The sequence below is a fragment of the Rhinoderma darwinii genome, chromosome 10 (genome assembly GCF_050947455.1).
Source record: "Rhinoderma darwinii isolate aRhiDar2 chromosome 10, aRhiDar2.hap1, whole genome shotgun sequence".
Lineage (NCBI taxonomy): Eukaryota > Metazoa > Chordata > Amphibia > Anura > Rhinodermatidae > Rhinoderma > Rhinoderma darwinii.
In genome coordinates this window covers 79,649,436-79,793,614 of record NC_134696.1, presented here as the reverse complement: position 1 = coordinate 79,793,614, position 144,179 = coordinate 79,649,436, and positions in this window count along the sequence as shown.

Genomic DNA, 144,179 nt, shown 5'->3' with positions numbered 1-144,179 from the left:
TTCTTCTCTGTCAGCTACTGCTGCTCAGGAAATCGTGGCGTGCGTACGGCCACTCCACTAGGTTTAGACATACGGTTGTTCTGCCAATCATAAAGTTTGGCCATCAGCCTGATCAGGGAGCTGACCGCTAGACCAATAAGAACATTGGGCGCTATATTTGAAAATGATAGCTTCTGCATTTGTGCCAGTTATCACTTATTAAGAAACTAGCAGGGGAGCTAATCATAACAATATACAACCATATGTGCTGCCAAATGGGAAAAGATATGCTGCCAGTAATTGTGAGATGGGCTACCTGAGAAGGTAAAACTGTGTGGTTTTTTTCTAGAATGGAGAGATGCACTTTCAGAACAGTTTCTAAATGTTAAAACATTTCTAAAAAGCAGCAGAAAATGCAAAATAAAACTGCCCCAAGCTGTGCTGTGTGAACCTGGTCTCAGGTGAGTATTATGAAGTCTCAGGTTATATTGCTTCTTTTTATTTTTTTTTAACTTTGACTTAATTTATGTTGTTCTTGTTTCTTCAGTCCTACAGGTAATTCCAGACAGCAGCATAACAAACGCATGCCTAATATGGTTAGTATGAGCTTTTTCAATTCTCATATAGTAATATCTTGTAAATAATATATGAGCAATCCATTTATCTGCTCAGATCTAGCCAAGCTGGTGCTGTATTGGATATTTGATTATTGTATTAGTGCTCCAAAGATGAGAATTATACTGTTATGCAAATTTTCCAGATATTAGTTTTTAAGATTTCTAAACTTAATCTTGCCATTGCTTTTCTGAATATGTACTTTGCAGAGATACAACATGGATCTGTTTATTGTAATAGGCAACCAATAAAACTTTACTTATGCTTCCTACTAGGCATGGAAACCTTGTACACTTAGTTGTAAATAACCCATCTATGGAATTAGCAGAAGGCATATTTTGCTGCAGTTTACTTGATACCAGACGTGATTTTGGTTGTTACTTGATACCAGATGTGATTTTGTGATAGACATGGCATTATTGTATCTAAATATATACTTATCTGGGTCCTCTCCAGGTAGAATAGCCTTGCATGCCAGGCAGAGATTTTTACAAAGTTACATAGTTACATAGTTAGTACGGCTGAAAAAAGACACATGTCCATCAAGTTCAACCAAGGGACGGGAAAAGGGAAGGAAAAATTTCTACACATAGGAGCTAATATTTTTTTGTTCTAGGAAATTATGTAACCCTTTTTTAAAGCCATCTACTGTCCCTGCTGTGACCAGCTCCTGCGGTAGGCTATTCCATAGATTCACAGTTCTCACGGTAAAGAAGCCTTGTCGCCTCTGCAGCTTGAACCTTTTTTTCTCCAGACGGAGGGAGTGCCCCCTTGTTTTTTGAGGGGGTTTTACAAGGAACAGGATTTCACCATATTTTTTGTATGTGCCATTAATATATTTATATAAGTTAATCATGTCCCCTCTTAGTCGTCTTTTTTCAAGGCTAAATAGGTTTAATTCTTTCAATCTTTCCTCATAACTTAAATTCTCCATGCCCCTAATTAGCTTCGTTGCTCTTCTTTGTATTTTTTCCAACTCCAGGGCATCCTTTCTATGAACTGGAGCCCAGAACTGAACTGCATATTCTAGATGAGGCCTCACTAATGCTTTGTAAAGTTGTAATATTACATCCCTGTCCCGTGAGTCCATGCCTCTTTTAATACACGACAATATCCTGCTGGCGTTTGAAGCAGCTGATTGACACTGCATGCTGTTATTGAGTTTATGATTTACAAGTACACCCAGATCCTTCTCAACAAGTGAATCCGCCAGTGTAGCTCCCCCTAGGACATATGATGCATGCAGGTTGTTGGTACCCAGATGCATAACTTTACATTTATCTACATTAAACTTCATCTGCCAAGTGGACGCCCAAACACTTAGTTTGTTTAAATCTGCCTGCAATTCATGAACATCTTCCATAGACTGAACTATATTACATAGCTTGGTGTCATCTGCAAAAATAGAAATAGTGCTATTAATCCCATCTTCTATATCATTAATAAATAAGTTGAATAATAGTGGTCCCAGCACTGAACCCTGGGGTACACCACTTATAACTGGGGACCATTCAGAGTAGGAATCATTGACCACAACCCTCTGGATACGGTCCTTGAGCCAATTCTCAATCCAATTACAAACTATATTTTCTAAACCTATATTCCTTAATTTACCCATTAGGCGTCTATGGGGGACAGTGTCAAATGCCTTTGCAAAGTCCAAAAACACTAAATCCCTCTGTCTAGACTTCTGCTCACCTCTTCATAAAAACAGATTAGGTTAGTTTGACAACTTCTGTCCTTAGAAAAACCGTGCTGGCTGTCACTTATAATGCTATTTATTGTCACATAATCCTGTATATAGTCCCTCAATAGCCCCTCAAACATTTTCCCCACGGTGGATGTTAAGCTTACTGGTCTATAATTACCCGGGGAAGACCTAGAGCCCTTTTTGAAAATGGGCACCACATGTCCTCTCTATGACATACCAACTTCACGTTCAGAGTTCAGTGGGCATTCCCTGTGAAGCATGCTCTTTTTTATTCTTTTGTCTCAATGCTCAATGCTTTAGTTTGTGTGCCTGTATCTCTTCCCTCACTAACATGTCTCTTGCAGAAGGTGGACTTCTTTGAAACTCTGTGTGGTGAAGTGTAGCATAGAAAGACTCCTTAGCGTTCTCATATACGGATGTAATTCACTTCAAAATTATGAATTAAAATGGACTGAGTTCACATACATACTAGAATCATAAGTAGCTTGTTCCTTATTCTGCCTAAAACATCCAAGCTGAACCTGTATACCTGTGTATGTGACTGTGTTAGGGTATGTTCACACGGCAAACTGAAAACGTCCGTAAAATACACAGCTGTTTTCAAGGGAAAACAGCCTCTGATTTTCTGCCGTTTTTTAAGCATTAAGCATTTTTTATGCGTTTTTTTACGGCCGTTTTTGGAGTTGTTTTTCTATTAACCCAATGAAAAATGGCTACAAAAACGACTAAAGAAGTGACATGTACTTTTTTTTACAGGGCGTTTTTTTACGCGCCATTTTTTCAAATGGCACTTAAAAAATGGCCCGTCGGAACAAAACACAGTTTTTCCCATTCAAATCAATGGGCAGATGTTTGGAGGCATACAGCTTCCATATTTTTTACCATTTTTCAGGGCGTTCAAGCATTTATAGTGTTACATATGCATATGAGTAATGAGTAATGCATATGAGTAATCATTCCAATTAAATCCATAAGATGCATATTCAGTACACATACATATAAAATACAAACAATATAAAGTGGATACCATGGATATTAAGAGTAACACTATATTTCTAGAAATGGGAGGAGAAAACAGAGGCTTAAATGTGCTAAAAACTGTATTTGATTATTAATATTTAAAAAAGGGCGTATATGGTAGTTGGAAGTGCACATGCACCAATCCGCTTGGTGTCCGGTTGCTAAGCAGCAGTATCAGTAACCTCTTTTCACTAGATCGAGCATGTCACATCAATGTTGCACTCAACGGCCCAAACACAGAATTGTACACTGGGGAAATGGTGTTGGCCATCTCCCAGCAAACCAGGGCCCGGGCCCCTCTTTACGTAGCCACATCCTGGGCAAATAAATCAACTCAATAGTTATATATTACCGTAGCTGGAAATCAATACAAGGTTATCAAATAATATCGGAGGACATAACTGTGTACAAAAAAGGCGACATATGAAAGGGCCAAATGAAAAGTGCATCTAGCAACAATACATAGTCTGCAGAGCTGGGGGGACATCAGGTTAAAATTGCTTTATCACCAACCAAATCTCTTCCAATACCTTCCACTCAACGCCAACAAGGTGGTGCTCGTGTCTATTTCAGCCCCATCTACAATCGAGGGCTAGGATCGACACAGCATTACACCTATATGAAATGACCCCCATGCCAGTGGCTCCATATATAATGGAATACACAGACATGGATAGACCATATCCTAATAGTACATACACCTGATCCAGACCCCCCATTTCCAATTGTTTATTTACTTTCACACAGTATAGACATAAGGACATCCCACCATCCCCCCTGTATAGTTTATTACACTTTCTAGTCTAATCACCAGTTTACCACCATAATATCCGATCTTTTACAATATTGCAAATATTGGGCAAATTCCAACCACCAGATCACTGTTCACTTAAAATTAAGAACATTTAGTCTGCTCCTGGTTTGAACTCCAAAGGGGTCTCTTTATGGATGTAAAAATCCAAAATAGAAATAGTGGTAATATAAAATTGCAGATATATAAAAAAATATCACAACACAAGTTTGGGTACATTTTTAGATAAAACAAAATTTTCCTTTATCTAAGGGACACACAAATTACACTGACGGATCTGACGCTGAACATGAGGGACCCTAGGAAATCAGTAGATCCCACTTAATTTAAATTCTCTATTTAAACCCTTTGGATATAGCGTATCCAATTCATATATCCATTTTAGTTCAAGATGTCTAAGTTGTTCCTCTCTATCTCCTCTCCAAAAATGCTTAAACCAGTCAATGATTCTGAACGTGAGTTGTGCAACATTATATTTACATTTCAAAAAATTATCAGGAACTGGTAATTCGACTATTTCTTTGTGAATATATCTATGTTGGATTATGCAATATCTGCATTCCTGGGTGGTATCCCCAATATAGAGGAGGCCACACAGCATTGCAGCACATAAATCACATATTCTGATCAACATGTAAAGTAACCTCTAACCTGGTATGTTTTCCCTGTTCTGGGATGAAAAAAAGGAATTGCCTTTCATTATGTTGTTGCAATAACAACAGCCTAGACAGGGGTATGAGACTGTTTTCTCATGCTTAGTAGTTTAACCTAGACTAAGGTCTGTCCGGACCAGCCTGCCTTTCAAATTCCTATGACATCAAAGGGGGGTCTAATACTCCTGTATATGTGGAAATGCATCTTTTAATGTTAACTAATGTCACTGAAGGACCTGAGTGATCTTTCTACTCAAGAGGAAATATTTAGATACAAATGGTAATCCTTTTGATGTACTTCTATCTTTCCCTCATGTCAACAGGTTATACCTGTTCCGGGTATCCCTGTCTAGTAAACGTTTTACACCTCAAGTCCAATCTTTGATATATTATGGTGTCATCCGCTACATTTCTCCTAACACACAGGAGCTAACTAAATGGTAATGAGTCAACCATTGTTCTAGGATGATTACCATTGTAAAGGAGTAAATTATTCCCATCAGTTTTCTTGACAAACATGTCAGTAATTAGTTTATTTTCCCCAGTGTCAATCAGTGTATCCTAATACTGAAGTATAATTTTAGAATATAGCAATTCGAACTGCAATTCTGAATAGTGGGAATATATCTCAGCTCTAAACTGTCAGAGCATTTCTTCATCATTGTTCCCAAAAAATATTGTCTATATACCTCATCCAGCCCCTCACATAATAGAAATAACTGGATGGGTATATATAGCGTTCCTCAAAATCGGCCATGAATATATTTGCATACATTGGTGCAACATTGCACCCCATCGCAGCCCCCCTGCGCTAAATATACAAATTATTTTGAAATAGAAAATAATTGCACTGCAGTACAATCTTCATGAGTGAGATGACAATCTGCTGTAAATTCAATCATATCTACCTTATTGATGAAATCATTGGTATCTGTTATAAAGTGTTTAGTCTTTACAGGCCCCTTCCTTCAAGGCTTTATCCAGAAATGTAGCCAAAGGGGTAATGTCTGATCCAATACCAGAGACTATGGGTCTCCCAGGGGGATTGAATAAGTCTTTATGGCTTTTTGGAAATGTATACAAGATTTGTGTTTGTGGGTGCAATTCCAGTAAGTAGTCATTTCATTTCCCGTCTGTGATATCTTTAACAAAGGCATCATCCACAATCAATTTAATTCTATGCGTGACATTAAAATTAGGATCAGCCCCCCCTTTCTCATATACTACTGCATCACCAAGTTGTCTTTTAATCTCCTCGATAAACCTGTTGGTTTTAATGAACACAATTGCGCCCCCTTTGTCGGCAGGTTTGAACGTAATGTCATGGGCACCGGGAAGTCTATCGAGGGCTTTCATCTCATCTGTTCTCAAATTTGGTCTAACTAAAGCAAAACCTAGTGTAAGTTTTAATTCAGACATTTTATGGGTCACCAACTGTACATACACATGTCATTACTGCATTATTCATGACTGGTGGCTGGAATTAACTTTTCACGTGTAATTCAAAATCACTTAACCGCAAACAATCAGTGAGTTCTACTGAATTCAGTGAAGGTATCCCCCCACTTTTATAGTTGTGCTGTGTAAACCCTAGCCCTCCATTAAAGATGGGGGTGAGGTAGACAAGAGCACCACCTTGTTTGCGTTGAGTGGGACATATTGGAGGGGTGTCACGAAGGGTCTGTGGACCCACTGGGCTGTACCGCCTTGGCGGTATGGCAGCTGGCCAACAGGGCACAGGACAATGTCTATAGTTCGTATAGGTACCTGTGGCAGCTCGGACAGCAGTAAGGCAGGCTCGACTGGGACTAGGCAGCAGGTAGACGTCAGGCGAGGTGAAGCAGGTCAGACGTGGGATACCACACGACACGACTTTGGCACAGCACAGTGCTCGACCAGGATGGTATGAAATGCAAGGAACAGGAACAGGAACTGGAACAGGTAAAGGAACAGGTACAGGAACAGGAAACAGGAACACACTAGGAGGCCATCACATAGACAAACTTAGGAAACATCAACAATGCTCAGGCATAGAAGCAGGGGGCTGGACCCCTCTCATAGTCCAGGGTACTCACGGGTTCAAGTCATCAGAAGTCTGGTGTGCGCGCTGCCTATGGGATCCGGCTGAGGTGAGTGGACGCGAGCGCTGGCATCTTCTGAGGAGGAGGCTGGGGCCAGCGCTTGCCGACTCGTGGCTGCGGCTGTCAGGAGGAGGTTGGAGCTGACGGCCTGCAGCCACGGACATTACAAGGGGATATGGTTTCTGATATAGCCATCCTAACCTGACGTGCCCTAGCTCCGCAGACTATATATTGTTGCTAGAGGCATTTGCCCCTTTTGTATGCCGGATTTGTGTACCCAGTTATATCCTCTGCTATTTGATAACTTGAATTGATTTCCAGATATGGTAATATATACATGTATAAATATATATATTTCCTGTGTGATATATATATATATATATATACAGTCCAGCAATGGATAAACACAGCACTCCAAAATAACAGGCAATCAGGCCATGTGCTCGTCACCAGGGGATGAATCAATTCCCCTATTTTATGGATAGAGGACAGCGTAGAAAGCAGTGACGGCACCAGGACTTCAAGGCAGATGCAAGCAAAGTGGATTTATTCACCTCAAAAAAACACAGCAACGTTTCGGTTCAACAAGAACCTTTCTCAAGCCATGACAAACTAACAAAAGTGCCAGGTATATATAGGGAGGACATACATCAACTTACAATCAAACTAATTGACAGTATAATTCTCATAAAATCCATACAAATGTGAACATAACAGTGTATTGTGATTTTTATACAAACAGTGCAGCAATGAGTCTTCCAACCGCTATAAATAAACGGCAATATATTTGAAAACATAGTATATACATATCATGAATAGTGTAAACTAAGTATAATAGGGTTCATTGGGAGGACAGCAGAGGCTAATTATCAATTAATTAGATTTGATAGACTTACAGTTTGAACTCTCTTCATATGACCAGCGTGTGGAGTTCGCGCGCATGAACTGCGCATGCTCCAAAATGGCGACGATACCGGATATCAAAGCCGGTGAAACACATCGTGGAACGCAATCGCTATCGCGCATGCGCGGGTACAGAGCTTGCGCTCCAATCCTATTGCGCAGGCGCGAGTAGCGATGTAGTGAAACCATGGGATGAACTGAATATGGACAATCTAATTCTATGAGCCATCTGGAGGGTAATAAATAAACCAATAACGCACAGATCACAGTGTAAAGAGATCATTAATGTCTATAGGCATGATTTGAAAATAGAGAAGAGGGATTTTTGATGAAACTCAAAAATCCCATAGAAGTGAGAATAAGACTATAGTCAATCATGGGATTAGATAAGTAACCATGATAGATAGACATAGATGATCCCTAAAAAAAGGTGTCAGATACATTGAATATATAAGAGATGGCTCATATAAAACATGTATATCATGGATAATACATTTCCATTGTAGACATGCTGATGGATAGACAGATAACAGATCTACAATACAATAGAGACCATGCTCCAGAATAAATATGATACACTATAGATTCAAACACGATGGATATGCTTTGATGTCAAAAACAATGCTGGATATAGAGAGACATAAGTAAGCAATTTCATGTGGGACATAATAATCCAAAAACTAGGCCTCTGCTGTTCTCCGGAATCCTTCAAAGTGCTTGACACATCTGTTTGTTTCTACGAACATGTAGAAATAAAAGAGAAAAACCAATTACCATAAAATATTGACATGGACACAAAACCCAAAATAATGATGAAAATTACAGTAAAAATTAAAAATGCAAACATAAATAGAGACAAGATAAGACTCCAAATTATGTGTACACAAGGCACATACAATACCAATCGGGAATATTGACCAACCGCATCCCTCAGGCCATCAGGCAAGAAGCCCCCCATTTTAAGTGTAAAGAGATATGTTTTCTAGATATGTGGGCCATAAGCATATTCTATATTTAGCCCCTTGGGAGACATTGTTTCCAACTTATAGATCCACTCAAGCTCTTTTCTTTTGAGGGCCAAACCTCTATCCCCACCACGTCTCATCTGAGGTACAGAATCAATGACTCTGAACCTCAACTGCGACAAGCTATGATTTTTTTCGCAAAAGTGTCTCGACACTGGTAGATCCTGTCTCTTTGTTTTGATGTTAGATTTATGGTTTCTCATCCTGAGACGGATTTCCGTTGTAGTCTCACCAACATAGTGTAGACCACAAGGGCAACTCAATAGATAGATCACAAAAGATGAATGACACGTGAAAAAGCCCTTAATTTTGATGACACTACCAGTTTGTGGATGATTAAACGAATCACCCTTCAACATGTACTCGCAAATATTGCAACCAAGGCAAGGATAACAACCCAATTTTGGAGGTGCCAAAAATCTTTGGCTCATTCGATTCGACCCAATATCAGCTCTCACCAGACTATTCTTAATCGTTTTGCCTCTTCTGTAGGCCATCATAGGTCTCTCCTGGAATTCAATTATTTCCGGAAAGGCTCTGCTCAGAACCTTCCAGTCCCTCCACAGAATCTCACCAATTTGTGAGCTTAGTGAGGAGAAGGTGGAAACAAAGGGCATGCGAACCTTCTTTACCACACTTGACTTTTTACCCAGAAGGACTTGTCTGTCCAATGCATCCACCTTCCGCCGATTCTGCTCCAAGATATAATTTGGATAGCCTCTATCAGAGAATTTTTTGCACATCTGATCAAGTCGTGAGGATAGCCTGTCATTTTGACTTACCACCCTCTTGACTCTGATCAGTTGGCTATATGGTAATGATTTTAACATAGCCCCCGGATGTCCACTTGAAAAATGTAGAAGATTATTTCTATCTGTCTTTTTAGAAAACAGGTCAGAGATTAGCCTGCTTTCATTGATAGAAATACGAGTGTCTAAAAATTCAATTGCAATATTAGAGAAAGACATGGTAAATACAATGGTGGGATTTAGACCATTGAGAAATGCTAGAAAATCCTGTAATTGGCTAATTGAACCGGTCCAGATGAGGAAGACATCGTCTATGTATCGCCACCACCGCAGCACTTGGCTGAAGTGGTGGGACACATAGACAAGGTCCTCCTCAAACCGCCGCATGAAAATATTAGCATAGGTAGGGGCCATATTTGACCCCATTGCAGTCCCTCTCTTTTGCAAATAGAATTTGTCTCCTACCAAGAAATAGCTCTTCATCAGGATGAACTCTAATAATGATTTGACAAAATCAACCTTGTCCCTAGAAAAGCCCGATTCCTCAAGATATGAAAGTGAGGCCTCAATGCCCTCTTGATGAATAATTGAGGTATACAGACTCCCCACATCAAGGGTAACCAAGACCGACTGGTCAGGGATCACAAGATCCTGAATTCTGACCAGGAAGTCTGAGGTGTCCCTGATGTAGGAGTCCGCACCAATGGCAAACTGCCTAAGTATTTTGTCAACGAACATGGCTATCGGAACAAATAGGGAATCATTCCCTGAGACAATAGGGCGTCCAGGGGGACGAGTAAGATCCTTGTGGATTTTTGGCAGGAGATACAATACGGGAGTGACAGGAAATTTAACCCGTAAAAATTCACATAGATTTCTATCAATGATTTTCCTCTTAAATGCGCTAGAAATCAAGCTATCAAGCTCACGTAGATATACAAACTTCGGATCACCCGGTAATATCGCATAAATGTTGATATCATTGAGTTGGTTAGCCATTTCCTGAAGATAAAGGGAGGTGTCCATAACAACTATGGCACCCCCCTTATCCGCAGGTTTAATGGTCAAGTCCCTATTACCCATTAAATCTTTAAGTGCCAGATTTTCGGCACGTGTCAGATTGTTGTGAACAAACTGACTGCTCTGCATTCTCCTTAGAGAGTCTACCTGATCTTTAACAAATAAAATATAAGTTTCAACAGCATGAGAATTTTGGGGAGGCTGAAATTTGCTTTTATTACATAGCCCATAATCCCTAAGATGGAACATCTCATTAGTTGAGGCTACACATGTATCAGTAATGCATTTTGGTTGCTCTGAAAAATATGCCTTAAGCCTTAATGACCTAAAGAAATTTTCCAGATCTAGATTAAGCAAAAACCAATCAGTGGGATTAGTGGGACAAAAAGACAGACCACGATTAAGGACTTTGACCTGTGGGTCAGTTAACACATGTGACGATATATTCACCACTAGATCTGGGGGTTCCTCTTTCGGGTCTGATATTGCCGTGTCCCCCGTGTTAAAGTCATCCGTCCTCTGGATTTGTTGTGGATGGTTCTCCCTCCTATGTTTCCTCCCGCCCCTGCGGGTTCGTTTTCTCCCAACATAGGAGCCTCCATGTTGTCGCCTAAAAAAGATGTGGCATATTGATCATCAGAGAGTTCTGAATCCGTGACATATGGCTCAGCCCCTCTCTGTCGTCTTCTTGGTCCTCTTTCGATCCTCCTAGGACCCCTTGGGTCAGCATCTTCTCCCTGCCAGCAATAGATTTTGCCTGTTGCATAATCATCGAGATCTCGCTGCCATTTCTGGCGCTTTGTCTTCTCAATATCTCCTCTAAATTTCTGTAGATAAGAGGTGGCTTTATCTTTTAAAGTTGTCAACTCTTGAGGGGATACCATCTCCTTCAGCTGAGTATCCCTTTCACTCAAGCGAACTTTCACCGCATCAATCTCTTTCTGTAGATATTCTAAATTCAGTAGCAGAAGATCTTGAGAATATTTATTTGAGATAGCTTCAAATCTCTCTTTAAATGCTACATTTGAAGGAAAGAGATTGGGTCTCAAGTGTGAACGCATGCCACGCAGTATTCTGAGACATCTATAGTACTCACCGAGTGTGGATAGATGTAATTCAAGGGAGATTAATCTCTTGGAATCTGCCTCCCATTTTCTCCTCACATTTTCAACAGTGGGTACACTTAGGAAGGCAACATCTCCCGATAGACCCCGAAGAATACGATCAGCATCCTCCTTGGTATAGGTAAAAACTTGAGGTGTAATCACACCTATATCCAGCTCATCTTCAGTTGACAACATTTTGAAATGGGTGCACGTGTTTGATTCAAATAGATACAGTCCAGCAATGGATAAACACAGCACTCCAAAATAACAGGAAATCAGGCCATGTGCTCGTCACCAGGGGATGAATCAATTCCCCTATTTTATGGATAGAGGACAGCGTAGAAAGCAGTGACGGCACCAGGACTTCAAGGCAGATGCAAGCAAAGTGGATTTATTCACCTCAAAAAAACACAGCAACGTTTCGGTTCAACAAGAACCTTTCTCAAGCCATGACAAACTAACAAAAGTGCCAGGTATATATAGGGAGGACATACATCAACTTACAATCAAACTAATTGACAGTATAATTCTCATAAAATCCATACAAATGTGAACATAACAGTGTATTGTGATTTTTATACAAACAGTGCAGCAATGAGTCTTCCAACCGCTATAAATAAACGGCAATATATTTGAAAACATAGTATATACATATCATGAATAGTGTAAACTAAGTATAATAGGGTTCATTGGGAGGACAGCAGAGGCTAATTATCAATTAATTAGATTTGATAGACTTACAGTTTGAACTCTCTTCATATGACCAGCGTGTGGAGTTCGCGCGCATGAACTGCGCATGCTCCAAAATGGCGACGATACCGGATATCAAAGCCGGTGAAACGCATCGTGGAACGCAATCGCTATCGCGCATGCGCGGGTACAGAGCTTGCGCTCCAATCCTATTGCGCAGGCGCGAGTAGCGATGTAGTGAAACTATGGGATGAACTGAATATGGACAATCTAATTCTATGAGCCATCTGGAGGGTAATAAATAAACCAATAACGCACAGATCACAGTGTAAAGAGATCATTAATGTCTATAGGCATGATTTGAAAATAGAGAAGAGGGATTTTTGATGAAACTCAAAAATCCCATAGAAGTGAGAATAAGACTATAGTCAATCATGGGATTAGATAAGTAACCATGATAGATAGACATAGATGATCCCTAAAAATATATATATATATATATATATATATATAGTCAATTCCTTTGCCCAGGAAGTGGCCACATGAAGATGGGCCGGGCCCTGGGAGATCGACAACACCAGTCCCCTGGTCCACAGTTCGGATGTGACATGCTCGATCTAGTGAAAATAAATTACCGATACCGCTACTTACAAAGCGGACGCCAGAGGGTTGGCGCATGTGCACTTTCAACTACCAAACGCCGTTTTTAACATGTTAATGGTAAAATGCCACATTTATGCTCCGGTTTTCTTCTCCCATTTTTAGAAACACAATGTCACTGTTAATATTGATGGCATCCACTTAATATTGTTTGTATGTTTGTTGTATATATGTATGAATATGTATATATGTATGTATATACTTAAAATGCATCTAATGTATTTAGTTGGAATGATTACTCATTTTTATATGTAACACTATAAATGCTTGACTTGCATGATGATATAGCTTGACAAAGACCTCATGGAGTTTTAAAGGCTGCACATGTACTGGTGAATAAACATCCCTGTTTTGGAACGCTGTAGTCTGGAGTGCTGCAGTTTTTTTCTATATGAACTATCTAGCTGTCATAGTCCTAAAAAGATTATAAAAATAACTATGATGGTCCATGTCTAAAATCCATCCAACAGTCCGGATCATATAGATGACAAATTATTTATGTATCTGGTCTTATCGATGACATATTATTGGTGTCCGGTGTAATGGGTGACATACAGTATTATTGGTGTCTGGTCCTATGGGTGAGAGATTATTGGTTTCTGGTCTTATGGATGACATATTATTGGTGTCTAGTCTTATGGATGACATACAGTATTATTGGTGTCTGGTCCTTTGGGTGAGAGATTGGAGTGTTACTGTATCGCTTTGGACTTTTGCAGAATCTCTCACAGAACTATTTGAAAGCAGATATTAAAAAGCGAGACGTATTTTACTATTGAATCACAACCTTTTTTTTAATTAACAGTGAAGTATTCTAACAATACAGGGAATACTGAATATAACTCATACAATAAAAGGGTACATTCTGTGCCTACCAGCATATAACAACCGTGGTGACAGCAATCAAATGCTTTCCCTCCAAGCAAAACAATCACATTGATTTATTACAGGCAGTTCTTCTCCCTTCATTGCTTCTTTTTACTTTCCACTTCCTTCATTCACGTAACAAACAACATACTTTCTTGCATGCCATACAGTTTCCTGACAGGCGATGAGCACATTACTCTATTATTAGATTATAATTAATAACTCGTCAGTCTTCATGTAGTTGCCTTTCAGTAGATATATTAGAAGAAGTGATTGCTGGAAAAGCAGATGCTCAGGCCAGCAAACTGTGATTGGTGTTGATATCACATATTAATCTTCCTTTCCCCTTTTTTTTTCCCCGTTTCCCTTTCCTTCTTTCCCTTATTCTTTTCTCCATCCCCTCCATCCACCCAAAACTCACTTCACCATTGCCCCAAAAAATGGGACAATAAACTATCTAAAATTGAGCCTCCCAATTAAATATGCCCTCACAAGAGGAAGAGAAAAAAAGAGAGGAAAAAAAAAGGAAAGAAAAATAAAAGAAGAAAGAAAAAAAAAACTCCCTTGATTGGATATATGTATATGGATTATAGATTGGCATTGCCTGGAGGTCAGACACATGAAGTTAGAGGGAGGAAGGAAGAATGAAGGGTAAAAAGGGAATCTTCTGTGTAAGGAAGTTGGCATGAGAGTGTTTATGATTGTAAGGGGGCACTAGTCTATTTGCTAATATTGTCTCAGTGGTTTGGGGGACCGATACCCCGTTAGGTCTCCGAGAGAGACAAAATGTAGAGGGGAAGGAAAAAAAGAGGGAAAACTAGATGTATCCTGTATATTTTCTAATCTCTCCTGTACTTTTTGTACTTGTTAAATAAATTATTTTTGCTTCCTAGAAAAAACTAAAAATCGAAATCACAGATTAATGTTGGAACTTATTTAAAAGTTGGAACCGAAACATTATCTCTGAATACACTGTATTTTCAATTTGTTCCGGGTATGCAGTGGTTAGTGCCTACCAAAAGTAGTCCAAGGAAGGATCAGTTGGTGATCCGGTAACAGGTTCATAGGCGCCCAAGGCTCATTAAAACGTGTGGGGAGCGAAAGCTAGCACTTCTGGTCCAATACGATAGAAGAGCCACTGTAGCACAAATTGCTGAAAACTTTAATGCTGGCTATGATAAAAACATGTCAGGACACATAGAGCATCACAGCTTGCGACATTCAGGACTGCGTGCCCATGCTGACCCCTTTGTACCGCCGAAAGCGCCTACAGAAAGCATGTGAGCATCAGAACTAGACCTTAGATAAATGGAGGAATGTGGCTTGGTCTGATGAATGTGTGTATGCATCGCTTACTTGAGGAAGAGATGGCACCAGGATGGCACTATGGGAGTAAGGCAAAACTCCGGAGGCAGTGTGATGATCTGGATAATGTTCTGCTGGGAAACCTTGGGTCCTGGCATTCATGTGGATGTTGCTTTGACATGTACCATCTACCTAAACATAATTAGGGTATTTAGGGACACGGAGAGTCTTAGTTGTCTCTTTTCAAGGCTAAATATGTTTAATTCTGTTAGTCTTTCCTCTTAACTAAGTGGGACATGATTAACTTGTAAATAAATGGCCAATACAAAAACATATAGTGAAAACCTGTTCCATGTAAAATCCCCTCTGAAGACGAGGGGGCACTCCCTCCCTCTGGAGAAAAAAAGGTTCAATCTCCAAGCTTTCTTTACAATAAGAGCTGTGATACTGCAGGAGTTGGTCACAGCAGGAACAGTATATCACTTTAAAAAGGGCATATATAATTTCCTAGAATTAAAAAATATCAGCTCCTATGTCAATGTGTAGAATTCTTGTTTGAATATTGATCCAGTCGGATTGCCACTTGGGATCAGGAGGATTTTTTTTTTCCTTTTTAGGAAAGATTGGTTAATGCCAAATGGGTAACTTTTATATTTATTTACACTTTTTTTAATTTATTTTTTAAACCTTCCTTTGGGTCAATAGGGGTAAAACAAAGTTCTATAATTTCTCCCATCCCTTCCCTTTCTCCCACCACTTGGTTAAACTTGATGGACATATGTTTTTTTCCACCATACTACGTAATTATGTAATGCCTATGGTTTTGGAATGGATTGACCAACAAACTTATATAGGTGTAATGGTCAGATATCCACATACTTTTGGCCAGAAAGTGTATGCATAAACCTTCAGCCATAACATTAAACCACCTGCCTAACATTGTGTAGGTCCCCCTCGTGACACCAAAACAGCACTGATCTGTCAAGGCATTAACTCCACAGGACTGTGCCTGTGGTATCTGGCACCAAAATGTTATCAGCAGAAGCTTTAAAGAGGCTCTGTCACCAGATTTTGCAACCCCTATCTGCTATTGCAGGAGATAGGCGCTGCAATGTAGATTACAGTAACGTTTTTATTTTTTAAAAACGAGCATTTTTGGCCAAGTTATGACCATTTTTGTAGTTATGCAAATGAGGCTTGCAAAAGTCCAAGTGGGTGTGTTTAAAAGTAAAAGTCCAAGTGGGCGTGTATTATGTGCGTACATCGGGGCGTTTTTAATACTTTTACTAGCTGGGCGTTCTGATGAGAAGTATCATCCACTTCTCTTCACAACGCCCAGCTTCTGGCAGTGCAGACACAGCGTGTTCTCGAGAGATCACGCTGTGACGTCACTCACAGGTCCTGCATCGTGTCAGACGAGCGAGGACACCGGCACCAGAGGCTTCAGTTGATTCTGCAGCAGCATCGGCGTTATGTACGCACATAATACACGCCCACTTGGACTTTTACTTTTAAACACACCCACTTGGACTTTTGCAAGCCTCATTTGCATAACTACAAAAATGGTCATAACTTGGCCAAAAATGCTCGTTTTTTAAAAATAAAAACGTTACTGTAATCTACATTGCAGCGCCTATCTGCTGCAATAGCAGATAGGGGTTGCAAAATCTGGTGACAGAGCCTCTTTAAGTCCAGTATGCTGCGAGGTCGGGCCCCCATGGATAGGACTTGTTTTTCCAGCACACCCCACAGATGCTCATTTGACTCTAAGCAATTCGGAGGCCAAGTCACCTCTTCAACTCTTTTTCATGTGTCTGAAACTCCTGAAATTTTTTTGCAGTGTGGCAGGGTGCATTATCCTTCTAAAAAAGGACACTGCCATTAGGAAATACCCAAACTTTGATTGCTGTAGCATTAAAATTGCCCTTCATTTGAAGTGAAGAGGGCCTAGCCCATACCCTGAAAAGCAGTGCCAGACCATTATCCCTTTTCCGCCATAGCTAACAGTAGGCACTATGCAGTCCAGTATATAGCAATCTCCTGATACACGTCCGGTAGTGAAATGTGATTTAGCATTCCTGAGAACACAATTCCACAGCTCCAGAGTCCAGTGGGGGCGTGCATTACACCAGTCCAGCTGGCGCTTGGCATTGTGCATTGTGATCTTAGGCTAGTGTGCAGTTGCTCGACCATAGAAACCCATTTAATAAAGCTCCCTTTGCACAGTTCTTGGTAGGGAGATTTGTATCAATCAGCGTTCGGAGGGCAGGGGGAGGCGGGGGTAGTATGAGTATTATGCATATCACTGGACTACAAGCCTGCAGAGCTGGTCGTGTGCCACAAGTGTAACCTGAAAGTCCTCAAAAACTACTGAACATTAACAAATAAGTGACAGACCGTCAAAATCAGGATGTCTATTACTACTTTATGCTGCTCTCAGACAAGACAGCTTCAAAATCTGAAAGTTCTGCTTTAAGTAGGAAGGATTGCAATAAATCACAAAGCATAGAAAATCAAATTGCAGATTTATAGAAATCCAAAGTTAATTTAATAAATACAAGAGCTGCCTACTCTTTTGTTGTTTGTCGTTTAACTGTTTCAAACTTTTTTTCATTGTGGTACTGTAGGTGAGGATCAATGGGTAGCGGTAGGGCCCAAAGTGATCATATATTTATCACCTCCTGTTGAAAAAAACCCTTAATGGACTCATGTACATTGCAAAGTTGTGTGCACGGACCCGGTATGGCAGCATAAGGAGTCTCTATGTGTGCGTATTATGGACACATAGGCACTCCACAAGTCATCATATTATGCCTCCATGAACCAGAATCAGTATGGGCCCATAGCATACAGCTGTGTGCATCAGCCCTTGACTCCACACACTTCAGCCACAGTATGATTTAAAAATAAAAAAGAATAAAATTTGATTTCAGGGAAAACTACTTATTAAATCCCCTTTGTTTACTTCCCTCCGATGATGACATACCGTTCTTCTACATAACCGCTGAAGCCAATCACAGACCTTAGCAATGATGTTAGAAAGAACAGCACGTTACCATTGAGGACAGTGATTGGCTGCAGTGGTCACGTGCATGAACGGATAATCATCCCTGCAGGACAAGTCAACATAGACCAGCGGGAACTGTCGGAGCATCGGTGCTTTAGCAGCAAGGGAATTAATAGTTAAGTTATGTTTGGTCTGTTATTTTATCACATTTCGTGCAATCAGTTTGTTTTCTTATTCTCTGGGACAACCCCTTTAAAGCCTTAATAGACAAAATAGTGTAAGGCCGGATTCACATGAGCGTGTGCGTTTTGCGCACGTAAAAAACGCGACGTTTTGCATGCGCAAAAGGCACTTACCGTATTTTCCGGACTATAAGGCGCACATAAAATGCTGAGAATTTCTCAGAAATAGAAAGTGCGCCTTATAATCCGGTGCGCCTTATATATGAACCCGACAGTAAAGAGAGGGGTTCATACAGGATCCTTTACCTCTATCGTGGGCGGCAGGGGTCGGCGGCGGCATACCACAGCACACACCATGCTCCTCCCCCCCGTGCGCCTAGGAATGAACTGAAAAAGTACGGTAAGGGTATGTGCACACACACTAATTACGTCCGTAATTGACGGACGTATTTCGGCCGCAAGTCCCGGACCGAACAGTGCAAGGAGCCGGGCTCCTAGCATCATACTTATGTACGATGCTAGAAGTCCCTGCCTCGCTGCAGGACAACTGTCCCGTACTGTAAACATGATTATACTACGGGACAGTTGTCCTGCAGCAAGGCAGGGACTCCTAGCGTCGTACATAAGTATGATGCTAGGAGCCCGGCTCCTTGCACTGTGTTCGGTCCGGGACTTGCGGCCGAAATACGTCCGTCAATTACGGACGTAATTAGTGTGTGTGCACATACCCTAAACGTTTTGATTTGCAATTACAGCTGAACCAGTTGCAAGTTATTGTTAAAAAGTGTAATAAATTTTGACTTGCAGTCTGAGCAATGGTTTATTTAACGGTAATGTGCTGCGCCTTATAATCCAGTGCGCCTTATATATGAAACATGATTGCTTATAAGGCGCTCATAGAAAGTGCGCCTTATAATCCGGTGCGCCTTATAGTCCGGAAAATACGGTAACAGCTCCGTGTGTCAGCCCCGTATGATGCGCAACTGCGTGATTTTCGCGCAGCCGACATCAATATAACACTCCGTTTGGATGTTTGTAAACAGAAAAACATGTGGTGCTTTTCTGTTTTCATTAATAGATTTACAGCTGTTGCGCGAATCACGCGCGTCCCACAGAAGTGCTTTCGTGTGGCATGCGTGATTTTCACGCACCCATTGACTAATGGGTGCGTGATGTGCGAAATATGCTCAAAGAACGGACATGTCGTGAGTTTTTCGCAGTGGACTCACGCTGCGTAAAAGTCACGCAACTGTCTGCACGGCCCCATAGACTAATATAGGTCCGTGCGATGCGCGTGAAAATCACGCGCGTTGCACGGACGTATATTCCGCTCGTCTGAATAAGCCCTAAAAGTAAGAGAGCTTTAAAGCAACCAATTTAGGTGGTAACAATAAAAAAATAAAAAGTTGAAATATCATGTTGTTACAAGTAGTTACACCTCTACTAAGTGGATGATGTTATAAATGATTATAGTGTGCTTCTTGTATAGTAATAACTTTTATACTAAATGGCCACTTTATTAGTGACATCCATCTAGTGGGTTGGACCTACTTTGGCCCACAGAAAATTGTCATGGCATAGATTCTACTAAGTGTTAAATTGTTCTACCCATGCAGAAAGGATAACTTCCTGCAGTTGCCGCTAAAGTGTCCTTTTGCCATAGGGTAAACAGCTACCATGAAAAGATGAACTTGGTCGGCTCCAATGCTTAAAGGCAATGTGTTGCCAGAAAAACATGTTGTTTTTTTTTTAATTAAACATTTAGTGTGTAGGTGATTAAACATTGTTCAAATTTTTTTTATTTTTTTCACGAGTCAGGAAATATTATAAATTAATTCTAATTTATAATATTTCCCATTGCTGGTCACTAGATGGAGCTATTCCCAAAATTGCAGCATTGCAAAATTGGGTAAAAAGCCCTCGCTCTAGTGAGCTCTCAGCATCCCCCCCTCCTTTATCCTGGCTAGTGCCGGGATAAACGAGGGGTTTGAACGGTCTAACCTCCTACACTGTGTGTCGCCATTTTTTGAGCTAACACACAGTGTAGTAGGTTTACATACAGTAGTAAACGTACACAAACACGAACATACATATAAATCTCTTACCTGCTCCTGCCGCCGCGGCTCCCTCCGGCCCGTCCGCTCCGTCTGCTGCTGCTGGTTCGAGTGCACAAGTCCGGAAGCCGCGACCGGAAGTAGTAATCTTACTGTCCGGGCGCGACTTCCGGTCCACACGAAAATGGTGCCGGACGGCGCGCATTTCAAATTGGACTGTGTGGGAGCGGCGCATGCGCAGTTCCCACACAGACGGCGTACATTGAAGTGGATGGGACGGGAGCCGTTCGCGGTCCCTATGGGACTGTGGCTGCCGTATTCCATGTCTGTATGTGTCGTTAATCGACACATACAGAAATGGAAAAAAAAATGGCAGCCCCCATAGGGAAGAAAAAGTGTAAAAATAAGAAAAAGTAAAACACAAAGACACAAATAAATATAAACATTTTTAATAAAGCACTAACATCGTTAACATATTAAAAAAAAAATTGTGATGACACTGTTCCTTTAAGTAAGCCCTACTGTTCAAACATCCATTCACAGGTATCAGAATACCCAGGGTGTGCCAAGATAACATTTTCTAAACAATTATTCCACGTCCACCAGCCTGATTTGTTGACACCTGGTAGGAAGGATTCATAAATGTTTGCTGCTTGCTCCAAATTCTGACCCTCCCATCAGCACCATGCAACATAGATCTGGACACATCGGACCAGGGGATCATTTTTCATTGCTCAGTGTTTCAATTTTTGTGCTCTTTGCCCATTGGAGACTTACCTTTCTGTTTCCTTTAGACAGCAATAATACTTGAACTGTTCGTCTGCTGTTATAGCTCCTCTGTTCTAAGGAACGACGAATTGTGCATTTGGACACGTTAGTTGAAGCACCAGTTCTGTATTCGGATGCAATTTGCTTGACTAAATTAAATATTGATAAATCTCCTGGCTCAGACTGCATTCATCCACGAGTATTAAGGGAATTAAGCTCAGTAGACCATTGTATCTCATGTTATTAGACTCTCTTGTAACAGGATCAATACCAATCAATCAATACCAATATTTAAGAAGGGTAAAAAGGTGGAACCGAGTAACTACTGTCCAGTAAGTTTGACATCTGTGGTATGCTAAAATATTTGAGGGTATTCTAGGAGATAAACTACAAAAGCATATAGCAGAAAAAAGTCTAATAACTGATAACTAGCATGGATTCATGAAAAACAGGTTGTGCCTAACTAACATGCTCGCTTTCTATGGTGGTAAGTGCAAATCTGGATGTTGGTCATGTGGCTGAGGTGATTTATTTGGATTTTACAAAAGCATCTGATACTGTTCCACACAACAGTCTTGTTCTGAAGCTACAGAAACAGGGACTAGGGGGAACATGTATGCAAGTGCGTAAAGAATTGATTAAGGAACAGAAAACAAAAAGTTGTTATAAATGGAACTTACATAAAATGGGTTGAAGTCAGCAGCGGGTACCACAAGGATCGGTGTTAGGCCCAATTCTTTTAATCTCTTTATTAATGACCTTGTGGATGGGATTTATAGCAAGGAGTCAGTTTTTGCAGATGATACAAAACTTTGTAGGATACTTAAAACTCTGCTTGACTTTAAATATTACAGAAAGACCTAGATATGCTGGCAGCATGGGCAAAACCATAGCAGATAAAATTTAATGTTGATAAATGTAAAGTAATGCACTTAGGACGAAATAATAGTATTGATTCATATACATTAAATGGAATAAAACTGGGGATAACGGAACAAGAGAAGGACCTGGGTATTCTAGCAACAAATAAGCTAAACAGCAGTACTCAATGTCAGTCAGCAGCTGCAAAAGCAAATAGGATTTTAGGGTGTATAAAAAGATAGATAACAACCCGTTATTCAAATATAATACTACCCCTCTATAAATCCCTTGTAAGGCCACATCTAGAATATGGAATTCAGTTTTGGGCTTCACATTGTAAAAAGGACATAGGAGAACTGGGTTCAAAGGCGGGAACCGAGATTATTAAATGTGATGGGAGGTGACGCTTACAATGAAAGGCTAGAAAAATTGGCTTGTTCAGCTTGGAAAAAAGACGTCTTAGAGGTGATCTTATTAATATGTGTAAGTATATGTTTGGTCAATACAGAGCACATGATCTGTTCCTTCCAAGGACTCTACAAAGGACAAGGGGACATATATTGATATATTGCGTGTGGAAGAAAGACGTTTTGTCAGGGATCATTATCATGTATATTGTTTGAAAAATATTATCCTCACACATATGTATATACATTTCAGTTCTTTGTGTAATATACTGATATATATAACAAGTTCTTTGTTCATGTCGGACACACCTATGGAAGACACCGCCCCTTGGAATGCAAGAAGAGTGTACAGAAGAATTTGCAGCTGAGAAGCGGTGGGGGCTTGGGCACTCCCACATCCCTAGGGAGGGTTTTTTTCAGTGTTTTTCTTTGCTCTGAATAAAAGTTTTCAGTTTTTCCTCCTGGCTGACTGAGGGAAGCTGTGTACGAAACATATTTGGCTGGTTTACTTCTTTCCAGGCATGCCTTCAGCTTTCAATTTACAGAGGTGGTTATTCGGTGTGAAATACGGACCTGACATTTTTGGCGCCCGACGTGGACCTCACTCGAGGAAATATCGAAATCCGGATAACCGACAATCACAGGGTGAAACAGAGGACCCGAGATTGCCCACTGGTAAGGAATTTGATCACCTCCACAATAACACGGTAAGCGAATTGATTTTATAAATCTTCGACTTATCTGTGTTAGTGGACAGTCTTGTTGCGATCTGTAGAACCCTTTTTGTTGATTTCCTGGATTATCTCAGGCGACAGAGGTGATATTTTCCGCTGTGAGGTCGCAAACCTGTGAGACCTTAGTCGCACCCGACTAACCATCCTCTGGGTAATTAGGGACTAGATAGAAAATATAACAGACCGGAGAGCTATAGACTGTGAGATTTTAATATTTCCAGCGAGGCCGGAGAGTCTAGCTAAAGATTATATAACAGACCGGAGAGCTATAGACCTGTGAGATTTTAATATTTCCAGCGAGGCCGGAGATTCTAGATAAAGATTGTTATATCCTAGCGAGATGTAATAATAAATATATTGCAGACTAGGAAATTGTAATATTTCGGCGGACCGGAGGCTGTAGACTGAGGAATTGTAATATTTCCGGCGAGGCCTGGGAGTCGTTGACCGAAAATTTTTATATAAATTACTTGTATAATATAGACTGTTAGGCATATGATTTAGTGAAGCGAAGAGAAGGGAAGCAGTATGTGAGTAAAATGAAGAAATTGATGGAAGTGTGTGGAATCCATAGAGGAGGGCGGCTGCAAGCCGGAGATTGGGCAAAAGGTATTCTGGAGCACAAAGGGAAGTTGGAAGGTAGTAAGTTGATGGAAAGTGCTTTAGAGGGATTTGCAGAAGAGGAAGTTAGGAATAAGAAAGGTATTGTATGTATTAGAAAACACAGGACCAGCCGACGCCCGGTAATGGCGTCCGTACCTCATGTTGAGTGTGTCCTCATTGTGGGTGGGAAACCCCCCCCCCCCGCCTCACAGCTGCGCACTGTGTTTCCAATGCGAGAGGCTGCCCACCCTGCCCCTGATGAGGCCACACCCGGCCCAACCAAATCAGTATGAAATAATCGCCTTGTTAATTTTGTCATTTGTAGCACATGCTGCAGTGTCTTTTCTATTTTTAGGTTCCATTCTAGTGTGCTGGACGCTGTTCACTGATGAAACAACACGTCATCATAATATAGAGCTGGTGGCCGACAGATTGGACTGTTACAGATTATGTGTTTGATGTTTTGAACGTAGATAATTCCTATACAATGGTGTGATGAATGATTGCAGATACAAATGTTGTTTTGCCGGCATTGAAAGTGTTAAGATTGTGAGACTAGAAGCTGTGAGTGTGTGAGTGTGTGACCCCCCCCTCCCTCCTGTAGTATGCTGTGTTTGGGAGGAGGAGGGGAGGGGGGCTGACTGGGTGGAGTCTGCAGGGCTGATGAGACAAAGGATTCCAATATGCACTGCTTTTAGATATATATATATATATATATATATATATCAGTTATGTCTACAAACCTAAATAAGTTTCTTCTCTTTGCGCATGCGCAGTTGTTTATAAAGTTACGATATTTTTGTGTCATGATGTGATCAGATTTCATGTGTTTTGATGTTAATTCAGATGTATTAAAATATAGATACTGTGAGACACGGGGTTTTGAAAATGTATGTGCCCCCCACCGTTCCCTATTTTTATATACAGTTTATTGCTTTGCAGTAATTAATGTTATCAGATATAATATTTTCTGTTTTATTGAATAACTAACTACTATTTTTTTGTTTTTGATTTCACACATGAGTTATGTCGTTGTAAAGATAAAATTTATTTTCGTCAGGAAAAAGTCATTTTTGTTTCAGGCTGTTGTACATTACAGGGGGTTAAACTAGTGCCCGACTTTGTTATGTTGAGATGTACACTACTTTCGCAAAGGGGGGAATGGTGAAGGAACTGATCAGGTACAATTTTGGTTTGTTTTGAATTAATTAATTTGGTTTCAGGAGATCTACAAAATGTGTATGAGACCCCAATGAGTTATCCAGATTAAATGTGTATGAGAGTAACCTAAATTTTGAGGTTTTTCTGTGTAGATGGTTCCAGATCTTTTCAGAATGGTGAATATGGCCCTGGGTAAGCTGTGCTGTAGTCTCCTCCCAATATGAGGTAGTGTGTAAAAGACCATCCCCCTCCAGCAAAGTTACACAGGAGGTGACGTCACTCACAGATTGGTCTTTACAGATTTAGATGGGGGAGAAGGCAAAACAAAAAAAAAATTGTCTGGACATTGTTCATTTGATGTCAAGTTTTTAGGAATTTCTTTTATTTTTTATTTGTTTTTGTATTAATCAAGTATTTGCAGAACCTGATAAAAGTGAGATTCTCAAAGTGTTCTGGATTATCAGATGAGTGTGGAGCAGTGTATAACATTTGGTTTTATTTTAGAGGATGAAGACGCCACCCTTTTGAAATGTTCTATCTATATGTGACATGGGTTTTTAATGTAAATTTGTAATAAAGAGGTTTTATTATACAGTATGTACAAGACAGGATACGAGGCACCAGGTAAATTACACAGAAACCACTCTCACCTTCTTGTTCATCTCAAGGAGCGGAGCTGGAGGTGCTCGCTGAGGCTGTAACCTGGCAGAAGGTAAGACAGCTGACATTTACACTGACTCTAGGTACGGTTTTGGCATCGCCCACAATTATGGGCCCATTGGTAGTAGGAACTTTATTGGATCATCGGGTAAGCAAATTGAGAGAGCGAGAGATGACAGACCTGACAACAAGGATATGTGCAGCCAGGTGTCAGTAAATTGGCTTGTCCCTGGATACAATAATGCCACCGCTAGGTTTGTAGCAGCCGGCATGATGTGCGCACGGCGTGACATAGGTAAAACAGCAAAGGTACCTGTGAAAAGTGCAGCCCGGCCAGATTACCCGTCCCAGCGACTGCAGAGCATACAACTACCCGAGGTAGAAGTGTATGACAATGTGCTCGTGTGTGTAGATCTGTTCTCAGGGGGGCCTGAAGCCCGGTCAGTATCTTCCCCACTGCAGACGTTGTGTGTAAGTTAAAACAGGAAAGAAAAAGAGACACGGCGCCACATGGTGCAAAGTAAAAGTAAGCTTAGGCAGGGGAGCAAACGTAGTTAAGAATAAGCTCACCTAGCCCAAAGGACACCAATGAGTGTCAAACGAGCATTAGGGCTGCCAGGTCCAAAAACACATCAAACTAAGTTTGTTGTCCAAAATAGATACTTTAAAAATAACTACCTATTGGTATTGGCCTGATGAAGGCACCAGTCCGGTGTTGAAACGCGTGCCCTTGACATTAAATTCTTGCCGTGATGTTTGTCTAAGTCCTCCAATTTTCTGTCCATCATTGCAGCGCCGGTGGTCCTATTTTTTATTATTTTTAAAGTATCTGTTGTGTGTAAGTGACAGGGGAACAATGTTATCCCAAGTATTGAACTGGTGTTTGTACAATGATAAGATGTCAGCAGTTCTCTAGACATTGTCCCAAGGTTAGTTTGTTTAATAACTGTATTTAAGAAGTGTTGTGGGAATATTAAATACTGAAGTTAAGTTTTATGTAAAGTTCTAGACCAGCCTCAGCATTGGACTGTTGGATGTGTCAGATAAAAGGTACAGAAGCGGAATATTCCCATTCGAAAACATTTTTATTTGTTTATTTTTATTTTTGTTGTGAAAGGGAAATTTTAGAGCAGAGAATTCTGTGCAGTGTATATGTGTATTTATAGATATATATATAAAGAAGAAGAATCAGTTTGTAAGTTTTAGTTACTGACCAGTGTGCACGTTTAACATAAATCTGTCATTGTTAATGTTTTTCTTCAAGTTAATTATCTGATTAAGATCAATTACTGATTAGGCTATGAAAAGCTTGTTCTTCACAGGAAGAGTCCAACTGGGAGCGGAAGGCGTGAGAACCAGATTCTAACAGAATGTGGACGGATAAAGGAAGGTAAACCGGTAGTGCCGAATGCATTCTTGATAGCACTTGTATTGATGGTGTATGACCTCACATATGCCCCAAGACTGCAAGGATCGATGTGGTAAGATCTAATTGGTATGTCCCAGGCTTTACAGCTGTTGCTGCTAAATTCTGTTAGAGCTGTTTGATTTGCCTACAGAACAGTCCTGGCAGACCGGTGCCAACCTTATCATACCTGCCTCCCACGAAGAGAATAGACCTTGAGAGGTCTTCCCAGGTAGAACGAACCAGATTAGAGTAAGAAAAATTGGTTTAAGACACTTGTCAGATAAACATGTGGAATCTGTGTATATTTCTGTGAGGTGGAGATGTTCTAGGCAATCAGCTGAGATCAAGGTACAAATCCTGCTGAAAAAGTATCACCAAGTGCAAATGAAATGTACCCACATATTCTAGGTGCACTGTCCATTGTAACAGAGAAGTTTTTCCTTTTATATATATATATATATATATATATACATATATATATATATATATATATATATATATATATATATATATATATAAAGGTGTTTGATGTCATTTGAGGGCCTGACATTATTGTATGTACTTAGAACAACGTTTATAATGTATGCGGATGATGTTATCACCAGATTAGTATTTAATTTAACAATTGACAAGAGTTGGGGGTGCCCAGCAAGTGCCAGTAAATATGAACTAAAAGACTTTTAACACGATGAACTCCATCACTGAGATGCGGCAGGCACAGCCTGAGCCAGTACAACGCGTATATCATGAACTGATGGCAGTGTCACAATTCTAAGCAGCCGCCCAGACAAGTAACTTGCCAGAGGAAGAGTACAGATGCGGAGGGTTTGATAGTCACAATACAACTCCACTAATCCGCCTACGTGGGATCTCACCCCAGGCTCACAACATGAGGTGCTATGTACAGCCTGATGACGTAAACTAAAGGAGACGGTGTCGGACAGATGAGAAGGACCAAACCAAGTCCTGATGACGTCAGCAAAGATCAAAGTAAAGACCAAAGACCTGAGTGAATCCGTCAGCAGGATCAAGTGTTTTGATAAGTGACTAGGAGGGGGTAATAATAACTCCCCCACTGGACACCAACGTAGTCTGACTCCACAATTGTGTGGGTTACCCTGAGGGTGACAGTCAGTGAAGAGCAGAAGACAGGAGAAGAAGAAGACGATGGTGTACAGGACTGGCAATGAACTGATGGGACCCGAAACCTGAGGGTGATAGCATTATGATTATTAGTTGAGGCCCTATTGTTTATAATGTCTGAGGTTTATAATTATAATGTGTGTAAATATGCCACGTTGCTGCAAATTACAATCTGAGGAGTTTTATGTGAAGGTGTGAGGTGAAGGTCACTGTGCTGCCCATGACCTGTCATATCTGCCGGGGTAGAAGTCCCATTAGGACAGTAAGTGACAGTGCGACAATTATTACTGTTAATAAAAATGTAGACCGGATTAATTATATATATATTACAACCAGCAGCGGTTTGTAGATTATATCAAGACAACCATCCTGTATCCTGAGGAGAATAGGGAAAGTTAGGACCACTCCGAAACCTTGGAAGTCCAGGTACAAAGGGGGGTTACTTATAAGGAGTAGCTTGTCTCAAGCTGGTGAAGAAATCCAAAACCCCTACCCGCCTGGTTCGAGTTGTCAGTGGTAGGTTGATAGGCAAGACTCAGGGATAGAGTAATAATATTTTTAGGGGGGACTGTCAGGGATCATTATCATGTATATTGTTTGAAAAATATTATCCTCACACATATGTATATACATTTCAGTTCTTTGTGTAATATACTGATATATATAACAAGTTTTTTGTTCATGTCGGACACACCTATGGAAGACACCGCCCCCTGGAATGCAAGAAGAGTGTACAGAAAAATTTGCAGCTGAGAAGCGGTGGGGGCTTGGGCACTCCCACATCCCTAGGGAGGGTTTTTTTCTGTGTGTTTCTTTGTTCTGAATAAAAGTTTTCAGTTTTTCCTCCTGGCTGACTGAGAGAAGCTGTGTACCAAACATCTTTGGCTGGTTTACTTCTTTCCAGGCATGCCTTCAGCTTTCAATTTACAGAGGTGGTTATTCGGTGTGAAATACGGACCTGACATTTTCAGACATCAATATAGAAAAGGGTTCTTTACAGTTAGGGAATGTTCACACGACAACACATAATACGTCTGAAATTACAGAGCTGTTTTCAGGAGAAAACAGCTCCTGAATTTCAGACATTTTTACAAGTACTCAAAATTGGAGCAGTTTTTCAATGGAATCAATGAAAAACTTCTCCGATTACGTCCCAAGAAGTGTCCTGCACTTCTTTGAAGCAGGCGTAATTTTACGCGCCGTCTTTTGACAGCGACGCGTAGAATTACAGCTCGTCTGCACAGAACATCAAGCAATGGGCAGATGTTTGCCGACGTATTGGAGCCGTCTTTTCAGGCGTAATTCGAGGTGTTAAACACCTCCATTACGTCTGAAATTAGGTCATGTGCACATACCCTTAGACTAGTCAAACTATGGAATGCCATACCCCAAGAGATAGTGATGGCAGATACTATGTCAGCATTTCAAAAAAGGCTGGATGCCTATTTATTTTCAAATGGCATTGAGGGTTATAATTAATCAAGCAAAGAATGACGTGTAATTTATTGAGAAAGATTGAACTTGATGGACCTGTGTCTTTTTTCAACCTATGTAACTATGTAACAACAATGGCATTCCTCTAGTATGTCATTAATTATTTCCCCCCTCCCGATCACCTCAGGGTCTCCAACCATATATACAGTATACCCCTTTGATTCTGTGCATTTCAACTTTCCCTAAGTACCCTTTAAATCCTCAGTGAGATACTAAAATAGCGGGAAAATAGTGGAAACACCCCAAAACTGACCCCATTTGGGAAACTACACCCCTTAAGGAATCTATCTAGGGGTATAGTGAGCATTTAGACCCCACAGGTCTTTTTGCAGAATTTATTAGAAATAGGCCGTAAAATGAATATCAACATTTTCTCAACAAAAAATGTTGCATTTTTTCATTTTCACAAAGGATAAAGGAGAAAAAGCACACCAACATTTGTAGAGCAATTTCTCCCAAGTACGGCAATACCCCACGTGGTCATAAATGCTTTTTCATTCGAAATTAATTAACCCTTTCAGGACTGATCAATTTTTTGCTTTTTCATTTTAGTTTTCCCCTCCCCGCTTTCCAAGAGCCATAAATGTTTTTTATTTTTCTGTCAGGAGAGTGGTGTGAGGGCTTATTTTTTTGCGGGAGGAGTTGTAGTTTCTAGTGACACCATTTAAAGTACCATTTAATGTACTGGGAAACTGAAATAAAATTCTTTGCAGGCTGAAATTGCAAAAAGGTGCAATTCCTTGTTTTTTGGGTTTCACTTTTACGGCTTTCACCGTGCAATAAAAACAACAACTTTTTTCTGAGATTTAATACGATTAAGGTGATACCACATTTATACAGTTTTTTTTATATTTTACTACTCTTACAAAGTAAAAATTATTTGTTAAAAAAACAAAACGTTTTGTTTCACACACAGGCATCACTTTTTTTATTTTGTGGTCAATTGAATGGTGTGAGGGCTTATTTTTTGCGGGACGAGCTTTAGTTTTTATTGGTACCATTTTTTGGTACATACAATTTTTTGATCACTTTTTATTACATTTCTTTGAAAATCTATGGTAACCAAAGAACAGCAATTTTGGCATTTTAAATTCTTTATTTTTTACGGCGTTAATAGTGCGAGTTAAATAATGGTATATTATAACAGTTCGGACTTTTACGGAACCAGAGATAGCAATTTTGCTTATTTTTTACATTACTTTAGAGGAAAAATGGGAAAGGGTTTTTTTTTGTACTTTAAATATATAATATATTTTTTTCACTAATAATAACTTTTTTTAACTTTTTTTTTTTGTTACACATTTTATTAGTCCCTAGGGGACTTGAACCAGCGATCATTAGATCGCTTGTACAATACACTGCAATAGTATTGCAGTATAATGTCATTTTTACAGGCTCCTGTAACAGCGCGATCACTGTTCCTGGCCGTTAGTCCCGGGTGTCAACTGTAATACACAGCTGACACCTGCAGAATATGGAGTGCATGAGCCCGCTCCATATATAAACCCCCGCACCACGACATGCTATTAAGTCGTGGTGTGCAAAGTGGTTAATGCGTAGAGGATGGTGCAAAGTAAAAATTAAAATTTTCCACTGATATACCATTTTAATGCACAATATGTTGTGCCCAGTTTGTGCCACTGAAGACAAATAACTCATACAATGTTGAGCGGGTTCTCCCAGATATAAGATGTCATATATGTTGACGTAAGCCGGTGTTTGGGCACCCAGTAGGGCTCAGAAGCGAGGGAGCGCCATTTGGCTTTTGGAGCGCAGATTTTGCTTGGTAATAGTTCTGTTTGGGGTTTTGCTGGTATTTCAGTTTATAATATGGGGGCATATGTAATCTGTAGTCATTTTATCTAAATATGTGTACTTTATCACGTGCAATACTAAGGGGATAGTTCATGTGTTAAAATGTCCATATGGCCTTCTATACGTACCTAGGCAGGACATGTAGGAAACTTAAAAAGAGGATTGCGGAACATATCAATAATATAAAAAAAGGTAAACCTGATCATAATGTTTTGACACGTTACAATTAGGCACATAAGTGTTACGCAAAAGGGATGTGTTTTTATTCTATTGAATGGGTGAAAATTAAGTATTTATAATCTTAATTTGAAATCTTTGCAACAAAACCGTAGACATACATATGCTTTTGCATCTCAGTCTACAATAAATGCCTTGGAGTGAGGACAAAATATAGGATATTCAGTATACCCCTAGCGTTTGTTCTGTCTCTTCATAGATAGATAAGGATTTGACATTACTTTTGCATTAGGCCTGAGCTAGTAGGCAGGGACATAGATAGGGGGGCAGGTGGGGCATGTGCCCTGGGCACAACTAAGATGGAAGAAAAGGGGCGCCGCTGGTACAGTCCGCAAAAACGTGTTTTTTTTTATAATTCTCTTGGACCATTGCACTGGGCATGCACCAAAAAGGACATGCGCAATGCAAAGGGAAGAGTACATGGCAGCGAGCATATTTTCAATCTGAAAATAAGCAGCCCGCGGCCAAGTGAGTACATTTGAGTGAGGTCGGTGCCGGAGTGGACCACTCCAGTCAACTGACCTGAGTCAGTGACTGGACTGGTTAATTCCCAGGCCGGCACCAACCTCACTCAGACCTGCAAGGGCGGGGCTGTCTGACAGGGGGCTGTTGGATCTATCTGCAATGGGGGGGCTGTGTGCCACTATCTACAAGGGGGCTGTATGCCTCTATCACAAGGTGTGGCTTTGTAGCACCATCTACAAGGGGGGACTGTGTGGCACCATCTACAGGGGGCTATGTGACACCATCTACAAGTAAGGGCTGCGTGGCACCATCTACCAGGGAGGGCTGTGTGGCACCATCTACAAGGAAGGGCTGCGTGGCACCATCTACAAGGGAGGACTTTGTGGCACCATCTACAACGGGGGATGTTGACACAATCTACATGGGGGGTGTGGCACTATCGACAAGGGGGCTATGGTATATGGCAGCATCTGCAAGGGGTGGTTGTATGAAATATCTACAAGGGGGCTGTGTGGCACCATCTACAAGGAGGTGTGCGTGGGTGGCACCATCTACAAGGGGGGTTTGTGTATGGCACCATCTACAAGGGGGGGCTATGTGGAACCATCCACAAGGGGGGCTGTGTGTGGCACCATCTACAAGAGGGGGCTGTATGGCATTATCTACAAGAGGGGGTTGTGTGGCGCTATCTACAGGGGGCTGTGTGTGGCCTATTTAATTTGTTTTCTTTTAAAGGGAATGTGTCGCAAATTAAACTTTTAAGTGTCGTTACTTATTTCTATTATATTTTTTTAAATTTTTTGCTGTATTTTTTTTTCTTCCATATGGTGGAAAGTATTAAAAATCAAATAATAATTTGACATGTTTTCCTATGTTGGCCACCAGGGGGAGCACTTCCCAGAATTACAGCAAGGTGAATAAGGCAAAGCAACCTGACTCACAGCTGCTGTAAATGTGGGAGGGAATCTCACCCCCCTCCCACAAGCCAGGAAAAGGTGTCTTCAAATTGCTAAGCAGTGTCCGGCAGCCATTTTGGGTGTGATTCTGCAGCTGGCAGAAGTTATAGGATACACCAAAAGGCTAAGTGTATGTTCACACGCTTACTAAACAAAGGGAAAACAGCTCCTGATTTTCAGCCATTTTCTAATCAAACTCGTGTTTTTTAACGGCCGTTTTTGAAGCTGGTTTTCTATAAAGTCAATGAAAAACGGCTCCAAAAACCTCCCAAGAAGTGATGTGCACTTCATTTTGGTGGGCGTCTTTTTACGTGCCGGTTTTGGAAAACAACCACGTAAAAAACGCCCTGTCGGAACAGAACGCCGTATTTCCCATTGAAACCAATGGGCAGATACTTGTAGGCATTCTGCTTTCGATTTTTCAGCTGTAAATATTGTGTGTGGCCTTACCCTTAGGGCTTATTCAGACGAACGGGATATACGTCCGTGCAACGCGCGTGAAAATCATGCACGGACCTATATTTGTCTATGGGTCTGTGCAGACAGTTGCGTGATTTTTACGCTGCGTAAAAGTCACGACATGTCCGTTCTTTGAGCGTTTTTCGCGCATCATGCACCCATTGAAGTCAATGGGTGCGTGAAAACCACGCACGTCACACGGAAGCACTTCCATTGGACGCGCGTGATTCGCGCAACTGCAGTGAAAAGGATGAATAAAAACAGAAAAGCACCACATGCTTTTCTGTTTACAAAGATTCAAACGGAGTGTCATAATGATGGCGGCTGCGCGAAAAGCACGCAGCCACGCATCATATGCTGCTGACACACGGAGCTGTCAAGTGCCTTTTGCGCAGGAAAAACGCCGTGTTTTTTGCGTGCGCAAAAAGCACACGCTCGTGTGAATCCAGCCTTAGGCCGGGTTTACACGAGCGTGTGCGTTTTGCGCATGCAAAAAACGCAGCATTTTGCGTGCGCAAAAGTCACTTAACAGCTCCGTGTGTCAGCAGCATATAATACGTGGCTGCGTGATTTTCGTGCAGCCGCCATCATTATGAAACTCCGTTTGGATGTTTGTAAACAGAAAAGCACGTGGTGCTTTTCTGTTTTTATTCATCCTTTTCACTGCTGTTGCGCGAATCACTCGCGTCCAATGGAAGTGTTTCCGTGTGACATGCGTGGTTTTCAGGCACCCATTGACTTCAATGGGTGCGTGATGCGTGAAAAACGCTCAAAGAACGGACATGTCGTGACTTTTACGCAGCGGACTAACGCTGCGTAAAAATCACGCAACTGTCTGCACGGCCCCATAGACAAATATAGGTCCCTGCGACGCGCGTGAAAATCACGTGCGTCGCACGGACGTATAACACGCTCATGTAAATGAGCCCTTAGAATGATGAAAGTGAAGTGAATGACTTTTCAGTTGACCGGTTCACACGCCGTGTATTTGACACGTTTGTTTTTTTTTTAAAAACGCTTGATTATACTTGATTTTGCGTGTTTGGGGGGATTTGTGTGTGTGTGTGTGTGTGGGGGGGGTGCTCGCCGCTGATTCTTCAAAACAGCTGATAAGCGGCTATGAAGTATCAGCGGCGCCCGTGCACACTCCGCTCTGCCACACACACACACGGGAAAAGTCTTAAAGGAGTCGTCCAGGAAAACATGGTGCCGCACCTGTCCTCAGGTCGTGTGTGGTATTACAGCTCTGTCCTATTCACTTCAATGGAGGTGAACTGCAATACCAGACACAACCTAAGGACAGGTGCGGCGCTGTGTCTCCAATCCGGACGCCCCTTCTGTCCTGAGATGACCAGACGGGGGAGGCGGGTGTCAGAGCCACCCACCGCCATCACTGCAGACAGAACCACAGAACTACGGCATGAGGGCAGGGCTTGTCCTGAGTGCACTGTCTCTTGTTATGGACAGATTTATAGTCACATGAACTCCGTCTGCATCAGAACCGGTAACCTAGGTCCGATCACATGACAGAGGGAGATCACCAAAAACCCTGTGCACCCTCACCCCGTCCATCCAGCCCTTTCGTGGTTATATCTGCTTCTGGGAAAGCTGGGTGACCACCATTACCCCTCCTACTGGAGTGTTTGGGGATGTGACTAATGAACCTCTCACACTCCAGTAGGAAGGGTAATGTAGGTCACCCAGCTTTCCCAGACCCCTGAACGGTAAATCTCTCTAGTTGTACTGAGACTGTTTGGGAATGTGACTAATGAACCCCTCAGTCTCAGCACAACAAGAGAGATTTATCGTTCAGGGGTCTGGGAAAGTTACATCATGAGTCCTTTATACAGAGTCTCCTGCACGACTACAGGGGGGCCCGTCGGGTGGGGGGCCCATTGGGGGAGGGGCCTGTTGGGGGAGGGGCCCGTCGGGGGTGGGGGCCGCCCGTCGGGGGGGGTGGCGGCTGTCGGGGGGGGGCACCCATTGGGGGGGGTGCCTGTCGGGGGGGGGGCGTCGGGGGTGGGACCGCCCATAGGGGGGGGGCCGCCCATCAGGGGGGGCCGTCGGGGGTCACGAGAGCGGCAGTCTGTGAGAGAGAGAGAGGGGGACAGACAGGGAAACACACATCTTACCTGCAGTGCAGCTGGTCTTCATGATGGCGCCTGCTATCTCCCTGCAAACAGCTGCTCTGCTGTGTGACCTGCGACTGCGCAGTACAGAGCCAGAGAGCAGAATCAATGGAACGGCTCCCGTTCATTGACTCCTATGCACTGTAGCTGCCGTATTCCATCTCTGTATGTGTCGTTAATCGACACATACAGAGATGAAAAACAAAATGGCAGCCCCCATAGAGAAGTAAAAGAAAGGAAAAAGAAAAAAGTAAAACACAAACACACAAATAAATAAAATGTATTTTAATAACATACTAAAAGCAATATTATATAAAAAAAAAATTTTGCGCGACACCCATCCTTTAACTTATTGTTATATGACTATATTGCTTTTAGAATGTACAAATGGTTTTATGCTCGAGTTGAAGAAATAATACATTGCAATGATTGGTGGAGAAAGCAAACATGTTGAGGGAAGGAAATGTCGGGAAATAAATTGGGGGGGGGGGCAATCTGAATCTTTGCTACGCCTCCACAATAGGTCAGCACATATTGCAAGAATATAAATGATTTCAGAATAGCATATCACTCTGTATTATTTACTAAAATGTATTTAATCGAAGGTGTATTTTTTAGTGGAGCCAAAGTATACAGTTCTATAGATATATATAATTAGTTTACAAAGATACAACTTAAGGCTGGGTTCACACGACCTATTTTCAGGCGTAAACGAGGCGTATTATGCCTCGTTTTACGCCTGAAAATAGGGCTACAATACGTCGGCAAACATCTGCCCATTCATTTGAATGGGTTTGCCGACGTATTGTGCAGACGACCTGTAATTTACGCGTCGTTGTTTGACAGCTGTCAAACGACGACGCGTAAATGGACTGCCTCAGCAAAGAAGTGCAGGCCACTTCTTTGCCACGTAATTTGAGCTGTTCTTCATTGAACTCAATGAAGCACAGCTCAAGATTTACGAGCGTCTCAGACGGCTCGCAAAATGCGAGGAGGAGCATTTACGTGTGAAACGAGGCAGCTGTTTTCTCTTGAAAACAGTCTGTCTTTTCACACGTAAATGACAGCTAGCGTGTGCACATACCCTAAAACTGCAATTTGGAGGCTACAAAAGATCATATAAAAGCGAACATTATATTCCAATATGCTTGCAATGGTGGGAAAGACATTTTTTTATTTTCCAATGACCACCTTGATTTATTAGTTTTTTTTCTAAACCACGGGCTATTATTGACTATGAGACTTCTGTTAAAAAACAACTAGTCAAGCATGCAGCGCACACATAACAAAAATGACCACAACTAAGAGACAGCATAATGGCGCATGAACACGGCCGTAATACAAATCCATTTTGTACAGATTCATAATCTTTCGCACTCAGACAAATCAATGCGCATATACCTTAAAGGGGTTGGCCACCGTCAGCATAAAATGTCAAAAATTCCCTACACAATAAAGAAAGCCTTTATAAGTAATTATGAGGACAAATAAAGTAAATAATGTATGATTTATGTAGCCTTCCCACCTTACCATGCTCTAGTAGAAGTGCTCTTTGCAGGCTTGTGTGGGCGGGACATGATAAAATAACAATAAGAATCTCAGCATGCATCATTCCCAGCACAAGCACAGCACAGCCTTCACACACACATGTATATATATACAGTATATATATATATATATATATATATATATATATATATATATATATGTATTTACACACAGAGATACATATATATTTATCTCGCTTTTATGTAGCGTCACAGGAGATAGATACATATCTCTCTGTATATATCTCAGTAGCGTCTCTGGCGGTGTCTGCGAGGGTCTCAGATAACATCTACAAGCGCTTAATATATATTTTTATATCTGCACAGTATGTATCTGCATATCTATATATACATATATATTTATATAAATATGCAGACTGTACAGATATAAAGATATACTGTGTGTATATATATATATATATATATATATATATAGCAATAGAAAACAGCAGCACTCACTAGAAACAAATGTGTAGGTGCCAAGCAAGTCGTCCAGATCCAAGGACAAGGCAGTATATAAAAATAGAAATCTTGCAGCACTCCAAAAGTGTGAAAAATAAGTGGTTTATTCAGCCAACAAACAGCGACGTTTCTGTCCTACAATAGGACCTTTATCAAGCATGGTGACATACTGAGTGATAACGGTTTATAAAGAGCAAAAGAGAATTTACATAATTCATCTCATTAAAATACAAATAAAGTGCAAAGTGACAGAATTACAGAGCATTGTGTATATGAATGGTATCAAGTACAATCAAAATATTGATACATAAAGTGCACGTGCAGATACATTTAAAATAAACAACATTATCGCATAATAAACATGCAATAATACATGATTACAACATAATCAAATATACAACAGTTGTGTCAGAACTAGTCACATTAGTTCCCCTCACCAATCAGAGCTTCAGGACCTTCATCATCCAAATTGCGTACAGGCTATATGTATAACAGCACTCAGTACACAGAGCATGGTATTTTAAGATATGTGGGTGTATGTATATAAGTTGCCGACATCCGGTTAGAGGACCGGAAGTTTTTACGTCGCTATGCAACAGGATGCTTCAGGAGCGCAGTGATGACAACGCATTCACCGCCCCGAGCACCTCCCTCGCAAAGCGTTCACCGTTGTCAAGCAACCATCAATCACAAAGCACTGTGTGATTAAAGAGATACATATTGTAACGTAGTTACCGCTGGTATCGTATATAGTCCCAATCAGGTAAAAGATCAAAACTTGATCTAAAAAATAGGCTCGTGGAGACAGTCAGTATTATTATAGCGATGTTTATAACGATTCATATATGTTGGCGGATACAGAGCACCCAAAGGTCCACACGCGGGTATACTAGATCCCTGTCCACACTTCCGTGGTCAAGAGGGAACTAGTCCCCAGGAACTCTAGGATCCAACCAAACACAATGTAATGTGTATGGGGAATCCCAGCAGATCACAAACGTGTAACGGACCTATGTTCGTCGATGCAATGCCAAGTCCGCAAAAGCGATATAAAAAAAATATATATATATGCCTGGGTATTTAACCCCATCTTATCTACTGAATATCACCATACGAGACAAGAAATAAGCAATGTATATAGATAATTATCTTTATTATATGGGCTGGGACTAGATCTAACACCAGCAATCAATTTTTGCAAATACAACTGGATCAATGATGATGAGAGAATGGTCCCGAAGTTCCGTTGGAATCTAGAATAATACAAAATAAATATGTTAATAACAAGGAAAAAATTACTGATAAAGCATAATATAATAAAATCATGTCACCAAAAAAGATGACCAATGAGGATCATATACGGGAGTACATGGAGGAGAGGGGGAGACAAGACGTTACACAGTAATCCTATCCACATTAAATTCTACATTGAGTCCGTTAGGTCTCAACGTATTCAATAAGAATATCCATTTCAGTTCCCTCTTATGCAAAGCCATATGTCTATCACCACCATTGTATAGTGGTGGAATATGGTCAAGGATCATAACTACCTGCACGTTTAAAACTCGCCTAAATAATCACAGATTTTCAATTAGGAAGAAAAAACTAGATCTACCTGTTGCAAAACATTTTGCTGAGAAAGGACATACTGAGAGAGATCTAAAATTTATGATCCTTGACCATATTGCTGATTTTAAATGCTCTTTTGCTCTTTATAAACCGTTATCACTCAGTATGTCACCATGCTTGATAAAGGTCCTATTGTAGGACAGAAACGTCGCTGTTTGTTGGCTGAATAAACCACTTATTTTTCACTCTTTTGGAGTGCTGCAAGATTTCTATTTTATATATATATCTAAATCGAGATATATCTTTATATAGATATTTATATATTTAAATATTTAAATATCTATATTTCTATATATATAGAAATATATATATGCTGGTGTATATTCATAATATATATATATATATATATATATATATATATATGAATATATATATATATATATATATATATATCTATTAGGCTTCAAGTGACTGTTCACTTGAGGCCTAGTATATCCCATTCTATATGCTCAGTTCTCAACATTGAAATTGCAACACAAGAAGGGCAAGCCATAAGGTTATGCAAATCCAGGAAGTATCAGGTGTCACTAAGATCTGCAAACTGTCACATTTTCAAGCACCTAGCTCCAATCTTTGGCATGTGAGAGGGGCATAAAAGCCATAATGAAATGAAAGCAACATTTTTTTAGCCACCTGTAACCTCAGAAATTGGAACAAGTGGTGTGGGATGATTGTTTGATGCCTCCTGTTCATCGACATGCCAGTTATCGCCATTTGTCGCAAACTGAGAGGGACAGAATTCTTGAACTGAGAGACCTTGGTTTATAACTCCGGCAGATCGCTACGCCCTTGGCCGAGATGTCAGCACTGTTCAACGTTGCATGTCCCGGAGGTTGGGAGAACAGGAATGACAGCAAAAGGTGCATGGAGGCGAACCTCTGCATGGACAGATCATCTGATTGGAAGAATGGCGCGTGAAATTGGACATCACAGCCCAAGCATAGGGCGGCAACCAGTGTCGTCACAAACCATCAGAAGGGGTTTGCACCACATTGGGCTACAAGACAGATATCCAGCTATAGGTGTTCCATTGACCATAGGCCACCGCTCTCAAAGGCTATTATAGTGCACAGCAAGACCGCAATGGAGGCTGAAACAGAGGTCTAACCTCTTTAGCAATGAGTCCCGCTTTTGTCTCGGATGCAATCATAGCCAGAAATTGGTCTGGAGACCAAATGGACAATGCCATGAAGAAGCCTTTACAAGGGAACGTCACACTGGTTCTACTCCCACGATTATGGTGTGTAGTGGCATAATGTACGGTAGCCGGACCCCTCTAGTCTTCATTTCAGGTACACTAACAGCTCGGTGTTACAATAATTTGGTCGTGGAACCAGTTGAGCGGCCATTTCTCCAAAGTGTCCCAGATGCTGCTTTTCCAAAGGACAATGCCAGGCCGCATGTTGCTCATGCTACTGTGCTCAGCCAGTGTGGCCTAAACATGCCACCATGGCTTGCAGCTTCTCTGGACTTGTCTCCCATCAAGCATATCTGGGATGTCATGGGTTGGCAATTGCAATGGGTGCTGCAAGCAGTCAATCTTGATGACTTGCGTGCCCAAGTGCACTAAGAGTGGCATAATGTTCCTCAGACAACAATTAATAACTTCATTGATAGCATGTCAAGGTGTGTATTTCTGCACGTGGCGCTCAGAATCGATATTGGAATATTTTGTTTCCATTTTTCTATAATTTGCAGATCATTAACATGTTTATTGATCCTGTGATTTCCACAATTCCAAAACTTTTTTTTCTTATTTATACAGGCAGATAAAATTCATCCCGAAAGTATTGAGATCTTTTCAATGTTATGTTGTGCTAAAATAAAAAAAGTTTTTCCGCATCATTCTGCACTCAAAACCCCATAATGACAGAGTGAAAACATAATTTTCCAAATTTTTGCAAATTTCTTAAAAATGAAAAACTCTTTGAAAATAAATAGGTATTCAGACCCTTTGCTATGACACTTTCAATTTATCTCTGGGCCTCCCATTTCTCTAGATCATCTTTGAAATGTTTCTACACTTTGATTGGAGTCCATCTGTGGTAAATTTATTTGATTGGACATGATTTTAAAAGACACACCCCTGACTGTATAAGGTCTCACAGCTGAGAATGCATATCAGAGCAAAAACCAAGCCATGACGAGAAAATAACTGCCTGTAGAGCTCAGTGACAGGATTGTGTGGAGGCACATATCCGGAGAAGGGTACAGAAACATTTCTGCTGCACTGAAAGTTCCCAAGAGGACAGTGGCCTCTATAATTCTTAAATGGAAGAAGTTTGGAACAACCAGGACAATTCCTAGAACTGGCTGCCCCGCAAAACTAAGTAATCGGGTTAGAAGGGCCTTCGTAGGAGAGGTGACCAAGAACACAATGCTCACTCTGGCTGAGTTTCAAAGATCCTGTATGCAGATGGGTGAAACTTCCAGAGGGTCAACCATCACTGCAGCACTCCACCAATCTGGGCTTCATGGACGAATGGCTAGAAAGAAGACTCTCTACAGTAAAAGACACATGAAAGTCCACCTGGTGTTTGCAAAAAAGCACTTAAACAACCCTCAGACTGTGAGAAACAAGTTTATGTGGTCTGATGAAACCAAGATTAAACTTTTTGGCCTCAATTCCAAGCGTCATGTCTGGAGGAAACCAGGCACTGCTCATCACCTGCCCAATACCATCCCTACAGTTAAGCATGGTGGTGTCATGCTGTGGGATTGTGTTTTTCAGCGGCTGGGGCAGGTAGACTGGTAAGGGTTGAATGAAAGATGAATGGAGCATAGTACAGAGATATTCCTAATGAGAACCTGATCCAGAGTGCTCTGAACCTCAGATTGGGCCGAAGTTTCACCTTCCAACAAAACAATGAGTTTAAGCACACAGCCAAGACAACTCAGAAGTGACTTAGGGGCAACTCTGTGAATGACCTTGAGTGGCCAGCCAGAGCCCTGACTTGCACCCAATCAAACATCTCCGGAGAGACCTAAAAAGTACTGAGTAAAGGGTCTGAATACTTATGTCAATGAAATATTTTAGTTTTTCCTTGTTAATAAAATAGCAAAGATTAATTCCATTCTGTTTTCACTTTGTCATTTTGGGCTACCGAGTGCAGAATGATGGGAAAAAACGAAATGTTTTATTTTATTTGAGCACAAGGCCTCAACATAACAAAATGTGAAAAAATTGAAAGGGTCTGAAGATTTTCCAAATCCATTGTACAAACACAAACAGCTTCTCTAAGGGTAAGGCCACACGGTGCGTCGTTGACGCGGTTTTGTTGCAGTTTTGTTGCGGTTGAAAACCGTATGCGGTTAACTGCATGCGTTTTTTCTCTGTAGTGCTGCAATTGTGTTGCATTTTTAACCCCTTCCTGCCACAGCCTTTTTTCAGATTTTTATTTTCTTTTTATCCTCCCCACATTGCAAAAGCCATAACTTTTATATTTTCCGTCGATATAGTCCTATGAGGGTTTGATTTTTGCAGGACGAGTTATAGTTTTTCGTAGCGACATTTATTGTGCCATATAATGTACTAGGAAACGGGGAAAAAATTATTTGTGGGGTAGAAAATGATAAAAACAGCAATTCCTCCATTGTTTTTTTGAGCATCGTTTTTACGGAATTCACTGTGCAATTAAAACAACATGTTAACTTTATTCGGTGGGTCAATCACATTACGGCGATTATTTTGTGTCACTAAATTCCGAGAGCCATAACTTTTTTATTTTCCGTCGATTAAGTGGTATGAGGGCTTTTTTTGCGGGATAAGTTGTCGTTTTCAATGATACCATTTTGGGGTACATGCGACATTTTGATCACTTTTTATTTCATTTTTTTTGTAGGAGATGAGGTGACCAAAAAATAGATATTCTGGCGTTTACAAATTTTTTTTTTTTAAGGCGTTCACCGTGTGGGTTGAATAATGATATATTGTAATAGTTCAGACTTTTACAGACACAGCGATACCAATTATGTTTGTTTTTTTATTTTACTATGCTCCAGGGGGAAATTGGGAAAAGGTTTTTGTTTTTAACTTTACATTTTTTTTAAGTTTTTTTATATACAAAAAAAAACTTTGCTCATTTTTACTTTTTTTTTATTAGTCCCCCTAGGGGACTTCAACCAGCGATCGTTAGATCGCTTGCACGATATACTGCAATACTAATGTATTTTATATTCCAAAATATTAAGTGTGTAGGGTACACGTTTAATTGGATTATGAAAATACACTGTCTAAATGTTTAAAAAATTTAATTTATTAAAGATTTAATGTAAAAAAAATAGGGCACTAATTGCCAAAGATCTGAATACAGGCGTTGGCAACACAGATCATAGAATCTTTATGCATTGATCTGTCTAACTGCCGGTCAGCACATATTATGTTGCAAGATTCCGGCGTAGATTCTAACTAGCTACCGCTCGGCACATATCATGCTGCAGTATTTTGGTTCAACGGCGTGCACTAGACACTGATGACTGGCTTAGACCAGTCATCAGTGTCTAGTGCACGCCATTGAACCAAAATACTTCAGCATAATATGTGCCGAGCGGTAGCTAGTTCGAATCTACGGCGGAATTTTGCAGCATAATATGTGCTGACCGGCAGTTAGACAGATCAATGCAATTTGTACCCCTGAGGACGCTCCTCTATGTGTATAGAGGCGCAGAAACGCGTTGGGAATCTTACATGTTTGTGGCAACTAGACAAACTATTATTTATTTATTACGTTTGTGGAGTGTTGTAGCGATGGGCTAATCATGTTCAAACTGTCATAGACACTTTCAATTTAGTGTGTTCAGTGGTTGGCTTTCGTTTACACTCCATAAAGCTTCTATGATCTGTGTTGCCAACGCCTGTATTCAGATCCTTGGCAATTAGTGCCCTATTTTTTACATTAAATCTTTAATAAATTGAATTTTTTCAACGTTTAGACAGGCAGTGTATTTTAATACTAATGTATTGCAGTATATCGTCTTTCTGACAGTCTTCTATTTAGCCCTTATTCACACGACAGGGTTTCCCGGCCGGGTGACGGCCGTTCATAAATCGGCCGTCACCCGGCTGCATTAGGAACAATAGACCCCTAATGGGGCTATTCACACGACCGATTTTTTGACGGCCCGGGAAACCTGGCCATCAAAAAAAGGGACATGCCCTATTTTCAGCCGTTTACCCGGCCGCCCGGCTCCCATAGAAGTCTATGGGGCCGGGTAATACACGGCCATCACCGGAATGTGTCCCGAGTGATGGCCATGTATTCCGTCGCTCGCGCTCTCTCTCCTCCTCCTTCTCACAGTGCAGAGTGCATGTGAGGAGGAGGAGGGTCTTCTTACGCTCCCTGTAGAAGTCGGAATCTCCAATCCCCGGCCGGGGATTGGGGATTCCGCTACAGAAGAAGTGAGTGACTACACTGTCCATATATGGACACAGCGACGTCACTCACTTCTGAAGCGGAATCCCCGACACCTTGGCCGGGGATTCCACTACAGGAGAAGTGAGTGACTACGCTGTCCATATATGGACACAGCGACGTCACTCACTTCTGAAGCGGAATCCCCGACACCTTGACCGGGGATTCTGCTACAGGAGAAGTGAGTGACTACACTGTCCATATATGGACACAGCGACGTAACTCACTTCTGAAGCGGAATCCCCGACACCTTGGCCGGGGATTCCGCTACAGGAAAAGTGATTGACTACGCAGTCCATATATGGACACAGCGACGTCACTCACTTCTGAAGCGGAATCCCCGACACCTTGGCCGGGGATTCCGCTACATGAGAAGTGAGTGACTATGCTGTCCATATATGGACACAGCGACGTCACTCACTTCTGAAGCTGAATCCCCGATACCTTGGCCGGGGATTCCGCTACAGGAGAGGTGAGTGACTACGCTGTCCATATATGGACACAGTGACGTCACTCACTTCAGAAGTGGAATCCCCTCCAGGAGAAGTCAGTGACTAAACTGTCCATATATGGACATTGAAGTCAGTGACTCTCCTGGAAGGGGGGGATGGGTGCAACCTACAGGGGGCTGTGTGACATTACCTAAAGGGGGCAGGGTGGCATTACCTAAAGGGGGCAGGGTGGCATTACCTACAGGGGGCAGGGTGGCATTGCCAACAGGGGGCTGTGTGGCATTACCTACAGGGGACTGGGTGACATTACCTACAGGGGGCCGGGTGGCATTACCTACAGGGGACAGGGTGGCATTGCCAACAGGGGACTGGGTGACATTACCTACAGGGGGCAGGGTGGCATTACCTACAGGGGGCAGGGTGGCATTGCCAACAGGGGGCTGGGTGGCATTACCAACAGAGGGCTGTGTGGCATTACCTACAGGGGACTGGGTGACATTACCTACAGGGGGCAGGGTGGCATTACCTACAGGGGGCAGGGTGGCATTACCTACAGGGGGTAGGGTGGCATTGGCAACAGGGGGCAGGGTAGCATAACCAACAGAGGGCTGTGTGGCATTACCTACAGGGGACTGGGTGACATTACATACAGGGGGCAGGGTGGCATTATCTAACGGGGGCCGGGTGGCATTGCCAACAGGGGGCAGGGTGGCATAACAACAGAGGGCTGTGTGGCATTACCTACAGGGGACTGGGTGACATTACCTACAGGGGGCAGGGTGGCATTACCTACAGGGGGCAGGGTGGCATTGTCAACAGGGGGCTGGGTGGCATTACCTACAGGGGACTGGGTGACATTACCTACAGGGGGCAGGGTGGCATAACCTACAGGGGGCAGGGTGGCATTGCCAACAGGGGGCAGGGTGGCATTACCTACAGGGGACTGGGTGGCATTGCCAACAGGGGGCTGGGTGGCATTACCTCCAGGGGCCTGGGTGGCATTACCTGCAGGGGGATGGGTGGCATTACCTGCAGGGGGCTGGATGGCATTATCAACAGGGGGCTGGGTGGCATTACCTACAGGGTGCTGTGTGGCATTATCTACAGAGGGCTATGTGTGGCAACAAATTTAAATGAAATTCATCCGATTTTAAAACGGACAGGGAAAAAAACGGATGCAAAACGGGTAAAAATCGGCTGTTAAAAACGGCAACACGGCCTGGAACGGAATCGGAACGGATGCAAACTTGACCCTGTCGTGTGAATAAGGCGTAAGCCCTGCCGGAGGCAGTGCTTAATAGGAGAATAAAGATGGCAGACCTGGGGGCCTTCATTAGGCCCCTAGGCAGCCATAGCAACCATCACCCCCCACGATGCGTTGCGCGGGGCACGATGAGCTGTTAGAGGGGTTGCCCCCCTCTTTTAATGATTTAAATGTTGCGGTTGCTATTGACCACGGCATTTAACGAGTTAAACTAGCGGGATCACGCTCAAGCTCGTTACTCTGAAGTGTCGGCTGTAACATACAGCCGACACTGGCATCGTATGGAGCGGGTTCACTCCGTGAGCCCGCTCCATACTTCCCCTACCCGACTTTGGCATATGGATACGTCAAATGTCGGGAAAGGGTTAAAGGAAATAATTGATGGACATAGTTTTCACCTGTGTTGAAGTTCGCTAGGTGTTTATAGTTCATTACAATGCATTGCAGAGCTGTTAGCAAAAATGCAAGCAGTTCAGCAACAACTTTGGCAGCGCCGTCATTAACTGCATGCAGTGGGACATTATGAAGATGCAGCTAACTGCACTACAAACACATTGTAATATAATAGCAGACTTCTATTGAAAAATGACTTGCTGCGGTTTAAAAACGCAACAAAAAAGCACCGTGACCGCACCGGGAGGCCTTACCCTAATAGGCACTTACTTCCTCACTTACTGCAGATGATGACTCATTGATTGCAGGAGCGGCCTTTGGGCGGAGCATCCCTCTTCACAGACTGATCTTGTATAGTGCCTGGGACGAGGCACTATATTATGCTGCCTCTACTCCTATCCTCTGGGTGTGTGGACAGGAGCAGAGGCTGTAGAATACCTTCCCTGCAATGGCTAGCTTGCAAGGGAGCTTGAGGGGAACATCTGAAAAGAAAGGCGGGGTAGCCCAGGTGGCACCCTCTACATGTCCGGAAGAGTGTAGTGCCCTGTGCAGTTGCACAGATCACACACTCCTAAGATTAGCTCTGCATCTTTGATAACTCTTTGATAAAAAAAAATATGGTTACGTTTATGTCTGATTGTGTGTCCTTTAACATAAACTACATTGATTTGCAGCTGATGAAAATTTGCTGTAAGGTGGCTGAAAAAACTTCATGCCAAAATCAATAGTCATTAACCCCAAATAATCAGAAATGTGAATTAACCTTAAAGCAACTTTACAAAGCAGCTTGAATTAGGTCGTAATAAATAAATCATGTCCTGAGAATGTTCACAATGCGACCTTCAGCCAAAAGGATCAGCATGCAATGCAAAACGTTCATACATTTAATGCAATATATCAAGCAAATAGACAAATTACTAAAATTGTCTGCATTAGTGCTATTGTTATCCCACATTATATCTTATCCTAATATAGTAGAAATATATGCAAATCTGAAATTCATTTACTGCAGTCATTTTTTGTTTATAGCCAATATTGCAATTCTTCTGCAGGTCTTTATAACTCCTTTTTTATAGCTTGCAAATGATGTGCTGTAAATATTGCAGATGGTATAAATTTGTGATAAAAAAACACCATCATTTTCCTGCATCTTGGTCTTTAAAAATCTATGATGTGCAAATAAAGTAAAATAAATGAAACCGAGGAGATAACATGTCAACTGGTCTACAAAAAGTAAATGATTTCCCTGCATCATCAGTATACCTTCCTAGTATACAGCTGCAAGGGCTTCTTTGAACATGGGGTTTCCATTGTAATGAAAGTAGAACAAAGTTTGTGATCAGCTCATTAATAACTCGTGTTCAGAGTAAACTTGCAAGGATTTCATGTGGTGGATGGAAACTGTGCTGCCCACAGATTGTAGAACTTGTAGCAATTATCTTTATTGATAAGTAGAGAACATAACAACACCAGAAGATTTTGAACATTACACCTTTTCGGTGTATGGAGGCGCTCAAAGTTACCTGCAGCTCAGTCTTGGGCATCGTTTACACGAGAGTGATATAGGTGCGTGCGACGCGCGTGATTTTCACCCGTGTCGTACGCACCTATATTAGTCTATGGGCCTGTGCAGACAGTCCGTGAGTTTTGGTCAGCGTGAGTCCGCTGAAAAAAACTCACGACATGTCCTATCTTTGTGCGCTGTTCGCGCATCACGCACCCATTGAAGTCAATGGGTGCGTGAAAACCACGCATGCCGCACGGAAACACTTCCGTGCGAACTGTGTGATTCGCGCAACAGCTGTCAAACTCTGAATGTTAACAGAAAAGCACCACGTGCTTTTCTGTTTACAAACATCCAAACGGAGTGTCATAATGATGGTGGTTGCGAGAAAATCTCGCAGCCGCGCATCATATGCGGATGACACACGGAGCTGTTAAGTGCCTTTTGCGCACGCAAAACGCAGCATTTTTTGCATGCGCAAAATGCACACGCTCGTGTAAATCAGGCCTTAGGGTATGTTCACACGCAGTAACCAAAAACAACTAAAAATACGGAGCTGTTTTCAGGCGAAAACAGCTCCTGATTTTCAGATGTTTTTGTAGCAACTCGCCTTTTTCGCTGCATTTTTTACGGCCGTCTTTGGAGCTTTTTTTCAATGAAGTCAATGAAAAACGCCTCCAAAAACGTCCCAAGAAGTGTCCTGCACTTCTTTTGACGAGTCGTCATTTTACGCGCCGTATTTTGACAGCGATGCGTAAAATAAAGGCTTGTGGGAACAGAACATCGTAAATCCCATTGCAAGCAATGGGCAGATGTTTGTAGGCGTAATGGAGCCGTTTTTTCAGGCGTAATTTGAGGCATAAATCACCCGAATTACGCCTGAAAACACTGCATGTGAACATACGCTAAAGCCTTATTCACACGAACGTGTCCATTTTGCGCGCTCAAAAAACTCTGCGTTTTGCGCACGTAAAAGCTCAGTGTGGCATCTGTATATGGTGCGTGGGTGCGTGGCTGCGTGATTTTCGCGCAGCGGCCATCATTATGACTAGAGATGAGTGAACCGGGACAACCGAACCCGGTTTCGGTCCGAACATTGCGAAAAGTTCGGTTTGCAGCGAATCCGAACTTCACCGGATTCGGCCGAACACGTTTTGACCGAACCCGGGCGGGCAGAAAAAACATTACAAAAATATTATACTAATCGGCAGCCACTTGTCTCAATCAATCATTGTCTTGGTGACGAGTCCCTCTTCTTCCTCCAGTCCGACCTTCTTTCCTGACGCGGCAGCCTGTCATTGACTGCAGTGGCCGCGGCAGCCTGTCATTGGCTGCAGAGGCGGTCACGTGACGTGCGTGACCGCCACTACAGCCTGTGATTGGCTGCAGCGGCGACATGGATGAAACGTTATCGCTGGAGGCCGGACAAGAGGAATGTAAGTATGAACGTATTTTTTATTACATTCAAATTTTATTTTCCGCGCGCCGAGCATGGTACTTTCAAGGTTGCTGAAAGAGTTAGTGCAGCCCATTAACTCTTTCAGCACCCTGGACAGTACCATGCTCGGCGCACGGAAATTACAGGTTCGGTCAGAACTAGTTCGGTCCGAATCGAACTTTTTCGTGAAATTCGGCGAACCAGCTGAACCGAACTTTTCATAAGTTCGCTCATCTCTAATTATGACACTCTGTTTTTATGTTTACAAACATAAAAGCAGGAGGTGCTTTTCTGTTTCCATTAATTTTTTTACTACTGTTGAGCGAATCACGCGCGGCACCCGGAAGTGCTTCCATGTGCCGAGCGCGATTTGCACGCACCCATTGACTTCAATGGGTGCGTGCTGCGCGAAACACGGGCAAGTATAGGACATGTCGTGAGTTTTACACAGCGAACATACGCTGCGTGAAAATCACGACCTGTCAGAACGGCCCCATTGACTTACATAAGTCTGTGCGACGCGCGTGATTTCCACGCGCGTAGCACGGACGTAAGACACGTTCGTGTGAATAAGGCCTTACAGTCATAGGCACCCCGTATAGTACCTTCAAGCAGCATTGTATTACAGAGATATTAAAGAAGCACTCCGGTTTTTTAAATATATTAGGTACCAATCCCCCCAATATATAAACTCAGCGAGTGTTACCTTATTTAGTTATTCCATTCTATCTGAATTCTTCTCTTTAGTTGGGTCATGTGACCTAAATCTGACCTGAATTCAGATAGAAACTAATATCTAAATAAGGTAGGAATAGCTTTTTGATTCAGTCTCATACCAATATATATATATATATATGTATATTCAAACATGATCTAACAGAATAAATTTCTTATGCTTCCATATGAAATTGGAGACATCCAAATATCTAGTAAGGCCTCAAATGCCTAGTGCAGAATTACGACTCTATACAACCAAATGGAGCCGTAATTTTGTCATAGTGTAGTATATAAATCAATTAACAAAGATAAAAATAGTCTGCACACAAAGCAGGCATAATATTATTATACAATATAAAGTCACATAAAAAATCACTGATAAATAGCATCCTTCAAAAATAATATAAGAAATCATCTTTTATATATAATCCTTTCTATACATGTTTAGGCGGTGTCTTTCAGAAACAATAGTTGTATGTCACATGAAATAGTTTATAACATTACTAAACTTACGCTAAATTCACACATTTTTTTGGAGGCTTGTATGTGATTTTTCGATCATGCTAACTAAAGCCTACCAAAATAAATGAATGTTACATCTATGACTATTTGCTTGTGTATGCCTCATCTAAACTCCTCCAACAGTTTATAGGGGAAGAAAATTTTGCACGCACCTTATAAATTTGAAGGCTAACTACATTTTTAAAAAACATTTGACATGTCATAGAGAGAGCTGTGCGCTTAGTTTCTGATCGGCTTTCCTCTGCTTTTTTTGGAGCTGTGTATGGACTTAATAGAAAGTCTATGAGTCCACACACCGCTCACTCGAGGAAAGCCGATCAGAAACGAAGTGGCACAGTGCTCACACGAGCGCATCTGCCGCTTTACTTTAGCTATCAGTGGCGGTCTCAGACCCCCACCGATCAAAACTTAACATGTCACTATGAAGTTTAGTTTCCCCTTAAATCAGAATCCAAACTGAAAATTGTCCGATATGAGGGAAACCCATAAAAACTACTAATTTGATGCTTTATTAATAAGGAACAAGTGCATAAACCATTTTCAGCAAAAATTGAACACACAAAAAAGTAACTGTGACAGTTATACTGTATATCATGTATATTATTCAGTTCAAAAATTTGTGGTAGATGCCTTAAAGTCTGTGTACACCTTTGAACTCCAATGTTTTAGTTGATTTTAACCAACTTTTCAATTGACTTTAATAATTTTTTTTTTACTTTTCAAGATACAGCTTCTATGTATACATAGAAGCCTTATCTTTAGCGGGCAGTAGTGGCCCGGTCCCCTTTCGCTAAACCCTGCCCACTTTGAAAAAAAAAGAGTTGGAGGCGGTGTAAAAATAAAAAAGTTGGCATATACAGCGTTTTGGTTTATAGAATTTCAGTGCCATTCTTAGGATTGGTGACTTTTTCAAAATTCAGCATGTTATAGGTAAGATTTTTTTCAGGAATTTCACTTCAAAGGCTTCTCTATTGTACTTCAAAAACGCATGAAAAATGCACAATGACACAATGAAAAAAAAATCACTAAATACATAAGTAAAAACCACTATAAAAAAGACACTTTAACCCTTTCCCAACATATGACGAAAATGAACGTCATGGTCGGCTGCTAGTTCCCGCACCAGGACGTTTATTTTCGTCAGTATTTCAAACTGTCACTCTGTGTAAACACAGAGTGACAAGCCCGCGCTGACAGCTGTTCAGTTCTGTCAGGCGTCGAGAGACCAATCACGACGGTCCCGGCCCCACGATCACTCTGATTGGTCAGTTACTGAGCAATCATAGTGCTAAACATAGTGGGGTAGGAGGAAATGCCGGTGTTCGGCTCTGATGGTTTGATCCTTCTGTCATCGTCTAAAAGTTAAAAAAGCTGAGAAATGTAACCCCTACACTGCCTCCCCAAAGTCCCTGTGACCCCACTATTCCCCTTATCCACCCGTTTCATTTTTTTTTATTTTTGTTTTATAAAAAAAAATATAAAAAAATAATACAATTATAATTTACCGTTCACATAGCGTTAGGTAGCGCCAGGTGTAGGGCATTACTTAGCGTATTTATTTTTGTTATAAAAAAAACTATTTTTATAATTGTTTTGTTTTATAAGTAGCGTTAGGGATTGGGCGTTAATTTGCGTTAGATAGGTGTAGCGTTAGTAAGGTACATAGTTTATAGTTTGTCGTTACACATTACGCAGTGTGTGTTAAAATTTTATATACATTTTATCTTATATATATAAGATTTTGATCTAGAATAATGGCTCGCCAGATGTTTACAGCAGAGGAGGCGTATGGGATGATGTGCTCTGATACAGACACTGCAAGCGAAAGTGAGGAGCAGTTTTTATTGACATTATCCTCATCATCTAGTAGCGACAGTGATGAGCCCCAAGCACAGCGGAGCAAGCCTAGTGAAAGTCAGCCGAGTGCTAGTGACCCTGATTGGCAGTCCGCCGCCACATTTATTCCCCAAATTCCTGATTTCATACCTGCCACAGGAATTAACATCAACACCACAGGATATAGCGAGGGAGATTTTTTTTTAAAATCTTCTTTTCAAAATATTTAATTAATCTAATACTAATTCAAACTAATTTACAGCATATGCCAACAATTTTATTTCAACTCACCTCGATTCATTTCATGCCAGGGAAAACAACTGTAAGCCAGTTGACAAAGCAGAAATGCTTAAATATTGGGGACTACTATTGAACATGGGCCTTGTAAAAAAGTCGACTATAAGATCGTACTGGTCGACGGATGTCCTGTACGATACGCCCCTATATCGTGCAGTGATGACGCGCAAGCGTTGAGGCCATAATGAGATTTATCCATTACAGTGACTATACACAATGCCCTCCAGCAAGTGACCCCAGTCACGATCGGCTATTTAAAATTAGGCCTCTTATAGAGCATTTCAATTTAAAATTTGCAGAGGCATATACCCCATATAAAAATGTTGCTGTGGATGAATCCCTGGTTTTATTTAAAGGGAGGCTAAAATTTCGGCAGTATATACCCACCAAGAGGGCCAAATATGGCATGAAGGTATATAAAATTAGTGAGAGCAGCACTGGTTTTAAATATTGCTTTAGGCTATACGAGGGAAAGGATACCCAGATCAACCCCCCACCCCCCCTGTTCCAATGTCTATTGGCCAGAAAAACTGTAGCCTGTGGCACAAAAGGACGTCTTTATGTTAACATCGATCCATGCAGATGAAAGCAGCCCTGTTCCTGTGCGTGGGAGAGATGCCACCATTTCTAAACCCCTCTGCATACAGCAATATAATAAAAACATGGGAGGGCTGGACATTGCCGACCAAATGCTGCAGCCCTTAAGGTATTAATAAGTGTAGTTTTCAAAATGGGGTCACTTGTGGGGGTTTCCATCATTCTAACACCTATGAGCCTCTGAAAACCTGGCTTGGTGCAGGAAAACAAAATGTAGTCCAAAATTTATAAAATTATTATTAACCCCTTAATGACCGCCGATACGTCTTTTTACGGCGGTCATTAGTGGGCTTTATTCTAGAGCGCCGACAAACTACGTCGCTGCTGTAGAATAAAGTAAACAGAGCAGGGAGCCGTGAAATCTCCCTGCTCTCAGCTGCCAGAAGCAGCTGAGGGCTGGGAGCGTCCCTGCTCTGCCGGGTGAGATCGATATTAGTATCGATCTCACCTGTTTAACCCTTCAGATGCGGTGCACAATAGCGAGCACCGCATCTGAATGGTTTTGCAGAGAGGGCGGGAGCTCCCTCTCATCTCACTGACACCCGGCGATAAAATCGCCGAGTGTCTGTGTCTTCTATGGCAGCCGGGGGTCTAATAAAGACCCCCAGGTCTGCCTGCAGCGAATGCCTGCTAGATCATGCCGCAGGCATGACCTAGCAGATGCCTGTCCGTTTTAAACGGACAGGCAGTAATACACTGCAATACAAAAGTATTGCAGTGTATTATAATAGCGATCGGAGGATAGTGAAGTCCCGTAGTGGGACTAGTAAAAAAGTAAAAAAAGTTTAATAAAGTTAATAAAAAAAAAAAGTGAAAAAAAAAAATGAAAAACCCAGCTTTTCCCCTTACAAAATGCTTTACTATTAAAAAAAACTACAATAAAGCAAAAAAGTTACACATATTTGGTATCGCCGCGTCCGTAACGACCCCAACTATAAAGCTGTTACATTATTTAACCCGCACTGTGAACGCCGTAAAAAATAAAATAAAAACCAATGGAAAAATTGCTGTTTTCTGTTAATCCTGACTTAAAAAAAATGTGATAGAAAGTGATCAAAAAGTCGCATCTACTCTCAAATGGTACCAATAAAAACTGCAAGTCGTCCCGCAAAAAACAAGACCTTATACAGCTATGCCGACGCAAAAATAAAAAAGTTACAGCTCTTCGAATGTGACAATGGAAAAATCTAAAAAATGGCTTGGACATTAGGGCCCAGAATGCCAGCAGGGGGAAGGGGTTAAACTTGTAAGTCTTCTAAATTGCTCAAAAATTATTATTTTTTTGTCAAAAGTGCTGCCAAAATAGAGTAAAGAAATGGAAATATATATTTAATAAAAATAATTGTACAGTATGTATGTACATATGTGACATATTGCAGTTAAAAATAGCGGAAAATGTTAATTTTGACAACATTTCTTAAATTTTTCTATTTTTTTATTAATTTACGCAGATCGTATCAGTCTACTTTTACCACTAAAATAAAGTACAACATGTGACGAAAAAACAATGTCAGAATTACTTGGATATTCTGCCTTGGTCATTAAGGTACAAACAGGCCCGGTCATTAAGGGGTTAAACTGCTGGCGTTGCTTGTATTTTAGAGCACAATAAAAAAAAACTGTCTCCTAGGGACATCTTAGGGTATGTTCACACGACAGCGTCAAAAACGTCCGTAAATTACGGAGCGTATTTTCCAGAATCCGCCTTGGAATTTCAGTCGTCTTAGAGGCGTAATTCCGGGCGTTTTTTTTTCGGGGCGTCATTTGGCGCGTTTTTGTGCGCGTTTACGCCGCGTTATTTCAGGCGTAATTTACGCGCGGAATTCGAAGCGCTTTTTGACCAAGTTCCATGCGTAGGCCAAATCCAACCCACTAGGGGCTGTGCTTGTATTCCAGGCCTATAAAAATGCGCAACCCACATCCCCAACTTCCCTTTTTCCCCAAATTAGTGGTTGTTGGGTGTTTTACACAATGAATTCAAGCATCTTAGGAGGGCCATCCCAGCATGACCAGCAGGGCGAACAACATGGAGAAAGGCGCATAAGAGTGCGGCGCCGCCATATGGGCCTGTTGATGCATGTTTTGCTGAACGTCATGCGCCGAAGAAGGATTCGCCAGGTAGGTTGGAGCAAGAATGGATTGTGTTCCAAATGAGTCCAAAATATACGCTGTTGCATATTCTAATGGACCATATGGTCACACTTTGTTTCCCAGGCACATGAAAGTCGGCGCAGATATTGGGTGCACCCCATAAATGTGTTGCGCACTGAAAGGGGACACATTGGGAAGCTTTATGAGGAGCTAAGAGGGTGAGTTTGTTTTGCGTTGTTTCTTATGCCAGTACATAGATGATATATTTCCCCAAACCTCCCTTGCTAATGCTCGTTTGAGGTACAATTGTGCGGCCAGGTGTGTTGCATGAGCCTGCAATTGCTGCAGCACACAGTGTTTCTCATTACAACCTCACATGTGTATCCAGTTAGGCCTAATTTGTTCACTTACACCACTGTCTCTGAGCCTATATATCTTGGGCCTCTAGTTGACCTCTAATTTATTTAAACCTGCGTACATGGATATGTCCTTTTGTGTGGAATCCAGCTGGTGCCTACATGTGTGTCATTTTGTCAGCAATCAGGCGTTTATGTTGCACATGCTATGTTATAGTATTTGACTTTTTGTAACTCTCTTTGTAAGGCAACCTTAGTTCTCTATGTTGTTCCCTTTTGCGTCTCAGGATGTATTTTATATTGTGTCTGTCTCAACAGGTTTCCAGATAAGTTCTATTCATTTGTGCGCATGTCAATCCCGGCTTTTGACAGGCTGGCTGAGATTCTCGGGCCCCACCTTAGGAGGCAGGATACCACTATGCGGACGTCCATTCCACCTGTTGAGAGGCTGCTGATCACGTTGCGGTGTGTTTGTATATGTTTGAGGGCTTGTTTTACACATTGTGCTGGATTGAGGTTAGGACTAGCCTGGCAACTCATGTGTGGTTTACTAATGTGTTTGCTAGAGTAATGTAATGTTGTTGTACCTTGTAAGGAGTTTTGTCTAATTATGTTTTTTTTCTGTTTTTTTCCAGATTTCTTGCAACAGGAGAGAGTTATTAATCCCTGCACCTGCAGTTCCATGCTGGCAAATCCACCATCAGTGGAATTGCCAGGTGCACATGCCGCGTGATCTGGCAGTATTTGCAGCCCATTGCGATGCCCAGTCCGACTCGTGAGATTTGGTCGCAGGTAGCAGCAGGCTTTCAATCTGTGGCCAATTTCCCCAATTGCATAGGCGCCGTCGACGGTAAGCACGTACGTGTGCAGCAGCCACCTCGGTCAGGATCACATTACTTCAAGTATTTTTCAGTGGTCCTGATGGTGGTGGCTGATGCATCGTACAAGTTTGTTGCTATTGACGTCGGCGCATATGGAAGCACTGGGGACTCCCGGGCGCTACTGACATCAAATTTAGGGAGACACATACTGACAGATCAGGTAACTCTACCTCCTCCCCAACCTCTTCCTGGTACCATGCACCCAGTCCCCTTCGTTCTGGTATCGGATGAGGCTTTTCCACTGATGCAGAACCTGCTGCGCCCATACCCACGGAGGAGACTAGATGCCCGGAAGAGAGTCTTCAATGAGAGGCTGAGCCGGGCACGATGCTTCGTGGAGTGCACCTTTGGGATCATGGTTAGTAAGTGGAGGATCTTTACCTGTGCACTTCAGTTGGATGCGTCCACAGTTGATGGGGTCATTAAAGCTGCCTGTGTTCTTCACAACTATGTTCTGGATCAGGAGCATGGTGACGTGGAGGTGGAGACACAGACAGCTTTCCGTGACCCCCACATCCACTGGAATTTAGGCAGACCATCCAACCGTGGAGTACAGGTGAGAGATGCCTTCACTGACTACTTCATGAGTCCCGAAGGTGTAGTGTCCTGGCAGGATTCCAGCCGCAGTGAGCAGCAGCCCATCCCGGAGTAGTCGAAAGAACATGTTTCGGATTTGGCAAAGAAAAATGTGGATACGGATCAGACATCCACCCCCCTTCTGAGACACTATGTGTTGGAGCAATGTGGCATGGGGGAAGGCACGTTCAAACGGCTGGAACCTGACAACTGTTGGTAGTGACAATCTGCAGTAATGGTGGAGATATCCGAGCACCTACAAATATGTGTGTTGGCAACTCTGAAGATAATTAGTTGTCTTGCTTTGTCCATGTGTCCGTTTGTGTTTATACCAATGTTGTGGGTTGTGATATTAAAAAGTTACAGCCAATAAAACTACTGAACTCTTTTACTTTCCGGCTAGGTTACATATTGAGCAATTACATCATTGCCTGAAATGCTCCTTCAATCATCCCAACAAAATGTTTGTACATGAAAAACATTCAAAACATGAACTCATAACATGAGTGGTACACAACACAAGGGAAGGGGCTACATTTGGGTGAAACGGGGAGGAGAGTCATAATTTGAAGGGCCAGGAAAATGGGGTGGGAAATGTTGGGTATACATCCGGCTAAAGCCACTGGTGGCGTATTGGGAGGGTGGGTAAGGGAACCTAGGTTCCATGACCTGGGATGAAGCAGAGGGAATGGCTGAGGAGGGTGGGGGCTGTGGTGTCTCTGTCTGGGTGGAGACACTGACGGGTCGTGGGCTCAGGGGCATTGTGGCCGATGGCTCCCTCAAACCAGTGGCCCGATGGAGTTGGAAGACAAGCTCCTCGAGGGGTGAGAGTGGGGCTGCGATCTCAAAGGCTGCCCCCGCGGCTAGAGTGTAAGCCATGTAAGAGTGGCAAACATGGCGTTGCAACTGGCGGCAGCGAGATGCAACGGCGTAGCCCAAAAAATCGTACTCATCATCGCCGTCGACCCTCCGGATAAAGGACATGGCGTTCGACTCAACTTCCAGTTGCCGTTCCATTGTCCCGAGGGTCCTCCGAGATCTGTGTCGTGTGGGAGGAGAGTGGGTGGGGGGTGGCAGAGGGGTTGGGCTAGCAACTGGCATCTGGGTGGCAGCAGGTGGGGCAGTATTTAGATCGCCCACTTCGGAGGACGGAGAGAAGGCACAAGGTTCCGCCTCTGATGGCGATTCGTGCTCCGCTTCCGCAGGTGCCTGCCGAGAAGTGGAAGGAGTTGGATCCCTGTCCCTCAGCTGCTGGGCCTGTACTACAGGGGTATCCTCCTCCATCGGGGGCCGAACATTGCCCGAGGATCTGAGAATGTTAAAGGAGAATATGATGTATTTGGGCAGCACACGTCTCTTATCCTTTCTTTAAAAATTGCTGAACAATACCTAGCCCTCAACCCCTATGCCTACCAATGCGCTGCAATACACCATTAAACAACACGTAGTGCTTTACAAATGGATGTAAAAACTTACTGGCGGAGTGCCCTGTTGGGCAGGAGGAACAGCAGCTGCTCGTGGTACGGGCATTGTGAGCCACTCCTCTCAGCCTTCTTCATGTCCCGCATGAACCTGTCACGGACACTTTTCCAGCGGGTCTGGAGGTCTTTCTCTGCAACAAATAGGCAACATGAACTCTGGACCCCAAGATGACACAATTCCTTTCAAGTCAATGTACCCTTGGTCTGTAGTTTATAAATAAAGTAAAGTGTGGGTTCAAACAAACACAGCTAAGGTGTGTGTATTTTAGATTCGAAAATGTACTTGCTCCTTTACGCCTGTCATCAGAAAAACATTGCTGGGCCGAGACACACCATTTCCCTGTATAAACACTAAACATCATGATTCTATTGACCTACATGGACACATGACAAACACTCACCAATTTCGCCCTGCTCCTTATTGGGCCACCTCACCCAGTCGGGGTACAGCGCCACGCATATCTCCTCCCAGGAGTCCTGTCTCAGGGCCCGATTGGAATAGCCTGGCACCTGCTTATTCCATAGATTGGTGCGAGACTCCACCTTTAAACATACCAAGGCAAATTAAAACCAAACAGAAATGACAAATCAAACTGTAAGGAACGTGCATTAACTTTGCCAGATGCCTTAGTTTATGCAGTGCCACAAAATAACAACACACACATGGTAATCTTTTTGTTGAATAAATGTGAAAGTGATTAGAATATGTTTAAAAGATAACATTTTGCATGGACTCCATCTTGTATGGTAGGCGTCCATTTTGGATCGTTGGAATCCATCTTTTGGCCTGAAGGAGCCATCTTGAGATTAATAAGTAAAAAGTAATATGTCAGCAGATGTCTTGAAGCAATTCTATGTTGTGTTCTTGAATTGAATGTTTTATTACTCTTGTGAGGAGCAGATCAAATAGCCTTGGCCGAATGAACAATGACATTGTTTACCATGAGGGAAGGGGATTCAGCCCTCTGTTTAAAGGAACAGTGTCATCACAAATGTTTTTTTAATATGTTAAAGATGTTAGTGCTTTATTAAAAACGTTTGGATTAATTTGTGTGTTTGTATGTTACTTTTTCTTATTTTTACACTTTTTCTTCCCTATTTGGGCTGTCATTTTTTTTTCCATTTCTGTATGTGTCGATTAACGACACATACAGACATGGAATACGGCAGCCACAGTCCCATAGGGACTGCGAACGGGTCCCGTCCCATCCACTTCTGTGTACGCCGTCTGTGTGGGAACTGCGCATGCGCCGCTCCCACACAGTCCAATTTGAAATGCGCGCCGTCCGGCGCCATTTTCCTGTGGACCGGAAGTCGCGGCCGGGCAGTAAGATTACTACTTCCGGTCGCTGTTTCCGGACTTGTGCACTTGGACCAGCGGCAGCAGACGGAGCGGACGGGCCGGAGGGAGCCGCGGCGCCAGGAGCAGGTAAGAGATTTCTATGTATGTTCGTGTTTGTGTGTGTTTACTACTGTATGTAAACATACTACACTGTGTGTTAGCTCAAAAAATGGCGACACACAGTGTAGGAGGTTAGACCGTTCAAACCCCTCGTTTATCCCGGCACTAGCCAGGATAAAGGAGGGGGGGATTCTCAGAGCTCAGTAGAGCGAGTGCTTTTTTCCCAATTTTGCAGCAAAAAGCAATGTGGTTGCTTTACCACATGCAATACTGCAATTTTGGGAATAGCTCCATCTAGTGACCAGCAATGGGAAATATTATAAATTAGAATCTAATTTATAATATTTCCTGACTCGTGAAAAAAAAAAAAAAAAATTGAACAATGTTTAATCACCTACACACTAAATGTTTAACCCCTTAACGCACCATGACGTAACTGTACGTCATGGTGAGCAGTAAGTTTGCGCACCTTGACGTACAGTTACGTCAGTGCTTTGACAGTTAACCGCCGCGCGGCGCTACACCGCAGCGGCGGTTAACTGTGCAGGGTGTCAGCCCTGTTCTCCCCGTTGCCGATCAGCGGCCTGCCGCCGCTGATATCGGCAGTTAACCCCTTAATTGCGGCGCTCGATTTTGAACGCCACAATTAAGGTCTTTAGCGCCGATCGGCAGCCCCCATGTGAAATCACGGGGGCTGGCGATGGTACCCATGGCAACCGGACGCCAGACAATGGCTTCCGGGTTGCCATGTACAGAAGCCTATGAGGACCACCCCGAGGGTGGTCGTCGTAGGCTTCCTTTCAGTGTGACTGTCTCGTCACAATGACAGTTGGAGTGCATTACACTACATGTGTAGTGTAATGTATTCCAGCAGCAATCAGAGCTGCAAGTCTAAGTGTCCCCTAGTGGGACATGTGAAAAAAGTAAAAAAAAGAATAAAAATGTTTTAAAAAAAGTGTAAAAATAAAAGTTATAAGTGATATAAACAAGAACTGCTTTTTTTCCTATAATAAGTCTTTCATTATAGGAAAAAAAATGAACACGTAAAAAAAAAGTACACATATTTGGTATCACCGCGTTCGTAACGACCCCAACTATAAAACTATAATATTATTTTTCCCGCGCAGTGAACCACGCAAAAAAAAAAAACGAAAAACAATGCCAGAATCACTATTTTTTGGTCACCACCCCTCACAAAATATGTAATAAAAAGTGATCAAAAAGTCGCATGTAAGCCAAAATAGTACCCATACAAACTACAACCCGTCCCGCAAAAAACAAGCCCTTACACAGCTTTTTTGACTGAAAAATAAAAAAGTTACGGCTCTCAGAATACGGTGACACAGAAAATACATTTATTTTCTAAATAAGTGATTTTATTGCTCAAACGCTGCAAAGCATAAAAAAACCTATATACATATGGTATCGCCGTAATCGTACCGACCCGCAGAATAAAGTATAATAGTCATTTATAGCCCAGGGTAAACGCCGTCAAAAATAAATAAAAATCATTGTCAGAATTGATGGTTTTTGGTCACCTGGCTTGCCGAAAAATTGAATAAAAAGTGATCAACAAAATCGCATGTACCCCAAAATGGTACCAATGAAAATTACAGATTGTCCCGCAACAAATAAGCCCTCACACGGCTCCGGTGGTGAAAAAATAAAAAAAGTTCCGGCTCCCAGATTATGGCGATGCAAAATGTGCAGTGTTCCAAAAGTGGATAAGATCGGGCACCATTTATCAGTGCGACACTGGCCACATATCTGTGGGTTATTATTTATTTACAACCATTATTATACCCTCTTATTATGCCCCTGATGTACTCTGCCCAGCCTACATGTGCCCCAACATTATAAACTGAAATACCAGCAAAACGCCAGAGCTACTACCAAGCAAAATATGCGCTCCAAAAGCCAAATGGCGTCCCTCCCTTCTGAGCCCTACAGTGTGCCCAAACAGCCGTTTATGTCCACCGATATGGCATCGTACCAAAAAATGGTACCAATAAAAACGACAGCTCGTCCCGCAAAAAATAAGCCCCCACACCGCTCTATTGACAGAAAAATAAAAAAGTAGTGGCTCTTGGAAAGCGGGGAGGAAAAACGAAAAAGCAAAACATGAATCAGTTCGTAAAGGGTTAATTACTTTCTAATGAAAAAACATTTATGACCACATGTGGGGTATAGCCGTACTCGGGAGAAATTGCTTTACAAACGTTGGGGTGCATTTTCTCCTTTATCTTTTGTGAAATTGAAAAAATGCAACATTTTAGTGGAAATAATGTTGATATTAATTTTCACGGCCTAATTCTAATAAATTCTGCAAAAGACGTGTGGGGCCTAAATGCTCACTATACCCCTAGATAGATTCCTTAAGTGGTGTAGTTTCCCAAATGGGGTTACTTTTGGGGGGCTTCCACTGTTTCGGTCTCTCAGGGGCTTTGCAAATTCGACATGACACCCAAAAACATTCCAGCTAAATTTGAGCTCCAAAAGCCAAATAGCGCTCCTTCCCTTCTAAGCCCCGGTGTGGGTCCAAACAGTAGTTTATTACCACATATGGGGTATTTACGTAATCAGGAGAAATTGTTTTACAAATGTTGGGGCGCTTTTTCTCCTTTATTCCTTGTAAAAATTAAAAATGGCTACCTTTTTTCAGAAAAAAAGTAGATTTTCATCTTCACATACTAATTCAAATAAATTTAGCAAAAAAACTGTGGGTTCAAAATGCTAACTATACCCATAGATAAATTCCTTGAGGGGTATAGTTTCCAAAATGGGGTCACTATTGGGGGGTTTCCACGGTTTTCTTCCCTCCAGTGCATTGCAAACGCGACACGGGACTGAAAACTATTCCAGCAAAATCAGAAATCCAAAATCCAAATGGTGCTCCTTCTCTTCTGAGGCCTGCTGTGGGTCCAAACAGCAATTTATTACCACATATGGGGTATTGCTATAATCGGAAGACATTGCTTTACATATGTTGGGGTGTTTTTTCTACTTTATTCCTTGTAAAAATTTAAAATTTCCTAATTTTTTCACAAAAAAAGTAGATTTTCACCTTCACATACTAATTCAAATAAATTTAGCAAAAAAACTGTGGGTTCAAAATGCTAACTATACCCATAGATAAATTCCTTGAGGGGTATAGTTTCCAAAATGGGGTCACTTTTGGGGTGTTTCCACTGTTTTGGCAGCACAAGGCCTCCTCACACCTGACATGGTACCTAAAATATATTCTAATAAAATAGAGGCCCAAAATCCACTAGGTGCTTCTGAGGCCTGTGTTTCAGTCCATGACCGCGCTAGGGCCACATGTGGGGTATTTCTAAAAACTGCAGAATCTGGGCAATAAATATTGAGTTGCATTTCTTGGGTAAAACCTTCTGTGGTACAGAAAAAATTTATTACAAATGAATTTTTGAAGAAAAAAAATGAAATTTGTAAATTTCACCTCTACTTTGCTTTAATTCCTGTGAAACGCCTAAAGGGCTAAAATACTTTGTGAATGCTGTTTTGAATACTTTGAGGGGTGCAGTTTTCAAAATGGGGTGATTTATGGTGACTTTCTAATATATAAGGCCCTCAAAGCCATTTCAGAAGTGAACTGGTCCCTGAAAAAATAGCCTTTTGAAATTTTCTTGAAAATATGAGAAATTGCTGCTAAAGTTCTAAGCGTTGTAACGTCCTAGAAAAATAAAAGAATGTTCAAAAAACGATGCAAACATAAAGTAGACCTATGGGAAATATAAACTAGTATGTATTTTGTGTGGTATTACTATCTGTTTTACAAGTAAATACATTAAAATTTAGAAAAATGCAAATTTTTGCTAATTTTCTCTAAATCTTGGCGTTTCTTACAAATAAATATTGAATTTAATGACAAAATTTTTTCAGTATCATAAAGTACAACATGTCACGAGAAAACAATCCCAGAATCGCTTGGATAGGTAAAAGCATTCTGGAGATATTACCACATAAAGTGACACATGTCAGATTTGTAAAAATGGGGCTGGTCCTGAAGGCCAAAACAGGCTTAGACACTAAGGGGTTAATTAAAAAAAAAACAACATGTTTTGCTGGCAACACATTCCCTTTAAATGATTTAAACTTATCTGCAGTCTCCATTCTCTAGTGAGATAAGAAGTAGAGACAAATTAACTTGTGTCTCTGAAATGTGTGTCTTCCCATGGGACAAGGTTCAGGCCACCTGGGACTTGGAGGGTGAAGAATTATTATAATGCATTGAAATATTCTCATTGGCTGAATCAGAGTCATTATCATATTGTAGATGATTGGCTGAACCCAAAGCCTACACCTTTCCTGTCATTTATACTTATATACTTGTTTGGATCAATAAAGATCAGAGAAGGATTTTGAGCATACAAGCATGGTCTCTTGTGTTGTCTTTTCTCTCAGATATATATATCTATCACCTATGATTTGGAAGCTGGATAAATCACTGGAGGGCGGGTATCGGTTGACATACCCATTACAAATTTCAGTCTAATATATTTTGACCCATGATTGCGTTAACAATCCCCTAATCACATTACAAATATAACTGTTAATCTAAGTACGGTGCTTACTTCATCAAGTAAAGTGCGTAATGCTACCCGCGGGGGTTGTACGTGCAAGGAAATGCAAGCAAGGAGGGATTGTGTGGTGGGGACCCATTGCTGTGCTCCAAACACACAGCAACCATCCGCAAGTGCAAATTGCAAATTCACACATAAAGAGCACATGTGCGTCAGACCTTCAAGACAACATAAATGAGATACAAATATGCCGCGCACATTGCGGAAAAAATGGGCCTACACAGAGCAAACGACAAGAAAGCAATGTGGGCAGCTTTAACATTGAGGAGTTTCAAACAGAGAGAGTGGACAGTTTGTTAGTTAAAAACAGCTACACATGCGCCGTGAGGTCTGTGCGCAATTGCATGTGCAGTTGTTGCTCCCCAAATGGCATGCTCCAGAAGACAAGTTCAACAGTACATATATTGCATTGGGTATGGGTAGATTGTGGCCATGTATGTAAAGATGCACAGATTCACAAAACACATGACAGAAAATGATAAAAACAGGGCCTAGACACATGGTTGCACCTGCATAGTGTCTTCAGTGTACAAGCAAATTCCCCCCCCCTCTCTTAATTAAACCCAATCCAAGCAACATTATGCCTATCATTTGGTACTTACTTCTAAGATGAGGGCATCCACGTCTATGTGCATCCTCCTGTACGTGGGGGGTGCCATGCTGAAGCAGTCAAATCTTAGATTTTTATTAACTAGCTTCCAAATGCCTAAAATGGCCTTTGAAAATGGCTGCATTGGCAACACCCCTTGGGGGAGGGCTTTTGAAGGTTGGGGCGTATTTCGGAGCGTAATTTCACGCGTATTTTCATCCGTAATGCCACAAAATACGCGCACAATGGGCGTCCAAACGCCTCAAACACTTTTCTGCATACGCCCCTAGAAGTGACAGGTCACTTCTTTGACGCGGGCGTCTATTTACGCGCCGTCTTTTGACAGCGACGCGTAAATTTACGCCTCGTGTGAACAGACAAGCGTCAGCCCATTGCTTTCAATGGGCAGCTGTTTGTCAACGCATTCAAGACGTAATTTCGGGCGTAATTCAACGCGTTAAACGCCTGAATTACGTCCGTAATTAGTGCGTGTGAACATACCCTTAGGGTATGTGCACATGATAACGACAATTACGGCTGAAATTACGGAGCTGTTTACAGGAGAAAACAGCTCCTGCATTTCAGACGTAATTGCTCGTACTCGCGTTTCGAAGTCAATGAAAGTCAATGAAAAACGGCTCAAATTACGTCCCAAGAAGTGACTTGCACTTCTTTGATGACGCTGTTATTTTACGCGCCGTCTTTTGACAGCGACACGTAAAATTACAGGTCGTCGGCACAGTACGTCGGCAAAACCATTGAAATGAATGGGCAGATGTTTGCCGACGTATTTGAGCCGTGTTTTCTGCCGTAATTTGAGGCGTTAAACGCCTAGTTTACGCCTGAAAATAGGTTGTGTGAACCCAGCCTTAGGGTTAGACAGTTAAAAGTTAGACTAGTGAGTGGGCACCCTTTTCAGGGCAGTCTCACTACTATATAGGGTCACTAATAAGGAAACATTTTTCTAACTGTTTCTTGTGTGTGATTTTCTCCCCCTCTCACCACTATTTTATATATATATATATATATATATATATATATATATATATGCGAGTGATTCCTTGACCTTATTTTAACAATAATTGTAAAAGTTACTTTATGTTTCCTCTTTGTTTTGTACTTAGATTTATGATTTGATTCAGTGATAAATTCAGTATCAGGGCGGATTCACACGAACGTGAGCGTTTTGCGCGTGCAAAAAACGCTGCATTTTGCACGCGTGGCAGTAGCGTAACAGCTCCGTGTGCCCTGTTCATATGAATGCGCGGCTGCGTGCTTTTCACGCAGCTGCCATCATTATGACACTCCGTTTGGATGTTTGTAAACAGAAAAGCACGTGGTGCTTTTCTGTTTACATTCATTCTTTTACTGCTGTTGTGCGAATAACGCGCGTCCCACGGAAGTGCTTCCGTGTGGTGCGCGTGATTTTCACGCACCCATTGACTTCAATGGGTGCGTGATGCGCGAAAAACGCTCAAATATAGAACATGTCGTGAGTTTTACGCTGCGGACTCACGCGGCGCAAAAATCACGGACAGTCTGCACTGCCCCATAGACTTGCATAGGTCCGTGCGACCCGCATGAAAACCACGCAGGCTGCACGGACGTAAATCACGTTCATGTGAATCCGCCCTCAAACTCTTCTTCACAGCGGCAACTTTGTATTATGTATATAAATTCACAATCCAGAGTTGTGTGTATTTTATGTTATGAGTGTCAATTAGAAGCATGTAATAGGGTTTTGTAAGGCTTCGTTCACATCTGCGTCGGGACTCCGTTCATGGATTCCGTCTGAGCTTTCCGTCAGGGGAACCCATGAACGAAATCCAAACTGAAACAAATGGAAACCCTAGGTTTCCGTTTGCGTCACCATTGATTTCAACGGTGATGGATCCAGTGCAAATGGTTTCCGTTTGTCACCGTTGTGTAAGGAGTCCGTTATTTTGATGAAATTAATAGGGCAGCCGACTACGGTATGGATTCAGTCAGAACGACGGAACCCTTACACAACGGAGACAAACGGAAACCATTTGCACCGGATCCGTCACTATTGAAATCAATGGTGATGCAAATGAAACACTAAGGATTCCATTTGTTTCGGTTTGGATTCCGTTCATGGGTTCCCCTGATGGAAAGTTCCGCCGGAACCCCTGAACGGAGCCCTGATGCAGATGTGGACTTTTTTGAACATTCCTGTATAAATAGCGTCTTCAAGACATCTGTATGAGATACAAGTCTAGTCTTTTTCAAATTTCCTATGGGCGATGAAACTAGGGTTTCCACTGATGTAAATTAAATAGTGACAGATGCAACATTAAAACGATTAGGAAATTGGTGTCAGAAACTAAAAATGTGTTTATAAGTCATTGTTCTCAGAATACAGCTACATTGTAGTTACTATGTTAGTGGAAATGATCACTGTCAAGACTAGATTTTGTGAAACTGCCATAAAATAAATTAACATCATAACTCAACCATGTAAAAGATTCTAAACAATGTATCTGACTAAGGGATTTTATAATGTGCTTGCTCTACTTAATAGGACGTACAGTTCTTGTCTCTAGAGGATGCATTAATCCAATACATAGACCCACAATCTTTCATTAAAGACTTCTTTAACTGACATGATTTATTTAAAGGACTAATGAAACTTCTGTATACTGTTTGGATGACAGCTATCTCCTGACTCCACCATAAGGCCTAGTTCACACAATTCCTTCAAGAGTTTTGGGGCAGATTTTGACCTGCCTGTGCTTTTTTGCTGCGGCTTTCGCAGCGTTTTTCACTCGCGGCTATTGTGGGCAAAAATCACAGAGAAAAATACTTTTTCTGCCTCCCATTGATTTCAATGGGGGGGATCAGAGGCGGAACCGCGGCAAGAAATGACATTACGCTTTTTTTTCCCGCGAGCGGCTAAAATCTGCCCGGGAATGGAAACGCTTCTGCTTCCCACTGGAATCAATGGGAGGCGATTTCGGACGTTTTTCGGCTCTGATTCCAACGTGGTTTGCGCGTCAAAATCAGCGCCAAAAAAGTACATGTGAACTGGGCCTTAGGCCTCCTTCACGCACCGAAAATGTTTGGCATTTTAAACGGCATCAAAAGACGCTAGCACTTTTCAAATGAAACATTCATTCTTTATGCCATTTTTAGCGGTGCCTTTTTGACACGTTTTTAATTTGGTATAATTTTCTACATGCTTTTTTTCTGGCGTTTTTGAAGTCTCGTATAGAAGCTGACAGGAAAAACGCCTGAAAAAAACGCTATACCCAGAGCTTGCTGCATTTGAAAAAAAAGGCCACTGACCACTAAATTGCCTGAAAAATGCCACAAACTGAAATTCTGTTGTGTGTAGTGCATTTGGTATTTTACCATAGACTTAAATGTAACATCTGGCTGCACTTAGAAGTGCTTGAAGAAACGCCATTAAAAATGTCATTAAAAACACCATAAAAATAGCATAAAAAAGCAGCAATATTCTCTGTTTGAATCCAGCTTAAACATTATCAAAAAACAAAGAAAAGCACATTATAAACAGGTGCACACCCAATATAGTAAATAATCACTTTTTATTTAGATACAAAAACAAATAAAAACATCTAAAACAGACAAAAAACTGGTCCATGTGCTGTATGTCACAAGACCAACTGCTTTTACCCATTATAAGGATTATAAAAGGTCAAAGGGTTAAATGTACTTTATGATAGTATCTCTCTCCTATGTCAAAGTAAGAAATATACATAGATTTAGGCACTCAAATAGCCCAATACAATAATAAATAACCCTAATATGTCCAGCCGACAAACTGTAAAATGTATGTATATATGTAAAAACTGCCTCAGTGAGAGAACAAGAAAGACAATGTCTAGTTTACAACTACAAGTACAAAATAAGGATAAGATCCTATATGAAATGCAAGGAAATATGCCTACAGTGTGACATCATAGAGAGAGTCTTATGTAACAGGGTATACGTGAGCCAATATGAACTGCAGCAACAAATGGCCTATATATGTAGCTTACTTATACACATATATAAAAATTAGTAAGTATAAACACACGTAAGATAATTATCTTATTACCCTGGCCGTAGTCATGGCGACACATCTCTTTTCTGAGCGTAGCCTGGTCTCCGAGAGTCATAACTCGTTATTTTTTTCTAGCAAAATGAGGCATTAAAGCTGAGATGGAAGCCTGTGCTTTATCATTTATTTTCAATTTTATTCTCTTGTCTAAAATCTATTCGTTACAAAGGTAAAGATTTTGCAAACTAATTTGCCTAAGTAAACGGTCTAATTTTTTGTTCCTCTTCTTTCCCAGAAATGGCTGACCACAAACTGAAAACATTCTTCCTCTTTTCTAGAAATAACATATGACAAGCTCTGAGCATGTGGCTAAGAATATGATGACTACAGTTACAATAAATCATGTGATTATGTATACGTGTTCTCATTATGATTGGATGGACCAAAGGCCAAGGCCCCTCTTATGTGATTGGAGAGGGAGACATGGCCAACACCCCTTTTAATGATATATAATCTATGTGTTGTTTCCTAATAAACCAGAGAAGTTTGATTACACTTACATATTGTGTATTCCTTCAGGAATTTTGGGGCAGATTTTGACCTGCCTGCTAGCTCTTTGCCGCATTTTTTGCGGCGTTTTTCGGCCGCAACTATGGAGCGCCGCAGGAAAAAAAGTCAACAGCTGCAACGTTTCCGTCCTGCTATAGGACCTTTTTCAAGATTTACGCAGAGTGCTGCTTATCTCTATATCTATCTATCTATCTATCTATCTATCTATCTATCTATCTATATCTATCTATCTATCTATCTATCTATATATATACTTATAAATATATAGTGATTGCTGAAGTATGTGTAGTTGGTGCTTACTAGAGAGTAGAGTGATGCCACATTGGGGGCAAAGTGATGGCATACTTGGGTGCAGAGAGTGATGGTATACTAGGGGGCAGACTAGATGCATACTGGAGGCAGAGTGATGACATTAGTAATACATTGTCTTCTGCGGAGGTGCACACTGGTGTGCTTATAACCACTTTGATTATGATGCTCCTCTGCAGTTGTACACGTGTTACCCTCTCAGGCCTTGGATGCGATTTACTCTTCTCTGAGCACGGATGTCCATGCTAATTTTTAGTGCATCAAACTCGTACTGTATATGAGATCTGACCCTGTCACTGGGACATTGGTGCGAAGAGAAGGGTAAATCACAATGTGTAACTGCTAACCTCCAACTGGTATCAGCCAGAGCAGCACTGGAATAGAGGTTTACCTTTACTGGAGACCTCCCCTCCACTCCCCCTCAAGAAAGACTGGCTATCTTACTGCACCTCCCCTACTCTGCAGCACAAACTGTCGCTGTGCGTCTCTCTACTGTACATCACATGGGAGTCGCGGCCGCACGCTTTAGCTTAACCACTCAATGAGCATACTGCTTGACAGCTTTATTATATGTCAGCAGCCACTCATTGGCTGTCTCAGTTAGCGATAAGCTGCTGAGCAGATGCTGTTCCTATGTAGTGTATGGACCAGCACAGCTACAGTTGTAAGCTAATTTATTGCCCCAGATTTTGCCGCCCCCTTATGTGCTAACAGTGTGCCGCCTGAGGCAAGATTCTCATCTCACATTTTAGAGAATTCTCTTCCTCAATAGAAGTCGTTGATAATCATGGATTTCATAGGCTGGGAGATAACAAATACGTAGTTCCCTTTATTTATAAAAAAAAACATGGTATACATTATACATTGACAACTAATTAAAACGAGTAAAGATAAGTAATATGTATACGTTATTGCAGGAAAGAAACTAAAATGTTATTTCTATAATTCTGGTAGCCTGCTCTATTGCACATGTCTACTGATAACAAACTGAGCTCCAAGGCCATACACATTATTCTGCCTAAACAAATTATTCTTAACCCTATAAGCATAGATTAATCTTATAAGTAGAAATACCAGACAATTGTTTTAATTCGCCTCATGGCTAGTGCCTCCCTTGGCACCCATAGCAGTCTATAGTTCTGTATGCCTCTGATTTAATATGAAATCATACAGAAGTGCCATTTTTTTTATCGGATGCCGTATTACAAAGATATTTTAGGGGCGCATACCTCCATAATATGGTTTTGTACAAAAGTACCATATAGTGGCATGTGAAGTACCTACAGCTGTATATTGCGGAGTCACAAGGACTCTGTGTCCAGACATGGTGGCTCATTACTCAAGGCTTTGCCATGTTCATGAGTTCTTAGACTTTCTATATTTCCTCTTCAATAAGGTCACACCTTTAGTTTTCTCTGCTATAGTCTTAAAATGTTACATAAAGACCAATACAATTTATCATTAATAAACAGTTACTTTATTCTGTAACAGTTGCAGTTTTGTTTGAACTATGATTAATGCGCGCTCTCCTATCACATATATTACTATTTGGTCGCTAGCTAATTGTAATGCACAGTGTGTGCTATGTTTATACACAGGACAACCATTTGCTTATTGATTTGCAACACATGGATCATCTTGACTATACATAGTGTTGTCTCTAGGTCACTGTTTCCTACAGCTGTGCAGAACATTAATAATTTGCAAAGGAGTAGAAACGAAAGATATAGCAACTTTCAAAGAGTCTTGAAAGGTCAGGCAGGGTTCTGTTTTGTAGCCGGTATGCTCCTGATCGAATTGCTTGAGTTTGTCAGCATCAGATGTGTATGTGAATAGTTTTCAATGTATTCAAGCCTTCTTTTGCCCTTTTCAGATTATAGCTTCCACAGAAATAAAGAAGATTTAAAGAGTGTTTTACCTTGAAGGATGAGAGTTTCTCACAAAAAGTAGATGAGTGTCCCCTGGGGGCAAATCTCATTTTCACATTAATGAAAATTAATGGTGATAAGAGAAGGTATAGCTAGAAAAGCCCAAAGGAGCTGTGAGCCTTCATCTAGTCTGAGTTTTTCTCTCTTCTCACACTAGTTAAGTGCACACAGTTGCAACATTTTAATCATGGCTGTTATAAATTCTACACTAATATTACCTTGGGGTCTTCCCAATAACCGGCACACATTTCTAGATGAAATGCCAACGGCTGCCCCAAATGTAGCGCACTATACAATTCTGACTCTGAAGTCCTGTTATTATAACTCAGTACTGCTAATAAGTGAGTGTTTAATCTTCAATGATATGAATTTTACCCACTAACAATTAGATTTCCATGTATTATGAATGATGCAAATTCCCTTATAAATGTTTTACACCATATTTCTAAAATTTTTTTTATCCTTAACACAATGAAGTTGATAAACTCACACAGTCAATTCACTAGACTAAATTCTAATATTCTTAAGCCAGAATCCCTGCTCTCTGTATAGACTTTTAAATAGGAAGCTTTTATTAAGGGTGCAGTCACATGTGGTGTATTTGCCTTGAATTTTTGCAGTGTAAAAATGTGCTGCGAAAAACTGTACAGTGTAAGCCTATGGAAAAAATATTTAGAAACGCAAGTAGTTGGGAAAGATATCTGAGTCGTGGAATCTTTTTCCCATTGGACACTTGCAATTTTCTGTGGAGTATTTTTACACTGAGGAAATACAAGGCAAGTACGCCATGTGTCACTGCACTCTAAAGAGGACCTGTCAACTCTCCTGACGTGTCTGTTTTAGTGAATACATCTTTTCTTAGAACTCTGCTTTGTGCCGTTTCTCTTTTATTCCTCCTAGAAATGTATGAAGAAAATGACAAGTGGGTGTTACCAGTTGGGGGCATGTCTCTACACAGTCTGGCACTGTCCAATCAGTGATGGATGCGCTAGGCTGTGTAGGGGACATGCTCTCATTTCTAGGAGGAATAACAGAGAAACGGCACAAAGCAAAGTTATAAGAAAATATGTTTCCAGAATTGTTATTTTATGGAGAATTAGAGAAATTCATAAAACAGACATGTCAGGACAGCTAACCATTCCTCTTTAAAGTAAAACTCAAGATAAAGCTGAAACATTTGCAGTTGTTTGTGTTCCACACATTCGGCTAATTTCTTAAACGGTACGTGCCCATTTAAAGGTTTCAATTTTCAGGCGGATTTTGACCTGCCTGCACACCGTTTGGCACATTTTTCACTGCGTTTTTTGGCCGCGGCCATTGAGAACCGCAGGCAAAAAATGCAGCAAAAGACGCTTTCTCTTCCTCCCATTGATGTCAATGGGGAGTCAGAGACGGACTCACCCAAAGAAAGGGCATGTCGCTTTTTCCCGCAAGCGTTTTCTGCTCGCGGGAAAAAATCGCCACTGCCTCCCATTGAAATCAATGAGAGCCATTTTTGGATGTTTTTTGGCACAGTTTCCGCAAAACAATGCCAAAAACTTAATGTGAACATACCCTAACCGATTGACTGCTACACGGTGTGTATCGGTTTCAGGAGTAGGCCGCATGAAGTGTCCCCCCACATAAAGCAGTTGTATTCATTGTGTACGGCACTGAATACTGGCAACGGCCAGTAACAGAGGATATGGGCAGCAGTTTAGGAGCAGTTTTAGGTCTACAACACACTGTTTCAGTCTTTTCCTTACAACCAGCCACTCTGATCTTATCTCACTGCTCTCCCTTCCAGATGAACTGATGAGTGAGGGACGGGTGAGGAAATCCAGGCGGAGGTGTGCTTCATCCACTCAGTGTCTGGCAGGGAGATCAGATCAGCGTGGCTGTAAGGGTATGTGCTCAATGGGAAAAGCGGTGTTCTGTTCCGACAGGGCGTTTTTTTACATGGCCATTTTTAAAAGCATCCGTGTTAAAAAAAACGCCTGTGAAAAAGTGCATGCCACTTGTGCAGTTTTTGGAGACGTTTTTCATTGACTTTATAGAAAAACAGCTCCAAAAACGGCCGTAAAAAAACGCAGCAAAAAACGTGAGTTTCTAAATAAATGTCTGAAAATCAGCTCCATATTTTCAGACGTTTTTTAGTAATGTGCACACGGCTTATTTTCGGACGTTTTTCAGGCCGTAAACAGCCAAAAAACGTCAGAAAAATCGGAAATAGAATGCCTCCTGTTGAGGGGGGAATAGTGAATTATCTTGTCTGTGTATCTCTCTTTCAATTGCTGGCCAGCAAACCTTTGTCTCTGTCCACTTCTATTTCTACAGACAAACTGATTCAGCATTCCCCAATAACACAGAGCATTACCATGCACCTTACCTGCATGTGACCAAACCTGAATGGAAGGTGTGGTGGGTTTATATAGGAGGCACTTGATTAATGCCAGGTGAGGCAGAGCTGCAGCCACACAAACTATATGTATTTTGTATGAGTTGGTTATGTGTATAGAGATTGTAAGCTCCTTTTCTTTTTAAAAGGAGACATGAAGTATGGGATATGTATAATATGTGGTTTATGTATAATATGTATGTGTTTAAAATGTAAACACAAATGTGTGTGTCCCTTTAAGACTGTAGAATTCTGGGAAATAGAATATTGTGTATTTAAGTGCACCCAGAGGAGGATGGGATAGGTTCAGTTCAGAGCATATGAGCTGAGGATTGGGTTGCTGCTTGATATGAAGGCAGCTGCAACTCAACCCTTAATGTACCTGCTTGTTGTTGTTTTATTTTGTATTTGCTCAAAATAAATACGAGCATTGTTTGCCAAATCCTGAGTGAGGACTGTTTATGATGGCAAGAACACCCACACCCCAACACCTCCAAACATCTTCCTGTTGATTTGAATGCGTTCTGTTCTGACAGGCCATTTTTAACATGGTCGTTTTAAAAAAAACGACCGCATAAAAAAATGCCCGCGAAAAAGAAGTGCATGTCACTTCTTGAGCCGTTTTTGGAAAAAGCCGCAAAAAACGTGAGTTTGGTTAACAGGTTCCCGACCGCTGGCCGTAAATATACGGCCAGCGGTCAGGGTCTCTAAAGTCCGGCGTATAGTATATATACGGCCGCACTTCAGAGACTGTGCACGCGGGATCGCGTGCACACAGCTCTATGCCCTGGCTGTTGCTAACAGCCATGGGCACTGGGCAGAATGTCAGGGGTCTATCTTTTGGCCCCTGAACATGTGATCGCTGTGACAACCAATCACAGCGATCACATGCATTTCTGCATAGAAAACAGTGTGCACGCGATCGCGTGCACACAGCCCTGTGCCCTCGCTGTTACCAACAGCTCTGGGCACTGGGCAGAGTATCAGGGACCAATCTGATGGTCCCTGAACATGTGGTCGCTGTGACAACCAATCACAGCGATCACATGCATTCCTGCTTATAAAACAGTGTGCACGCGATCGCGTGCACACAGCCCTGTGCCCACGCTGTTACCAACAGCTCTGGGCACTGGGCAGAGTATCAGGGACCAATCTGATGGTCCCTGAACATGTGATCGCTGTGAAAACCTATCACAGCGACCACATTTGTTTTATTTTGACTTTTCTGGCAGTAAATCTCCTGCCTCTTTTCTTCTCCTCAAACATTGTTTCAGTTTGAGGAGAAGAAGAGACTCGGGAGAATTGCTGCCAGAAGAATACAGTTACAGTTACACAAAAATACAGTTACACTCTAAAACATTCTCTGTATAGATAGATTTCTATCTATCTATACAATCTATCCATCTATCTTTTTTTCTATCTATCTACCTTTCTATCATTTATTCTATTAGAATAGGCAGGTAGGGAGTATATAATTATATATATATCCACATATATATAATATATATAGCAATAGCGGTTTATTTTTTTGTTAGCGGTAGTGTAGATATATATAGCAGTTAGTTTGTGTGTTTTATAAAAAAAAATAAAAAAATTTGTTTAGTTAGTGTTAGTGTTAGTTACGTTATGGCGAGGAAGTTGTTTAGCGCCGAGGAGGCATACGCCATGCTGTGGTCTGAGTCGGAGACCGCATCAGAGATGGCGTCCGAGATGGAACCTGTTTTAGGTAGTGACGATGACAGCGTCACTTCAGGTTCATCTTCAGGGGACGTTGTCCCTGATGCAGTCGAAATTGCAGAACATGAAAGCGCAGGGCCAAGTAGCGCTGTAGCACGGGACAGCCTGGTCCCTCCAGTCCAGGCTCTTGTATGGGCACCTGCCCCATCTTTTGGGCCTAGAATCCACGGATTTACGGCCACTCCTGGAATAACCGTGGACAATACAAATTTTGTCCAAATGGATTACTTCCATTTATTTATAACGGACGACATCCTAAATCAGATTGTCCACGAAACAAATTTATATGCCACGCAATATATAAGGCAGAAACCTTCATCCACCCATGCCAGAGATTGGACGCCCACCAATTTGCAGGAATTAAAAAAAATTTTGGGGCTCACCCTAAATATGGGTATTGTCAAAAAGCCCTGCATTAGGTCTTACTGGTCAACAAGACCCGCCCAAGCCACCCCAGTATATTCTGCAGTAATGCCCAGGTCTCGTTATGAGACAATAATGAGGTTCCTCCACTTCAATGACAACGCACAGGCCCCCCCAAGTACCGATGCAAACCGGGATCGGTTGTTCAAAATAAGACCGCTAATAAATTCCCTGAATAATTTATTTCTGCAACTCTACACCCCTGAGCAGAATGTAAGTGTGGACGAATCCCTCCTCAACTTTCATGGCAGACTTAGCTTTCGCCAATATCTACCTTCCAAAAGGGCAAGATATGGCGTTAAGCTCTACAAATTGTGTGAAAGCGGGTCAGGATATACCACCGCCTTCAGGATTTATGAAGGGCGGGACCGCACAATAAATGTTCCTGGATGCCCCCCTGATCTTTCCACCAGCAGTAAGATCGTGTGGGAGATAATGCAGCCTCTACTTCACAAGGGGTACCACCTGTACTGTGATAATTTTTATTCGAGTGTGCCCCTGTTTAGGCATTTGCATGCTGCAAGGACTGGGGCATGTGGTACCATGCGCAAAAACAGAATTGGTTTTCCACAGCAATTAGTGGGGAAGCGCATGGTAAAGGGGGACTCCTGTGCTTATGCATCTGAAGAATTGCTGGCGGTCAAGTTCAGGGATCGCAAAGACGTGTATGTGCTAAGCACGATTCATACCGCAGGAACAGTGGCAGTGAGGGAAAGAGGGGCAACATCGGACAAGCACAAACCAGTGAGCGTGTCCGAATATAACAAGTACATGGGGGGGGGTGGATTTAAGCGACCAGGTTTTACAGCCCTATTTAGTAAAACGCAAAACTAAAACCTGGTACAAAAAGGTGGCCATTTATTTGTTACAGGTGGCCATCCACAACTCATTTGTGCTCTACAAAAAAAACAGAGGCAGAGATACATACCTGGATTTCCAGGAAAAAATTATTGAAGGCCTCATTTTTGATGTTCAGGACACCCGAGAATGCCCCCAGTCTGAGGATGTCACGCGACTGACTGAAAGACACTTCATCAGTCGGATTCCCCCAACAGCAACCAGAAGCAACCCTCAGAAAAAGTGCCGCGTCTGCAGAGAAGACGGGCACCGCAAAGATTCCCGATATTTCTGTCCCTCATGTCCCTCGCAACCAGGCCTGTGCATTGAGCCATGTTTTAAAAAATACCACACTGTTCTGAATTATTAGATTTTAGTTAATTTGTTGAAAATATATTTGCCCTACATTACGTTTTTATTTTTCCCATGATTTTACTCCAAGGGTGAGGGAGGGAATGGGTGGGTGGGGGGTGGATGTCATGTTTGCATATTCTCTAAAGTTCATCTGCTGGAGAGTCCATTTGCATTAACCTGCAATTTCTTATTTTAGAAAACCCCAAAAAATAAATTCCCATTATACCCCTAGATGAATATTTTGGGATTTCTGCTTCAAGAGCAGATATTTTGGAAGTGTTATAGAAACTCTGTTGAGTTTTGTAAAACCAGCTTTGAAAAAAAGCGATATGTGAAATAATCTTCTTCTATCCTCCGCCCTCCTACATCTCTATGTGATAAATAAGGCCACATATTTGGTATCCCCGTGCACGGGAGAAGTGGCAGAATGTGAACGGAGATTAATTTTGACCGTGGTCTATACCGTGTGTGAAAAATGCTGGTATAAACTGACGCATTTGCTAAAAAATTGCTAATTTTATTTTGATCCATCTTATTCAAGAAACTTTCAGAAGAAAACTGGACTGTCTAAAAATATGATAAACCCCTTGAAGGAAACCTTGTGGGGTCTACTTGTGTGAATGAAGTCATTTATGGGGTGTTTCTAATGTTTCAGCAGCATTAGGCCCCCCAGAAAACAGTATGCGGCTATAAAATCAAATGCAAAATTCCTGGACCGAAAAGGCCAAAAAGCCTCCTTTTATGCCAAGCCCTGGCACATGCCTGCACAGTGAATAAGGCACACATGTTTGGTATCCCCATGCACGGGAGAAGTGGAAGAACGTGAAAGGAGATGAATTTTGGCCGTGGTCTATACCGTGTGTGCACGCGGATGTGGGGTCTTCGCAATTGAGTCGCCAATTAACTTTGGCCCCCAAAAAATATAGTATATTTAGGGGAGTATCTACATGTGTACACACATTGTGATATTATTACATTGTTCATTTTATATTTTGAGGCGTTATGCCCCTAATACTTATACATTTAGATGGACACATATTTATTGCATATATACAATAACATAATACAGTATAAGCATTCTTTTACAATGTGTGTTGCTGCTGATTAACTCCCCCATTCTAACATTTTCGGACTATGTATCCGGGTGTATACCTAATAAATATACATAAACAATATATGGCCACATTATTAATCCCATACTAAATGTTTATTGCTGATAAAATCCTCTGTTTGAAACATTTTTCTGACCTGTTGTTCCATTCTAGTTTCGTTCCTGGACGTGATATGTTTTTCCAGGATGTAAAATGGCCGCCGCGTACTGGAATTCATTCTGCGCATGCGCGAAATTATGATAGCAAATTCTGGCCAAGATGGCTGCCGTGCTATCGAATGCGCATGCGCGGGAATAGCCACCCGCGATCCCGCGGGATTTCGCTATGCATTGCAAACAGGAATGATAGTCTCATTACACAGGTGTGCAATACATTTGTACTCATACTGGACAGCTGAGACCTAGAGGAACGAGCCCTGTTTTCGGTTTTCTGCTATTGACAACTTTGAATGTTTTTATTATATACATCTGGGTGAGTCATTATGTCATTAACACTTTAATGTACCTAGGACTGTCTTTTTTTTGTACCAGTCCCTTATCTATCACTTTGTATATTCACATGTACACTGGCATTCATATTTATCTTTTAATATTGTATTTTGTTTTTTGTATCATCTATTTTATATTGGATTTTGTCTTAATCACTGTTTAATTTCAATTGGGCTTTGCAAGCCTTTATATACTTATGACTTGATGTGTGTTTTTATGCTTGAAAAAAGTCCAGTTGGACTGAAACGTCGCATGGGTGAATAAATAGCTCTTGCTCTTTTTGGAAGTGCTGCCTCTGTCCATTTTTTGTCTGCTTGATATCCAGGACCGTGGACCAGGTCTATTTGAGGCGTGCACCCACTTACAGTCCAGTGCTGTGGAATCTTTTCGTTTTGTGGTATTGTGGTCCCATCCACGTGGCACGGACAGCCTTAGCCTTTGAGCACAAGTAAGCTTTATTATGGCTACATCACCTGCAGTTTTCATGTATACAGACGACGACATTGAGCGGATCATGCATGGCATTTCTGGAGATGCATCTTTTCTCAGCGTTCCATCTGTTGAGCACGTCAAAAGGAAATGGGAGATGGAATCCAAGCGAGCCATCACCGTATATTTACACCTAGTCACCTTGGGGGAATACTTCAAGGTGGACCGTATCCCACGTGGTATGAGATCAAGTTTAACGCCTAACTTGTTTCCAAACAACTCCGAATTTTGTCAACGCTTCTGTCAAATTTCAAACAGGTACGCTCGTGACATCATTCTGTTGAATGTGGAATTCCTACAGGTTGAATTGCAGAGTGTGAACGCTCGCATACAGGATCTTGAGGGATCACTTATGGCTTTGTTACCTGTTGATGAGTTACTGAAATACAAGGAAAGTGCCAAGGAGTCCTTTGATAAATTCAGGATACTGCTGGAGAATACCAAACGTCAAAAATGGGTACGTGATGTCGAGGATTACATGGATGGCCGCATTTACAATTGGCAAAAAGAACCCCACATTGTAAAAGGAGTTGCACATGGCAAGGGTGCAGTGAACAACAGGAGACGTCTGCAATCTACAGTGAATGTGCCCACAGATCTCTCTGATCCCGCTTTTTTAGGGGGGACTTTCGACGCCCTAGGCGTGGAGGCCGCAAGCACAGAAGGCGGTTTAAACCCAAGACCGGAGAGAACCAGACGACATTGGCAAGCAACACGAAGCAAAGAGAGGAAAAACAACTAGAGCAATTGGCGGTAAATATATCCTCACGTCCTTTATCCGACACTCAATTGAAATTATTGAATAAGGGACTTTCATTCTGTCCGGCCTCTAAAGTCGACTGGTTCCAACTAGAATTAGACCTACATTCTTTTTTTCGCAGGATAAAATTAAAAAAGTTTTTTTGCGATCACACTGTGGGTCAAGATAATAGAGGATCCTGTGAATTTGCTCTCAGCAAAGTAGGGTCTATTCAAAAAATCAGGGTGGCAGCCGCATATTAGTGATCCGATCATAGAGGCTTTTATTAGCATTGTAAAAGAAAAAGTATATCGGTTAAGAGAAGAAATTGGGGACACATCTCTATTACATCCCAATTTAACTAGTGGGGAGTTGGTTGCCCTCAAAGAATTAGCTGGTGATGCATCCCTGACGATCAAGCCAGCTGACAAAGGGGGAGCCTTGGTCGTCATGGATACATCGCTATATCTTGAGGAAATTAGTAGTCAAGTCAACGATACTAATGTCTATGCCAATGTGTCTGGGGATCCGAAGTTTAGAATCCAGCACAAGATCACTTGTATTCTTCAGAATGCGTTAGCTGGGGGTATCATTGATAAAGATTTGTTTGATTTTCTTGTTGTCACACATCCAGTAACCCCTGTGATATACTGCCTCCCCAAGATACATAAATGTTTACATAGACTGCCGGGACGCCCCATTGTATCTGGGAGGGACTCCATTTTTAATCCTATAGCAGTATTTCTTGATAAAACACTTTGAGATTTTGCCATTTCTGCAACATCTTACATTCAAGACACTACAGATTTTCTGGTCAAATTAACACAAGTAACTTTGACTGGAGATATCATTTTAGCGTCTTTTGACGTTTGCAGTCTGTACACGTCCATTAATCACGACAGAGGACTTAATGTAGTGAGGGAAGCCTTGGACACGTCTGAATACTCTGAAGCTGGTACATTATTCCTCATGGATCTGTTGGAATTAATACTTACAGAGAATTATTTTCTGTTCGTTGATTCCTTTTATATTCAAAAAAGAGGAACAGCCATGGGCTCGAATGTGGCTCCCACTTATGCCAACATGTTCATGGCAGCCCTTGAAGAGCGTCACGTCTATGTGTCCCACCACTTCAGGCATGTACTGAGGTGGTGGCGATACATAGATGATGTGTTTGTTATTTGGACCGGCACTGGGTCACAGCTAGAGGAATTTTTTGAGTTCCTCAACTCTATTGATGAGGATATAAAATTCACAATGGAGTTCTCTACCACACATTTGAATTTTTTGGATACTATGGTATATAGGGTTGATGATAAACTAGTCACTGATTTATATCATAAAACCACAGATCGCAACAGTTTGTTGCGATTTGATAGTCAGCACCCCCGACGGATGATAGAATCTTTACCTTTCAGTCAGATGTTGAGGGTCAAACGTATTGTGACAGAACCCCAACATCTTACATCACGTTTGGATGACATGGGTGAGAAATTCGCCCAACGTAAATATCCCCGAACACTCCTACGCAAACAGAGAGATAGGGTTGAATCTGTCGCTAGGGATCAGTTATTGACATCACAAAGTAAAAATACACCAAACAGAGTAGCATTTGTCTCAACTTTTTGTGACATTAGCTATAGGATTTCCAATATTATACGTAAGGAATGGCATATCCTTGGTAATTTATCGGGTGAGGTTCCCGAATTTAGCAATCCCCCCATGATGGCTTTTAGGCGTCAAAAAAATCTCAGGGATCAACTGGTACACGCGGATGTGGGGTCTTCGCAATTGAGTCGCCAATTAACTTTGGCCCCCAAAAAATTGGGATGCTTCCCATGTTTGAATTGCGTGAATTGCAACATCATGGTGAAGGGCAATATATTTAGACACCCGACGAATGGGAAAATATTCCATATTAAACAATTTCTAACTTGTGCATCAACATTCGTTGTATATGTACTACAGTGTCCATGTAAGTTGCTATATGTGGGTGAAACCACACAGGAATGCCGCTTACGTATTAATAAGCATAGATCCACTATTAAAACCAACAAACTGGATCTTCCAGTCCCAGCACACTTTTCTTTAGCGGGACACAGGGTCAGCGATCTGAGATTTTGGATCATTGACCATGTGCCCCTACATAGGAGGGGCGGCGATAGAATTGCCAAATTAAAACGTAAAGAACTGGAGTGGATTCATAGATTAGATTGTTTACATCCAAGGGGGTTGAATGTTGATTTTAAAGTTGGGGTGGTTCTCAACTAAATGGGTACAGTGATTGTGTTTTTTTTCCCTGTTGTGCCATGCATGGTCTTTCACTGTCGTTTGCTACTATATATGTATCTGTGAACACATTCAATAGGACGACATTGTCATTGCAATATAAAATAATAAATTTTATTAACATATGCATAAATTATCAAAAAAAATTTTTGTCATTTTTTCAGATTCCGACATTGGGCTGGATTCTTTCCTCTGGGTTTTGGAGTCCTTATAGAACTGTTTTCATCATCTATATGCGGCCATTTACATCTGGTCAACTTGGTCCGTTTTTTTGTTTCAACAATGGGGGCAATATAATATGACTTTTTGACATCTTTCCAGGGATAGCTACCATGGTAGTGGGCTTATAGTATATTTAGGGGAGTATCTACATGTGTACACACATTGTGATATTATTACATTGTTCATTTTATATTTTGAGGCGTTATGCCCCTAATACTTATACATTTAGATGGACACATATTTATTGCATATATACAATAACATAATACAGTATAAGCATTCTTTTACAATGTGTGTTGCTGCTGATTAACTCCCCCATTCTAACATTTTCGGACTATGTATCCGGGTGTATACCTAATAAATATACATAAACAATATATGGCCACATTATTAATCCCATACTAAATGTTTATTGCTGATAAAATCCTCTGTTTGAAACATTTTTCTGACCTGTTGTTCCATTCTAGTTTCGTTCCTGGACGTGATATGTTTTTCCAGGATGTAAAATGGCCGCCGCGTACTGGAATTCATTCTGCGCATGCGCGAAATTATGATAGCAAATTCTGGCCAAGATGGCTGCCGTGCTATCGAATGCGCATGCGCGGGAATAGCCACCCGCGATCCCGCGGGATTTCGCTATGCATTGCAAACAGGAATGATAGTCTCATTACACAGGTGTGCAATACATTTGTACTCATACTGGACAGCTGAGACCTAGAGGAACGAGCCCTGTTTTCGGTTTTCTGCTATTGACATCTTTGAATGTTTTTATCATATACATCTGGGTGAGTCATTATGTCATTAACACTTTAATGTACCTAGGACTGTCTTTTTTTTGTACCAGTCCCTTATCTATCACTTTGTATATTCACATGTACACTGGCATTCATATTTATCTTTTAATATTGTATTTTGTTTTTTGTATCATCTATTTTATATTGGATTTTGTCTTAATCACTGTTTAATTTCAATTGGGCTTTGCAAGCCTTTATATACTTATGACTTGATGTGTGTTTTTATGCTTGAAAAAAGTCCAGTTGGACTGAAACGTCGCATGGGTGAATAAATAGCTCTTGCTCTTTTTGGAAGTGCTGCCTCTGTCCATTTTTTGTCCGCACAGTGAATAAGGCACACATGTTTGGTATCCCCATGCACGGGAGAAGTGGAAGAACGTGAAAGGAGATGAATTTTGGCCGTTGTCTATACCGTGTGTGAAAAATACTAGCCTAAACTGACGCATTTGCTAAAAAAGTGCTGATTTTATTTTGTTCCATCTTATTCAAGAAACTTTCAGAAGAAAACTGGACTGTCTAAAAATATGATAAACCCCTTGAAGAAAACCTTGTGGGGTCTACTTGTGTGAATGAAGTCATTTATGGGGTGTTTCTAATGTTTCAGCAGCATTAGGCCCCCCAGAAAACAGTATGCGGCTCTAAAATCAAATGCAAAATTCCTGGACCGAAAAGGCCAAAAAGCCTCCTTTTATGCCAAGCCCTGGCACATGCCCGCACAGCGAATAAGGCACACATATTTGGTATCCCCATGCACGGGAGAAGTGGAAGAATGTGAAAGGAGATGAATTTTGTCCGTGGACTATACCGTGTGTGAAAAATGCTAGCCTAAACTGACGCATTTGCTAAATTCTTGCATTTTTTTCCAATTTTGCCCACTTTAGAGAAAAAAATAAAAATGATATATACTGACAAATGCCACTAAAACAAAGCCCTATCTGTCCTTTAAAAAGAGTGTAAAATTCAAAGATGAACTTTATTCACCTGCAGCGTTATAGTCATCTAAAGAAGCGCATAGCAAAATTGTGAAATTTGCTCTGGTCATTTAGCTGTAAAACAGCCTAGTCCTTAACCGGTTAAAAAACGTCTGAAAATCAGGAGCTCTTTTCCCTTCAAATCAGCTCCGTATTTTCAGAAATTTTTTAGTAAGCATGTGCACGTATCCCTAGTGTCGGACTGAAACACTCTGTTGTAGAAATACACTATTCACTAGTGTCCCCCTTACAGAAGAGCTGTATTCAGCAACGGCCAGTAGCTGAGAGGAAAGGGGCAGCATTTCAGAAGCAGTTTTACAATGAATGGAGGCTGTATTGGTCAATTAAGTATTCTGCAATATTTCATGAAATTATTAATCTTCGGCTGCTATGCAGATATATGTCTCCATGGTAACAGACTACAAACAAATCCTGTGTTGTCTGATTATGCTCCCTACCTGTCCCTTATTTCTTACTAACCAACCAAATAATATTGGCAATATGTAGGTTAAATTTGGAAGCTTACAAAGCAAAAAACAACCACAGGCTTTAGGAGAGGCTAGAAGATGCCAGGGGGTCTCAGCATCGATTCTGAACAGGTAAGTGAAACTTGAGGAAAGGGGTAGAACCTGTCGAACACATGCAATAGATGATTTTCTCAGCTTTTTCCCAGAGTTTTATTTTGAACATTTAAAGGGTATGTACACATTCGCAACTAAAGGGTTTTTTTTTTTACTTTTTGTACTGTTCCAGGGCATCTAAAATGAAAAATAAGGCAACTTTGTAAATGGCATTGATTAAATATTTTGTGCCCACATCTCCAATGCAGACCTATAATTGTCCATGGTAACAGACTACAAAAAACTGTTTGTCAAATCATGCAGTCATAATCCTTTCTATCTGTCCTTTATGTCTTGCCAATATAAATTTGCTTGGTCATCAAAATGTAGTAGATAGGTGAAGGGGAACCAGGAACACATAATTTGTTTATTTAATACCATGGAGCAGGGGCGGACATACCGCATGTGCAGCCGGTGCAGCTGCACAAGGGCCCCGCGTGGGAAGGGGGCCCGTTCCTCTGCTGGCCGACTCAGTTCTCAGCTGCGCGATGCTGAGGACTGAGACAGAGGCCCGTGGACCACTGGCGTAGCTATAGGGGTCGCAGCGGTCGCAATTGCGACCGGGCCCCGAAGCCAGGGGGGCCCACGGCCCCCCGCACCACATCAATAAAAAGTTACTATAGTAACTCGGGCCGCGGGCCCCTGTTACTATAGTAACATACTTTACTTACCTTCCTGGTTCCGGATCGCAGCGGAGGTCCTGACGTCAGGCGCTGTGCGCAGCACATGACGTCACAGCGCTATGCGCCGCGCACAGCATCGAGACGACAGAACTCCCGCCGCGGCCGAAGAGGAAGGTAAGATAGCCCTGACTGGCGGGGTCCGACTCCTGGGACCCGCCAATCAGCTGTTTTGAAGGGGCCGCAGCACTCGTACGAGAGCTGCTCCCCTTCATTCCTGTCACTTCATTCCGGTCACACTGTGAATCGGTTTCGGCGATTCACAGTGTGGGCGAGTAGTGAAATGAAGGGGAAGCAGCTCTCGTACGAGTGCTGCGGCCCCTTCAAAACAGCTGATTTGCGGGTCCCGGGCGACACATCAGCTATTGATGGCCTATCCTGAGGATAGGCCATCAATGTTTAGGGACTGCACAACCCCTAAGCCTACGATGTATCAGGCTTAGGGGGCCCATGAGACAGGATCACAGATTGTGTGATGCTGTCTGCTGGGCCCTGTATCTAAGCCAATCACATGGTAGGCTTAGATACATGGCCCATGCGTGATCCTGTCTGCTGGGCCCTGTATCTAAGCCTACCACACTGTAGGTTTAGATACAGGGCCCCAGCACACAGTAATCTTATACTGTATAAGATTACTGTCTGCTGGACCCTGTATCTAAGCCTACCTTGTGGTAGGCTTAGATACAGGGTCCCACAGACAGTATCACACATGGGCCCTGTATCTAAGCCTTAGGGTATGTGCACAGACACTAATTACGTCCGTAAGTGACGGATGTATTTCGGCCGCAAGTACCGGACCGAACACACTGCAGGGAGCCGGGCTCCTAGCGTCGTACTTATGTACGACGCTAGGAGTCCCTGCCTCGCTGTGGGACAACTGTCCTGTACTGTAATCATGTTTTCAGTACCGGACAGTTGTCCGGCAGCGAGGCAGGGACTCCTAGCGTCGTACATAACTATGATGCTAGGAGCCCGGCTCCCTGCAGTGTGTTCGGTCCGGTACTTGCGGCCGAAATACGTCCGTCAATTCCGGACGTAATTAGTGTGTGTGCACATACCCTAACACATGTGTTACTAATCATTTTTTGTGTGTTTTCTTACAGGTTCGGTCGTTGGACTACGGCGGATTCCAGGACTACTTCGATGACAGCTTTTTTTTTTATTAATAAAATGGTTAATGAGGGTTGTGTTTTTTTTTTTTATTTCAATAAAATATTTTTTCTATGTCTTTGTGGTTTTTTTTAAACTATATTACTACCGCCTTAGTAATGGCCGCCGGCTGATTGACAGCATCCATTGCTAAGGCAGGGCTTAGTGTTAGCCGGTGCAGAGGCTAACACTAACCCCCTTTATTACCCCGGTACCCACCGCCACCAGGGGTGCTGGGAAGAGCCGGGTACGATCCAGTACCTGACCATCTGTAGTGATGGTCGGCCACTGGGGTGGCCGCAGGCTGGTATTATCAGGAGGGGAAAGGCCAGATACAGTGGCCCTTCCTACCCTGGTGATGCTAGGCTGCTGCTGCTTTATTGTATCTGGCTGGTTATGAAAATGGGGGGGACGCCACGTCATTTAAAAAATAATTGGAAAGAACGATGTCGGGTCCCCCCCAATTTTCATAACCAGCCAGATACAACACAGCAGCAGCAGGCAGCATTACAAGGGTGGGAAGGGCCACTGTTTTTGGCCTTCCCCAGCCTAATACTACCAGCCTGCGGCCACCCCGGTGCCTGCCCGTCACTACAGCTGGTCGGGTACTGGTTTGTACCCGGCTCTTCCCAGTACCCCTGGTGGCGGTGGGTACCGGGGTAATAATGGGGGTTAGTGTAGACTCTGCACCGGCTAACATTAAGCCTCGCCTTAGTAATGGAGGTTGTCAATCAGCCAGCGGCCATTACTAAGGCGGTGATAATAAAGTTTAAAAAGATACAAGCACATAGAAATTTTTTTTATTGAAATAAAAACACAACCCTCATTAACCATTTTATTGAGAATAAAAAAAACGCCGTCATTGAAGTCCTCGTATCCGAAGTCCAACAACCGAACCTGTAAAAAAAACACAAACACACAAAAATAATCAGTAACACATAAAGAAGCAAAATTATTATTCTTACCTTTCCTGGGTCCAGCGCTGGAGCCGCAATGTCAGCGAGCTGGGCCCTGTATCTAATCCTATCATGTGTGATACAGTCTGCTGAGCTGTGTATCTAATCCAATCATGTATGATACTGTGCTGGGCCCTATATCTAATCCGATCATGTGTGATACTGTCTGCTGAGCCACTGTATCTAATCCTATCATGTGTGATACTGTCTGCTGAGCCACTGTATCTAATCCTATAATGTGTGGTACTGTCTGCTGAGCCACTGTATCTAATCCTATCATGTGTGATACTGTCTGCTGAGCCACTGTATCTAATCCTATCATGTGTGGTACTGTCTGCTGAGCCACTGTATCTAATCCTATCATGTGTGGTACTGTCTGCTGAGCCACTGTATCTAATCCTATCATGTGTGATACTGTCTGCTGGGCCACTGTATCTAATCCTATCATGTGTGATACTGTCTGCTGAGCTGTGTATCTAATCCTATCATGTGTGATACTGCCTTCTGAGCCACTGTATCTAATCCTATCATGTGTGATACTGTCTGCTCAGCCACTGTATCTAATCCTATCCATAGTTTATAGGGTCGTAGTTCTATAGATATGCTATGCTGTCTCCTATACACACACTTTTTTTTGGGGCGGACACATATGTATTGGGGCTATTTCCCGGACATTTTAAGCCCTGAGGGTATGTTCACACGGCAGCATCTGTTACGGCTGAAATTACTGTGCTGTTTTCAGGAGAAAACAGCACCGTAATTTCAGCCGTAATGGCATGTGCAGGCGTCTTTTGCTGCGTCCACTACGGAAGTAATTGAAGCTGGTTTTCCATGGAGTCCATGGAAAACGGCTCCATTTACATCTGAAGAAGTGACAGGCAGTTTTTTACGCGCCGCCTTTCGACAGCGGCGCGTAAAAAAAAATGACCATCGGCACAGAACATCGTAAGACCCATTCAAATGAATGGGCAGATGTTTTCCGACGCTTTTGAGCCGCATTTTCGGATGTAATTCAATGCTAAAACGCCCAAATTACGTCCGTAAATAGTGTGTGTGTGAACCCAGCCTTAGTGACGCCCCGGCTGCTAGTGCTGCATTGTTGGGTCACTTAGGAGACCCAGCGATGCAGCTGAAAGCGGACCGTCGGCCATGAGAAGTTTGCGGGGTGGGGGGGGGGGGCCCTGGCACATTATCTGCACAGGGGCCTTTTGCAGTCTGTGTCCGCCACTGCCATGGAGATACGTACATTAGTTTATGAAGCCCGGACAAAGCCTCTAAAAACACTTTTGATCTCTGTGTAAGCATTTAGAAAGCTATATGCACTGACACAGATTAGAAGAGGAGCTTGGACCCATCTTGATATTTAAATATAATACTAGGATAATGTATGACTACTATAGACAGCCCTTTTCATTTTTTCTGTTAGGGCATACTGTGTTACCCCGTAAAAACTACAGCCAACAGACACATCAGACTTCCAGGGGACCGCCAGCATCCATAGACATTAATCGATGCTTATTAATTTTATTGGACTCCCTAAAATGTGTGGGACCCATGAAGAAACTCTGGGTACCAGAAATCGAAACAAGATACATATTTTGTTCTATTAACCCCTTGGTACACTATAACGTAATAGCACGTCCTGGTGTGGGGGGTGATGTATTGAGCGGGTTCACGTGCTGAGCCCACTCCATACGCTGTGTATTACAGCTGTGTATTACAGCTGACACCCAAGACTAATGGGCAGGAACAGTGATCGCACTATTTCTAGCCGTTTAACCCTTTAAATGCTGCGGTCGACCACAGCATCTGAGGTGTTAAAAAGAGGGGGACAGTCCCCTAAGACAGCTCATTACGCCCCGGTAACGTGATTGTGGGGTGTCAATAGTTGTCATGGTAGCCTAGGGGCCTAATTTCCCTCTGCCTCTGTTCAGCCCTGCCTCTGGCAGCGCTTAACATAAGCCTGTAAAAATGACAATATCCTAATCTAATGATTGCTGGTTCAAGTCCCCTATGGGGTCTAATAAAATGAAAAAGCAAAAAATGTCTCAGTCCTGAAACGGTTAATATATTTAACGAAACGCACCACCTTCTTTTGCATGGGACTGATCTGCCAGAGCTGTATGTACAGCACTGTGTATAAGTAAACAATGAAATAAATGCTTTAGTTGCTGGAGTTCATTCTGCTGAAGGGCGGGGGTCGAAGGAGTCAAACTCTTGATGATCAGATATTGATGGTCTATCTTAAGGATAGACCATCAATATTAAAGTCTCGGAAAACCTTTTTTAAGTAAAGGAGGAAAACATCATATACATTTCTGAGATAGAGCTTGCTGTCGTTTAATTAAACATCCGACTTAGGGCTTACTCACTCGAACGTATAATACGTCCGTGCTACGCACGTGACTTTCACGCGAGTCGCACGGACCTATGTTAGTCAATGGGGACGTTCAGACAGTCCGTGATTTTCACGCAGCATATATCCGCTGCGTAAAACTCACGACATGTCCTATATTTGTGCATTTTTAACGCATCACGCATCCTTTGAAGTCAATGGGTGCGTGAAAATCATGCACGCCACACGGAAGCACTTCCGTGTGACATGCGTTTTTCACACAACACTTGCTGATTTAATGTAAATCAGTTAGAAGTCTTGTCCAAACAAGCAGAAACCAGGAAGTGCTTGGGAAGGTGTTTGCCATATAGAGATCTGCACAGACACAACTGCAGCCATGCCTCGGGTATTTGACGTAGAAAAACTGATCTGCCTTGTGCAGGAGAGGCCCGAATTGTGGGACACGCGCTGTGAAGCGTACCACGACCGGAGTGTCAAAGATGTGGCATGGGACCAGATTGGCCAGGCGCTGTTCACACATCAATGGGAGAAAAGCAGCACACGAGATTGCAAAAAAAATTGGTAAGTACATTTGTTTATAGATGTCATTTAACCCAGTTTCAATAGTGTGTCCCTGTGCTAACAATTCCCAAATGGCAAACGTATAGTGTACAGTAGATGATGTGAAGACCCACTGGAGAAGCACTCGCAATCAATTTTGCAGAGAGTATGGGGTCAGAGGCAAAAGTGGAGACGGGGCCTCTAAAAAACGGCAATACCTCTATACTAAACAATTGATGTTTCTGAAAGACATCATGGAGATGAGACCGTAAGTAATAACTGTGTAGCTTGGACAAATGACTGTTTTCACGTCATACAGTAAAATGACGCTGTTTGTCCCTTGGTGAAATGGTGCTAATCACTATAAATTTCCATTCTAGAACCAGTGACAATCTCACCGACTCTGAAGAGGAGCCTGCCCAGGAAGAGTCGCAGCCTGATGAGAACCCCAATACCCTCCTGCCATTAACACCAGAGCTGACAGCAGAGGAACCTGCTGCACATTCGTCCTCATACCCACATGTGCCACTGGACGAAAATGCGGCAAGCCAAACAACAGCCAGGCGGAGGCGCAGACAGATTCCTTCGGCAGGTAGCCAAGTGAACTCTAGGGGTCCTGAATACCTGCGGCGCTGCGCGGAGGAGGACGTCTGTGACTCATTTGGCCGCACCATTGCCCCCTTACTGCGTAAGGTCCCAGAAAATAGGCTGGTGCGCCTCCAGGCGGCCATAATAACTCTCATAGACAGTGCCACACTGCCCAACAATCCACGCCAGTGCTTCAACGCTATTGAGCATTGGGGTGTAATACTAGAGACTACTATAGGGTACAATGCACCTGCCCATGGCCCATCACATCCTGCCACCCCCAGTGCACGCCAACATCCCTATAGGCCATTGTCTTCAAGAATGTCTCCTGGTCCTCTGGCGGCTCGTGACAGACATTTCCAGGGCTACAGCCGACCAGCTGAGAGCTATCCTCCCCCACCAAGTCAGATATACCATACGCAGCATCAACACCACTATGCTGTTGAGGAACATACACTGCAGGCCCGTGGACAGCATAGTGGTGCTGAAATGTCCAGCTACGCATCCCCGCCACAGCGCTACCAGGAGTTGTAGTTGTGACATTTTCAGCATGTTTTTCCTGAAATGTATCCTTCTGTGTGGGATTTTTTTTGTTTGCATCACGTTGGTGCGAGTTTATTGTTTTTGCTTATACATGTTCTTACTTTTGTTTTTTTGGTACCAGAACATAAAGTCATGTTTTGTTGGTGTCAATGAGTGTGTGTCTTATTTTTTATACTGCTGTTTCACAATGTTTGCCAATCTTGTTGTTGGTTAAGGTTTTAGCACGGTTTACACGGGCCAATATTGTTGCCCAACATCATTGAGGTATTAGTTCATCTGTTGGGGTTTGGCATTAGTCCAAAGAAATTGCAATGCGGCAGTGCAGTGCTATAATATTTCACGCACAAAGGACAGTTGTAATTGTATTTGAAAACATTGCTTTTGACAATGTTTTTCACATACAATGAACTGTTTGCCTGCAAAATACAAAGTCTAAACCCCAAAAGATATAAGCTCGCAACCCACGTCAATGGTCCTCATGTATTGCGAGTCCCTAACACTACAAGCCCCCACAAAACCAAAAAATTACTGATCACAAATGACCTATTTTTACAAAACAAAGAACTATGCCACCCTTTAAATAGAATCATACTGCCATGGTACTGCTACAGCAGGGCTCTCAAAATATTCGGCAAATATTTTGCGCACTCGGAGTCCAGATGTTTGTGCCCTCCTTTGTGGAGGGGTGCTTGCGTTCGTTTGGATATATTCAGCATCAAAACTTGCATCATGTATGGGTGTAAAGTTATGCAAAACTACACACGCTTGTATGACATGAGTCACATTATGCGGCATCATTTGCATGGTTGTGATAAATACCCTCCACCTGTTGGATATTATGCCAAACGCACATTCCACACATCTTCGCGCTCTGCTTAGCCGGTACTTGAACATGCGCCTACGCTCATCCAAGCCCCTTCTAGCAAATGGACGCATTACATGGCTTGTCAGGCCAAAACCCTCATCTGCCACGATTACATATGGTACTGGTGGTCCACTGGAGCCAGGGAGGATGGTAGGTTCAAGCACAGCAAGTTGATTGCTCATAAGCTGTTGGCCCATTCTGGAGGACCTAAATATGCGTGCATCAGAACAGCTTCCATACGACCCAATGTCTACTATTGTAAAACAATAATTACTGACCGCCAAGGCCAACAAGACGATGGAAAAATACTGCTTGTAATTATAGTATCTTGAGCCAGAGTGGGGGGGGGGGGGGGCTTCTTTACACGAATGTGCTTCCCGTCTAGTGCACCAATACAATGAGGAAATTGGGTTGCATTCAAAAATTCTTGGGAAATACTAATCCACTGTTGTGGCGTGGGCTGAGGCATCACCGTGCCCTTTAATCTCTGCCACAGCACGACACAGGTGGATGTCACAATGCATGAAATGGTGGTCACTCCCAGAAGAAATTCAAAATGTAATGAATGGTAACTATTTCCTGTGGCCAGAAATCTACATGACGGCAAAAACACAAACAACAAAGAACACATGTTATGTAGGACATGACACACACAAAGCATCCTGTAAGCACAAATACAAAAACACAAATACCTCAAGGTCACAATGAGTCGCTCCTCTGGGGAAATGCAGCGCCGCATGTTTGTGTCCTGGTAGGTGATTCCTGTACGGATCTCCTCAAGCAGCAGATCAAAGGTGGCCACAGACATGTGGTAAAAGGATCTACATTTCTCAGGGTGACGCCGGAGGTCATCATAGGGGGTGTCACGGACACTGGGTTTGTGGACCCACTAGGCCGCTCTGCCGTAGCGGGGAGGCAGCTGACCAGGTCACAGTCTATGTGAAAGTAAGATAGCAGACAGTAATGCTTATGTACCTGAAATAGTCCGGACGGTGACTGTGGCTTCAGCACGGATGGAGGCTGGTGCGAAAAGCGGCACCAGACGTGGCGGGCAGTATCCGATGAGCAGATGGCACTTGACGTGGCAGATGGCACTTGACGTGGCAGATGGCACTTGAACACGGGTAGGCACAGGAACAATGCGGAATACAGGAACGGTAACAGGGCACGGGTAACAGCTGGAACGGGAGACACTAAGGGACCATTTGCGAGACAGACAGGGAGAGACTAACAATGCTCAGGCAAGGATCAGAAGGGCTGGGGCATTCTTATAGGGCAGGGAATCACGTGGGTTAATGATCATTGTTTTCATGTGCGCGCGCTGGCCCTTTAAGAGCGAGGATGTTCGACCCGGCCGGACGGAGCGGAAGTGAGCGCTGGCATCTCCTAGGAGGGAGATGGAGGCCAGCGCTCACAGATCCATGGCTGCGGGCGTCGGGAGGTGAGTGAACCCGACGGCCATGGGCGCTACAGGGGGTATGAAAGTGGCCTTTGGAGGTGCGTTGGGACAGAAGTGGATGAACCCAAAGCCTCCTTCCTCTCCGCAGTTCGTCCTCTAGCATGGGACGGCGATCGCCAAACCTCCTTGAAATCATCCACGCTAACATCACACGGGCCATCGGCGTATACGCCATAATTTGGCTTCTAATACAACAAGGCAGTAAACTCTGTCAACTCCAGAAACTCTTACCAAGCTGCAAAAGGCTGATAAAATGTGCACAGAGCAAGCATGTGTTGGTCAAGGGTGCCTTTTTGTAGGCTTGCCTCTCCATAATGCCACCTTCCGTTTTTTTCACGCACGTTAAAAACGCACGCCGTACGAGCGTAAAAAACGCAGACACGCAGCAAATACTGATGCCACATGGACCTGCAACGCGCGCAAAATGCTGCGTTTTTTGCCTTCGCAAAACGCACACGCTCATGTGAATCCGGCCTTATGCAGACAAATAAAAAAACAGCCAATATCCACATTTTATTGGTACATTATATGGACTTTCATCCACACTAGGTATAATTACAGTATTTAACCAAAGAACATATTAGAAAACATGTGCAACATAATAGCATAGAATTGCCAGCACGCTACAGGGCCCTAGGGCAGCATGGCAGCACATTGGCTTAGTGGTTAGCACTGTTGCCCTGGGTTCAAATCCAATCAAGGACAATGTCTGCATGGAGTTTATACATTCTCCCTGTATTTGCGTGGGTTTGCTCCAGATACTCTAGTTGATAGGGAACTTAGATTGTGAGCCCCAACGGAGATATTAAGGGTATGTTCACACGCAAACTCAAAAACATCTCAAAATACAGAGCTGTTTTCAAGGGAAAACAGGGCACGGGTAACAGCTGGAACGGGAGACACAGCTCAGCACAGGGAAAACAGCTCCTGATTTTCAGATGTTTTTTAAGCCACTCGCGATTTTCGCTGCGTTTTTTTATGGCCGTTTTTGGAGCTTTTTTCGCTACAGTCAATGATAAACAGCTCCAAAAACATCCCGAACTTCTTAGACCTGCACTTCTTTTTCGCGGCCGTTTTGTTACGCGTAAAAGACGAAGCGAAAAATGTTTGTAGACTGTTTTTCAGCCGTTTGCACCCTGAAAAATGGCCGAAAATAGGCCTTGTGAACATACCCTAAGCGTGGACCTTTGTGCAGCACTGCAGAATACATTGGCGCTATATAAGTAACATAAATAAATAATACAGGGCCTACAGTTAAAACAAAATATAGGAAGCTTCCTGCTAATGTGTTAGTCTAGTGACATATATAGTACACTTATTTCACACTGTTTTACTTTGTAAATTTCTGCTGTGATGTTTTCTGTAGCCATTTTTTCTGTAGTCCATCGTGAGTCTAAGGAGCTCTGTTGTTTTTATTCTGGAGTCGATTCTGTATGACACAGTTTTGTATGTTGATACTAATAAACAATGGCGGATCATAATAGGGGCGTTTTAGGTGGCCGTCCGGGGCATGAGGCTCTCGGGGTCCCATGGCCACCCAAAGTACATTGCCGATATGTCGTGTTTTTTCCGCGAATCGCAGCAAAATCCATGACAGAACTGAATTGTCTATGTCCTGCAAAAGGACCTGAAGACATAATGTCACATGACCTTATGTCTGCAGTTCTTGTTTCTGTTTGGAAACCTGCAGGTCACATGACCACAGGTCCTATAACAGCAGCAAGAGAGAAGAATGAGCTGATATGTGAGTATAAGGGGATGGATTAGTTTAAGGGGTCTGTATTTAGGGGTCTGTTCTGGGGTCTGTTTTAGTTTAAGGGGTCTGTATTTAGGGGGGGTCTGTTCTGGGTTTGTATTTAGGGGTCTGGTCTTGGGTCTGTATTTAGTGGTCTGTTCTGGGGTCTATTATTTTAGGGGGTTAGGTCTAGGGTCTGTATTAGTTTAGTGAGTCAAATCTGGGGTCATTATTCGTTTAGGGGTCAGGTCTTGAGTCTGTATTTAGTGATCTGGTCCGGGGTCTTTATTTAGGGGTTCTGTATTAGCTTAGAGGGTCTGGTTTGGGGTCTGTATTTGGGGGTCTTGGGTCTGTATTATTTTAGGGAGTCAGGTCTGGGGTCTGTATTTAGTGGTCTGGTGTCTTTATTTAGGGGGTCTGTATTAGCTTAAAGGGTCTGGTTTGGGGGTCTGTATTTGGGGGTCTGGGGTCTGTATTAGTTTAGGGGCTCAGGTCTGGGATCTGGTCCACGGTTTGTATTTAGGAGGTCTTGTCAAGGGTCTGTATTTATTTAGGGTGCTTGTTCTGGGGTCTGTATTTGTTTAGGGGGTCTGGTCTGGGGACTGCGATAGTTTAGAAGGTCTGGGGTCTGTATGTATTCTAGGGTCTGTTCTGGGGTCCGAATTTATTAGTCTGAGTCCGAATTTATTAATCTCAGTAAAAGGGGTTGTCCAGGCACAGATATTTTTTTCATGCTGATGACCTATCTACAGAATACTACTCCGGCTGCCTCCGGGCACTGGATGTCGATGCCAGAAGCAGATGGTTCTGGTCACAGTATAGTGGGTGTGCTGCAATACTGCAGCTCTGCTTCTATTTAAGTGAATAGAATCAGAGTTGAAGTTCTGCAGCACGGACGCTATGAAGTATATGGAGCCTTCTAATTCCAGCACTATGGGCACTGAACACTGCACAAAATTCTGTGCCCAGAGGCAGCCACAACGGCTGATCAGTACGGGGACCAGGTGTCGGACCCGCACAGATCATATACTGATAAACTATCCTGTGGATTGGTCATCAGTATAAAAAACTGGTCCGTGCCACACAACCCCTTTAATGTATGGGCCTGGACCTTGGTTTTTTATGTTTATATAGAGGCTGGAAATTGCTGCAGAAGTTAGGGGCAAATATTTCTCATCAGGAAACTCTGCAGTCATCAGGAGAAGTCGCCATAGTAATCTGTGTCAGATGGAGAAGAAAAAGAAAAGAGAACATCACTTGTGAGTCCCTTGATTTATTGAGGATCTGTCCCCTCTCCTGAAATCTTTGTATTCCACATAAAGTCTTTGTGTATCCAGGACTAATAGACAAATGTGTGTTACCGTTCCCATTGTCAACTGGATCTGTCCCTACACAGCGTGATACTGTCAGCAATGGTTGGAGACTGTCAGTATGTAGAGATACAGTCTTTTTGACAAGGGGAGAGTGGAGCTGGAAAAGGGGGGCCCAAGTTTGGAGAACTGCCAGGGCCTATGGTCAACTTAATCTGACACTTGTCAATAACAGAACATCAGACTGAGGGGACAACTCAGAATGTCATCAATCTCCTACCACCATCGTGTCTGTCAAGTTGAAATGGAAAAACAGTTGATGTGAAACAATCAAGGTTTTAAGCTTCTTTACAACCTGACGTGCTGAATAACTTGTAGCCTCTATTTATCCTATCTTGAAATTGTGCTTCTGCTGTACTCATTTATCTTCATTCAGTGTAATGCTGAAATTATCGGCTTGGCTTGTTAGTTCTGATTCACATGTTCTTTAGAAACTAGGTTCAGGGAGGAGAAAATGAGTAATACAATTTGTGGATAAAGGGGTAGTAGACTTTATTCTTTAAAAAAGACTATTGATACATTTTCTACTCTTTAATATTGTTTGGTAGGTTACACACACACACACACACACACACACACACACACACACACACACCACACACACGACTTTATTACAATAGAGGTAAATGTAGAATATATACGTACTAGTATTGTGACATTATCAGAATAAAGCACAAAATATAAATAATTAAAAGCAGTATTATTACAACCCCTTAACAGAATTTGTCATTTAAAGCGTGCCTAACCTTTCAGGTGACTTTTCAGAATATGTCTGAGAAGAAAAAAATTTACACAGCGCCACATGGTGCAAGATAAACCTTGATAGGTAGGGCAATGAATGGTAGAGGTAAGTAGTTAGACTCACCATAGAAGCTCGTACTGGCAGGTACAGCTTAGTGTAGAAGGCCGTTTATGTAGCCAGGTTGCAGCTTTCCGTATCCAGGTACCGGCATCAATAATATTGAGCCGCAGGTAATTCGAGGTTATATATTTTGAAAAAAATATATATTTAAAAAACTGGATATTTCGGAGAGCGCTCCTCAATGTAAGAATAAGCAAAGGGGTACTGGTGAGCAGGTTTATTGTACAATGTAGGATGGGCAACACGTTTCAACGCAGAACATGCGTCTTCGTCAGGCCGAAAAATGGATACCCATTGATTCAAAATATATAACCTCTAACTTTTCAGAATAAGCTGTCATGTGTGTACTTGAGGAATAACACTATTTCTGGCCATTTTATGACTTGTATTCTGGATTTTTTTTAGCAGTTTTCACCTCTCTAATTCTAAGTCATCTCTGAGCTAGTAGGGGAAGCCTAAGTGCTATCATACACTGTACACAGAGAGAAGAGAATAAACCTGTTCCCCTATCTGTATCACATATTTATAGAATCAACAGCAACATGGAGGAGATTATACAGCAGTAATGAGCTGTGAATGCAGCACTGGGTTGTGATATAATACTTACTAGAAGCTGCAGAAACATCTGTGTTGGTGTCTCTCGCCTCCTCACTCTGCTCCTGCTCCCTCCTCTCCCTCCCCTCTCCATAAACTTCATTGGGCAGCTGTAACCTGATCACTGAGTGAGCTGATCGGTGGGCCTTCACTTTTTCATAAAGCATGGATGTTTTGATAATAATTTCCTTCTCCTTATACTACCTTTAATATGGCTTACTTTGCAACAGAATTTTGTGCCACCAGTTTTGTGCATTTTAAGCCACACAACTTTTTATGAAACCACACCCTCTGTCTGATAAAACCTGCCCCTTTGCGGACCGCTTTTTAAAAAGTGTATAGTGAGGCGCACACATCTTGTCTAAAATGAAATGCGTCAAAATGCGCCGAAATTTGCCACATTTTTTTACGCATTCCAGATGCAGACACGATAGTAAATCTACCCCATTGTGCGCCAAAAGTTTGCCACATTTTGGCACATTTTATGACCAGGTCTAGGGTCAATCAATCTGCCCAACATGTTTTAAAGAGGCTCTGTCACCAGATTTTGCAACCCCTATCTGCTATTGCAGCAGATAGGCGCTGCAATGTAGATTACAGTAACGTTTTTATTTTTAAAAAACGAGAATTTTTGGCCAAGTTATGACCATTTTTGTATTTATGCAAATGAGGCTTGCAAAAGTCCAAGTGGGCGTGTTTAAAGTAAAAGTCCAACTGGGCGTGTATTATGTGCGTACATCGGGGAGTTTTTACTTCTTTTACTAGCTGGGCGTTCTGACGAGAAGTATCATCCACTTCTCTTCAGAACGCCCAGCTTCTGGCAGTGCAGATCTGTGACGTCACTCACAGGTCCTGCATCGTGTCAGACGAGCGAGGACACATCGGCACCAGAGGCTACAGTTGATTCTGCAGCAGCATCGGCGTTTGCAGGTAAGTCGATGTAGCTACTTACCTGCAAACGCTGATGCTGCTGCAGAATCAACTGTAGCCTCTGGTGCCGATGTGTCCTCGCTAGTCTGACACGATGCAGGACCTGTGAGTGACGACACAGCGTGATCTCTCGAGAACACGGCTGTGTCTGCACTGCCAGAAGCTGGGCGTTCTGAAGAGAAGTGGATGATACTTATCGTCAGAAAGCCCAGCTAGTAAAAGTAGTAAAAACGCCCCGATGTACGCACATAAAACACGGCCAGTTGTACTTTTGCAAGCCTCATTTGCATAAATACAAAAATGGTCATAACTTGGCCAAAAATGCTCGTTTTTTAAAAATAAAAACGTTACTGTAATCTACATTGCAGCGCCGATCTGCTGCAATAGCAGATAGGGGTTGCAAAATCTGGTGACAGAGCCTCTTTAATGTGTGTGAATAGGCTTGCACAAAGGATGCGCTGGCATAAATTTTTTTGCATTAGTTGTCCAATCCATTCTCCATAGACTTAAGCTTTTTTTTATTTGGAGAGATGGAAAAAAGGCATCAATTGTGCAATCTCCTCATCACATAAAAATATACGGTTTTCTTCACCCATTTTTAATATTCCACTACAAATTTGACCTCTGCTTTTATGGTAATACAAATACTTGATCCTGGACAGTTAACCTGAATAGTTTATGTAATAATAAACCTCTACCTGCTATGGCCATACATTCCTAAATTGGTTTAAGACATGTTTTAAAGGCAACCAGTCAGTAAATTTGGAGCCACTAAACCACTAGCATGCTGTTATGCAGCTATGGTTTAGTGTTCCAAACCTACTTACTGTAACAATACTGACAGAATACCAGTCCAGCAAAAAGCGCACCCACAACCCGACATGGCGCAAGCTGTCAAACTAGCCAAGTTGTGGCGAACTCACCCTTTGACGTCCGTGACAACTGGGACCCTGCCTGCAGCAGATAGAACTTACTATCTGAAATCTGCTAACAGACCCTGAGTGTTCCTGCAGGTGAAGGGAAACTTTCTTTCATCTGGCAGCTGCTGGTAGGTGGAGCAGACAGGTAGAGAGGACAGGTAGAGTAGTCAGACAAGCAAAGGTAATAACAGAGAGGTAACGTAGTGCAATGCAGTAAAAGAAAAGATAAGTCAGGCAGTCCGAGGTTGTAAACACAAAAAAATCGAATGCGGTACAAAATCGGAAAAAAGGAGAAGGGTCAGGGTAGCCGGGGTCGGAAAACAAGGTAACAACAATCAGATCTCACAGCAGCCAAAGAAAAAATTAGCCACAGGAAGTAAGTCTCTGGCAAAGAGGTTTAGCACCAGGGGTGTTATATATGAGGCTAAATTGGAGGATTGAGAGTGACAGCAAGCAAACCACTCAATATTTTAACCCTCATCTACCTCTCAGACCAGGGATTGTGACAAGTCAAAAAAAGACATTTCAGGAATAGTTAGTAAAGTAAATTACAACTTACCGAGATGAGCTTGGGAGCGGCAACATGTGCATTGTAGACATGAAGCCAGGGATAGTACACTGCGCATGTGCAGTGAAGTGAGGTGTACAGTCCTCAGCTTCATGTGTGCAATGCGCAAGCGCCTAACTCCGTCGGTCTCCTTACGTGGACTCCTCTCAGTAAGTTGCAATTTACTTTACTATTTCTTAAACGTCCGCATTTGACAAAGTCAGGTTTGGAGCACTGAACCCCATCAGCTTAACAGTAGGCTTCAAACCTACTTACAGGTTCGTTTTTAGACTTGTTGCCTAAGGGCTGGTTCACATCAGCGTTCACTTTCTGTTGAGGGGTTCCGTCTGAGGTTTCCTTTGTGGAACCCCACAACGGAAAGTCAAATGGAAACCACAGCTTCCGTTTGCATCACCATTGATATCAATGGTGACGGAAACACTGCTAATGGTTTTGTTTGTCACCGTTCCGGCAGGTTTCCGTTCGTTAGACGGAATCAATAGCACAGTCGACTGCGCTATTGATTCTGCGGGAGAAATGGAAACCTGATGGAATGGTGACAAACAGAAACCATTAGCAGTGTTTCCGTCACCATTGATATCAATGGTGATGCAAACGGAAGCTGTGGTTTCCGTTTGACTTTCCGTTGCGTGGTTCCACAACGGAAACCTCAGACGGAACCCCTCAACGGAAAGCGAACGCTGATGTGAACAGGCCCTAACAACTACTTAACCATCAACCACTATATGCAATATTATATTAATTACTACAGTTTCATTAGCATTCAGCTTCAGGATTCTGCTGTAAAACTAGTTGATTTCCCTAGATTTTTCTTTCCAGAACATTATTCTGTAGATTTGTGTAATCTTTTTTTTTTTTTCTAAACATATTCTACTTATTCCCCATCAGAGTTAATTGAAAGTCACTTTTCCAAACAAAACTTCCAAACAAACTTTCAACATAGTATTCAAAATGTTTTGAAGAAAATATCTCAGCTGGTACTTCAGAAACAATCTCTAAAAACACTGTTTGTGGCATAATAATTTTACAGACAAATTTTCAACATGTAGTAGGTGGAAAGTAATAGCTTGTCTTGTCCAAATAAACTTCATAGAAGTTGTGTATTTATATCACAATAAAACGCTACAAAGCCAGGATCACAGGGTAGTTTGGTGCAGTTTTCGATGCCGGCAGGAGTTGGTTTTAAAGGGAGGAAGAGTATAAAGGCACGGATTCATGCACACCACTGAATTACGGATCTGTACAACCTCCAAGTTGTATGGAGCCATAATATGGCATCTATAGAAGTCTGAGACCCTACTGTACCTCTATATTCCTCCAATTTCATATGGAAACATGCAGAAGTTTTTGCTATGTTCCTTCAGAGACCATATTATGGAGATATCTCCCCTAGAAGCAGGATCCCCTATATCGTCATAACACATCATAATAATACAAAGGACTCATGAACACAGACTGGTTTTGAGTCTGTATTATGAACCTGTAGGTACTCTGTGTGCAGCCATATGGTATCTTTGTGAGGCATTATATTCTTCCCTAAAAGCAACGCTTTGAGGAGAGAACACTGCTGCAAGGCTCTATTAACTCTGATTGAAGTGTACATTGGATGTGTAGCGTCCATGGCCGCGGACCATCGGGTTTACTCAGCCCCCGGAGGCCGCAGCCATGGATCTGTGAGCGCTGGCCCGCATCTCCATTCCAGGAGACGTCAGCGCTCACTTCAGCTCAGGTCCGCTGTGTCCCGTAGGGTGCGCGTGCACGCTCGTGCCCAACCTGCTGTACCTGCTGTCATCCGCCACGTGTGGCGTAACCTGCTGCACCCACCTCCATCCGTGCTAAAGCCTCGTCCACTGTCTGGACTACTCAGGTGCCCTAGAGTGGGACTATGTATTGGTTGGGTGCTCTGTTGCTTGGCCAGCTGCCTCCCCGCTACGGTGGTGCGGCCTAGTGGGTCCACATACCCACAGACCGTGACAGGATGTATGTGTCAGGAAATGCTTCTGAGATATATGCCAAATGTGTCCATAGGGATCCATTGACCTGAGGAATGCCAAAAGAGTGTTCTTTTGGCATGTATCAGGGAGGTACAGTATGTGTTGGCATACCTTTCTTTAACTTTATTGAATAGTATAGTCAACTATACTATTCAATAAAGAGGCATCCTGCAAAAATAAAATTTACTATAATGGGACTTAATGCCATAAAGTTGCATATGTTTTAGGCATCCGTCGATCACTTGTGAATATATCCTAATGCAGAATGAGACGCTGCATGGCATGATTTTTTTCCCCCATGCAAATCCTGTAAAAATTCAGTCAAAAACTAAGATATGATCGCACAATGTAAATACATCCTTAGTGGACAAGCTCGCTTATGTACTCGTAGTAGAATATAATAAAGCATATGCAGCCTTTCTTCTTTTTTTTTTTAAATGGTCAAGGAACAACTTGATAACTTTTAAATAACACAATTATTAATAGTAGATAAACATACATTTCATATAATAACTCATTAAGAAGTTAAAATGACAAACAGACATTCTATATGAAAATAAATGCAGATGTTGCCTCATTTGGTAATTTAGTTGTTTGTTTATTCTCAATGTGTATCACGTAAAGTTATAGTGAAAAAAAATTAAGAAAATTCAGGCACAAAAATTAAACTTTGAAGACAAAACAAAATGCACCTAGAGGGATTAAATATCTAAATGTTATTAATGTGCTATTTAGAATATCTGAATAAAAAGAAATACACAATTAAAGGCTATGTAAATGTTAAAAAGCTTCGTTCACACCTGCGTCAGGGGAACCCATGAACAGAATTTTGACGGAAACAATAGGTTTCCGTTTGCATCATCATTGATTTCAATGGTGACGGATCTGGTGCAAATGGTTTCCGTTTGTCACCGTTGTTTAAGGGATCCGTCGTTTTGACGGAATGAATAGCGCAGTCGACTACGGCATTGATTACCTCAAAATGATGGGACCCTTAAACAATGGTGACAAACGGAAACCATTTGCACCGGATCCGTCACCATTGAAATCAGTCAGGGTTCCGTTCATGGGTTCCCCTGAAAGAAAGCTCAGATGGAACCTATGAACGATGCCCTGATGCAGATGTGAACGAAGACTGGGTTCACACTACCTATTTTCAGACGTAATGGAGGCATTTTACGCCTTGAATTACGTCTAAAAAAACGCCTCCAATACGTCGGCAAACATCTGCCCATTACTTTCAATGGGTTTTACGTGCCGACGACTTGTCATTTTACGCGTCGCTGTCAAAAGACGGTTCGTAATATTACAGCCTCGTCAAAAGAAGTGCAGGACACTTCTTGGGACGTTTTTGGAGGAGTTTTCTCATAGACTCCAATGAAAACAGCTCCAAAAACGGCCGTAAAAAACACAGCGAAAAACGCCTCGAAAAACGCGAGTTGCTCAAAAAACATCTGAAAATCAGGGGCTGTTTTCCCTTGAAAACAGCTCCATATTTTCAGACGTATTTTGTTAAGCGTGTGAACATACCCTAAGTGTTTTTGTTTTTTAATCTATCACATCCAAGTTATGAACTTAGATGTGATAGTTTACAGGTGGATCCTGCATGTCAGAGACACGCAGGACCCGCTGTCATTGAACTCGTCAGGTCCGCGGGACTGATGGATTTAATGAATAGCGCTAGATACAGCTGCTCTGTATAGAGAATACAAAGCAGCTGTATCTTAAAAAGTAAAAATAATTTGTAATAAAATTTATTTAAAAAGTTTATTACCGCGCACTAATAAACATTTTTATTAAAAAAAAACGAAAACCATTTTCAAACATTAACATAATTTTTAAAAGTCTGCATAGGTGCAAAAAAAGTATAGCTAGCTCACTAAAAAAAATTACCCTCCACATTTGAATACTTCACTGTGTTGTCCAAAAAGCTACTAATTTAGTTCACATTGCATTCAGGAAATATTCCGCCAAACATGCCCAAGACGTATGCAACTGTATGCAGTGGCGTAACTACCGCCGTAGCAGCAGTAGCGGCTGCTACGGGGCCCGCGGCATGAGGGGGCCCGTGTCGCCCGCCGGCACGGGCCCCCACCATGGCCGGAGGCTCCGCTAGCAGCCGCTATGGCTGCTACAGCGGGACGCCACTGAACACTACGGCAGAGCAGGGAGGTATCTCCCCGCTCTGCCATTAACTGGTTCCTGACCGCTGGCTGTGTTTTTACGGCCAGCAGTCAGGGTCCTTAAAACCCGAGCCATAGACTTTCTACGGCTCGGGTTTTAACTTGCTGCCCACGCGATCGGGCAGCTGAATGTCGGGTCTCCGGCTGTCAGTGACTGCCGGGGACCCTGAGGAGAGGATAGAAGCAGCTTTCGCTGCTTCTGTCTTCTCTGATCACTTGTACACAGCGCTGAATGCACGCTGTGTACAGGAATAGAGACAGCAGCAGCGGCGCTGTCTCTATTCCTCCCGGTGATCATGTGACTGGTCACATGATCGCCGGGTGCCGTTAGTGGCAGACTGCTGCTGGGTCTTACTAGACCCAGCACAGCCCTATTAGTGACAATCGTCACTATGAGAGGGCTGATTTCCCCTGTAACTGGGGCTGCTGTGCAGCTCCAGTTACAGTGGAAAAACATGGTGTAAAAGAAAGAAAAAAAATATATAAAGTTCCCCAAAGGTCTTCTTTGACCTTTGGGGGACAGACCATAGTAATAAAAAAAATAATAAAGTAAAGTGCAAAAAAAAATTAAATAATAAATACACATAAAATGGGGGGCGGAGCGTAGCCGTGCAGCGTGATGGCAGCTTGAGACCAGAGCTCCTCACTGATACCAGCCAAAACCCGAGCTATATCGACCCACATCGTTAGAAAATGGTTAAACCGGCAAAGGAGAAACTTAAAGATCACACTGGCACACCCAAACCGGGGAAAGCACAAGCAGACATGGAGAAATTTCTCCATAAAAGGCATGAAGAATCTCCGGCCCGGAAATCTAAGATGGCCGCCGTGCATGCTGCTCCACAGTGCCGAGATGACGATTCAGATGAGGAGAGTGGAGGTGAGCAATCTGAGTCGGGAGACACTAATGATTTAGCACCAGTGTCACGGGGGTTTATGAAGAGGATCTTATACAAAGCCTTGACTCCTCTTACTAAAGAACTGTCAGAGATAAGCACTGATTTACGTCAGATAGGATCACGGGTGGAGACGCTTGAAGCGGTACAGACAGACATGAGAGTTTATCATGACAAAGTGCGGGACATTCTACATTCACAACAAGATCAATTGAATGAGATGTTTATGCGGACAGAAGACCAGGAAAATAGGAGTCGGAGGAAGAATATCAGGCTGCGGGGAGTACCTGAGTCATACGCACATGAGACTTTGGGCAAACTTGCTCATGACATATTCTCTTCAGTTCTAGGAGTAAACAGCCATGATACAGTTCGGATAGAACGTGTCCATAGAGCACTCCACCCAAAACCTCGCTCTAATGATCCCCCCCGCGACATTATATGTGGTCTGCTGAGCTACACTGATACAGCGGAGATTCTAAAGGCTGCAAGGATGAAAGGTACAATTGAATTTGAAGGAACAACAATATACCTCTATCAAGATATAGCGTCCTCCACACTACAAAAACGGAAAGTTTTCCGACCTCTCCTTGATGCGCTACGCGCCTCCAATACGCCTTTTCGCTGGCTATATCCGTTTGGCCTGGCGATACAAAAAGATGGCCGCCAAATCACCATCAGGAAACACGAAGACCTGACCCATGCATGGGAAACCCTGGGTATACCGCTTATGGAAATCTCGCCGTGGATGATGGTACCTCCGGAGCTGAAATTACCTCCATTGCTGGAACCTATGCCGTGGAAAGTGGTGGGGAAACTGAAATCGCCTAAGAATAAAAAACCGGCGCTAAGATCTGGAGCGATGGAAAATTGAAAGGCACTGCCAATATTGCGGGGACTGTTTTCCACATGGCTCCAGCATTCGGATTGACGGACGTCACTTCTCCTTTCGAATTGGATTCGTGAGTAGGAGCTAGTCACTGTAGCTGGAGAAGATCAAGAAATAGAGTATACTTTGAAGTGACTTTATTTTTGCCATTGTGGGTGATTCTATCCTATCGCTTCTTATTGTTTTACACTGTTCTTACTTGGGTTTTGGCTGGCATGCGGGTTATGCCAACTACACAACTGTTGTTAACAGTTAACTCCCCCCCCCCTCCCCAGGTACATGCTCTATACATTGGGGCAGTACATATCTTTACTTTAATCTCACTCTTCCCTGTATTACAACCCCCCCCCCCTCCTACTGGTGTTCTGAATACTGTGATGACATATATGCTGATGTATACTATTTTTCACCATGTCTGATATTAAGATAACATCGTATAATGTACGAGGTCTGAATACTCCACGTAAACGATACCAGATTGCCCAACAATTGAAAAAAGATAATACTGATATAGCCCTTCTCCAGGAAACACATTACAAGCATAATAAAACTATGGAGCTATCTAGGGCTATCTTCTCAAATGCCTTTCATAGCACCTACTCTACTGCTAGCAGAGGAGTGAGTATTTTGATACGGAAAAACGTACCTTTTAAATTACTGTCAATGCAGAAAGACCCTGACGGTCGATATCTTTTTATAAAAGCTCACATTGGTACAGATTTGTTCTCTATAGCCAACTTATACGCACCCAATACGGATCAGATATCGTGGATTATTCAGACCTTAGAGAATTTTAAGTTGTTTGCGGAAGGTGTTAGAATTATAGGCGGGGACTTTAACATCCCACTTAATCCCATTATAGATTCCACTGGCAAGGTTAAAATGTCCCATTGAGCTGGATCGAGACTCCACAGGGTACTTAGAGACCTACAGGTCACTGATGCGTGGAGACTTCTATATCCCACCACAAAGGATTTCTCTTATTACTCTGCAGCACATAATGTATATACTAGATTAAACTATGTTCTGTTGTCGGATAGTCTCCTCCCGATAGTTCTGTCGGCAGGAATAGGAAACCTTCTCCTTTCTGATCATGCACCGGTGTTTGTATCTATGAAGCTAAATAGTGTTCCGAGGGGAGACAGACTGTGAAGGTTGAACAATACGATTTTGAGTGACCCCCAACATTCCTCTGCGATACAGGATAATATTCAGAAATATTTTGATATAAATTCCTCTCCGGATTTATCGGATGTTATTAGATGGGAAGCGCATAAAGTAGTAATACGAGGAGAACTGATATCGCTATGCTCACATATCAAAAAACAACGGTCAGCAAGACTGAACGATCTGTTCTCGAGAATATCTACGCTTGAGACTATTCACAAACGTACGAAAGCAGCCGCAGCCCAGGTTGAGCTTGGGGAGTTAAGGGAAGAGGTTAAAAATGCCTTGAATATAAAAGCTGCTAAAACATTTCACTATACCAAATTTAAACACTATGCGCATGGGGAAAGGGGCAACAGAATCATGGCTGCACTGCTTAAACAACAACATGAGAAATCTTTTATCTCTGAGATCCTGACTTCTTCAGGTGTTAGAGCTACTGAATCGAAGGACATAGCACAGGCCTTTACTCATTTCTACCATGGCCTATATAATCTTAAAGGTGGGGATAGTCCGCAGGGTAACCTGGGGGATAGCACTAGGGAGTTTCTAGATAAACTTAGCTTACCTCAACTCACACAGGAAGATCAACTAGCGCTTACTGCACCCTTTACCACGGAAGAACTTCATAAAATTCTTAAAACAATACCATCCGGGAAAAGTCCTGGCCCAGATGGTTATACGATTCAGTACTATAAGACATGTAGCGGTATTCTGTTGCCCCATTTCACATCTATGTGTAACTCATTGATGGGGGGAGCTCAATTGACTCGCCAATCTTTGGAAGCTCACATCACAGTCCTGCCAAAGGACGGGAAGGATCCAGCACTATGTGGTAGTTATAGACCTATATCTTTACTAAACACGGATCTGAAATAGTGGGCAAAGGCTTTGGCGACTAGATTGGGGAAGCTTCTGCCCAAACTCATTGGCCCAGAACAAACGGGATTTGTGGGAGGGCGTCAGGGTAAGGATAATACTACAAGAGTAGTTAGGTTAGTTCAACACGCTCGCTTGACACACACCCCAATGGCACTACTTAGCACAGATGCCGAAAAGGCTTTTGACAGGGTGAGCTGGCAATATATGGTAGCTACCTTGTCAAAATTTGGGATCCCTATTGAATTCATACAAGCTATATTGACACTCTATCATAATCCAAGTGCTAAAGTCAGAGTGAATGGCATATTGTCGGATTCCTTTCAAATTTCAAATGGTACTAGGCAAGGATGTCCTCTATCACCTACACTGTTTGTGATCGTGATGGAGACCTTGATACAAAGGATCCGCCAAGATGACAATATAGCTGGCATTAAGATAGGTCTATTCACGCATAAAACGGCTGCCTTTGCTGACGATCTGCTACTGTTGGTGACTAAGCCGTCTGTCTCCCTTCGGAACATAACACAAGCTTTTACGGAATTTGGTGCAATATCTAATTTTAAAATTAACTATAGTAAATCTGAGATCCTTAATGTCTCTGTACCTCAACAGGTAGTTGCCGCGGTGACGGGAACATCTCAGTTTCGATGGATTTCTACATCAATCTCGTACCTAGGCATTACCATTTCTAATTGCCCATCACAATTGTATACCCTCAACTATATACCTCTAGTGGCGGCTATTAAACGTCAACTAGATTCCTTGAAGTTCCCGTTTATGTCAGGGATGTGGCGGAAAAATTTCCTAAAGACTTTTATAGTCCCAAAAATTTTATACTTGATTCAGACGTTACCACTGTGGCTACCAAAATCATTCTTCCTCTCCCTAAAGCGTATATTCTCGAATTTTCTATGGAACAAGAACAGACCAAGACAGAGGCACATACAACTGATTAACTCGGTTAAAATGGGAGGTATGGGACTGTCCGACATACACACATATTATATTGCTAATCACTTGAATAGATGGGTTGAGCTGCAACATCCCTCTCAGACTTCTCTTTATACGGAAGTAGAGAATACTCTTATGCTTAGCTGGGAACAGAGGGCCCTGTGGAGTCTCGCTAAAAGTTCACACCTTGACCAATACTCTAGCATTCTTTTAAAGGGAACCATCCTGGTGTGGCAAGACACACATAATAGATTGAACTTGCTCGGGATGCCTTCACCACATATGCCTTTACATTTAGTACCTTGCTATGTACATCGGGATTCTACACTAATACCAGATCCGTGGGACATACCACACCACATGAAAGTTTCCGTCCTGATGACTGATACTCCGCAGAGAAGTGTCCCCACAGTATTTGATAAATTAGGAATAAAGTCTCGTGATTTCCTCTTTAAACACACTTTTATGAAATGTTGCACGGCTATGCTTAACTCCCTACCCATCCAAACATCTCCTCAGAATTGGTTAGATAAGATGCTCATGAGCTCTATACACCAGCGTAAGATACTATCTACCTCATATAATCATCTGATCTCACTGATTTGCCCACCGACTCCAAGCTATATGGAAAAGTGGTCGACAGACCTCCATATATCATTGACCGAGCCCGAAATTAGATTCATACTGTCTAACGCATTAGGTTTCTCTAGGTGTACTAGAATACAGGAAAGCTCCTACAAACTGTTAACTAGGTGGTATAAGACGCCTGTGGTCCTACATGCTATTGATCAAGAAGTTACGGACCGGTGTTGGAGATGTAACACCTCAAGGGGTACTTATTTACACATATGGTGGACATGCCCCCTTATTGTGCCTTTTTGGCAGCAAATAGAGCAGAAAATTAATAACATCTGCTCTACAAATTTACACTTAACACCTGAGTTAATCCTATTGTGGAAACCGACACCCAGTTTTACCCCCAAGAAGCATTGTCTTCCAACCCTGTTGCTCACAGCAGCTAAGCTATTAATACCAAGTTGCTGGAGATCAACAGAACCCCCACAGTTGAGTCATTGGGTGAACAAGGTATCAGAATTAGAAAGACTAGAGGAACTGGCACATTGGGAACTGCTAACTAGAAAGAAGTATCTTAAAATATGGGGACCATGGAAAGACCGGGCAACTTCAATTTGAACTAGGTAAGAGTAATTGTAGGAAAGTAGTTTCTATATCATACACAATGGGATTAGTATACTTTGCCTTCATCAATATCATAAATAACATCTATGTTAGCTAAATTCAACACCAGTCCACCTTCCTACACCTCCCCTGTACCTCCCCTTTCCCTCCCTTCTTGTTGATCAGAGGATATGTAAATCAATATATGTTCCACATTCTTAATGGAATTTACACTGCTCAAGATATGTTATCACACTCATTTCCTGCAATGATGAAAATCCAAATGTGATTCCTGATGGATGTGAATTTTCTGTACAACATGTTATCATTTTGAATGACATATTTTTGTATGTAATTTTTGGAGAAAAATCAATAAAAACCGTTTTGAAATAAATACACATAAAATACCCACCCCAAAAAAAACCGTCCCCCCCCCCCCGCCAATCATTGTTGTAACGCTAGCGCTGACCCAATTACCCTAATATAGACATGTAATATATAAAAATTTACGGTAGACAATGGCGATCACAAATAAAAGGTCTATTTTAGGGTAAAACTATGTTATTACCAAAAAAAATAGCTGAAATGTAAAAAAACTTATTTTTTTACTATTATTTTCAAACTTTATGAATAAAAATTCTAAAATAGCAAAAAAGGTGTGTATAAAAACGATAAAAAATGAAACCTGCATTGTCTATGGAAAAAAACGTCGCAAAAATCACGTCGTTAGCCCAACAAATAAAAAAGTTATAGCCACTAACACGTGCTAAAAATAGCTAAACGGTGTCTGGTCCTGAAGGCGCAAAATAGAGCAAAATACATGTATCCCCCTCTCCACAGGACATGTATCCCCTCTCCACAGGACATGTATCCCCTCTCCACAGGATCTCCACAGGACATGTATCCCCTCTCCACAGGATCTCCACAGGACAGGGGATACATGTGTGATCGCTGGCAGGGATAGGGAGAACGGGGGACTGGAAGTCCCCTGAAGTTCTCCATCACAAACCGCAGACTTCCGGGGTCTGTGTTGGCAGCTCCGTAGAAATGAATGGAGCGCCGGTCGTGCTTGTGCGCATGTGTGACCAGCGCTTCTTTCATTTTTATTGAGCTGCGCAGACGCCGGAAGTCAGAGGTTTGTCATGGAGAAGTTCAGGGGACTTTCAGTCCCCCGTTCTCCCTATCGCTGCCAGCGATCACTCATGTATCCCCTATCCTGTGGAGATCCTGTGGAGAGGGGATACATGTATTTTGTAGGACTCACTGTAGGTCGCATTTTTTTGGGAGGGGGGACGCTGTATGGCGTTCCCTACAGGGGGGGACGCTGTATGGCGTTCCCTACAGGGGGGGTGGCTGTATGGCGTTCCCTACAGGGGGGAGCTGTATGGCGTTCCCTACAGGGGGGGGCTGTATGGCGTTCTCTATCGGGGGGGCTGTATGGCGTTCTCTACAGGGGGGGCTGTATGTCGTTCTCTACAGGGGGGGGCTGTATGGCGTTCTCTGCAGGGGGGCTGTATGGCGTTATCTACAGGGGGGCTGTATGGCGTTATCTACAGGGGGGCTGTATGGCGTTCTCTACAGGGGGATGTATGGCACTATCTACAGAGGGGGGGCTGTATGGCGTTATCTACAGGGGGGGCTGTAAAAAAGGCACTATCTACAAGGGGGGGTTGTGTGACACCCAGGGGAGGGGGGGCCCCAGTCAAAAGTTTGCTATGGGGCCCAGTCTTTCCTAGTTACGCCCCTGACTGTATGCCTATACAATGGCACACATTTTCCATTGAATCCCACTGAAAAAGGCTCTTACCTTGGAGACTTCACTTAGGAAACAGAGCAATCCATTGATGTCCTGTCTGTCCGCCTTTTATTCTGCATTTAAAAAGAGGTTTGCTGTGGAAGCCTTTGAAACGTTTAAAGTGTCCCTAATTTTTCAGGTGACATTTCAGAATAAGCTTTCATATATGTGTTCGTGAGGAATAAAACGATTTCTGGCGGCCATTATATGATTTGTATCCTATTTTTTAGCAGTCACCCTCCTTACAGACTCTATCTCTAAATGTTGAGGGTTTTTTTTCTGAACTAGTGGGTGAAACCTAACTGCTATCATCAGAATGAGGAGAAAAAAGCCACGGCGCCACTTGGTATGGATCAAAGAAGATGAGGTAAGAATAGGAGGAAATATATATGCTCACCGTGTGGTTTAAAAGAGTTCAGCGTCGGGGTCCACGGGGTAGCTGCTGCCAGATCCGGGCCGGTCGCCTAGGAGACCGCTTGGGTACGAGAGATGCAGATAAAACAAAGGATCTATAATGGCGCTGCTGCTTGTTTGTGGACAAAGTAAGTATCCTGAGGTCAAGTATGGAGTTTTGTAAAAAACTGTTTATTCGCAACGCGTTTCAGCACCGAACTGGCGCTTTCATCAGGCATAGGGTTACAGAAAAAAGAGACATGTTTATATAGGGCCAGTTCAGATTGGATGATTGGGTAAAAAACCGCGAAAGCACAGTAGCAGGTCAAAGTTCAAAATGTACGATCTAATAAAACATGTTAAAATCCAAATACATAGGGGGCAGGTAAAGGGTATAAATAATGAAAAGCTGTATGTTCTGTCAAAGATTGATTACGGGACGGAGTGAGTTAAAAACATGTGCAACGTAAATGTGTATACTATCAATGTCATTTTATTTTTACTAGAAACAATAGTTGGTGCCATCGGGAAGCAGGGGTGGGTAGACATGATTTTATTAGGGGTTTGTGTGTAGTGTTTTTCGGAGTAATACTGTATGTTGTTTTCAATGTTTACACGTTGCCTCGGGAACCAGAAGAGTTACGGAAGCCGAGGCGCTCCAAAAGGAAATGGAACGCAAGGTGAACCGCATTACGCGAAGGAAGGATGAGATGCTCAGACAAGACCGGCGGAGACTACTGGACCGAATTGGAATATGAAGATCGGGCAGGGGGTGAGTGAAAAATCTATATCAAATATAGATAAGCTCCAGAGCCTTAGGTTAATAGGTTGATATAACACTTGTGGGCGTTTATTTGGAAGGAGCGTACATCAATGGTAGTGGGTGAGGATAACGGCGGTAAGGATGCCCATACCTGTATTAATTGTTTTGGTGACAATTGCCACAGTGTGCATTATTTAGCAAGAAAATTGGATTATTGGTTTATTAGTTTGTTATGTAAAATGCATTCCGTGATAAATGCTTATTGCCCATCTGGAGGTTGGATATGGCTAAATGTTGTAATAAAGAAGAGATCTAAGTGATGTTTTATTTTAATATTTTATAATTCTTTTTAAAAAAATTAAAACTGGTTTAGTACATAGTCAGATAGATTAGTCTAGAGATGACTCTGTAATGTCATTTAGACCCAAAGGGTGAAGTGTGTTCATTTTAAAAATCCAGTAGTTTTCTCTTTGTTTTAACTTGCTGAATCTGTTTGGGACATCAATACTGATATGTTCTATTGGTGTGATATTGATTTTATTGAATTGGCAGTCATGCATTTGGAGGAAATGTCTAGAAACGCTATGCTTGAGGTATCCATTGTTTATATTGTACCGATGGTTGTTAACTCTGGTCCTTAGACACTGAGTGGTTCTACCAATATATTGTAAGTGGCAAGGACACTCTAATAAGTAAATGACATAGGAACTGCCACAATTTAGGAGAGTTTGTATATTGAAGGTTTCGTTGGTAACTGTGGATGTATAATCAGATTTTCTGTGGCTGATGGAATTGCAGCACAGGCAACGTGAGTGTCCGCATTTGTATGACCCTTTGATGCTGGAAAGGAAGTCTGTACTAGTTATAGGATGTTTTCTTACTCTGCTAGGGGCCAGAATATTTTTTAGGGTTAGGGACCGTCTGAAAGTGATATTGGGTTTACATAATAATGTGTCTTTGAGGTACGGATCATTTTTAAGGATGTGCCAATGTTTGGGTTTTGCATTGGCACATCCTTAAAAATGATCCGTACCTCAAAGACACATTATTTTTACCCAATCATCCAATCTGAACTGGCCCTATATAAACATGTCTCTTTTTTCTGTAACCCTATGCCTGATGAAAGCGCCAGTTCGGTGCTGAAACGCATTGCGAATAAACAGTTTTTTACAAAACTCCATACTTGACCTCAGGATACTTACTTTGTCCACAAACAAGCAGCAGCGCCATTATAGATCCTTTGTTTTATCTGCATCTCTCGTACCCAAGCGGTCTCCTAGGCGACCAGCCCGGATCTGGCAGCAGCTACCCCGTGGACCCCGACGCTGAACTCTTTTAAACCACACGGTGAGCATATATATTTCCTCCTATTCTTACCTCATCTTCTTTGATCCATACCAAGTGGCGCCGTGGCTTTTTTCTCCTCATTCTGATTTAGTTCGGATTGCATCAGCTCTGCAAAGCTGATACTCCGACATCAGGAGCACCGTACCACTCACTCCCGGTGATCCCTTCCGGTTTTGTGTCTGGTTGGCAAGCCGACTCCTGCACTGGCAGCCGTTTATCTTGGATCTACCATTTTGGAACTATCTCCCCCGCTTAACGACCCCAAGGAACGGATTGGATCCACTACTCTCACGTCCTTTGGCAGCATCGTTTTACTTCTGTAACCACCCTCCACGATGTTGGATTTCACCAATGAAAGGAACCGACTGCGTGAACGTCTCATCCTCGAGTCTATTGGGACTGATATTTTGCCAGGACACTCTCACACAGTGAGTAACACCTCATCAATTGAGGAAACCCTAAAGATGACGGACCTATACCTGTATCTTGAGGACCTCCTGAAAAAAGAGGCCCTACAGAACATCGACTGTCAATTTTTGTTGTTATACATCTCTGCCAGCATCACCCCTAGAGGGTTAAGGTTATCTATCACTAACCCCTACCCTGCAGACACATCTTTCAGCAACGACTGGAAGTCTCATATAGATGCATGCCATCTAGGTTTCCTTGAAAGACTGCTTACCAAACGTACATCACTTAGCAATGCTTTGCTGTCAGACATCTCTACTACTAAGGAACAATTACTACACTACAGCGATCACTGTGATTTCCTCAAATTAGAGGAATCCACTAGTAGAAGACTAATCTCCTACGAAAAAGACCTCATTCTGAGAAAAGTTAAAAAATTCAAAAGGGACCAACTAGACTATGCCATTGACCCTGCCGGTGGATGGAAAACAAGCACCATTCCTTCCCTTGATAAAAAGACCACCATATCTGAACCTGATATTTCTACAAATAGAAACGTTTCGAACAAACCCATTCATACAACCCCACGGGACAGGGTCATGACTTACAGCAGGTCCTTTAGGAATAGCTCCAAGTCCAGACCCAACCGAACCAATGTAACCACAGCACTCGGGAAAGAGGGTACTGAGTTGACTCAAAACCACCCCCCCGAGGACGAACACCCCAATATTGGTCCCAGAAATCATGTGTCTCAATACAGTTACAATACCTACCCTAAATCAGGTCCCACAACCAAACATACCTTCCCGGTACAGCCAATTTAGTCCCAGAATACCCATGAACGCTTTCAAATCCTCAGATTTAGCAATCCATTTATCCCGGTTACCCTCCGTATCGGAACCAATGGAAGTACCCCCAGCTATCAACCTTTCAACCACATCCCTGATTAACGATTCCATAGACGAGGAGGGTGGTAATCCTTTTCCATCCCTTCTTGAATTATCAATCCATGACACCCCCTATTTTTCTAATCCAACTTCACCTGATGACCATCTCTTTAATCACAACATCACCCAGGGGCTCATTAACCCCAATATTGATTTAGCCACATCGGTTTTGGATACTACATATGCAGCGACATCTTTTTTAGGTCTACCCTCCCAGCTAGTCAGACCTCCATTAACTCCCACCGTTGTGAGCAAGGACATACTGATCCCATACATCATGAGCCCCAAAGCTCAAACCATCACCAATTTCTTTCCCAAAATCCAAAAAATTTCAACCAAAAGGAAACTAGGTTCAGACCCAGAGGACGAAGAGGGGGTAAAAAACGCCACAAACCATCATCCATCTCTCAACAAAAAGAGGAACCTTGTCCAGCAATAAAAATATTCAATCTGTCACTACATTCTCTAAGCACATATGAACACAGCCTTTTGAATAGGGGTCTTTCTTTTTGTCCTACATCTTCAACCAACAACTTTGAGCTTTTTATGGACCTCAACAGGTTTACCAGGAAGCTCACCCTCACCAGACATTTTGCCATGACCAAATTCACCACTATACCTAGCATAAACATAGAAACATCTGAAAACCCAGCCACACCCAGGGCCATCCCAGTAGAAGTCCGTCCGAAATCGAATTTTTATCCAACCCACCACCAAGGGCCTATGATCGAAACTTTTTCGTCCCTGGTAAGCAATGAGTTCAGAACTCTTGATTTACCATCCCATTACTCTGACAATTTAACCATACATGAAAGGAAGGCCATGAAAAATCTTCAAAAAAACCAAGACATCATAATCCGCCCGGCTGATAAGGGAGGGGGAATAGTCATCCAAGACAGGGATAAATACCTAAAAGAAACGATGAGGATTCTGAGCGACACCACTTTTTACATTAAATTGACCAGAAACCCACTACCTATGTACACACTTGAATACCAAAACCTAATTGAATCAGCTGCCTCATCAGGTTTGATTAATAAAAAAGAAAAAAGGTTCCTCTCTGTCACTTTTCCAAGCTTACCTTTCATTTACCATCTACCTAAAATTCACAAATCACTAATAGATCCCCCCGGACGTCCCATCATTTCGGGAATAGGTTCCCTCACCAGTAATCTCTCACATTTCATAGACCTTCATCTCCAACCACTCGTCCTCACCCTACCCTCCCACCTCAAGGACTCCACACAACTAATCAGAGACTTAAACGACCTAAGGCTTGACCCTACAATAGCCCCAGTCTGCTTCCTGACAGCGGACGTAACCACACTGTACAGCAATATCCCACATGATAAAGGCATAGAAGTAGCCCACACATTTCTTTCCCAAATTAACAATATTTCTAAACCCCAGGTTGATTTTCTAACAAACTGCATTGACTTCATTCTTAAACATAATATCTTCAGTTTTGACAGCAGCTTCTACCATCAAATAAAAGGATGTGCAATGGGCAGCCGTTTTGCACCATCCTATGCAAATCTGTATATGGGGTCCTTCGAAGAAACACACATCTATGGCGAACACCCCTACAAAAATAATATTCTACTATACAAACGGTACATAGATGACCTGTTTTTAGTGTGGAAGGGCACTGAGGAGGAAGCTGTACGCTTCATCGATACCCTCAATAAAAACAATTATGACCTAGCATTCACATATGCATTCTCTCCCACATCCATAGATTATCTTGATCTGACCATTAAATACGACATTGTCAGCAACGAATTTATAACGAAAACACATTTTAAATTAGTCGATGTCAATAGTTATATTGACTTCAGAAGTGCCCACCACCGCCCCTGGCTGAAAAACATACCCTTTGGTCAATTCAGGAGGATCAGGAAAAATTGCAGTACTGACAATGACTTCAACAAAGAATGCGCAGTTCTTGAAAAAAGGTTCAAAGACAAAGGTTTTCCAACAAATCTCATAAAAGGCGCACGATCAAAAGCTTCAGAGCTTACTCAAATGTCTTGTCTAAACCCCTCCGTCAAGATTTCAAAATTGGGTGCAAATAGTTCCAATCTCAACTTCATCACCACTTACAACAGGGGCAATAAAACAATCAGGAATATTCTTTCCAAACATTGGCACATCCTTAAAAATGATCCGTACCTCAAAGACACATTATTATGTAAACCCAATATCACTTTCAGACGGTCCCTAACCCTAAAAAATATTCTGGCCCCTAGCAGAGTAAGAAAACATCCTATAACTAGTACAGACTTCCTTTCCAGCATCAAAGGGTCATACAAATGCGGACACTCACGTTGCCTGTGCTGCAATTCCATCAGCCACAGAAAATCTGATTATACATCCACAGTTACCAACGAAACCTTCAATATACAAACTCTCCTAAATTGTGGCAGTTCCTATGTCATTTACTTATTAGAGTGTCCTTGCCACTTACAATATATTGGTAGAACCACTCAGTGTCTAAGGACCAGAGTTAACAACCATCGGTACAATATAAACAATGGATACCTCAAGCATAGCGTTTCTAGACATTTCCTCCAAATGCATGACTGCCAATTCAATAAAATCAATATCACACCAATAGAACATATCAGTATTGATGTCCCAAACAGATTCAGCAAGTTAAAACAAAGAGAAAACTACTGGATTTTTAAAATGAACACACTTCACCCTTTGGGTCTAAATGACATTACAGAGTCATCTCTAGACTAATCTATCTGACTATGTACTAAACCAGTTTTAATTTTTTTAAAAAGAATTATAAAATATTAAAATAAAACATCACTTAGATCTCTTCTTTATTACAACATTTAGCCATATCCAACCTCCAGATGGGCAATAAGCATTTATCACGGAATGCATTTTACATAACAAACTAATAAACCAATAATCCAATTTTCCTGCTAAATAATGCACACTGTGGCAATTGTCACCAAAACAATTAATACAGGTATGGGCATCCTTACCGCCGTTATCCTCACCCACTACCATTGATGTACGCTCCTTCCAAATAAACGCCCACAAGTGTTATATCAACCTATTAACCTAAGGCTCTGGAGCTTATCTATATTTGATATAGATTTTTCACTCACCCCCTGCCCGATCTTCATATTCCAATTCGGTCCAGTAGTCTCCGCCGGTCTTGTCTGAGCATCTCATCCTTCCTTCGCGTAATGCGGTTCACCTTGCGTTCCATTTCCTTTTGGAGCGCCTCGGCTTCCGTAACTCTTCTGGTTCCCGAGGCAACGTGTAAACATTGAAAACAACATACAGTATTACTCCGAAAAACACTACACACAAACCCCTAATAAAATCATGTCTACCCACCCCTGCTTCCCGATGGCACCAACTATTGTTTCTAGTAAAAATAAAATGACATTGATAGTATACACATTTACGTTGCACATGTTTTTAACTCACTCCGTCCCGTAATCAATCTTTGACAGAACATACAGCTTTTCATTATTTATACCCTTTACCTGCCCCCTATGTATTTGGATTTTAACATGTTTTATTAGATCGTACATTTTGAACTTTGACCTGCTACTGTGCTTTCGCGGTTTTTTACCCAATCATCCAATCTGAACTGGCCCTATATAAACATGTCTCTTTTTTCTGTAACCCTATGCCTGATGAAAGCGCCAGTTCGGTGCTGAAACGCGTTGCGAATAAACAGTTTTTTACAAAACTCCATACTTGACCTCAGGATACTTACTTTGTCCACAAACAAGCAGCAGCGCCATTATAGATCCTTTGTTTTATCTGCATCTCTCGTAACTGCTATCATAACTTCCATATACTGAACAAATAATAGGAGAATTCTGCTCTCCTATCTCTACCTATCACAAATATAGAAACAGCAGCAACATGGAGGATTATGAAGATAGTAGAAATACGAGGTTCAATAAAAAGATTTATTGAAAAAATTATCTCGATCTGTTAGATATGGAAATGCTTACGATCATTTCACGCTACAAGCGCTTTATCAAGCGCTTTATGAAACGGTCGTAGACATTTCCACATCTAACAGACCGAGATAATTTTATCAATAAATCTTTTTTATTGCCACAGACGGTGAGTGCCTCGTATTTCTATTATCTTCATTCATGTTATGTAAGTGCTGTTTTCTAACGATGAGCACCCCGTGGGCAACAACTTGACAGATGTACTCCACGTGTGCTAACCTAACAAGGAACTTTGTGCAGTGATTTTGTTGTGTCTGAAATAGGGCAGTGCCAGTCTTCTCTTTCTCAATTACACTAACATGGAGGATTATACAGCAGTAAGGAGCAGTGTAGCTGAGTATTCAGCACTATGGTGACATAGAAATCTTACCAGAAGCTGCAGCACGACTGTGTGTGTCTCAGTCACTCTGCTCCTGCTACCCCCTTAATAGACTTCTATTGGCAGGCTGTGGAGGGACACCCCCCTACTTCCTGCAGATCGACTCCTCTGCTCTCCCAGGGATGTAGGCGCGCTCTGCTCTCTGCCTCCTCTTCCCCCTGGATTGTGCCCATAAGGTGCGCGAGCACGCTATTGCTTGTTCTTAAATGGCCAGTGTGCACAAGTAAAAGTATCCCCAGCCTATCCCTGTATAACCTGGACTATTTAGGAAACTCTGACAATGAGCAATGTTGTTACTAACCCAGTGTTAGTCTGCGAGGGTTCCGTATCTCTTTCCTGAAACCTATGTCCATGACTGCTCCTGCATCCGTGTCAAGTCCTGTATCCTGAAACCAGTGTCTGTGACCAGTCCTGCTTCCCATAATCCAGCACAACTCTGCTTCCAGTAATCCAGCACCAGCCTGCTTCCAGTGATCCGGCACCAGCCTGCTTCCAGTGATCCGGCACCAGACTGCTCCTAGTCATTCGGCACCAGCCTGCTCCCAGTGATTCGGCACCAGCCTGCTTCTAGTGATTTGGCACAAGCCTGCTTTCAGTAATCCGGCACCAGCCTGCTTCCAGTAACCTGGCAACAGCCTGCTTCCACTACCTGCTATCAGATGGTGTACAGCCTGTCACCAAGGTACCATCTACCTGTGACTGTCCTGTATCTGTCTGGCCAGCAGCTACTCCATTAAGGTGGAATAGCCCAGTTACAGTTTGCTCAGGCCATGGGGTCCATGGCAAACCCAAGGCAGCGGTTCGGGTTATACAAGATGATATGTGAGACCTCCGATTACGCCAAGATCAATAAATTTGATACAATACAAAATTATTGTTAATCTATTAGTTATTTTAACTATTCTAACCCTATATTACTATAATAATAATAATAATACTACATTACTCTAATAATACAGCTAGGTTTAAAATTTGAGAGACTTCTCCACGTGCTTATTTCAACAATCCAGTTTTCCATGCAGTCCGGCGGCTCAGTTGGCAGCGTTTGGCAGACACACATGTCAAGATTGGGCAGCCCCTTTTTAGATAGTGCCACAGAGTCCTTTCTAGATAGTGCCACAGAGTCCTCTGTAGATAATGCCACAGTGCCCTCTGTAGATAATGCCACGGTGCCCTATGTAGATAATGCCACAGTGCCCTCTGTAGATAATACCACAGTGTCCTCTGTAGATACTGCCACACACCCACTTGTAGATAATGCCACATTGCCCTCTGTAGATGCTGCCACAGTGCGCTCCGCAGATGCTGCCACAGTGCCCTCCGCAGACGCTGCCACAGTGCCCTCCGCAGATGCTGCCACAGTGCCCTCTGCAGAAGCTGCCACAGTGCCCTCCACAGATGCTGCCACAGTGCCCCCTGCAGATGCTGCCACATTGCCCTCTGCAGATGCTGCCACAGTGCTCTCTGCAGATGATGCTACACACACCCCAAGAAGATAGCTCCATTGGGGTTCCCTCTAGGAGTGGCATCCCCAGCCAGAGCGTTACCGACGCTTTGGCTGGGGATTCCTCTGCTGTTGGAGCCCTGACATCACTGTCCATACACAGTAATGTCAGGGGATCCTCCTGGACCAGAATGTGATATTAGGGACAACCCCAGAGCCGGTGTCCCGGAGCAGAGCACTAGGATAGGCTCTGCGCTGGAACTCTGGGGAAGCCACTGACATCAGAGTCCATATATGGACAGTGATGTCAGGGGCTTGCCCAGAGCTGGGGTCCCGGAGCAGAGCCACTTCTAGCACTCTGCCTGGGATTCCAGCTCTGCTCCTGACATCACTGTCCATATATGGACATGGATGTCAGGGGCAACACCAGAGCTGAAGTCCTGGGCAGAGCGCTATTAGGCTTCTTCTGGGACTCCAGTTGTGCTCCTGACATCACTGGGACTCCTGCTCTGGGGAAGCCCCTGACATCACTGTCGATGTATGGACAGCGATGTCAGAGGCTTGCCCAGAGTCCCGGAGCAGAGCCTATACTAGCGCTCTGCCGGGACTCCAGCTCTGGGGAAGCCCTAGACATCGCTGATCATATGTGTACAGTGATGTCAGGGAATTCCACAGAGTCCCGGAGCAGAGCCTATATTAGCGCGCTGCACGGGACTCCGGCTCTGGGGGAGACCCAGACATCACTGTCCATATGTGGACAACAATGTCTGGGGCTTCCACAGAGTTCCGGAGCAGAGCCTATTGTCACGTTGGGTGCGTGGACCCACTGGGCCATACCGCCTTGACGGTATGGCAGCTGGCCAACAGGATGCAGGTCACAATCTATAATTTGGATAGTGTACCTGTGGCAGCTCGGAAAGTAGCAAAGACAGGCTCGGCTGGGACTTAGGCAGCAGGCAGACATAAGGAGTGGTGTAGCAGGACAGGCGTGGAATACAGCAAAGCATGACTACAGCTCAGCACGGCACTTGACCGGATAGCACGGGATACAGGTTACAAGTACAGGAACAGGGAGCACTCGGAACTGGAAAACACTAGGAGACCATTTGCTAGACAAACTTAGGGTATGACAACAACGCTCAGGCATGGGAGGAAGGGGCTGAGCCCTTCTTATAGTCCAGGGTGCTCATGGGCTCATTTTAACATTAACTTCAGGTGCGCGCTCTGGCCCTTTAAGAGTGGGAACAAGCATGTGCACGCAGCCTATGGGACCCGGCCGAGGTAAGCGGAAGTGAGCGCTGGTGTCTCCTGAGGAGGAGACTGGGGCAAGCGCTCGTAGAACCATGGCTCGCGGCCCTCAGGAGGTGAGTGAGCCTGACGGCCCGCGGCCAAGGACATGACAGTATCCCCCCTCTTATGAGAGAGAAACTTCTTCAGGAGGGTAGGAGCATTGAGGTTCTCCTCTGGCTCCCAGGACCTCTCTTCGGGACCAAACCCCCTCCAATCCACCAAATAAAAAGTTTTTCCCCTTACTTTCTTGGTGTCCAAGATCTCCTTAACCTCGAAGGTGTCTGAAGGGCCGCTGGAGGCAACCTCAGAGCTAGGAGTATTGATATAGCGGTTCAGAACTACCGGCTTCAGGAGGGAGACATGGAAGGAGTTGGGGATCTTGAGGGCAGGAGGCAGCCGAAGCTTGTATGCGTCAGGGTTGATCTGCTGCAAGATCTCGAAGGGTCCGAGGAACCTGGGAGCAAATTTGCATGATGGCACCCTCAGTCTTATATTCCTCGAGGACAGCCAGACCTTCGTGATAGGGAGAAACTGAGGAGGTTCTCTTCTCCTCGTGTCTGCCTTCTGTTTCATGCGGTCGACTGCCAATAGGATGTAGGATCGAGTCTGCTGCCAGATCTGCAGGAAGTCTCAGAAAGCAGTGTCAGCTGCTGGTACCTCAGACGTATCAGGCACCGGGAGAGGAATTTGTGGGTGTTGGCCATAGACAATGAAGAACGGTGTATTCCTTGTGGACTTGCTGGTGTGATTATTATATGAGAATTCAGCCCACGGAAGCAGCTACACCAGTCATCATGCTGCTTGGAGATGAAGTGGCATAGGTAGTTCTCCAAGATCTAATTGATACTCTCGACCTGACCATTGGACTGAGGATGGTAGGCTGAGGAAAAGTCCAACTTCAAACGGAGGAGTTCGCAGAGGGCTCTCCAGAACGTCGAGGTGAACTGAACCCCCCGATCAGACACAATATGCCGTGGCAAGCCGTGCAGGCGGAACATGTGTTGGATGATAAGGTTGGCCAGTTGAGGAGGAGATGGAAGACCGGTCAGCGGAATGAAGTGGGCCATTTTTGAATATCGATCCACCACCACCCAGACAGTACTGCATCCAGCAGAGAGTGGCAGGTCAGTAACAAAGTCCATTGCTGTATGCTGCCAGAGAGCATCCTGCACAGCGGGGGCTGGGGCAGGCCAGCAGGTCCAGAGTGAGCGACCTTGTTAGCTGCACACACTGAGCAGGAAGAAACAAAGTCCATAATGTCTTTGAGCAGCGTAGGCCACCAGAAATGACGGGCAATCAGGTCTCGTGTCTTACGGGCACCCGTATGACCTGCCAGTCTAGAGCAGTGATCCTCCCTCTGTCAGCCAGGCGCACAAAGGTCCTCCCTAGAGAAATATCCACATACCATTGACTTGCCCTTGGAACCTCTCTTGAACAGGAGTGCACCAGCACCGACAGAGGAGGTGTCCACCTCCAACGAGAACTGTCGAGAAACATCTGGATGATGGAGTATAGTACCAAAAAGAGAAACCACAAAGTCTATAAGTCAAAAGATAAAACATTAATTTTATTTCATGAATTCTAAAAAATCTGTACATAAACTATTAAAAATGATAATCTCCACAGATGACAAAAATGACCGCCAAACACAAGACAGTTTTACACGAGGGTTCAAATATCAGTCATGTATCCACATATACATTGGTATAGAATACAATAAGAAAGCACCTGCTCACTCGTCTTCATCAGCGTTTCTGACCTGGCTGTGTCCATTTGTAAGTATGGCCTTTTTCGGTGTTTTTGCATAAATGTCCTTGTTTTTATCTGTTTTGTCTGTACATCAGGAGCTTTTCGCTCCAGTTAGGGACTCGCAAGTCTGGGGATCCTTGTCGTGGATTGCGAGCTTGCGTCCTTTTGGCCAAAATGATCACTAATACCCCATGTATTTTTCATTATTACTTATATTCGCTTCTTTTGGACACAGCCAGGTCTTTGATGCTGGGAGAGCATGGTGTGTTGTTGTTTGGCCTAGCAAGGAGGGTAGCCCGCTCTATGAATTATCAAGGCGTCACAAATAGGCTTCTACCTGGCTAGTCACGTTGCGCCTCATGACTTACACACTATCCCTCCATGTTTCACACACTTGCATCCCATTATTCATTTATTTTTTAGCCACTTTACTCATTACTGCCCCCTATATTTCACTTACATTATTACACTTGCACATACACTATTCATTTATTATTTCTTACTACACATCCCATGCACCACATACCACTCCCCTCAAGACTAGTGGGAGTGGCTATTATTATTTAAAGCACCTGCTCACTCGTCTTCATCAGCGTTTCTGACCTGGCTGTGTCCATTTGTAAGTATGGCCTTTTTCGGTGTTTTTGCATAAATGTCCTTGTTTTTATCTGTTTTGTCTGTACATCAGGAGCTTTTCGCTCCAGTTAGGGACTCGCAAGTCTGGGGATCCTTGTCGTGGATTGCGAGCTTGCGTCCTTTTGGCCAAAATGATCACTAATACCCCATGTATTTTTCATTATTACTTATATTCGCTTCTTTTGGACACAGCCAGGTCTTTGATGCTGGGAGAGCATGGTGTGTTGTTGTTTGGCCTAGCAAGGAGGGTAGCCCGCTCTATGAATTATCAAGGCGTCACAAATAGGCTTCTACCTGGCTAGTCACGTTGCGCCTCATGACTTACACACTATCCCTCCATGTTTCACACACTTGCATCCCATTATTCATTTATTTTTTAGCCACTTTACTCATTACTGCCCCCTATATTTCACTTACATTATTACACTTGCACATACACTATTCATTTATTATTTCTTACTACACATCCCATGCACCACATACCACTCCCCTCAAGACTAGTGGGAGTGGCTATTATTATTTAAAGCACCTGCTCACTCGTCTTCATCAGCGTTTCTGACCTGGCTGTGTCCATTTGTAAGTATGGCCTTTTTCGGTGTTTTTGCATAAATGTCCTTGTTTTTATCTGTTTTGTCTGTACATCAGGAGCTTTTCGCTCCAGTTAGGGACTCGCAAGTCTGGGGATCCTTGTCGTGGATTGCGAGCTTGCGTCCTTTTGGCCAAAATGATCACTAATACCCCATGTATTTTTCATTATTACTTATATTCGCTTCTTTTGGACACAGCCAGGTCTTTGATGCTGGGAGAGCATGGTGTGTTGTTGTTTGGCCTAGCAAGCAGGGTAGCCCGCTCTATGAATTATCAAGGCGTCACAAATAGGCTTCTACCTGGCTAGTCACGTTGCGCCTCATGACTTACACACTATCCCTCCATGTTTCACACACTTGCATCCCATTATTCATTTATTTTTTAGCCACTTTACTCATTACTGCCCCCTATATTTCACTTACATTATTACACTTGCACATACACTATTCATTTATTATTTCTTACTACACATCCCATGCACCACATACCACTCCCATCAAGACTAGTGGGAGTGGCTATTATTATTTAAAGCACCTGCTCACTCGTCTTCATCAGCGTTTCTGACCTGGCTGTGTCCATTTGTAAGTATGGCCTTTTTCGGTGTTTTTGCATAAATGTCCTTGTTTTTATCTGTTTTGTCTGTACATCAGGAGCTTTTCGCTCCAGTTAGGGACTCGCAAGTCTGGGGATCCTTGTCGTGGATTGCGAGCTTGCGTCCTTTTGGCCAAAATGATCACTAATACCCCATGTATTTTTCATTATTACTTATATTCGCTTCTTTTGGACACAGCCAGGTCTTTGATGCTGGGAGAGCATGGTGTGTTGTTGTTTGGCCTAGCAAGCAGGGTAGCCCGCTCTATGAATTATCAAGGCGTCACAAATAGGCTTCTACCTGGCTAGTCACGTTGCGCCTCATGACTTACACACTATCCCTCCATGTTTCACACACTTGCATCCCATTATTCATTTATTTTTTAGCCACTTTACTCATTACTGCCCCCTATATTTGACTTACATTATTACACTTGCACATACACTATTCATTTATTATTTCTTACTACACATCCCATGCACCACATACCACTCCCCTCAAGACTAGTGGGAGTGGCTATTATTATTTAAAGCACCTGCTCACTCGTCTTCATCAGCGTTTCTGACCTGGCTGTGTCCATTTGTAAGTATGGCCTTTTTCGGTGTTTTTGCATAAATGTCCTTGTTTTTATCTGTTTTGTCTGTACATCAGGAGCTTTTCGCTCCAGTTAGGGACTCGCAAGTCTGGGGATCCTTGTCGTGGATTGCGAGCTTGCGTCCTTTTGGCCAAAATGATCACTAATACCCCATGTATTTTTCATTATTACTTATATTCGCTTCTTTTGGACACAGCCAGGTCTTTGATGCTGGGAGAGCATGGTGTGTTGTTGTTTGGCCTAGCAAGCAGGGTAGCCCGCTCTATGAATTATCAAGGCGTCACAAATAGGCTTCTACCTGGCTAGTCACGTTGCGCCTCATGACTTACACACTATCCCTCCATGTTTCACACACTTGCATCCCATTATTCATTTATTTTTTAGCCACTTTACTCATTACTGCCCCCTATATTTCACTTACATTATTACACTTGCACATACACTATTCATTTATTATTTCTTACTACACATCCCATGCACCACATACCACTCCCCTCAAGACTAGTGGGAGTGGCTATTATTATTTAAAGCACCTGCTCACTCGTCTTCATCAGCGTTTCTGACCTGGCTGTGTCCATTTGTAAGTATGGCCTTTTTCGGTGTTTTTGCATAAATGTCCTTGTTTTTATCTGTTTTGTCTGTACATCAGGAGCTTTTCGCTCCAGTTAGGGACTCGCAAGTCTGGGGATCCTTGTCGTGGATTGTGAGCTTGCGTCCTTTTGGCCAAAATGATCACTAATACCCCATGTATTTTTCATTATTACTTATATTCGCTTCTTTTGGACACAGCCAGGTCTTTGATGCTGGGAGAGCATGGTGTGTTGTTGTTTGGCCTAGCAAGCAGGGTAGCCCGCTCTATGAATTATCAAGGCGTCACAAATAGGCTTCTACCTGGCTAGTCACGTTGCGCCTCATGACTTACACACTATCCCTCCATGTTTCACACACTTGCATCCCATTATTCATTTATTTTTTAGCCACTTTACTCATTACTGCCCCCTATATTTCACTTACATTATTACACTTGCACATACACTATTCATTTATTATTTCTTACTACACATCCCATGCACCACATACCACTCCCCTCAAGACTAGTGGGAGTGGCTATTATTATTTAAAGCACCTGCTCACTCGTCTTCATCAGCGTTTCTGACCTGGCTGTGTCCATTTGTAAGTATGGCCTTTTTCGGTGTTTTTGCATAAATGTCCTTGTTTTTATCTGTTTTGTCTGTACATCAGGAGCTTTTCGCTCCAGTTAGGGACTCGCAAGTCTGGGGATCCTTGTCGTGGATTGCGAGCTTGCGTCCTTTTGGCCAAAATGATCACTAATACCCCATGTATTTTTCATTATTACTTATATTCGCTTCTTTTGGACACAGCCAGGTCTTTGATGCTGGGAGAGCATGGTGTGTTGTTGTTTGGCCTAGCAAGCAGGGTAGCCCGCTCTATGAATTATCAAGGCGTCACAAATAGGCTTCTACCTGGCTAGTCACGTTGCGCCTCATGACTTACACACTATCCCTCCATGTTTCACACACTTGCATCCCATTATTCATTTATTTTTTAGCCACTTTACTCATTACTGCCCCCTATATTTCACTTACATTATTACACTTGCACATACACTATTCATTTATTATTTCTTACTACACATCCCATGCACCACATACCACTCCCCTCAAGACTAGTGGGAGTGGCTATTATTATTTAAAGCACCTGCTCACTCGTCTTCATCAGCGTTTCTGACCTGGCTGTGTCCATTTGTAAGTATGGCCTTTTTCGGTGTTTTTACAATAAGAAAGTGCATAGTGCAAAGTAAATATCAGACATTTATGTGTCTGGTTACAGAGATCTAAGAACTACGCTGTTGCCAGCCTCCACAGGAAATTCAATAGAAAACCTCTACCGCTATTCCATCAAACTCCATGTATTAATTGTAAAGTGCTAAGTGCAAAAAATGAGGAGAAAATGAGGAGAAAACCCTGAGATAAGTGGTGGACCACTGACCCATGTTGCTGTGTCTCAAGGATGGTGACCTGCCCCGATGCGCTTCTTTGGCTTCCGCCTTCGTCTGGTGGTCTGACATGAAGGCGCTCTTCAGGCTATTGAATGCGGACTTCTTGGTGAGTTTAGGGATAGGAGATGTCAGTGAGGATAAGTCTGGAATGAACTGTCTGTAAAAATTGGCGAATCCCAGAAAGCGCTGTATGGCCATCAAGTCTTGAGGGCGTGGCCATTCCAGGACGGACTTTACCTTTTCAGGATCCATCTCGAGACCTCGATTCGAGACAATGTAGCCCAGGAAGTGTAGAGCATATCTTTCAAATACGCACTTCTCCAACTTAGCGTACAGACGATTCTCCCTTAACCGCAGCAAAACTTGACGGACATGTCTCTGATGAGTCATAGGATCTGGAGAAAAGATCAAAATGTCATCAAGATAGACTACTACACAAACATAGAGGAGGTCACGGAAAATGTCATTAACAAACTCCTAGATATCTAGGAAAAAAATGCTCCTTGCCACGGGCGCTTCTGTGTATCTGTTGCGGTAGTTACCACGGACCCATCGGGTATAGGATAAAACTATTTATTGAAAAATTCGTTGTAAAACAATAAAATATATAAAAAGGGACTGCTGCAATGCGTTTCAACCTCGTGCTGAGGTCTTTGTCAGGCATAGAAGTCTTAGGCATCATGCATCTTAAATAGCCATATCGTATGGTTCACACCCGGGTTAAACTTTCAAGGTCATGGTTCATTGTGGGAGTCTTTCCGAAAGGTAAGTGAGAATCGTTCTTGTTTCTAGACACAATATTTGTTGTTTTTTATGGATATATATTTCCATCAAATGTAGAATTTCTTGTTTTTTTGTTTATCTTACCAACAAATTGTTTATAAGAAGTATATTTTGGCACATTACCACTTATATTACAGAACCCTTCTGGGCTCTATGTATTCATGTTATTTCCAAAATTTTTCTAGACTATATTTTGTATCAGATTTATTCCTCTCATATGCGACCTGGTGTACTTTTAACCAATTAATTCTGATGAGGCTATTATTTGTTTTTACTAACTGATCTTAGGGGATCAAATTAATATTTATTTTATTGGCTTATCCTAGAACATCGATATTCTCTATAAAGTCATAGAACTTCATGAAAAAGAGAAAATGCTGAGGGTATTTTTACCCAAAAAATCTTGTTTTTTCTTTTATGTATATATTATTTATTTCTCTGTTTTCTATCTGTTCCTCTATTCTGTAAGGTATATTTATTTTTACTTTATTGTAATCATACTGAATCTATTTTTTCATTCAGTCCGTTTGGGCTCAGGGATTCAAATTTAAAAATCCAAAAAGATTCCCGTTTGTTCAGTAACAGTGCTCTATTGTATGTTTTTATATCTATCTGCTCAACAGGAGAAATTTTTATATTTTTGAAATTGGATTGATGGTATTGTAGCAAATGTCTGGATAAACTGTATTTGAGAAATCCCTTTTTAGCATTAAACCGGTGTCCATTGAGTCTACTTCATAGTGTCTGAGTAATTCTCCCTATATATTGTAACCCACATTCACACTCGATCATGTAAATTACATGATCAGTGTCGCAGATCATGTAAGAATTGATTTGAAATATTTCTTTGGTTACATTCGAAAATCTCTTTTTTTGCCACATCTAAATATTCCTAATGGTTTTGTGAATAGATAGGGTATTAAGGCATTCGTTTTTGACCGTAATCTACTGGGTGCCAGTATATTCTTCATTGTTCTCCCATGGCGAAAAGTGATACCTGGTTTCGGTGGGATAATTTTATTTAAAATTGAGTCGCTTTGGAGGATATTCCAATGTTTATTTAAAGAGCTTCAGATCCCTTTATGATCAGAATTGTATATGGTTAGAAAATTATTAGAATATTTTCTAAGTGTGGTTTCTGTGCTGGATTCTGTCTGTATTTTTTCTTTCACTTTTTCCTTTAAGCAAAATTCTTGAGTAGTGGCTAAGTTTTTTTGGTATGCATATTTGATCAAATTTGAAGGATAACATTTTTCTTTGAACCTTTCTTGTAAAATGTTTGAGTGGTCTATATATAATTCTGTTGATGAACAGTCTTTTCTAATCCTTCTGTATTGACTGTGTGGGACATTCGTGGTCCACCTTTTTTAGTGTGCACTGTCAAAATTTAAAAGGCTGTTTTTGTCTACATCTTTGAAATGGGTTTTTGTGAGAAATTTATAAATGTGTGACCAACTTCAAGGTCTAAAAATTTGATTTTTTTCTTTTGATATGCTAGCGATAAACTGTATTCCAAAATCATTAGTATTTAAATTTTTTACAAAATGGTCAGCTTCTTCATGGTCCATATGAAGAATAGGTCGTCAATATATCTATGGTAGTAAACTATATTTTTTGCTTGCATATGGTTGTTCTCTATGTTCTGGGACTCAAAATGTCACATAAATAAGTTCGCCTAGCTGGGTGCTACCCTTGTCCCCATTGCTGTACCCCTTTTTTGTTTGTACAGGTAAGTATTATGGGTAAAAATAGTATGGTTTAAAATGAAAGTTAACCCTTCCAATAAAAATATATTTTGTTCTTCTGGTAGCGTGCTATATGTTTCTAAAAAGTCTTGAGTCGCTCTTACTCCAAGTTTATGATCAATATTTGAGTATAACGAAGTCACATCTAGTGTCATCAACATATAGTTGTCTTTCCAAGTTTGTTTTTGTAGATCTCTAATAAGGCTTGTAGAGTCCCGCACAACTTCACCAGGTGAGTCGATTACAACTCAAATACAAATAAAAGATACCGCCAGCATATACAGTATCACCCTAGAGGAGCGCCGTTTCTCTTTTTATTTTTTGTCTCTAAGCATTAACAAACTCCTGGAAGACCGCGGGAGCATTACACAGGCCGAAGGGCATTACTAGATATTCATAGTGTCCATCACGGGTGTTAAATGCAGACTTCCATTCGTCACCCCGGCGAATCCAGATTAGGTTGTAAGCTCCACGCAGGTCTAGTTTGGAAAAAATCTTGGCACCACGTATACGATCAAATAGTTCTTAGATCAATGGCAACGGATACTTATTTTTCACCATGATCTGGTTGAGACCCCGGTAGTCGATACAGGGATGCAGAGAACCATCCTTTTTCTTGATGAAGAAGAACCCGGCTCCTGCCGGGGAAGAAGATTTCCGTATGAAGCCCCGCGCCAAGTTCTCTTTAACATAGGCGGACATGGACAGAGTCTCTGGTAAGTAGAGAGGATATACCCTACCACGGGGAAGGGATGCACCAGAAATGAGCTAAATAGGACAGTCATAGGCCCGGTGTTGGGGCAGCGTATCCGCCTCCCTCTTGCTGAAAACGTCCGAAAATGCAGCATAATGACCAGGCAATCCTGCCAATGACTGAGGCAGAGGAGGCTGAGCCGAACTAATCTGTCCCAGGCAACTGTTGTGACACTCGGGGCCCCACTGGAGAACCTCTCCAGAGTTCCAGTCTAGGACTGGGGCATGTAATCAGAGCCAAGGCAGGCCCAGCAGCACAGGGTTAACGGCCTTGGACAAGACAAAGAACGATAACAGCTTGGAGTGGAGAACTCCCACTTGGAGCCTCAGTGGCTTGGTCACAGCTATAACTGGGTCTGGCAGAGGTAGTCCATTTACCGATGCAACCGTCAACGGCCTCTACAGAGGGGTAGTGGGTAATTGAAGAAGATCCACCAGGTCTCTACAAATGAAATTAGCAGCTGATCCAGAGTCCAGATAAGCAGAGACCGATGAGTTTTCTTGCCAGACAATATGGTCATGGGAATGGACAATTTAGACGGAAGTCCTTTTTAACCCAAGGTTGTCTCTCCTAGCAACCCTTGGCTTTGGGACTTTTGGGGACACAGGCGCACAAGATGGCCTCCTAGGCTGCAATATAGACGGAGTCCCAAAGTGCGTCTGCGTTGCTTCTCCTGGGTAGATAGCTTACACTGGTCCATCCTCACAGACTCCTTAGGAGGATCGGCACCTGAAGACAGCAGAGGTTGCTGCAAGGGTGGGACCGGACTTGGAAGGCCTCCCTCCAGACGAGCTTCTTGGAGTCGTTCTCGGATCCTCATATCAATCCGGGCGGACAGAAGGATAAGGGCATCCAGGGTAGATGGTAGATATCGAGCGGCAAGTTCGTCCTTAATCTTAGGAGACAGTCCCTGCCAGAATGTAACCACCAGGGCCTCATTGTTATACAACAGTTCTCCCACCAGGGTGCGGAAGTGGATGGCGTATTTGCCCATGGAGGTGTCTCCTTGGCGTTGGTTTAGCAAGGAAGCCACTGCAGATGAGACTCGTCCAGGCTCCTCAAACACCATGCGAAAAGTCCAGAGGAAGCCCTGGAAGTCACATGTCTCTGGTCCTTGCCTCTCCCAGATAGGATTTACCCATGCAAGAGCCTTGCCAGTGTGGAGAAAGATGATGAAAGCGACCCTTGTGCCAACAGACTAAAATGCCCTTGCATACAGGCTGAAGTGGATCTGGCACTGGTTCAAAAATCCACGACAGGTACCTGCGTCTCCATCAAAGCGGTCAGGAAGTGGCAAAGAAAAACATGGATCAACACTGCCAGGAGGTGTAGTCTGAGGATCAACACTGCCAGGAGGTGTAGTAGGAGGAATTTCAGCTTGTGCCTCCTGCCGACGCGCGTGAATGTTCAAGGCCTGGAGGAGTTGGTCCTGTCGAGATTGGAGGTCCAGCACATCCGCCAGCATCTCTTGTGACGTCATCTTGGTCTTGGATCGACCAGCGGGGTCCATGGCCTGAGCGTACTGTCACGTTGGGTTCGTGGACACACTGGTATGGCAGCTGGCCCCAACAGGGCGCAGGTAACAGTCTATAGTTCGTATAGGGTACCTGTGGCAGCTCGGACAGTAGCAAGGTGGGCTCGGCTGGGACTAGGCAGACGTCAGGCGTGGTGTAGCAGGACAGGCATGGTATGCAGCACAGCATGACTACAATTCAGTGCGGCACTTGACTAGGATCGCACGGGATACAGTATACAGGTACGGGATACACTGGGAACTGGAAGATACTAGGAGACTATTTGCATAGACAAACTTTGGGTATGACAACGACGCTCAGGCATGAGAGGAAGGGGCTGGGTCCTTCTTATAGCCCAGGGTTCTCTGGGAGCAATCAGCTCAATCTCCCACATGCGTGTGCTTTGGCTTCTTAAGTCTGGACTGAACTTGCGAGCGCACCCTGGTGGTCACTGTGGAACAGGACGGCCGTATGTGCAGACATCTCTGGAGAGAAGGGCATCGACTGGGTGGAAGGAGTTTGTGGTCAGCGACCACGGACGTTACAACGGCTGAGCCCTTCTTATAGTCCAGGGTGCTCATGGGCTAATTTTAACATTAACTTCAGGTGCACGTGCTGGCCCTTTGAGAGCGGGCACGAGCGTGCGCGCGCACCCTACGGGACCCAGCTGAGGTAAGCGGAAGTGAGCGCTGGCATCTCCTGAGGAGGAGACTAGGGCCAGCGCTCGCAGACCCATGGCTGCGGCCATCAGGTGAGACATGACACCTATACTAGCGCTCTGCCCGGGACTCCGCTCTGGGGAAGACCCTGACAACACTGGACAGCGATGTCAGGGAATTCCACAGAGTCCCGGAGCAGAGCCTATATAGCGCTCTGCCCGGGACTTCGCTCTGGGGAAGCCCCAGACATCGCTTTCCATATGTGTGTGAGTCCCGGAGTATAGCATGTACTAGCGGCTCTCTGTCCCGCGGGCCACAGATGACAGCCCCAGGGGCTGCATGCGGCCCGCGGACCACGGGCTTCAAACCCCTGGTCAAAACAATGTAAACAATGTAAAGGAAAATGCAAACTCAACCATAACAATTACATTTTCATTATATTCTACGGATCTTAAGGGGGTGCTTATTAAGAAGATCATGTTTGCAGCACTGCTGGATAATCTAAAGATGTATTACTTCTGTTTCATTTTACTTCTAAGGAATGTGGAAAACCACATGCTCAACGGATTCCAGAACCTGAATAATAAAAGAACAACAATTCAAAAACATGTCACCGCTAAGCCTCAGAATGCTGGGACAACATTTTTCTACCTCTTTTTATTGTGAGGGATTAATTGTTTAATTATAAAGCTGACAAGTGTTTTGAGTGGTGTTGATCAGAGAAACCACCTGATACTTCTTAGCAAGAGATTAAGTCCCTGCTGGCAGAGAAATCACAGTTGTATTTGGTTATCAAGTGAATTAATTTTTTGAAAGGACTTCAGACGAACCCCACTAATCCTATCCATGTGAGCTAAAAGACCACCAACAAATCTCAATAACCAAAAAAATATAGACCAAAATTCAGATCCTCATGTTGCCTGTAAACCTCCAAAACACGAGTCCTTGAGTATTATTTTCTTTTTTTTTTGGGAAGTGCTTTCTAAATAGATATAGTCATAAAATATGTTTGATAACCTTAATGTATTGGAATTACAGGTATCAAGAAATAGTGGAATCCATTGAATTCTACATCTTATATCTTGCTTCATGCTATTTCAAATACAAATACGTTTATATTGACTTCTGCATTACATTAGGGACATCCCAGAAACAATATTTTCAAATCAATTATCTGTCTTATTCTATTTGTGTCCTTTGGGAACCACATTAAAATATTCTAATCTTTTTTTCAAATGTTGTACAATCCAAAAATAGGACTACCAGCCATTTGAGGAAAGCGCTATAGCTATAGTTTGGTTACTCGTTCCTTCTAAAGGACGCAACATAAAGATGTAGTGATAAATCAATCTTATTGTTTTCTCATACTTTTTTAATCCAGAAGAATTAAATTGCTTAAAAATGTAATTTTCATTTTTTTAAAGCTTTTTCTTAAAGATTTTTGTTAAAATAATACATTTTAAAACAATTTTATGTCATAATGTAATTTATTGTTTTTGTTTTGTCTTTTCAAGGAAATCAATTTTTAGATATCTTTATACTATCACCCTTCCGATACATTTTTACAAAAGAAGGTTTTTAATGGCTATGATACATGGAGTCAGAGGAATATAAGTATATTCCTATGTCCATGAACAATGGCGGTGGTCTACTGGACTTGACCTCTTGGATACTCATAGCGTGCAGGCTTGGATGAGTGTTGGGCCCCCCTTTTTTTTTTTAAGCTTTTTTAGCTTTTTTTAGCTTCTCTTTCTCACTCTCTCCCTTTCTGTGTTTTATTCCTGTTCCTTGTGTTTCCCTCAAATTTTTTCTCTCCCCCAGGTTTTTGTCTTGTCCATCTTACATAGGGTGTGTTCCCATTTTGTTTCCCATTTCAGTAAGTACTCCTTTTCTTCTTGAACCTGGAGTTCACCTCCTCCTCTGTACATGATGTTAATGTGGCCCTCCTTCCTGTTTGAGGATTGTGAGTTATGTACTACTCTCCCCTGCAATGTATTGTTGCTTGTGTTCTGTTTAATTTAATTTCTATGTTTTCTTCTCTCTAATCATACATGTGCCATGGATATGCTTGGTGGTCTGGCCTCCAAGCAAGGGCATTGTCTTTGCAGCCTGAATTTTTGTTTATAAAAAAATCTAACCAAAAATAATTTGAGGTCCATTTATAGATGTTTCTGCAGAGTTCGACTAGGGTTGATATATTGAATTATTCAGTCAGTACTGGAGGTAAAATATTCTAGTTTTGATTAGTTCATAGCTATTAAACAAGAGTGCTTAAAAATACCTGTGCTATGAATTTTTTCTATTTTTGCATATTCAAATATTTCATTTTTTGAAGGGTAAACTGTTGTTTTGCCCTACCTGGCCCCATGTGAAAAAGTAATTACCCCCTTAGCAACTAAATCAACCAGTTAACCAAGTTCAATTGACAATTAGGTTTAATTTCACTTTCAACACCCAGGGTCAATTACTGCCAGACCTGTTTAATCTAAACATCACTTAAATAGAACCTTTCTGGTAATGTGAAGCAATGAAGCCATTGCTAGAAGGTCTTAAAAAGAAACACATGTTGCCACATTCTAAAGAGATTCCAAAGCAGATGACAAACAAAGTCATTGGAATCTACCAGTCAGGAAAGGGTTACAACGCCACTTCTAAGCTATTTGGAACAGTGGTGAACCCTCCCAGAAGTGGCCGGCCTACCTAGTTGAACATCTATAGAACTACAGGCCTCACTTGCCTAAGTTAATGTCAATGTGCACGATTCCACAATAAGAAAGACACTTGGCAAAAAATGGTATAGATGGGAGAGTGCCAAGGCACAAACCACTGCTGACCAAAAAGAACACCTCGCATTTGCAAAAAAACATCTAGATGACACCCAAGACTTTTGCCATAGTATTCTGTGGACTTATGAGTTAAAGATTTAACTTTTTGGAAGACATGGGTTTTGTTACATCTGACAAAAAACTAAAACCGCATTCCGCTATAAGTACATTTTACAAACAGTCAGACGTGGTGGTGGTGGTGGTGGTGGTGGCAAGGTCTGTTGCTGATTGGCTTCTGCAGGACCTGGACAACTTGTCATAATTTATGAAACCACAATTCTGTCCTCTATCACAAAATGTTGAATCAGACTGTCCGCCTTTCAGTTTGTGACCTAAAGCTGCAACGTAGTTGGTTATGCAGCAGGACAATGATACAAAGCAAACAAGCAAGTTTACCTCTGAATGGCTCAAAAGAAACAAAATTAAGGTTTTGGAGTTAAAGTCCTGACTTGAATTTCATTTAGATGCTGTGGCAAGACCTTAAACGTGCAGTTTATGCTCAAAAACCTTCCAATGTAGCCGAATAAAAACAATTTTGCGAAAAACAGTGGGCCACAATACCTCCACAGCGATATTAATAGCATCGCAAGTTATCTACTTTATACTTTTTCACGTTTACTTTTTTTGTTTTAAATAAATCTTTATCCTCAATAACTGGCATGATAAAATAAAAGATACCTTTTGGATTTACTGGTATTGTCTTTATGTTTTATTAAAATGAGTTAGGATCTGAAACATTTAAATGTGACAAATTAGCATAAATAGAAGAAATCAGATGAGGGCCAAATACTTTTTAACAGTATTTTGCATACTAAAAATAAGCAAAATACTGCTTACGCGTTTCGAACAGGCAGCACATTTTTAATCATAGTTATGATTTATAGTGGCAGATTACAGTATTACAGCCTTCTCCCATTAAAGTGAATGGGAGAAGGCTGTAATACTCTGAATCGCCGCTACAAGTATGTCGGCAATTAACAAGTGTGTCGAGCACTGCAGCCCCTTCAAAACAGCGGATCGACAGCTGTCCTGGGAGTCGGACCCCGACTGAACAGATATTTATGGCACCACACGACATTCCCCTGTAGACAGCGCCATACGACTCCCCCCTGTGGATAGCGCTACACGTCACCTCCCTGTAGATATCACCACACAACACCCCCCATAGATAGTGGCACACAACACCCACCCTGTGGATAGCACCACACAACACCCCCCCTGTAAATAGCACCACACGATACTCCCCCTGTAGATAGCACCACATGACACGCCCCTGTAGATAGCGCCACCCGAAACCCCCCTTTAGAGAGCGCCCCACAAAACCCCACTTGTAGATAACGCCACACACCCCACTTGTAGATAGCGGCAGATGACACCCCCTGTAGAGAGCGCCAGACACACCCCCTGTAGAGAGCACCAGACACTCCCCCTGTAGATAGAGCCAGACAACCCCCATGTAGATAGCGCCAGACACCATCCTAAAGTAGTGCACCCTCTAGGAGCGGAATCCCCAGCAAGATTGTTGCCGACGCTCTGGCCGGTGATTATGCTCTTGGAGGAGCCCCTGGCGTAAATATCTATGTATGGGCATGGTCGTCAGGGGATCCTCCTGTAGCGGAATCGCCGGCCAGAGCGCCGGCAATGCTCTGGCCGGGGATTCCGCTCCAGGAGTATCCCCTGACGTCACTGCCCATATATGATTATTGATGCCAGGGGCCCATCCAGAAGTAGGTGTCAGGGGTCCGCTCCAGGAGGATCCCCTGACGTCACTGGCGTCATTGCCGACGCTCTGGCCGGGGATTCCGCAAATGACGTCAATGGTTTTTCCAGGCTCAGCGCTTAAAGTAGCACTGTGCCCAGGGAGTTCTCTTGGCCAGAATCAGTTTTTAACGGCCATCACAAGGATTGAGTCCTGAAAAGCCGCCGTTAAAAACTGATCCATTGAGTTCTATTGGGGCCGCCTGGCCGTGCAAACAGCTAAATATAGGACATGTCTTATTGTTTGACGGCCAGTACTCATGGGCTGTAAAACAAAAATGTCAGTGAGAATACAGCCATAGAATCACACTGTTCTGAAAACGACCATGTAATGGCCGTTAAACAAATAGCTGTCACACGGCCGTTTTTCACTGTCGTGTGAATGTAGCATTAGTCAACTGTAACAAATATGCAACAATAAACTAAATTAGGAAGTTATTGAAAGTGTATATGTGAGTTATAGCAGCAGTTAAACTCTCTGCATTTAATTTGTACTATCTTTTCATTTGTTTGTTTTGACATTGTGACCCCAGCACTAGGATAAATTAATATAAACTGGAAAATATATTATATGTTTGGTTTTACCATGCTATGAAAACAAATTAATTAGAGAAATGTGGGATTTCTCAAGTGGTTCCCCTTTAAAAGAAATACAATCACAGACCAAATGAAAGTTACTAAATACTAACTGAAGCTAGATAGAATTTTGGCAATTGACCCATATTGATTATATATACCACTACATATGATGCTTCTGGGTCCAATGTCTAGACAAGTTTGTAGATGCTGTCTATTGAGCATTGAATGCTCAGTGACTCGAATTGTCTTCGTACATGGCCTATGCTGGAAATGCAAACTAATTAAATTACAAATTGTGCTTCTCATTAAGACAATGCATTTTTTTTTTGTATATCTAAAGTGGATCTGTCAGGTGAAAAGGTTGCCCTATGTATGGTCATCATATTACTGGGAAAGGGCCATTCTACTATAAGCCAAAATGTAAAAAAATATATATATTTAGCAGTTTATCCAATAACTCTCAGTATTCATGAGGGGAGCACTCTACCTGCCTCCTCCTGTCCATCTCTTAAATGATTGAGGAGCCGCTTTGTACCTGGCTGTATATATGAAACCCATCAATCACTGCTGACAGGGCCAGGGGGATATGGGAAGCAGAGTGGGCAGGGCTTCTATTAGAAATACAGCAGACTAATAACTATGTCTCCTGTATTCTTCGATCGCTCCTATTAGCCAAATGGCAAAATCTTTTTTTCTGCCGTTTTGGCTAATGGGAGTATCAACCTGTCTCTGTAATATTCTGCCCTTATGTAGGGCAGCATATTTAGCTGTAAGATCCGCTTTAAGACATGTATACCCATATGAAATAATAACCAAACACAGGAAAGCAAAACTTTGAAAAAAAGGAAGCTGGTGCCAGCGAACTTGACCTTGATGCTGGGTCGCATGCACTAGACATTGGTATTGTAGCACTCCAACAGTTCCAGTTAAATATATGACTTACATATTCACTCATATTCCGCGCTATGTTTTAGCCCTACTCCAGGGCTAGTTAAAAGACTCATGTTCTATGCAATGTTTCATCCCTACTCCATGGCTTTTTTTCAAAGGCTTTGAAAAAATAGTTAAAGGGGTTTTCCCAGATCTATCTATTTTTTTTCATCTTGTAATTTCCTTTCCTATAAATAAACCCCCCTGAATACCTTTTATTATTTTCTTTGTTTTTCCTATCGATAAACCTCCTTTGTTGTCCCCCTGTAGTTTATTTACATCTTTCCATTCTTTTGTCCGTAGCTTCCTCAGCTTCCAGCATGCACCGCAATGGATTATCATTTGACAGAGCATGCGTGGTTCAAAATGAAATTATTTGAACCTCGCATGCGCGAGCTTAATGCCTCGTCGAATGGGACAACCCACTGAATGAACTGATAATGCGCCATTCAGGTAGCAGGCCAAAAGAGGGCTTCATCCAGAAGTTTAGTAAAAAGAAGAACGGTCAGACATTATGTGAGACAAATTATGGTAAGAAAAAATAAAGAACTTTAGAAAAGGTAAGTATATTAGTATGTATTAGTAAAATCTTATTTTGGAAGTTGAAAACCCCTTTAAGGATATCACTGAGGGAGCAACCTAAGTACATATAGACTCAAGTACAGTATAAACCATTTTAAGACATAATTAGGAAAAATGTGCCATTTTTTGGCATAAAGTTTATTTTTTTTCAACTTTAGGTAATCTCCATATTGTAAAAAATGTATCATCCCATTACAATGGTGATGTACCTGGAAAAATGAAAAGTCTTACATAAATGAAAGGCTGGACAGGAGATTGTTCCAGCCTTATAGGGATTAAAGATTAAAAGAAAAAGAGTAGCAACTTTATTAAAGAAATGATCAAAAAGTCATGTTATATTTTTTCAATCTTCATGGTGTCAAAAATGTTATCGAGAAGCTTGAAATGTATTATTTATCTGATAGCAGTCTTCCTGTGCCTGAATATCATTGTACTATACCTGGTGATATTTTTTCAATTCACTGAGTTTAATGTCAAAATCTGAATATATATGAAATTTACTGGAATTTTATTGACTTAGTATATCGGAACATGACCTGTACATTAAGCAAAAGCTGAAATAAGCATGGCGTATGCATTAAGAAAGTGCTCAATACTGACAAGAGGAACTTGTTCCATTGAGCTACACAAACAGTCAATAACTGATTTAAATAAGAGACTGACTACGTTAAAGAACTGTGCATCAATTGAGCTATTAAGGTGAGTTAAAGAATAATGTGCTTACCTTGTCTTAGGTCACATTTCAGTATATGTAGTTGTGCTGAGTTACTTATGCTCTCACTG